Consider the following 144,179-nt stretch of genomic DNA (forward strand, 5'->3'; position numbering starts at 1 on the left):
TAGCAAATAGAGACAAACAGACACATAAAGGTTTGTGCACACGCATTCTGGGTTCAGTTTAAGAATTACAAAAGATCTGAAAAATCAATGTCTCCAATCTAAGGAATTACATTTTCAGTGAGTACTCAGTTTTATTTATTTATCCTTCCATTTATAGGCAGTGCTTCAGTGACTCAGGGCTCAGTTGGCCATCTTCGCCCACTCACTCTACGTGTGCTGACATTTAAATGACATTCAAAATCCTCCATCTTTTCACAGCAAACCACTCGTGACTCCAAAAGGAGGGAGGCCAGTGCTTTGTCTAAAGATGGGCAGTCTGTCAATATCAACAGTAGTGGAGAAGCCGAAGCTGGGAACGCGTGTGATGAAAGATGAAGAAAAGTCGAGACTCTGCGTACAAGACGGTCAGAGCTGTTAGCAGTTCACCAGAAGACGGAACGAGAAGTGTGTGGATGATGTTTGCGAGTGACTTTCCAAGATCTCCGCTGTCGGTCTCAGTGATTTACAACACTATAAGTACCTGCATATGTCTCCATCCAAAGATCTCGGGATGCTGCATCATTGTCGTGCCATTGCAAATGCATGTGTGAAGCAGAGAGTGGGGCACAGCCGGTGTTCACACTCTCCACCATGCTTGTCTCCCATGCTCGTGGTGCCAGTCAGGGAACGTGTCACTGTGTTAAGCTGAAAACAAGAACAGACCGTTCCATATGCACATGATAATCACAATCTGCACATCAAATGTTTTCTGTGTGGGGCCTTCCTAAAGAGTTTGCTTCAGTTCTTTGTGCAACTATATTCCTTTTCTTGTGAATGAGAAACAATAGTGTGGGAACCAATGATGATGCTGTTTAACCTTAGTAAATGCTGTAAATTATTTACATTTAGAAGAACCTGAAGTGCTGTTTAGAAAACTGAGATTTGGAGGTTTTAAGCTTGAAGGCTGAAGGCTGTCTTTTCCAGCCATTGCAAGTTATAGAAACAAACACACCCGCATGTGCCTATAATTCATCTTGATTTGAACTGCTCCTGTGTTCAGTTTATATCTAAACTATGGTTAGTATTATGTGTTATCCAATTATATTTTTTATGTTAAATGATGTTACACTGTATTTTTTTCTGTTATAATAGTATGTCAGTTGTATGGCTTACACTGATCTGCATGCATAAATTAACCTAGAAATTGAATCAGCTTTGGTTGAAATTGATCACATATCATCCAAAGCATGCTGAGATTTAAAAAAAAAAAAAAAGAGTTGCCTATCCAGTGTAAAACAGAAAAACAGCAGAAAGAAGTAAAATGAGGCATTGATTGATGATGGGCGATTAGGATAATGAGATTTATGGCCAACAGATGGAGATGTTGACCAGCTGGTCTTAGAAATTGAAGCTCTCCTGATGATTGCTTGAAGAAAACCATCAAGTTAACAGACGATGAAGAGTAATTGAAAGGCAATCTATTGATCATGACTTGTCACACTTTAAATGTTGTGGAAACAGCTGCTTGTCGAAGGTTTTTGATGACTCATTAAGATGATAATGGTGATTTGTGTGCCAAAGTTTGTGATAGAAAATGAAACTTAAAACACAGGATCTGCAGTATTAACCACCCTTTTCCTTTTCCTACGTTCTCAAACTCAGAAAAAATGGGCAAGCAATTCTCATTTGCTATAAGTAAAGACTAGCAGGATTTAATTAAAGCCTGAATCCATATAGGTATTTTCTGTTCATTAATGACTGTTTCTGTATAATTTAAAAAAAACTAGTTAAATACATTTATAATATGTCTCTCATTTCCCTTTACCAAGCCCACTGTCACATCAGTTGATTACAATTGGTTTGTTATTGCAATTAATTGGCCTACAACTAAACTATTATTATTATGATTACTATGATTATTATTATTATTGTTATTGTTGTTGTTTTACAGAATTGATGAATACAAGAGAAGAAATTGCAGTGAAGGTAGTGCTTCACTGTGGATTACAGAATTGAAAAGAAATGCCAAAAAATGATATTTTTTCCATGAAATAAAATACATAACCCAACATGACCTTAATGAATTCTATTCAGTACTCAAAGTTTTTGTGTTGCACGTGAATTATTAACAGTTTAAGATTAGTCATATGTGAGTATGTTCATTTTGCATGAAAATGTAGTGTGATAGGCTTAGTATTAAATGATAAATATATTTAATTCAGATATTTAAATGGGTTGATTTAAACTATAGCACAGTCAGGAGGTGGAGCGCCAGCAAAAAAATTTGTGTAGCAAGATGAGAATTAAAGGAAGTTGTGCTGCTGTAGATACACTGTTACAAAATGACTGGCACAACTCAGTATTGACAAAAGGTAGTAGTGAAAGAAAGTGTTAATCTGCTTTTCTTAGTTGAAAGTGGCAACACTGTTGTGAAATATACTCAAGTACGCATACAGATTCTGCATTTGAAACTATTATTATTACTATTATTAAGTATTAACAGAAAAATTTGTTTTTTCAAATGTAAATATAAGTGCCAAAGGGTTGTGCTTGTATTAATTTTGTTATATTAATGCATGATTTCAGCAACATTTTAAAATTGTAGCTGGTTGAGATTGAGCTACATTTAACTATAATAAACATTAACTTTAGCTATTTTAAATGAGTTGTTAATGATCCATCATAATTTGTAGGAATGAATTATACTTCATAATGAGGAAGAAAAAAATGTAAGGGATATTAATGAGATAATTTAACCACTCAACCACCTGTGCGCCTTTTGGCTGCAATTGACTGAAAATGACTTTAACATGCAGCAGAAGTTGGTCTTCTTTATTGCCTGTGAAGTAGCAGATGGATATAAAACATAGGCTACATATAGTCAACTGACTCTTTTAAAGACTTTATACAATATGTTAAACTGAAAAGTTAGCAGTTGGAAGATTTGTTAAACAGTCCAATATAAATTAATTCACTAAGTCTTTAGAAAGTTATTGATTCTTTTATGATGTGTCATGTAATGTTTGAAATCCATTAATTGAAAAAAAAAAGACATGAACAATTGCTGAGGCAGAGATCAAGATGTCTGCCTCCATGTCTGCATTTTGTCTGCAGTTAGGTCTTTCTTAAGAATTTTGGACTACAAATCTGAAGGCGGAAGCTGATCAGTGGCCTACAAAATGACCTCTCAAATGACGAAACCGCTCACGGCGAATGCGCAGTTAAACCGGTGGACACTGGGACCCCGCGGAAATCTGCCAGCCTGCTGTCGCTCACTCTGAGCCGTTGGTGCACTTCGTTCACACCGGAGCGGAGCGATAACGTCTGGATGAGAGGCTAACGTTTACGTTTATGTTACCGAGTAGCAGCACAACATCAATTAAGGACTTCATTTGGTCTATTTTTCTTTACGTTATGTGGTCATTATAATGCAGGGATGGCTAAACGACCGGGGACAGACGACGGGATGTTGACTTCGCCGGCCGTTCTCCGGGATATCGTTGGGGATTTGAACACCGGGGAGGTGAACATGGACTGCGGCGACGGAGCCGAGGAGGTCTCCCTACAAGAAATCCTGACGCTGTACAACCAGCCGATAAACGAGGAGCAAGCATGGGCAGTGTGTTACCAGTGTTGTAGGACTTTAGCGCAGAAACATCGGAGGAAAAGCTCCTCCGGTGCTTCAGCTGTTGCCTATCCGAGGAGGATTGAAGGACCCGGGGATGTGAGGATCGGGAGAGACGGGACTGTCAAACTGCACTTTGAAGGAAGCACAGGTAAACGGGCCGAGGCGTGCTAGGTGTCCACGACGACCACAGCATTTGTCTGGTTTTTGAGTAACTGCGCAGCTTAAACGACAAAAAGAGTGATATCTCTTCAGCAGGCTGCCAACAATGAAGCATTTTATCCTCCACATCACTCACAGGCCGAGGCCAATGGAGCATCTCTACAAAGAGGCCATGTTGTTGTGTCTGTCTGCTTCCAGCCATGTGGCGAATTTGTTTACAGACGCCCGATGTGGTTGTTAATAATTCATCATAGATCACCGCATAGCTGCTGTAAATCTATAACACCAAGAAAGCTGTATTGTCAATTATTTAAAAAGCCAGGGCTTCTTCTCAGAGCAGATTCCGATACGTAGCCTGTGTTATCAACCTGATTAATATAATTTCTTCTATTCAATTGGGGGTGTTGGCGGGGCTGGTAGATGAGGAATGGCTGCTGGGTTCATATTTAAAACTATCCTCCTGCAGCGGTCAGTTAACTTGAGTAAACAATGAACCATGCGCCATACGATGGAGTCAAACTGCACAGCGCCTTGGGTCCAGTCAAAGCGATATCACAGGGAGCCAGCAATAGAGGCCAAAAGCCAAAGACGGATGACTAATTTTGCTGCTAACTGCTTCATTATTATTTGCGTTGTGGCATTTAGGTAAAAGCACAAATGAATGCTCGAGGAGGGAAAGGGTAAGAGCAGGTGTTTTGGTGTGTGCTGCATGTTAAACACAATGGAGACACGTTTTTAATGTAGTGTGATCATAACAAGGTGGGAGTTAGTACGCATGCACATGGGACTATAGACAGTGAGACAATAGATGCACCTAAATAAGTGGCAACATGCTATTTAAGTCGTTTTTTAAGCAGATTTCTGAAATTTCACTGTTCTTCAAATGTCAATATTTGCTTGTTTACTCAGTTTTCTGTGATCATAAAGATGGAATACAGTTTTAGTTTTGTGCTGTTGGTTGAACAAAACAAGGCATATATACACGTTGCCTTGTTTATTTCACTATTTTTTGGACATTTTATAGATTGAATCAAGAAAATAACTACCCTATTAATAAAAGTGCTTAGCATGACAACAGGTTACCTGTATAAATAGGCAGTGAATGGACTGCATAAATAATGAAGGCCTGCAACTCACAATTATTTCAATGCTTGATTAGTAAAATGTCAGTAAATGGTTTCCCATAGTCCATGATACAATCTAAAATTTCTTGTTTTGTACAGACCAACAGTCCACAACCCAAAGATATTCATTTTACTATCAGAGAGGACTAAAGAAACCAGAAAACGTTTACAGTTAAGGAGCTGGAAGCAGAGATTGCCTGACATTTGTTCTTAAAAATGATAAACTAACTAACTAATGGCTGAATTATTGTTTGTTGATCTACTAATGATCCAGGTGCTTCATGCTCTGCTGTCTTTTAATAGTCAGACATCAACTACCAGTCACAAGTTTGGACACACTTTCTCACTCGAGGAAGGTTTTGACTGTTACTGTATATTTTACACCTCACATTAATCAGGATCTCAAGGACTACCTGGTAATTCAGGTAAAGAATAGTTTAATATTAGATGCCATCATTGAAAATGAGGAAGGATCTGTGTCCCTGAGAAGCTGTAATGTATTGAAGGGTACAATCTCTCTCATAGGGGCTTCCAGCAGGGTTTGGTCCAGCTGACTCCAGACGTGCAAAATGTCTGAACACTGTGTGTCCTGTTAACTGCATTCCTTTAATATGTGAGTGATATATTTGGGTGTGAGAGGAGGAGGAGGTGTGGCAGTCAGCAGAGCCTCAGGCACTGAGGTTATGTCCCGTCTCTCGGGAACTCATTATCCAGCTTTCTACCCCCAACATCGCTCCCTTTTAAGCTGAAACCTCAGTCCAGCTCTGTTTCATGACCCTGAATAAAGCCAGATGCTCTTCTGTGTGTGGAGGTTACACTCTATGAACAGAAACCATGAGCACTGAGCCTCTTTGGCACTGTTTAAAAATAGGAACAAACGTGATGATTAGATGCACAGACTTTAGAAGTCTGACTGCAGATGAGTTTGGAGATTATGAGGAGAGTCCTCCACCGACTCTGCAGCCAGTAGCCAAGGTATTTTGGGACAGCTTGGCCCTGCAGAGATTCTTATTAGGCCTGGCGATGAGAGAGATGTGAGACGTATTAAGCTTTCAGTAGCTCAAGTTCAAGAGGTTTTTACTACCCCAGCAGAAAATCGATGCTTATGGCCTTCACGTTAACAAGGTGTTATGATTTGGCCAGCAGCTACATCACAAATATACAGCTGATGTCATTCTTCCTGTGTTGCCGCTTTGTATCTAGATTTTCTCTTGTTTTAAATAGACAAAACAGGATCAGGCTAATATGCAGCACAGAGTCCGAGTTGAGTCTTATTTTAGACTCAATTTATGCGAGAAGCACACCGCTCTTGCTGCAGTCGGATCAATTCACATGAAGCACTCCTACTCTAGAGAAGAAGCCCTGAACGCTGCATCAAGATGAGATATTTGTTTACCCCAAGATTCGCAATGATTCATGCCTACATTTACAAAGGACTTTTTCTTCCTCCTTTTTTTTTATTTGGTGCAGTATTTGAGCTGGAATTCATACTGTTGATCTGGTTAATTATCTCACTGAATGGGTTTAAATAAGGATGTAAGTGTGTCTATTTGAAGCATCCTCTGCTGTATTTGCTTATTAGATTGGAGGCCAGTGATGGGTAAAAGATAAAACCTGCAAATCAAATGCGGTAAAAAAAAAAAGATCTCAAACTGCATTTCTACTGAACACGCAGAGGTTGACTTTTCTTTGAACAGGATCGACAGGGGGTGATGCTGCATACTGCTCCAAATATGCCTGTTGAGATTTACTCGCCCTAGGAGAAGCTAGAGCCCTGGCCAAGCCACTGCTCCTTGGCTGGGACTAACAGAGGGCCCAGTGTTTCCCAGATGAGCGTTGGTGGATGACTGTTTATTTTCCCAAAGCCGTACTTTCTAGTGTCCCGCACAGGAACTGAGCTACACTTATTTTCCACAGATGTGTCTTAAACTCTACGTCTAAAAAAACATGTAATTGCAGCTACGACAGTCAGAAATAGTCTCGTTTTTATTGGAAATGACTCTATTACCAAAACAGAAATGGCACTTATTAGTGTTATGAGATGGCACACTCTAACTGGACTGGTGTTAAAGTCCGCAGCTCTATCTCTCTGCCTGTACTTTCATCTCTGACGTTACTCTGACCTGAAGTCATCCTGTGTTCAGTCCATTTTGTGCCAATAACAGGCGGTCAAATGTTAAATTTCTAATGTGAAGCTCTGATTTTAAATTTAAATGTAATATTGTTGGTTTAGGGAATTGAACTTTTTCAGTGTTGAGAAGAGATAGCCTCTGTTTGCACTTACGTGACAATCGTGAGAGAGACAGGTGTGTCAAAAGTACACAATCAGAACGAGAGATAAGATTGTAAAAGCATGCAACAGTATAGCACATCCAGCTGCTTATAATTCCTCTGATGTACTCTTTTGTATTTTTAAGAACGGGTTTCTAGTGTATAACAATGGGCCACATTCAACCTGAGATCCAGCAATATATGTGAAGATAAGCACACGATCAAGGTTGAGGTATTGCTAGAAAGGGGTTTCCATGGAAATGGATGGAGGTCAACAGTGAAATGTCTTCCTCCACAGTGTGAGTGAACAGTTTCATTATCACAAGCAGCCCCCAGTGGCACCTTTTTGACACCTCGTTTTGCCTCAGGCCTTGTGCGCCTGTGACTGAAAACATAATAATTTATTCACTCACTGGTTTTACAGCCTGAGATGCTGTTTGATAACTGAGCTCACTCCTTGCACATTAACTTTAATATTTCATGTTGTGTAACACTGCGTGAGGCATGTGCGCTTCCTCTGTAACTTAAAGACGTCTTTCATAACTGTACAGTACATGCAATGTAATAATTCAGAGGGTGTGTTTGCCTCCCTGATCTGTTACAAGTAATTACTTGCACAATTAATAAAGATCCACAGTGTTTATGAGTGTAAATAACCATTCTCTGTGTTCTGTCATTACAGATAAATACAGATTGCCCTCAACGTCATTAGAGGTGAGTTTCAAATTCCAGGTGCACTTTTGTAAAATTGGATTTCCTTTTCAGCAAGTGCTGAAAGTATTTTTTGCTATTAGCCACAATCCAGTAGTTGTATTACCCGCTGAGCATTCACATTCCTATTTTAGATGCTTTTTACCTTGAATGTTTGTGCAATTGACTTATTATTTCTGTCACTTAGACAAAACAGTTTCAGAATCTGTTTTCACAGCGTGCCCACCACTGAAGCTATTGTGTGAGCAGATGCACCACACAGCGTGTTGTAAAATTGATATTAACTTTGAGGAAAACATATCCACTACCATACTGGTGCAAGAAGATATTTCAATTGGCATTAACTGATTATCAGTGCTGGTAAATTCTGGTGTCTTCATGTATTTAGGGCCAGTTTTCTCTCTAGGAACGAGTAGAAAGGTGCTCAGTGTACAACCAGTCAAACATAAAACAAGCTTACCTCTTACCAAAAGCATTCAGAAAGTTGTCCTTAACATAAAACAGATTTTTATGCATTCAGATTTTAATAAGCAAAGCATGACATCCTCTTGAGTGTTTTCATGATGCACGGTGAGTGGGTGTACACACTCTACAAACAGCACTCTCCGCACTTAAAAGAGAATGAGTCTTTGTTTGTGTCGGGCTGCTTTTGTACATAAATGCATTACTTTTTTTGGCTACTATTGTTCACTCATCCATCATCACCGAATCCACGTGAATCAGCACGCGGCCGAGCAAAAGGTACACAACTTAATGTTAGGAGGAGAAAGCTTTCTCGTGTGTGCATAGGCTAATTACACAGGGAGTGCTCTGTCAACCCTGCAGCAGGCAGATCGTCCGTCGTGTTTGTCTCGTTCATGTGATTGCAGGCATGCACAGTATGTCTGAAATAGGATTCCTCTACGTCAGCTGACAGTCAAAACACAGATGAAATCCCATCACTACCGACGCTTTTAAGTAAGAACGCTAAAGGTGTCTTCCCTCCTTTTATTCTGTAACCTTCCCACATTTCTTTTAGCTTTGATTTAAAGCTACTATGATCAATACTTTTTATTTTGACAGCTGATTAAATGGTGGTGTCACTCACAATGTTTTTGCTCCTCAACATTTTTCATTTGGGTTTTCAGCTAAAATCTCATGGCACGCAATTAGCCCCTAGCAGGTAAACACAGTGGCACATTTAGCTTACATTAGTAGAGACGTAAAATGGAGCTAAAAGAGAAGTGAATATTAAACTTAATTTAACCAGATGACAAAAAAATACAACTTTAAATGAATGCTAATGTTGCTCTGCGCGTAAATAGGCAACTGTTGATGCTAACAAATTTGATGTATGAGCCACAAAAGGTGATAATGTGTCAGCTATGTATTTACAGCTTGTTTCAGATTACTTCAAATCAACCGCAGGTTTAAATGAACTTTAGTGATGCTGGGTCACTTCTTGGATAATTCAGTTTCCTCATATTGCCAGGATTCGGCCCTAAACTGGGTTTGTTGGTTGTTTCATGGAAATTCTCGAAATAACATCTTAAGTAATGGTTGCTAGGGCCTTTCAGCATGACGATCACACACACACATTCAACTATGTGGTTAAACCTTAAAGGACTTTAATTTTTAAAATGTGTTTGTTTGTTATTCTCATTGATTGATAGTTGGTCACCTGTATGTGTTCGATATTTTGATTTCTGATTTGTTTGTTCTCATTTGTTGATTCACGTCATTCGTTTTTTTGTTTTTTTTACTTTTGCTTAATGTAATTTTATGTTCCAAAGGGCTGTTAATTGGAGCTATGAAGTTGTCCTGGTGCTTTTTCCCTGACCCAATTTCATTCAGATCATTCAAGCCAATTTATTTAGTACATACACCTTTAGCACACAACATGTTCACACATGGTCACACTGTGTCCATAGTCCCTGTTTAGAAGCTGTGAATGTATGTAGTGTCTTCCTCACTTCCACACACTTGAGTCTTTTGGGGTTAATCACCAGCTTGTGGTGAGTTGACCCACTTTCTCTATCTGTCTGTCTTCCCACCAGTAGGATAAATATCAATAAAGACAAACTGGATAGAGATTTCTCCTCCTCATTTAAACCGGTCTTGAGTTTGCGTCGGTGCCGTATAGTCACCTCAGTGGTTAATAGTGAATATTTCGATCAAGAAAAGAATTTATGTGAGACGTCGGTGTAGCTAACAGGACGAGCTTAACCCAGTTCGTTGTCATGTTGAAGATTAAGGTGAGATTAGTAGTAGTATCCTATTATAGGTTCTCCAGTTTGCCAGGTCTAGTCAGCTCCATCGATTTCGGGCCAAGATGATTAGTTTGCCAGCATCATCCACGAGGTAAAACCTTGGATTTTGAAATGGATCCTAATAAGCCTGGTTTCTTAACAGCAGTTACTGTAAGGGTTTAATGTAATAACTCCAAATAATAATAATGCACTCCATCATACTCTAGATATGAAGTGTAGCTCAATCACAGACCTGATCTGGGGCTCTTCATCCTCTCCGATCTTCTTTCCTGCTCATCAGATGAATTTGGTTCAGATGGTGGACAGTGCATATCTCTGCATGTAAACAGTGTACAGTAGTGGCGTCCATGCTGCAGCTGGGTGAACAGCGGCTGCTTGCGTGCTTTCGTGCGTGTGTATGTGTGTGTGTGTGTTACTGTATATTAGCACACTGCCCCCCGTGTCAACACAAACCAGTTCTCACACAAGTCAGCTCTGACATCAGACTGCACAATTATTACTATTCATGTAGTTTCTTTCCACAGCTGTCGGGTTTTTAGTTTGCGAATGTGTGAATGAATTTATAATATTAGATTTAAATGATTTCAGGAGTTTTGTAGCCGAGCGTGCAACATGTTTGCAAGCCTGTTTGTAGACGTGGCCTTTGAGCTCAGTCATAGTCCACTGCAGTGACTGAGTGACACCCAGTTTGAACCCTGCATGTAGCAGTGACCTCATTGTGTTACATCCTGCTTTTATCCTGATCAATCAAGTGATTTTGTGACATTGAAAGCTTCAATTACAGCAGCTTATATTACAGCCCCAGAGGTTACATTTCTGCCTATACAGGGATATTCACAGCAAGCACAAAGCCACAGAAATGCATTTTATTGAGTAGCCTGAACTATTTGAAGCCGCATGTTCTATTTAAAACCAATACCGAAGAAACCTACCTCTCCTTTTTCTGGTCCAGTCAGGCCTGAGAGATTACAGTTTACTGTTTCCTCCTCAATCTGTGAAGTTCATCAAGTTATCAGATCTATTGCCACAGATATTTCCCAGTAGTGATTCTGCAGAAAAGTGTGAGAATGAGTCAGATTTGTGTTTTTAGATCAAACTAAATAGAGAGAGACTTAGTTATTTTTTCCACTATTGAATGATATTAGAATTAACTGGACTCTGTAGGTTAGTCCTCTTTTTTGGGGGATGTTTTTGGGACATTGGATAGAAAAACGGATTCTTCTTAGTATTAAGTGTTATTTGTGTTTTTGAAGTTGTTGTTGTTGTTGTTGAATTTTGTTTAAAGGAATCATTTCAGCCTCACCGTCATCCTTCGGCTTACATCTTCATACTGACAACAAGAAATGATGACGTGGAAAAGCAGCGGTAGTTTCTCAGTACTCAGCAGTTTCCAGCTGAATTCACAGAGGAGTGCATGCTCGACATCTTTTAAAATGCATTTATTTTTGCTCTCATCTACTATGAACCACAATAGTGATGCTGCAGACTACGGGAGGCTCCGGGAGTATCCGCTCCTGTGGTGAAAGACCTCTAAGATTTAGCTCCGGTTATGTAACTGTGTGTGTTGTGATGGCTTTGCTTTACTACTGCAGCAAAATGCTAAAGGCTGCTTAGCTGACTGGTTTGTGAACTCAGATGACCATGGTGGTGTGGTAGTGACGCCTCAGGCCTCCACTGCAAATACAAAGTGTGATGATGTGAACTCTCCTGGACTTATTTCAGGGCAGCTGCTAAAATCTACATGAACACTGTTAGGACTTTTAATTTGAAAAGTGGCAGATTTCATGACTTTTCTTCTCCTACTGCAGATCTTAGATATTCTGATCTACATTATCACAGTGTGAATGGACATTTTAATAATGACAGTTTAATAGTGAGAAACTAGGAACAGTTGTATGTCAGTCTATGGGACTCAACAACACACAGCCTGAATGTTTCCTCCCTTGCGTGTTTGTGTGAGTGTTAATGCTGCTCTTTAACACAAACAACTCATTCTTTGCCCATCTGCGTACTGGTTGACTCACTGATGCTTCCCCCATCATGGCTGCTCCTCTTGTACTGCTAGTATGAGACGATTTACCTAACTGAGAGGTGTAGGTTTCAATGTAGCCTTATTTTTTGAGTTATTTGGTTAGTTTTAGTTCTGTATTCAGAACTTTTTGATATCAAATACTTAGTCATGTAAAATGGCTGTAGATACAAGAAAAAAAACCTGCAGTTCAAAGTTTAAAATAAAGGCATAGTGTTTATTTAAATCTTTATTTAAGCAGAGGGGGCAAGAATGCAACACACACACTAAAACACCCCTGAACAGAGCAGTAGCAGTCAAGCTCATAGCTCAGAGTCACATGAACTGTAGCGTCACCAGAAGTGGCATTTATATTCATGAGTGACAAAACTCGTTTGCCTGGCTGTGTGGCCTGACTGTGAGTATAGCCCTTAAGGCCACATCCGTTCCTTGAGGAGAAAAAGGTCATTCATGAGTAAAAAATGATCTTCGTATTCGTCATTGATTTTCAGGACAATGCCTCTGACACAGGTCTTCATGGGAAAAGGAGACTCTTTAGAATAAAACATCTCATTGTTGGAAAACATCAGCCTTCTTATTAGAGGCAATGATGTCATGTTAAGCACTGTGTATCAGTTTGTGTTTGAGGAGCGTGAGAAAAGAGTATTTTTGTATTAAGTAAACTGTTTAACCTGTCTCAGTAATGCACCGACACTGAGGCTGAATTTATTCTCAGTGATACAATTTTTTTTCTTCTTTGAAACCAAGATGACTCATCCCGTTACGTTTCCTAAGTTGCATTTAATAAATGTACAGTAGGCGATTTCCTGTGTTACCTGCGGTCGGCCAGTACCTCACTGAGGGGGGGAACATATGCGTGTGTCATCCACTGTGGCAGACTTCCACTTTTCCTGCAGTGGAGGCTGCTGTTCAATTTGTGGTATGCTACTGAACATTTCAGCCTGTGCCCGAAACCCAGCGGTGGATTTTCTGGCCGTCTTTTTCGACTGTTTATCCACATACTTGTCCCCCTCCTTCCTCCTCCTGCTGCTCCTCTGCTTCGCCTCCTTGCCTCATTCCTCTGAGTCACAAGTCTTCAAATGAAATTGTGATGTGTAAGTGGAAAACTAAGCTGTTTTTTCACCCAGTAGCCTACATGTTGGCTATGGATCCTGCACTTCCTTCTTCACCATAACTTCTGACACCAATATGAGACAAACTGGATGCTTATCTATTACTGGAACATATAACAATAATAAGAATCAGTTTCCCCGTGTACACTGACACATTAGTCTTTGTCATATAAGTTATTAGGTCAGTTTGGAGTCATCGTGATCGGTATATTAGGAAAATTGAGCCCAATCTGTTGTTACTTATGCTCTGGAGTGCCTAAATCTTGGATGACATACACAGATTATTGCTCAGAGTGCTCCAATTAATGATGTATGAACAGTGGGCTTTTTTGTTTCAGCTACTGTTGAATCACTTTTTGCTAAATCTAATCATGCCCTGCCAATGTAGCATGTGCTCACCAGTTGTAAATCCAATCTACTTTGAACGCTTGGAATCGGACATGGATGTAAAATCATTTCCCACATCTTCTCAACTTGAGATCAATAGATGTTGGTTTACTTCATTTGGTCCAATATAAACCGTTGCATCCTGGTGGGACCCCCTGCACGGTATGCCACTCTAGCATCCCCGCCCACTACAGCGCATGTTGTCCTACACACGGATTATAAGGTTATATAATAAGACACCAAGGAGTAGGATATTTATTTTAGCCTCGGAAAGGGATTATCAGATGCACATAGAGATGGTTGCTAAACGATAACAGTAAAACACCTCAAAACATTGTTTTCCAGAAAGAGAGCGGGATTGTTTTGGTAATTCAGAATAGAAGTGATTATTCTTAAGCATGTAATATTAAATATAGAGAGTTGTGTTGGATTTCATGGAAAACACAATCAAATAATCTGTGTTCATTTCCTTGTTTATTCTATGCACTGATATGACTGGAAGTTAGAGAATTTGATCCGTAAATAAGATATAAAATGAGCAGTTTCTAGTCACACACATTCAGAAACATCTGGCTCTTACTGTACTGCTTGTCTTTGTTGCATAATTTCATATATTTTCATCTTTATTCCATGAATAAATAAATATCCTGTTTAGTCTTATACATAATGTTTCACAAGAGCTTGAACACCACTAGGATGAAGGCACTCAACCTCTGCCGGGTCTGATGGGACTTTTTTTTTTTTTTCACTTTAGTTTTTATTGAGTTTTCACATTTCGTATGAGCATCCACCAACACACGTACACGTCACAACAGACAATACAGAAACCAAACAAAGCCACACTAGAAAACAAAAAACAAAAACAAGTCCTGTTGGTAATTGCATTCCTTCTTGTTCATTCGTTAGTTCTCAGTTTCGTCCTCTGTATCTAATGTTCTTTCAATAGTCTTTGTTGCTGTTCAAGGTCTTGAAAAATGTCCATTTCAGCCATTTGTCCTCCAGCTGTGTTTCTTGTAATCTTATTATTATTATTTTTTTAATAGTGTAAGCTCAAACTGTAGAGACAGGTAAAGGCCCGCTGTATGTCAGATGATGTAGAAATGTGCAGGTAGAGTTATAATCATTTATACATTTATATGTGATCATTGACAAAGGAAAAGGAAGTGGTTTACAGTTTAACTTCTTTGCTCAGTGAACAATCTCCTTTTTCCAGAAAGGGTGCATAACATAACATGTGTGTGTGATTTATGTATACTGTTATAATGACAGACATCTTTGTTAAAAATGCCGCCTTCAGGTCAATAGTCAGAGATTCATTCTTCTGTGAACACTCCTTTTGCAGTATTACCTCCACTTCCCCATTGAACTGACGTCAGATGGTTTGTAGATGCCCTCATATGACTGTCTAAAGTTATTCCATAGCTTGTTCACATTGTCCAATCATAAATTAAGGATCTAATTTGGGCTCAGACATGTGCAAACATATCTGAGAAAGTTTATATTTCATTCAAAGATATTAAAGTTTAGCCTCAAGATAAAAATATAATCCTGAACATGTACTGTACGTGCTTTGTAACCCATTAAAACAATTAATTGGACTATCTGAAAATCAGAATTCATGGATGTTTTTAGTGGCTCGTTAAAAAAGTGCACGTTTTAGAGTCATAGTTTTCATAGGACAGCGACGCCATGTGTCTTAAAAAGATAAAAGGCAAACATAGTAATTAAAAACACCTTTAGTGATGCAAGCCCAAACTTGACTCTATTCATAATGATTTTTCTCCTCCGGTTACTGAAGTCTGTGAGCCCAGACATGCTCCGTCAACACCCTTTCCCTCCTGTGTGCTCGACGCCTCGATTCATCAGCCAAGTACTGTTCCCTGGCACCATACCCAAACACTGGCACGCCAGCCTTGCCCATCAAAACCATCTCCACCTACATCTACTCTTTTATTTGGGCACCTCCCTTCTTCAACAATGCGGCTCCGTTCCTTTCTGTATAAGAACACACAGTACAGTCATGATGGTCATGACACAGCATGCAGCGCATATTAAAGTTCTCACCTGATGATTTTACTGCCTGAACAAAGCCTTCTCAAAATGGCTTTAAGATGTTGATTGATGATATTATATTGTTTAAATATGTATTAAATATTCATTCTTTAAAGCAGCATTGGGCTGTCACTCATTAAATATACTTTTAGCTGAGTAGGATTAACTGGCTGATTGATTAGTTGAGTTTGAGATAAAATGATTAATGTAGATGTACAGAAGGGCTTGTGGCTTTCTTCCTGTAGATCTGTAGAAAGTAGGTTTTAGGATTGAGAGGATAATTTTTTAATTCATCAACATTGGCTATAGTATTAAAACATTTCCGGTTAAGTTCAGAACCTTTGAGCATTGGAAACCACTACGCTGTATTTTGGGAACGCTCTGTTTAAACACTGAAACCTGTTTCACGCTAAGAACACAGAAACCACGGAGAATCACAAACAGATAAATACCAGCTGGCAGTTTCATTTAAGATGGAGGATAACTGCGCCAAATCCAGTCCAAACATTGCGGCCGTAACAGGCTGCACAACTTGTTGGACATCATACAAATCAATGTAGGACCAGAATATCACTGGAAACTATGGAGGAACAAAGGAGAAATGTGATTTAAGCTGAGGAAAAATACAAATATCACACTGGGACAGCTCATTTCCAGATGCTTAATATTACATAACTAAGATTGGTTTCAGGACAAATAACTTAATGTCTTTAATTATTCTGGTGCCAGACAAGATGATTATTATTTAATTGAAATGAAATGACTTAACGACCCAATTCACATAACAGGACGTTTTCTAATCAAACACTCAAAATAAGGATTAGTTTACTAATTAATTAAGAATACACTCTTGTGGATAAGGCTGCAACTAATAATTATTTTCTAAAGTATTTCTAATATTTAATTAATATGATTATTTTTTTATTATTTTTTTTGCATGAAATGTCATTTTTAAGGTATAACCTCGAGTTAAAATGAAGCGCTGCCGTCCCGACCCAAAATGTTCCCGCCGTCATTGAGCTCCGAGTCAGTCTGAATCACATCAGCTGTCCCGTCCTACAAATGTGTTGGCATTCATCTTCTTAAGGTTTCTAAAGGTTATCTCGGGTCTTCCATTTTTGTTTCACTGGGGTTTTTTTAGCTCACGGGTGAATGTTGGGTCTCTGTGATGTTTTTTAAAGTTTAAATCACAGTCTCGACTTGCTCTACGTGAAAAGTGCCCTGAGATAACTTCTGTTGTGAGTTGGCGCTATATAAATAAAATTGACTTGAGTTGACTCTCAGCTCTGAAATCTCATCCTTACATGACCACTCAGCTCACATTAGTGGTTACAGAAAGTACTCACTTGTTGCGCTGACAGCAGCGGTTTTATTAAGTTGTTGGGAGAGGACATGCTGGAAACAAGCCAACTGCAAATGCTGCACTGAAAGAACAACTTTGTCTTGTTGTGGCCTGACAGTAGATGAGACATTAAGATGAGTTGAAACAAGCTGGGGGAAAAAAAGGGAGGTCATACCCCGCTTAATAATGAGTGTAGGCGGTGATGAAATGAAATCATCGCCAGATTATGGTAATAATCATGCTGTTTGGAGGAACATTCTGCCCTAATTTCACATCTGGTTTGAGGACATCTTGTCTGCTCAGGTGAATTGAGTTTGTTGTAGATGGAGTTGTTTATCTAACTGAGACATGGGTGCTATGAAACAGGCCTGGTCCATTAGGATGTGCTGGTGTGCCATTAATTATAGAGGCGCAGAGGGCAATTACAGGGGAGTGTGGAAATGGAAAAACATATTTTATATGTCTGACTGTCCTGGCTTAATTAAATTGTTCCTGAAGATTGAACAAATAAACATAACTGCTAGTTTGAAGAGCAGTTGTGTGTGTAAGCCTATGTTGTATTTATTATTATTATTATTATTATTATTATTATTATTATTATTATTATTATCATTATTTATTTAATATTTTAGCCACCAACAATAAAAAAGCAAAAATCACAATGGGCAGGTATGATAAATAAATGCTGTAATGAAATTTATATTAAATTTTTTGTGCCTGATATTGGGGAAGGCTTGGGATGTCATTTGCAAATTAATTAAAATGTGAATACATTAAAACTGTGACTGTGATTAAAGTCTCCATGACTACGCCACAACATAGAAACTAAATCTAAGGGTGCGCAGGTGGTCAAGTTGTTAAGAGCGCATGCCATCTACGCAGTCCCAGCTGGCGGACCTTTCTGCATGTCACACCCCCCTCTCTCTCCCGTAATTTCCTGTCACTTTCAAATAAAGGCATCTGCCAAACAAAATCTAGAAAAAAAAAAGAAACTAAATCTAATCTCACAAAGTTCCTTCTTCTATAGAAACTCAAAAACAAAAACAAAACTATAATATTATTTTATTCTTTGATTCTCCACAATAATGATCTCCAATCATCCCGCAGGTTATTGACTCACTGGGTGTCATGATCTACAAAGCTCTCGACTTCGGGCTCAAAGAAAATGAGGAGCGTGAACTCAGCCCGCCCTTGGAGCACCTGATCGACATGATGACCAACACAGAAGAAAAAGAGAGCGACCTCTGTCCTGACGAGGGCTACGAGGCCACAGAAGAAGAGGATGAGTGTGGGGAAGAGGAGGAAGGGCAGGAGGAGGAGTCCGTCTCTGCTTCGAACAGCAACGTTCGGAGCTATAGAGACATCATTACGGTAGGTTTTTGTTACCAGGGGAACAACAGATGATTTCATGACTGTTTGTTTTTCACCTCAGACGCTGATTTAATAGAACCAACACAACGCATGTGATGAGCGCAGATGACAAAATCTCATTGAACAAACTGGTAAAGTGGGCAGTAGGATGCACGTGTCTCCATTGGTGCCTGCTCGGAAATGAGAGCTTTCATGGTGACTTCGAGTCTGTCGAAAACAAAAGCACATTCCTCATACTCTGTGACACTCTCAATTATAACTTTTAATGAATTTACTGTAATGTTTCGATCAGTCGTGGGTCGATCGATTGGGATTGCAGGGTTTTTTTGTGGATTGAAATTTCACAGCACACTATTAACATTGTTATGGGAATATTAAAGGTACATAATCTGCTTTCGCTGTGAACATTTTGCCTACTTTCGCCCCCATGTTCACACCGTCATTGTAACAAAGTGGACCATCATCCCTGAGGCTTCAAACAAAGTCCCCTGATAGGAGCTGTCATGCTGTAAATTCCCCAGGCAGCTTCTGAATACGAGACGGGTAATTAAAGCGCGGTAAACACACAGGTATTTGGGGAATAGGCTTAGAATTTTTTAAGCCTGTTTCCTCATGTAATGAAGGTTTAAAACCTAAACATTAAGTGTGTTTGCTGCCTGTGTGTGTCTGGCCCGGCCCCTAATTCCTTCAACAATCATCATTTTCTTAAGTGTAAACTGCGACATGTCGATATGACAAGGCTGAATTGGATAAGTGCACATTCCTGACCTCTTTCCTTATACTCCCGTCTTCCTCGTACTCTGCTGTTCTGTAGGTCAGGTGGATGAGGTCTCAACAAGACTTTGAGGTTGACTGAAGATGACAGGACTCACTTGTAAAGCGTCCCTCTAAGACAGGAAGAGCCAGACGCAGAATGTGCTGAATGCTTTAGTGAAATGAGGAGTGGCTACATGAGCAGTCATCCTCTTACCAAAGCTGTCAATCGGGGGTTTGGATTGTAGCTGACCCATTTTGCTCGTGTTTTGTTGCTCTCCAAACCCTCAAATTATTTCACACACAGGCTGCCCTTGACTTTAAAATCACACTATGCTTTAATATGGCACATATTGTTAATAATTTGTTCAAAATGTTCAGTCAAGCTACAGTTTTGCCCTCATTTTATAAGTTTCATGCTTCATTCAAATCTTTGACTTTATCAGAAACCATGGAAACACTGATACAGCAGTATTTTAATCATGGTAGAAACTCTCACTGCTCTGTTATCATTGTATCTGTGAATTTCTTGTTGTGGATGAAGAAGACGACACCTTATGCTGAGTCACAAATTCCTGTCGCTTGCCAAGCCCATCAGGAGAATGAGAAAATATGTCATTGGTCTGGTTTCCTCCTTTTTTGCTGCCGAAAATAATTTGACAGCTAATCCATTACTCTGGCATGCAGCTGTTATTGACATTACAATCACAATAGGTACCATAAGGAAGTGGATTTTTTTAGCATCTGCTGTACTAACATTCCTATTAACCTGAGTTTTACTTAGTTTAGTGTGTTGGCATGATAACAGCACTCTTACCACTTAAAACAAAGTGCACATTACCTGGGCTGTAACTAAGGATTATTTTCATTATCAATTAATCTGCTGATTATCTTCTGTTATTAGTCATTTGGTCCATGAAATGGCAGAAAATTGTGAAAAATATTGATCATTGTTTCCCAAATCCCAAAGTGACACCTTTTTAAAATGTCTTCTAATGTTACTATCAACAGTCTACAACCCCAAGTTATTCAGTTTACTCTTGTATAGGTCTAAAGAGACCAGAAAATATTGAAGAAGCTGGGATCAGACAATTTTAATAAATATTAGCATATATTATCATTGTGAGCGTGTTTGCATGCTGATGTTAGCATTTAGCTCAGAGTAACTTGGCTGCAGAGTGAATCAGAGAATGGAGATAGATGCTGATATTAACTTTGTAGCTGAGTCTAATAAAGCTACAAATTGCTGTGTATTTTTCAGAAAAAGGCTCAGTTCTTCTTATTTGAACTATATGATTGATCTATGTCTGGTCCAATTATGTAAGATACTAATAAGCACATTGGTCATGTTTAATGATTATTCCATAAGCACCAGTATATAACCCTGCTCTACCATATCTCCCCTACAGCTGTGTTCCTCACACCTTCCCAGCCCGTCAGACGCCCCCAACCATTACCAGGCTGTGTGTCGTGCTCTGTTCGCCGAGACCAGGGAACTGAACACCTTCCTGGAAAAGATCAAGAGTGCCAAGGAGGTAAAGAAACACGAGTATATGACGTCTATGAGTGTTTTAATAAATCTGCTGAGGATGAGTCACAGTTAAGAGGAAACACCTACGATGCATTCTCCTCACCCACTTGAATCCCCAAAACAACTGACATTGACACATGAAGTGAGTCACCTAAAACTTTTTCAAAAATAATGAAAAACTCACTTTTAATAGTTCAAGGGTATTTCTGTCACTGAGTCATACTTCATACTACTTTTTCAATTTTAAATTTTTGAATTAAATTGAAAGTGATGTAGAGACTTGTGTTTGAAGGCTCAAAACTGATAAAAGAAAGTACCAAAGTCAGTTGTCTCAGGGGTTTTAGCACTCTGCTTTGGTGGGTGGATTACAGAGTAGTATTCAGTCGGTTAAATTAGGGTCTGTTAGGCTGCCAGGCTTTCAATCGCTGGGAACAAAACTACCAGAGTGGTGCCCAGAAACGAGCACAATAACAACAAAACAGCCCGCAGTGTTGTAGAGGACAGAGCCTGTGTAGGTGTCCCCATCTGACCCCTGTTTGTCAGGCCAACCAAGAACTCTGCATCTCCCGGAGCGCTCGGCATGATGTAACTCTGAGTGGAAGTGGTCTTGTCTGCCTGTCTTATGTCACGATGCTAGCTAATAGACAGATTTATGTCTTGTGGGAGTAATGGAGTATGATTAGTGGGTTTGATTGTGCTTCTGAGAGACCGACTGTTAACCGAGATGTGCTGACTTTTTTTTTTTAATGAATATGATTAATAAGTTATCATTATCATTATCATCATCATCAATAAGTTATTTGTATGAAAAATGCCATTAAAGAAATACACCATGGAAGATGTCATAAGCAACTTGAGCAGACCCAGATATTACAGATGAGTCTAATGGCTAATTTTTGGAAAACACACTGGAGGTGTAAAATTAACTTCGTTCTCATAATCACAATTCTCTGATAGGAAATGTTGTTTTAAACTTTAATTTGCACCCTGACTGTAGTGATAAAATACGTAAACTTAAATGGACAACCTTTATAAAGTATGTCTCAGAAAAGTGTCGTATAGGGCCAGTGGGTAAATATTTGTCCAATTATCTTAGTCAAGCATATCAAACTGAAGCTCTCATACACCTAGAAGTACACTTTTGTGCTCTCTGATTGAATTATGGTGAGGGGGCACATGACTTTTTCCATAGCTGGTCAGACAGCGCACCTTTGCTGTTCAGTAAGGACACAGTCATGCAATAAGTGCGGGCGGTGACTTTTGCACGGGACAGAATTCATGAAAACTGTCTTACGTAATAAAAGGTTATAGAATCAAGTGTAACCTTGTTACAGCAATTTAAGGAGCTTACAGGAGGGGCCACCAGGCTTCAGGGGCTTTGCACTTGCTGCAGTACTGAAATGTCACAGGCTAATAAGTAGCCGCTAATAAGTAGCCATGCATAGCATCACACATCGCACATGCTTACAAATTAAGATGTTATTCAATGAGTATTTCTTTCAGTTTCTCTTGCTGCTGTTGTTGTTTTTCTTTCTTCTATCAGTGTGTTCAATCATATTTCCTTGTTTTTTTTAGTCAATCTGTAAATAACCTGAAATCTTCATTTCTTGTGAAAGCAGCAGATGAGATAAAATGTTTCCCTGGTTTAAAAAAAGGGAGGAAACATGCGTGGCAAATGTGGAAGATAAATCGACATTTGTGATGTTTTTGGATAGAGGAGAAAGGTCAGATAAGCAGAAAAAAGACACGGGTTGGGTGGAAGGAATGTGTTTCAGCAGTAAACACGGGTGTGGACGAACAGATGTGTAGATACATGATAAGACAAAAAACACCTGAGGTTGATCTTTCAGCCTTTCTGTCTTTGATGTGTAAGTTTGGTGTTGAATGATCTCATAGATCAGGTTTGCTTCATCTGTTCTGGAGCTTTTTAGATATGTATTTCAACTATAAACATTTTAATGTTTGTGATTGGGGTGGTGAAAAGTGTCCTGTCACAGCTACCTGCTCCTCATTCCAGCCTGGACAGCTTTGTCCTTTGTCAGTATTCATGCCTTTAGTAAAAAACAAATTAGCTGAGAAGATAGTGTGACAACAAGCTCAAACACACCCAGCAGAGTTCACGATGTCCAAAACTGATAAAAGCCTTAATAAAAAAGGATGCATACTAAATAAGTCAACAACAATGGTGGTCTTTAATTTGGCCCCATTTGACATTTGAAACTGGTCAACTGAACTTTCAGTGACTTGTGCAGGAAGACAGACATTAATCGCAATAAATATCATTCGTTTGCTATTGATTTTTTTTCCCCCGGGACACTGTCAGTGTAGGATGAGATGGATATCCATCAATTCATTAATTAGACGACTATTGCTATGTGGGCAGTTTGCCATTGACCTCAACTTGATGTCAGCTAGTGCTGTAAATGCAGTGGTACACATACTATCCTGATTTTCGTGATTATTACAGTTATTTTTAGTTTTCTTTCTCTTTTTTCCCTCCCTCTTTCTGTTTTTAATGTCTTCCTTTTTTTTGTCAGAACCTTCGAAAAATGGAAGGTGAAACTCGGGATGAACCTGTAAAAGATCTCGATGAGCTTCAAAATGCAGATTGGGTGAGATTATCAATTTACTGCACCATCACACTGTATTCAATGAGTATACGTTCATATATTAGTAATTACATTACTATGTTTTCTGATCATAATGGGGCAATTCATTTTTATTGTCCCTGCAGGCACGGTTCTGGGTACAGGTGATGCGAGATCTACGGGACGGTGTAAAGTTGAAGAAGGTTCAGGAACGTCAGTACAACCCACTACCTATTGAATACCAGCTCACGCCGTACGAAATGCTGATGGACGACATTCGCTCCAAACGTTACAAGCTGAGAAAAGTCATGGTGAGGGTTTCACTAACCTGTGCAGGTCCAACACAAGCATTTGTTTATGTATAGCTGTTTAGTCCATGGTCTGAATAAGACAAAATGTTACATGAGATGAAGAATTTTGCATAGTATTTGTTTTCTTCATGTTAATAATAGCCACATTTCTTTACTGTCAGTTAAAGAGAGACAGAAGTAGCTGTTCATCCTAATGTCTGCCTGCAAGTTTTTTAAATGTTACAGAAGACATTTAAGAAATTTAAATCCACAAACTCTGTTTTGGCATTTCAGGTGAATGGAGACATCCCGCCAAGGTTAAAGAAGAGTGCACATGAGATCATTCTTGAATTCATCAGGTCGCGGCCTCCTCTCAACCCTGTAAGTAACACCAGCTAACACAAGATACTTTCCCTACTGAGGCAATACTAAACTTTCATTTTGACGCAATCTTATAATTATTTTAAAGTGAATGACTGAGATGATAATTAAGTGTGTGCGAAAGAACATTATGAGTCATATCAGTCATCACCATGCTAGTATTTTTAACCAAAGTGTTAGACTTAAGAATGAAGAATAATTAGTCAAATGAATTCAATAACAAATCTTGCAGTGTTTGTGGAGAGGTGTGATGAAAATCTCACTTCGGTCTCCTTGGTGATGGCCGTTAAGTGCTCACTTTTGTGGTTGTCATGACAGGTCGCTGCCCGTAAACTGAAACCTCACCCACCACGTCCCCGTAGCCTCCATGAGCGACTGCTGGAGGACATCAAAGCTGAAAGGAAGCTCCGACCGGTCTCACCAGACATGATCCGCAGAAACCGTTTGGGTGAGACACACACAGATGGAAATAGTTTTGATTATTATTATTGACATTTTTATGTTATTATATCTTATATTATGTTCAGATGATCAATGTAAACTGAAGAAATCTAATCTGAGCGAGTGTGGCTGTTAGCTTACTGCATGGCTGCTCTTCATGAGCCTAACCCCTTCACTCAGGACAAAAATAATTAACTATAACTTAATCATTCTTAACAACATCCATCAGCGTTACTCCAACAGCCTTTTTCCTCCATTGATCTGTTCTATTAATCAGAAATGCCAGAGAGTTTAAACAAGGATCACTCTGACTGCAGCTGTCAGTCTTCAGTTCTTTGTCAGACTTGCATAGCCCAAGTGGAGTTCTTTGGTTTGAACTTAGTCAACATACCTGCTATAATACCAATAAGCAATTCTGCCAAGCAGTGCATAGGAGGTAGATAATCTTTTTGGTATGTAGTGGTCAGAATTGACCAATTTACTCCTAATCTATGCTGTTTAAAGCATTTAAGGCTTTAAGCAGATAAAAGCAAACAAGCTAATATTTTGTCAGTCCATGCTGTACTCTGTGGTTCATACAACACGTCTTTTTGTTTAGGGTTTAAGTAGGGTTACATGGAGAAGTTGTTGCATAATCATACATATAGGAGGCTTTAAAATGTCGCTGAACTGGTTTCTGAATAACTGAGATTATAAATAGCATTTTATTTTTTTAGGAACAGTCTTTATTTTTATGAATGATACTTCTTTTTTTAAAACTTGGATGATTCATTGACTTCACCATCCATTTAAACTCATCTTTTCTTTTTCTCCAATTTGCTTCTATCTCCTTTTTTCTAACATGGGCATATCTGTCAGTCATGCGACCTCTTAGCATGTCTTACAGTTTTGACTCATCAGGTAAAGTTTCATGTCACCTGTTGTCTGCCTATTATTGTACCCGTGTTTCATTCCAGGTTATTTTTAGGATTAGCACCCGCCTTCCCCTGTGATTTAAACACACACACCTACACTTTCTGTGACACATTTGTGTTGTACATGTTAATGTGTGACACACCAGTGTCATATTTTGGCTGTTGAGATGCAGAGACCCGCAGTAGAAGGAAAGAACAAAAAAATGGGTACGCACAGCACATCTTGTAATGTGTGAAATTGTAATGTTGGCATCATGCAATCCTGCATGTTTTTTTAGCGGGATAATATCATGGGCACCACATCTCTCCAAAAGAGCAGGCATTCTACATTTTAAGCATGGTATGAGTGGCACAAGTTTAACAACATTTAAAATGTCCTGGATGTAGTAGCTTCTCACAGGAGTTCTCGGTTGTCGAGGTGACGAGCGATGGCTATTGAGCCAGAGCCAGTTGGGTGAGATTACAGATCATCCCTATGCCTCTACAGTCTGCTTGTCAACCTAATCCGCTCTCACTGGGGAATATGAAAAATTACATAACACGGGTGTCAGCAGCCTACCTCCAGATAGAGTTGAATGGCAGATGACGGTCTGAACATAGCTCTGCCGTTCATAGGACAACTGTAATCCAGATGGATGTACGTGAATAACCTTTGGTGCTTTGGCTGCACTTGTTGTCTTTCACTGATTCCCTCACTGTCCCTCTGTGCTTTCCAGCTATGTTTGTGTCAATGAATGTAGACCACAATTATACAGAACTCCCCCTCCTTCAATGCACACCTGGTCTGACAGATGCTTGTTGCTGTCAAGTCTTCCCTGTAATAGCTTGTTGTTAGGAATGAAAATATGAATGTGTGTTCCTACTGGAGGATAAATTACCCTAAATTCCTCTGCAGGTGCGGGGAAAAGCATCAGCACTCCTCAGGACTTGTTCCGCAGCTCAGGTAAAGCACTTAAACATCTTGTGGGCATGAAGCCAGCGTCAGAGTTGTGATCTATTGTTTTTTCATGGAGTTTTGACTTTTTAACAAAATACATTTAAATGTTTTGTCAAAATGAGAAAATCTGTAACATTAGTGCATGGTTGGAGACTATCTAGCCTAACGTATGTTGTCTAGACTCTGTAGTATCATATAGTAACAGTATGAAGACACCCATAGTTTACACAAAAGACATGATGGCCAGCTGTTATGATCAGATAAGATAGTTCATATTGTTTTATGGTTCACGTGAAACAACATTGCTCAAAATTAAATACTGTTTGGGATTTCAGAGACTATTATGTTTTACCTGCAGATACTCCTGATGCACCCAGGAAGTTGGCTGTCAGCACTCAGTCTCTCGCCAGTGGCACCACTACACCCAATAAAGGTGGAGGAGTGCAGCCTCTTTCCCAAAGAAAGAGGTTACTCAGGGCACCCACGCTTGCTGAACTGGACAGCTCCGAATCTGATGTAAGATGTTGGACACTTTGGGCCCCATCTTGCGATCAGCGCACAGTGGATGGCGGGCATGGCGCATGTGTCTTTGTTAGTTTCCCCCGGCGCAGTTGTCATTTTCTCGCCCTGCGCCCACGTTGTAAATAGCAAATGCACTTGCACCAGTCTGTGCGCCTATGGTCGTGTTGGTCTCAAAATGAGGTGTGGTCAGGCGTGTTGGTGGCGCGTTGCTATTTTGAGGCAGAGGAAAGCGATTGTCCTACTGACCAAAAAAAACAGGTCTAAAGTCACTGGCGCATATGATACTGTTATTTAAGGGGAGCACCATCAAGAGTCCAATATGCTCCTCTACAGGCGGGTGTGCAGCGCGTAGATACTGTGCTTGTTACACACACGGATGCGCAGCAGCACACAAACATGCAAAACATTACAAATAAAAGGACCCCAATGTGAATTCGTATTATGATGTTCATCAACATATTAAAATTCATATTAGTTAGTCATAATATTTATCAGATTTCATTAATTGTAGAAAGTGGAGAGTGCCGCTGCGAACAGTCCTAACAACCTATGAAAGTCTGTAGCCTCTGAGATGCTGCACAGAGCGCAGTGCCATTACGCACAGCCACTCACTGTTTATTAAATCAGCTGATGACACCAGGCTGCTGCACACCTCTACACTCATCACACTGGTTGGTTATATCTCCATATTCTTCCTTTATATGAATTAAATGTGAGGTTAGCAGCTCATCAGACAACTTTCTTTTCAGCAAAAGTAACTCATGTTTTATTATTGAAACACATTGCTGGGTAAATGTGCTGTTATAATAGCAATCCGCCAAAGTGACAGCGCTCCTGGATATTAAAGGGAATGGGAGATGACACTCTGATTGGTTTACCACGTGTTACACCCAAAACACGCCTATGATTAATGACGGGACATAAGTCCATCCCTTTTAGACCATGCGCCTGGCACAGTGACCATTTTTCCGCTGTTAAAATAGCAAAAGTGGATTTGGATACGACCCAAAGGCACTTCCGCCACACGCTTCATGCCATGCGCTATAGATTGTTAAAATGGGACCCTTTATGTGATGTAATTTTCATGAAGTGCATCAAGAGAGAAAGATTAAATAATTCATATACGCCACCTAACCTAAATACTGGCCATGATGGGATTAAAGTCCAACTGAAATTGAATTTGTCTGTTATAGCATATATATCTACTCTGTAAATCATGCGTTCTGTGTTCTCCTTTGAGAAGAATCCAAAAGTGAGACATTTATATTGAGTGTTTTATGTTTTTATGGTGGCACACACTATCTCATCAAAGCCAATCAAATTTAATTTCTGTCATAGGCAGAGCAGACACAAACACATTATCTTCCATCTAAAGTCTCCTTCTTGACTAACTTAGAAACACATGTCTCTTCCTTACAAACATTCCTAAGGGGGAAAAGTACACTGTTAATGTCAGTTTGCAGGCTGGTTAACTATCGAGCTGCTCAGCTGCAGCACATTAACCAGCACGTAAACATAGATATAAATGTTTGTTTAGATGCTGGTTCTTACTTTCAGTGCCACTGTTACCAACATGCTGCCTGCCCATGACTTATAAACTACAGCGCAAGTTTGTTTAGTTTGTGTCTCGTTTCCCTGCTGAGTCCCAGCCTGCCAGCTGTTGTCAAACACAGACTTCGTCACGCCCCTCCAGCTGCTGAGATGTGATCTTTTCTCTTTTATTTTTGTAAATGTAATAAAAACTTAGTGACAATACATTTGCCCAAAACACTGACATAAACTGTCACTGCAAAAAGAGATGGCCAGGTGATTTCAGCTAGACTTTAAATAATTTTTCTGTTAAGCAAATTTATTTATTGTCGTGTTTCTAGGAGAGGTTTTCTATTTTGTTGTGTTGTGTTTGAAGCTATCGTCTTCTTGTGGTTAAATCTGTCTGGTTTACAGGAGGAGCCTTCGCGGAGCAGCTCCAGTATGTCCACGTCTTTGATAGATGACACTTCTCCAGAGTCTGTCGTGGGGAAGAAGGGTAAGTATTGAATGTAGCATTACTTTTGGTTCATACCAAATCATCAAAGATCCTTTTTTTGGCTTTTTGTTCATGTATTTTTTCCCCTCATCACTCCAGTACCCCCAAAGTTCCTGCCAATCTCAGCCACCCCCCAACCAGACAAGCGTCAGTCTCCACAGAGGCGGCACTCCATCGAGAAGGAGACCCCAACCAGTGTTCGCCCTTTTCTACCGCCATCCAGACAGACCTCCAAGTCTTTGGTATGTAAACTATGAGAGCGATTATTCTTGGATTTACCATCAAAGCATGAATGAGTGAATGCAGTCCTCAAGATTGATATCTGAACTTTTCATCACAGACAGAAAAGATTTTACTCCATAAATTTAGTCATATCAGATGTTTCCCACAGAATCAGATTCTGTCTGTGCCTGTATCTGATGGGGGCCACACCTGCGTTTTCTTAAAATTAATCATTAAATAATCCACTGCAAATATCATATCATATCTCCGGCGGTAGTATTATGTTGAGAACACAGACTAACTTATCAGTTAACTTGAACCTGTCAGTTTTGGGCAGTTTTGTGCATGTGTTTATGATACTAACCATTTATGACCTCCGGTTTGATTCTGCTCAGGAATTCAGCCAGCTGTCTTCTCTGCCAGGAAAAGCTATCAGAAATCCTTTCTACCACACATGATCATGTTTTGATTCAGAGAGAGAAAGGCATTTATCTGAGTTGCAGAGTTGAGTCTGTAGAATCTAAAGTTATAAACATGGATGAATGCAGCCCTTTACTGTGGCCACATGCACCAACATCAGTGGACGTACAATATATCCGTTGAATTTACTGCCGTCCTGTGACTGGTCATTTGTCTGCCATGAGGTCACTGGTTCTCTGAGTAACTCTGTGCCGGTCGTATGATTCTAGTGATGTTGATGGCTGTAATTGAAACCACAGGACAGGCTGCTGTATGAAGAGGATTTAGAGGGAATTGGTTCATTCTCACCACTTGCTAGTTAAATACAGACCAATGGCGCCAAACCAAAACAACCAGCTGGAGGACATCAAATCGATTTAAAATTGTGCACTACGTTTCACAGTTGTTTAATACTCTGATATTGCTGATGATTCACTTTTGAGCAATGGTTTCATTTATTAATAGTAATTTGTTACGCTATTTTTAGTAGTGTTTTTTTTTACCAAGTATGTTTGGTGATTACATCCCGTTTCTTAAAAATTAGAAAAATTCAACTTCCTTGTGAAAGAGTGGGGTATTCAGAAGGCACGTTTTACAGTTTTCTAGCCATCCTTTTGATGATAAGAACAAGACTAATTAATTTTCATCCCTCGTGTACGCATTCAAACATGCTTCACGTATATGCGAGAAGTTGAGCTTTTCTGGTAGAACAGTAACCTCTTTGTTGGCTGTATCTTGTAATTATGTTTACATTGGTTAGCTGTCATTTCCAAAAGACTGACGTTCAGTCATTTCCTATTTCATATAATGCTGCAGCTGAAGGCGGATTCCAGTGCCAAGGTAACCTGGTCAATTTTCTGTTTATCACGACCATTCGTCTCTTAAAATGTTTCATTGTTTTATTTTTCTATATTAGACCAGTATGAAACCTAAGGCCAGCGGGGTTGTAGGATACTTAGCTCTGCACCATCATTAGACACCAGCTGTGAACCTCTGTGTCTATGATGGAGCAGAAAGAATGCAATCATGAGACGAAGGCTGCCATCTCGGTGAACTCTCCTCCTCTTGGGATGGATGCTGTCAGATGATTTTTCTGTCATGGGACTTGCAGTTATGAAGTTCTGCTGTTTTGAAATTAGATTTCATGCCACATATGATATGAAATAACAGTAAGTTAATGGTATGAGCTCATGCGAGGAGGGTGTTTATGAAATAATGTGTGAATTATGATAAAGAACTTTATCCCTTTTACAAAACGGCTGTAAGGATAATCGTTTTATTAGTTTTGTCATAAACCTAAGAACTATGGCTGTAAAAATGATGACGTTGCTGACAGCCTCTCAAAATATCCCCCAACAGATTCATGACGTTCTTATATTAAACCTAATTAAGTATACTGTAAGTAATTAGCTTGTTGGAATATAAGGTTGTATTCTGTTTGAACGTCCTGTTCCTCTGTCTGCTGGTCAGGTGGACGCGGCCAGTGGTGTTCAGGGCACGGTAGGTTCACTGCTACTGCAAATCATCAAATTGTATCATCAAAAAATACATAACACTGTGTTGGGAACCCCTCCAGAATATCATATAATTCAATAGACTTGTTTTTAGATGAATGAGACCTTGTGTCGTGACCATGTTTTTAAATGGGAGATCCGTGGCATACTGAAAATAGCTCAGTGAAAGTGAGGAGGAAAAATAAGAGTTGAGAAATCATCTGTAAACAATTACAGCAGAATTGTTGAAATCAAGCCAACTGAAGGAAAGTCAGCATAAATGATTAAAGAATTTTTCCTGAGCAATTTTCACTTCTGGGTAGTTTAACTGTTGGTGTATTATGCTTTTAAGTAGAGAAAAAACACAGTTTGATTAAGAAAATGTTAAAGAAGCTCCCACCTATGTCACTAATCTCCTGCTGACCATAACCTCCACCATGATCGGGGTCCACTTGCAAATAGCTTGAGTAGAAATAATTGCTTTTAAAACATTCATTTGTTTGTAAAACTGGTAATAAGACCACTGAGTCATGTTAAAAAATGAACAAAAATTGGGCTAAAAGTTAGTTAGTTTTTGAAGCTGTTTTTTGTTTATTTTTAATATGGACCTGTGGTTTTGAATAAGATAAATGGAGTAAGTGAATAAAGTAAATTGATGGCTGAAGCTGTGGACCACCATCATGGCGGGTGTGTTACATCACTTGGGAGTTTGTATTTCTGTTCACTGTCACTGTCATGTCATTGGAAACATCATTCGTATTTGATAGATCGTCAAAGACGGATGTTTTCACTCTCACCATCTCATTGCATGTGTTGGTGTTCTGGTAAAGTGGTGTACAATGGGTGCTTGTATTTTGGGGCATTTCCTTTTGTTTTGGTATTTATCCACATTCCCATGATGCAAGTTTCATTGACAGCAGATAACATCACCTCTTGCTGTTGTTGACTGAAGACTTGTGTTCAGTCATCTATGTACAGAAAGGTAGTTTACTGATGTTGGTGTGTTTTTTTTTCCTTCAGGAGGAGTTCTGCTACCCGGTGGAGTGTCTGGCTCTGACGGTGGAGGAGGTGATGCACATCAGGCAGGTTCTGGTCAAGGCTGAGCTGGAGAAGTTTCAGCAGTATAAAGACATCTACAATGCCCTCAAGAAAGGAAAGGTAGATGCCAGCTGTAGAGTTTTATCTTCAATCAGACTGATTGTTTGTCACAGTCATTAAAATGCATCAGATCCCATGTACTGTACCTCCGTCACCTCACCTCACACTTTCTTCTCTAGCTTTGCTTTTCATGTCGGACCAAGAGGTTCTCCCTTTTTACCTGGTCGTACACCTGCCAATTCTGCAAAAGGTAAATTAAATCACTCTTCCTGGAATCACTTTACTGAAGTGTACCAGCCATTCAGGAATGTTCAACTTACTGGTTATTTTTTAATCTTCTCCAGGCCTGTGTGCTCCCAGTGTTCTAAGAAGGTAAGAAGCTGTCGGCTGATCTATGAACACCATAAAACTGCATATTCTGTAAAAGTTGTTCTTAAGATCTATTTGTTAATCTATTTGTGTATTTTTTTTACCTCAGATGCGGCTTCCATCTAAACCATATTCCACCTTACCCATCTACTCTTTGGGTCCCAGCACTATGGCTAAAGAAGAGGCAAGTGGTGCTTGTGCCCCAGCTGAGCCAGACAAGCATCCGTTTGGATCTGGACAGAGCCGACACAGCCTTCGCAGAAGTGTTTACAAGTAGGTTACAGCAGAATTAAAATGTCTTTTTATATGCAAAACAAATAAGACATGTAACTCATTCATCATTTCATCTTGTCCTCAGGTTGTCTAAGCAGGGCAGCAGTAGTAGCAGCAAAGATGGCCGGTCGCAGGACGAACCAGAGCTGCCCAAGGAACTGACTGAGGACTGGGTCACTATGGAGGTCTGCGTGGACTGCAAAAAGTTCATCACGGAGATCATCTCCTCCAGCAAGCGCAGCCTGTGCGTAGCCACCAAGCGTGCCCGCCTCAATCGCAAAACCCAGTCCTTCTACATGCCGTCGTCTAACTCGGTCAACTTCAGGCCCTCCGAGCGCACCATTAATGAGGTGTAGAGAGTGAGACTGCCCTGTGCACTTTTTGTTCATGCTTTTCCCAGAGCAGATTTATTCAATAAAGAGTCCCTACTTAGTGTTAGTTTTGACACTGACTGGTTCACTGCTATGTATGAAAATGGTCATTTCCAGTCACAATGCAGCCAGTCCATCCCAGTCCCAAAGTTAGTGAAGGTTCGTATACCTTACCCTGTCTCAGGAAAAGTTGTCACGCTATGATTGGTCATGACAAAGACGTGTGGTCAGGACTCAGCATTTGCTGCCAGATAACAATGGAGAGCCGTGTTTCTTTACGTGACCGTGATAATTCAGGGCATGTTAGTGGTGGGTAAAGTGGATATATTGAGCTATTGATGTTGCTAAAGTAAACCGAGTGAGAGAATGTGGATGACAAGAGAGCTGGATCACAGGATACAGAAAGCCAAATGTTGCAGTGATGATGTGTAAATAGTATAGAGGCCCAACCCTAATCTTAACTAAGTTTTCCAGTTCCTGTTTACTTGTAGCACTCAGGATGAACAACCGATTGTCTTTTGACAGAAATGCACTGTAGATCTTCCTGTCAGGTCCGCTGGGGTACATCTCTACCACTTCTTGCCCCTCTTATTCTTCCAGCAACAATTATGCCAAATTTTCCATTGTTCATTTTTTTTTTAGCAAGTTTTCATCAAACGTAGTCTGACAAATGCATTTTACTACTTCTCTCATGATGTTGGGATGACAGGTTGAGGGGTGGAAATTTATTATTTTTCTGGGTGGGTTTTAGCTATTTTAGTTATAATGTAAATAAATTCTGTGCCTGGTGCCAAAATGTAATTTCTTTCTTTGAATGCCTTTTGTAGTCATGGACCTATTGTACATATGTTATAAACTCAACGGGGGATATTTTAGAGTAAATTTAAGGTTTTGTTCCTTGCCCTTCCATGTTCCACGTAGGGCAATAGAATCACAGAAATGTAGGGTAATGAATGTGTACATGCTGTATATCTAAATTACTCCAAATTTAATATAAAAACTTTACTAAATAGAAGTTTAATTTTACTATGTTTTAAGATTTCTGCCTGGAGTATCAAAACTTTATTTGAGATTACTCTCTGAAACCTTTATTATTAGTGTTCTTATGGTTTGTGTTATATGTAATATTAAGATTGTATTTCTGTTGTATAGTTTATGAATTCCTCAGTGTTAAGATATTCCTAAAACTCAAATAGCACTTTTTACTGGACCAATGTATTGTTTATGTTGGGTTTTTGTCTTAATTAATAATAATAATGATAATAATTAAAATCTTTGTTTTTCACCTGTTGGGGGTCCATAGTGCCATTTCCCAGGGTTCCTCATGAATGAAAATGTGTGTGAATGGCTGCAAGTTGTTTGTATAGGAGGAATAATGGCTAAAAGAAAACAGAACACTCCTTAATTGAATGTAAGCATTTTAAATTATATAACTGTCATCAAATATACATTATGAACTTCTCTCTTACTGACAGATGAACATACCAACAGACATCTTACTGTGTGTTCATATAGTGTGTTTTGTGACAGTTGTTAGCAATCAAACACAAAGCCTAACCAGCCTGTTAGATAATGATGATGCCATGTTCCTTTTAAAAATAGTTCATCCGAACAGATTTATTTTAGGCCTGTGTAAGGAATGTGTGCATGCTGTATTGTGACTTGTTTTTATCAAAGAAACTATAATAAAATCATCATGATTCTTATGTTTGACTCCATATATGTATTACAGATACTGTCAAGCTTAGTAAAACTAATGTCTAAGATGTCAGCAGAGGGCGATAAAGGGATGAAAAGAAATCTTTTCTGTTGCACTTCATATTTTTCTGAAGTTTTAGGGACATCAGGTGGCCGATGATGTGTACTGCAGGTATTTTAAAGTGTATTACTTTTCCATACTCAGGATCTATTTAAGTAAATATATATATTGCACACACGTTTGAGTAATGTAACTTGAGTGTTGTCATGACAACTGCTGCCATAGTTATAACTTTAGAAAGTGTTGTGCATTCAAACACTTTAACTGGCTATATGGAGTGGCACTAATTTCACTGTAATTGTGTTTCTTCACTTTTCCCTTAATCCTTGGATCCTTAACTTTTATTTAGTTTTATTACAAATGTCCAGGATTTAAAATATGAACACTGTTAAAAGCTCTGCTGTTGCTTATTTTCAGGTGGCTGCTTTTGGGCATTTTAACAGATTTATTGGATTACACATTGAATGAATTTTCAAATAAATTGATAAAACTTTTTTTCTTTTAGCATTATTGGTAAAAAGATGTCAGACAATCTCCAGCCAACCTTGCACCACAAATTCCACATTAAAACCATTTCTGGGTGAAAAAAATCTTGCAACTTGTGTAACACACAAAGACACATGGTTGGCAGAATTTGTAAAGCATTCCTGCCTTATGTAGGTGTAAACTTTCTTAATCCCCCCCTCTCCATCACATTAACACAACAGGGTAAAGTTACAGACCGGCCATTGACCCTTTCACATGACACAGCAGGGAATTCCCTCAATTAGTATTTAAAAAACCCTTGATCCAAACAGGTGTGTCTGGGTGTGCTTCTCTCAAACTCACAACCTCTTATTTTGAGAGTACAATTTCAAAACCTGAATTTAAGAGTTTTTAGTCTTGTGAAGTTGTTTAAAATGAATAATGACAGTTAATGACTGGTTTATGTTATATTTCTCATTGGTTTATGTCATCCATATGCTGCATGGTAGTGCTGATACTGTAAAAGACTTTTAGAGGTTATGTAGGGTACCGTTTTTATGGTCAGTTTTGGTGACTTGGGCAGGTTGCAAGTATATATGTGTGAGTGTGTGTGCATACAGGTCTTTAAACCACAATTATGTGTGCACACAGAAAAGGCTAGCAATGAAATGCTATCCCTTGATGGGTTAGTAACAGATGCTGAAAATAACCTGCCAGGCCACAGCCTCCATGAGGGGTGACCCTCACCCACTAGTTTCTATGGAAAGACGGCATGCAAACACACACCAATAAACAGCCTGAATAGGTTGTGTATTTAGCAGCAGCTCAATAAAACTTACTTTCAATTTTTAAGATCAGACACCTTCCTGGTATGTGTCACTGTGTGCAGAATGTATGTCTTTTTGATGATTTGCTTGGACATTTTGTGTTGAATCCACACACATACACATGTACAGAGGGTTATTGTGACGCATTCAGAGTGACCGGGCTAACAAGCAGCCATTTAACTCAATGGCAATCTGGGCCTGCTAATATAGAGCGTGAGGTAATTCCCATTTGGTCGCTGCTCCCGGACAAGTTTCAATGTTTTTCCCCACTAATGGGAAGGGATTAAAATGTTAAGAGTGAAATCTGAACCCGTGTCTCTTCCCCTAAGGTCGACTTGACCAGGAGGCTGCATACAAGTAGGCTATACAGTGCAAACAGTGAACCTCTCAGGGGGGAAACTGGTAACGGGATCTTTAGCGTACATGTGGAGCTCCTCATGCCAGACACTCTTTAAGAAGATAATGTGGTCTGAAGGGCCAAGAGGTTGGCACATGTCACTCATATAGTACATAAAACAAAGTGTCAATTTCATAAACAGATTAACTGTAAACAGGTGTTTGTCCTTTTATCATAACTCCTGTATCATTACACCAAAGTTAAATATGTTGCAGTATTTAAGTGGATGTTTCACTGTTGCTGGTTAACGTATGGAAAACAAATGTGTCACCTGATAAGTGTTAAACATGCTTCTGTGTCAACAATGTTCCCTTGAGTATGAAGACAATATGACTCAGTCAGTCCGTAGACAAATTAACCATTTATATGTGCGCCTAGTTCAACTAACAGCTTCATGAACAGAGACAAAATGTGTACCACCCTCCAGCACAGATTCAACGCAATAAATAAGAAACTACATTTTCTGTGCATGTATCACCACATACAGTACAGACAATATAATACACTACATACAAATAATAAAGAGCAAGTATCTCAGTTGTGCAAGTAACACCAACACATTTGCGTCAGGCAGCTGATCACTGATGCTGTCTTAAATATATTCACTATAGGGATGCATGTCACAGACAATGCAATTTGGTAATAATGGAGTTGCCATGGCAATTGTTACCGGGGCCAGGGGCTTGTGGAGCACCGAAGTGAATATAGCACCAGTCAAAAGTTTGGATACACTTTTTCATTCAAGTGAATGGGAAGGTGTGTCTAAACTTTTGGCTGATGGTGCATAGATGCTTCATAGACTTCAAGAGGGTTACAGGATGTATACAGAGGTGTCCAGCATTGCAGTGGACATTTGTTAAAGCGTCTTCCCAGATTTAACATGTGATACCATTTTTTTCTCTCCTCAGGATTGATTTCAAATCAGTCAACATACTTGTGAGCAATCACCTGCTGGCTACATACAATATGTACATGCAGACTAAAACTCCCAAAGCCATTTCCAGTCATGGTCGCCTTTAGCAGGTCACTGCATCATCACTGGAATTTGCCTTCACATATCCTCACATCAAGATTCAGTAGCTGCCTGCGAAGCCATTTTCTTTATCTAGCAACAAAAGCACATTGTGAAATTAAAGGTAAACCACCACTGTAGGAAATGCAATCATGCATAAATATTTAAGTATTTTATTCTGCCTCCTGCTTGTTGCAACTGAATCATCCATCAAACATTATACAGAACATGCTTTGTTGGGCGTTTTGGGAATAATTCACAAAGTTAGTGTGAATTAAGCCAACTTAATCGGAATAATGTTGGCCCTGATAATTTCATTTAAGTAAAATTCTCTTTCTGAGCGGCATTTCAGCAAACATGATTGAAGCTGAAACTGCTGTACTTTGCCATGAGAGCCTGTCCATATTCTGTCACAATTCATCTCATTAGCACTCTGATAGAAGCATGTGGGTCAAAGAGGAATGTATTTTTATAAAGTGCATATTTATTAACTGCCTTTATTATCTGTCTTTTTTGTCAGGGAGGCAGGGCTCATACACTTGCAGCCAGACAGACAATTCCCTTTCTAATTAAATGTGTTAAAGGAAAGTAAACTGCAGCTGCACAGTGATACGCTGTGTAGAAATGTCTGGGAAATTAAAGCATTAACACTTTCAGTTAGCATCTAAAGAGTGCAGCCATCTATGGTAACAGCTTTTTGGATTACGTAGTGTATGAACAGCTGCTTATTGTGTAAGTAAGTCTGCCTCTTGTGATCTCTGGGGTTCTCAGTTCAGTTCCACCTCAGGGACCTTCATAATGACACCTCTGCACGTCAGCTGAGCTCTCCTTTGATTCAGATAAAAGCCAGCCTGACTTAACGTGCCGCTAAGTTGTGTCAGTAACTGAGCTGCGTGAAAGAATGCAGTTAGTTTGAAATGGTTTCCCATTTGTGTAGTTAAAGGCCAATAAATCATGCCAAAGGGGAGGTGAAGAACACCCTGGTGGGGGGTTTGATCATGGTGGGTTGGGTCTGTTGGAAACACAGACTAGTGGCAGAGAGCCATGGTCAAATAACTTATATGGCAAAGAACCTTTGGAGGTCCACACATCTGTCTTTGGGTCATAACACTCGAAGCAGTCTGAGTCCTCGATGACGTCATGGCCATTGAGGATTCGTCCACCGGTGACATAGAGCTTGTTGTTGATCACTGTGGCGCTGTGGTGCATTCTTCGCTCCTTCAGATTTTCACACTTGAAAAATTTGTTGGCCTTGGTGTCGTAGGCGATCATCCGCCTGGTGTACCCTGGAAATTAGATTTTAATTGAGCCAACTTCAAAGGACAACTTTGCTTATAGTCTACACTTTTCTTCTTATCATTAAACTCCACAAAAAGAACCAAACCAGCATTAAATTGATCCTGCGAGTATTGTCTGTGTATTTAAAAGCCTCATATATCTTATTCCTCTGTGCCACAGACCTCCATTGTTGTCAAAATCTATTAAAATTACATCAATGAGCCACACTGCTGCACTAAGTGGCATAACGTCCCTGCATTACAATGAACATGGGCAGTTTAGTTTTGAGTTGATCCCACAAACACTGTCTTGTTGCTGAAAACTACAGTGCCCAGCTGTTTCAGAAAATTACTGAACCTTAAATTAAACTGTATCTGTGAGCAGGTTTTAAAAGATTTACATCTCAACCAATGAGCTCAGAAGAGCCACAGGTAGGGTAGGGAAGTCAGAAAAATGTAAAGAGATGGTCTAACACATTGTTAGTTCTTCTTCTGAGATGTGTTGACTGTGAGAAAAATATACAACAAAATTCATTGAAAATCAAACTTAGTATGTAAAGATGTTAAAAATATGTCTCTAATGTAAAGCTGTACGCAGCTCACCTCCTACGATGTAGATCTTATCTTCTATGACTGCAGCAGGAGCACAAACATTTTTCACTGTCCTCGTCTCTAGTCTGGACCACAAGTTGCGAGAGATGTGATACACCTATTGATATAATACAAATATCAACAGACCATCAGTCCTAAAGTTCCTGACAAACTTTAAATTCTTAACTTCTTATCCAGCTACAAAAACAATGAATTCTAACTAAGATCATGCCCATATTTCAGTGGCAAAAATGTTGGACTGGAACTTTAAAGTTAATCCAAAACTGCTTAGAGACTTTTCTACCTGAATCAGCCTGACTGGGTTCTGCATGGCATCTTCTCCTCCAAAAACATAGATCCTCTGGTCACTGGCTGCGACTGCTGGATGCAGCACCGCTGTGGGCATTGGTGACATGGCCTCCCATTGATTAAACATACTGTTGTACCTCTCCACTGACCGAGAGATTTGCTTGTCTATGCCAATGCCTCCTAACACAAAAATGAAATGCAGAAAGGACACACTTTGGTGGGCATACCGTGGCTCCAACATAGGCTCAGCCGTCCTCCATTGGTTGGTCTTGAGTGAAAGTGTGTAAACTGTGGCACTGACTGAGCTGTCACCTGATGTCATGCAGAGGCTGAGCCCTCCAAGCACATACAGGATGCTATGAATACACACATACGCAGCTTTGTAGAGCCGCAGAGGGAGCTTGGCCAACCACTGCCAACGTTGGGTCCTTTCATCATAAAGCAAAGCTTCTCGGGAGGTCTGCTCATTGTTTTTGCGTCCTCCAACCACCACCAGAGTTTCACGGCAGGTGTAACGTCTAGGTGTGGTCCAAAGAGGCTTGAGTTCACGGCTACACTTAGCACTGACAGAGAGCATGAGGCGACGCACTGACTCAATTATTTCAGTACAGAGGGTTGAAGACTGCACCAGTGGGTCGTTGGCAATAAACTGAAAAAGGTATGTTGGATGGATGTAGCGCAGACGGACTTTCTTGAAGAGATCATGGATGGCACCTTGTCGTGAGAATGGGTCATGGTGGATCCATGCCAAGAGGGTCTCAAACACTTGCTCTTCCTCAGCACAAAGTCGGTCATCCTCTAAGTAACACATGAGCTCAGGAAGAGACAACTCACAGAAGTCCTCTGTTGCAGCTACATCAGAGAAACACCTCACAGCCATCTCTCTCGCCCTGTCTCTTAAACTCTCACAGTGAAGGATCTCAGACAGTCGTATCATGCTCAGACAGTTTTCTGGACTCAGCTGCTCCTGGAGGAACATTGAGCAGGCCTCAAATAGACCTCCATAGTGGAGCATTGATGCTGCTTGCATGAGAGGGAGCACAATCTCCATGGTGATAGTAATGCATCCTGTGTAAACATAGTCCACAATGCCACTGAGGATGTTTGAGGAGATTCCCTTGAGGTTCACTTTTGTCTGGCTGCTCTCCAGAAAGTTGCTGCAGAACATGGCGCGGAAATACGGACTGCTGGACACCAGGACGTTTCTGTGGCAAGGGATCTCCTGGTACTCAGTGCAAAGCAGGACATCTGTCAGAATTCGATCCTGCCGGAGGATGTTGAGCTGGGCAAGAAGCTGGGAGGGGAGTTCAGAGTCTTTGAAAGAGAAAGCTTCTCGTGGTCTACGGGCCATTCTGGAGGAAGAGAAAAAACAAAAGGTGGTTGATCGACAAAAACAAGCATACTGCTGGCATTATTCTCTGCCCTATGGTGTCACTATCACTGGTATTACTGAGAAGATACCTTTAATGAAAGATTTATTTTGTTGAAATTGAATTACATCTGCCTCTACTAAGTTCCAGTAGTAAATATTACAGACTTACTTAGATTGACCAATAACCTCCCAACTGGCCAATCCTCCAAGTTACATAGCATGTGAAACTAGTTTGACACACAAGTAGTCTTTAGCAAAAGTTGCTGCTTCATACATGCTAGCTGCCTATATAACACATAATACTCTGGAATTCAGAGCATATTGCAGTAAATTTCAGATTCAGTATAGGAAACATATTACCACAATATATCATATACATTGACTTCATCGTGCATGTTAATGTAACAGTTTCACTTTGTCATTCTCTAATTTGACACCTGAATGGCTTTGAGCTTTGTCCCCACACTAATCACTCAGATCCCACTGATAGCGAACCCTTTCATTTATTAGCCTGCTCTCAAACTCCTGCAGAGCAGCTGTCCTTAATGTGACGATTACTGACTCACACAGATTTCTATTTTCAACCCCTTCTAAATTGTCTTGACGCATTTACGTAGCATTAGGCCACATCTCTGTCATCAAGCTGCCCATCACTGCTGACATTATCAGAGCTGTGTCAACAGACCATCTGTGTTTGTCTCTCCATACCTCTGAGTTTCTCTGACTCTGTTGCTATTTTATATACTATGATTTTTTCTCCCATAGTGTGTCCCTCCCTGGTTTGAGGGTTTAAAGAGCAGGAATTTCATTGGGCTATTAGCAACACTAAGTCTTCTAATCATCTCTGCGACAGCTACTGATTTACTCCCACTTATGGGACCCAGCCTGTCTGATATATTTGGACCTCTAATCATTATTGTATTTTATGAAATACCAGTGGCTCTGAGTGACATTTCACAGCTGGCAGGTTTCAAAGGTCTCCACTGGAGACTCATATTGCCTTATAATAAATAACCTAAAAATTGACACACTAAATATTTAAATACTCATTTACCTTCTAGTTAATAATCAGTTCTGTTTCATTACAATACTTGTGTATCCAATATGACATTTTAGAGGTTTATCTGTATTCCAAAGCTGAATTTATTAACACATTGCCCATAAACTACATAATTAGAGGAGGACACACATAGTAATGTTATCTGAACAAATCAAAGAAAAGAGCTGTAATGAAACATCAAGTAACAAGATTTGTGTCGGACTGATGAGTTTGAGTCAAATGTCTGGCTGATGAACCTGTTGTCAGCTCATCTGCAACATCTGTGGGTGGGTGAATCCTTACCTGCTGTCCTCAGTGAATCGATAATATCCAAACTTTTTAGCCAGTCTTGTCAGAAAAAGTATCAATTCCAACCAAAAGAGAACCAAAGCATTATCCAGACAGAAAAGAAATGAAAAGAGGGAAAGAAAAGGAGCATGACACAGAGAAACGGCAAGGCTTTCCAGTTAGGCACTGTGGAGCTCGCCATGAGGCCACTGTATACATTCCTGCAGCTAAGAATAGTATCCTGGGCCACTGTGACTCCAGCCAGGCCTCTCATGTGACACAGGGCTGTTTGGTACCCAGTTGCCGACTTAGCAGCTCTGCCAGCGTCCAGTGGAGAGAGTGTTTACAATAGCTTGGGGAGGGAGAGTCATCACGGGGTCCTGACTCAGCCATTGAGCCCACCCAGGCTGGTGTTTAATCAAAGTGTCCCCTAGCTGCTAACCCTTGTCCGTCTTCCTGTGCTGTTTAAGTCCTCCCCTCCTCCTCCTCCCTCCTCCATGTGTGTAACCCAGGATGAAGGTAAATATAGAGCAGCGCTGATAGGCTCGCTTGATCAGGAGAAACAGCTGTAAGAACTGGGCTCTGTTTGCCTCAAGGTGTCTCCATATGTTATTTAAGAGCATGCACAACTGGAAATGACTGTTACAACTACTACCACTCACCTGTTTGAGGTGAATGGTAGTAATCTTGTCATGCTGCCAAATACCACTCATTACCCTAAATCCTGGATACATTGTTGGCTTCCACAGTGCCATATTTGACTTAAAGAAATTTAGTTTATAATTGTCTATACTTTGATTTACTCAATTAAAAAAAAACTACCCCAATAAAATAATGCAGTATATAGAAGTCAATGGTTTAGGTTACCTGGACCTGGTGTCACAAGATTAGGAATGAGAAAAATTCTCCTCTGGACCAAGTCATTTTTGCATCTGACTTAAGTTAAAGTCTTTTGTTCTTAAAGGAATAGTTACACATTTGGGGAAATACACTCATTCAAATTAGACACATACAGATATTCACACCTAAACTTGTATTTTAACAGTAGCCTGTTGATTTTAGCACTCATTTTATTTTTACTGTCATTTTTACTGTGACCGTTTTACCATTTTGCTTTTTCTGTTGTTTGTCTATTTTGACCGACAATACAATCTTGTGTCTTGAATCTCTCTTGATGGGAAGTTTGATACAATTTTCATGTTTTCACAGTATAACTGAACAAGCCAGCTGCCAGTTAGTTTAGCTTAGCACAAAGACTGCAAATAGGGCACTTTATACATAGAGCAGGTCTAAACCGTACTCTTTAAGGTCTCTTTAAAATATGAGAGTGGTATTGATCTAGGCAAATTAATTATTAAGCACATGTAACAGAAATGTAACATGTAACAGAAATGTTAAAAACTTGTATGTAATATTTTGTCTCCAATGTAAGTCAATTTATTTCATGTATTCATAATAATATCAAGTTTTATTTTTCTTCATTCTTGAGCAGCAAATGCCTCCTTCTATCACGTACAGGACTGACACATTTCATGACTCACTGTACCTGTTTCTTCACTTGTCATAAAAAAAGGTAATTAAAATTTAATTATAGATGAAAATGACTTGATGATATGTAAATTCTTACAAAGAAACCCTAATTTTTTTTTTTTTTTTTTTACTTTTTTCTGGTCAAAAATTAGATTCTTCCACTTATTCAGACAGCTGTTTGAATAAGTGGAAGAATCAAATTTTAATCAAATTAAACAATCTGACAAGAAAAACTACCCATATTTGGTATTTGCTTCATTTTAAGTGGTCACAAGCCCAAAAGGTTGGGAAACAGTGATATACTGTATAGAAACAAGCAGATGAGCTCTCTCATACCTTGCTGAAAGATAAGAATGAATCTTGACAGAATCTCCTGTAACATTATTTGAAGTCACTGATGGTAAAGATTAAAAGAATAATGAAATATATTCTCCTTTTATGTCATAACCCCATGTTTCCACAAAGATTTTCCAAGAGAGAGAGAGAGAGAGAGAGAGAGAGAGAGAGAGAGAGAGAGAGAGAGAGAGAGAGAGAGAGAGAGAGAGAGAGAGAGAGAGAGAGAGAGAGAGAGAGAGAGAGAGAGAGAGAGAGAGAGAGAGAGCTTTTTCCTCACAATCTCTCAAGTTGTCATTTCTATATCTCACAAACACAGATTTCTATATCATCATGCAGCTCCTAGGGCAGCGACATGAGTTATTGTCATGTTTGTTTAGTGGCATATGACAAGGAACTGGAGTTACATGTGGACAGATTGAATGACATAGCTACAAGAAAGTGAGCTGTCAGCGAGTAAGACATCATGACATGCAAGCACACAGAGGATTGGTGGACTTTGTCACATGGTGAAATCCTACACTCTGTTAGCAATTACTAAGTCACAGCCTCATAGGTCATAGCGTGCACTTTAGACTCCTTAAACAACCAAGCTAAAAAATCTGACAAAGAACACTTTTTTGAAAAAGATGTAGGTAGAGACCTGTGCAGGGTGGAGATTATAATTTTTTTAGTTTCGACTCTATCTTACGAGCATAAAACCCCATAGTCTTGATAAATGGATTTTCCTGTGGCAGAAAATCTCATGGCTACTCTTGGGAGTAGGGACTTCTATTAAAATGCACCAACAGAGCTCAGGAACAACAGTAATGTGTGCATGTGGTTAAGTTTGAGTTTTTTTGAGCTTTCATTGCATTTTGAAAAGAAAGTGTTATTTACTTTGGTTATTTGCCCAACGGTTATTAGTCGAATTAAAAAAAACAAAAACAGCTTAAATTCTTTAAATATAATTTTTGACCATGATGCCTAGTGTTATAGAGGCTCTAATACAGTATGAATGCATGTTAAAGACATGTCAGTAAACAGCATGACCAGACACTATTCCTGGTTATCTATCCTCAAGTAACTCAACAGCATTTATCTTACAGCTCTTCAACCTGGTTACTTCACGCAAAAAATATCTGACCTCTAAAATGAGGTCAAGGGTCATAAAAGTCTGAAACTTTGATTTAGCAATCAGGAAAAGTGAGCAACTGGAGATGTCTGCTATTAAGACTTCTCATTCATCCGAGGCATCTGAAAGCTATGTTAATATGTCAGTCACTTGGCAAAAGTGGCAAACGAGTGTGTATGTGCGTCTTCAGTAAGAATGAATGGGCTTGGAGTGTAGAGTCACACACAATTCAGCTGTGATGTTGGAAAGCAGACAAATGCATCACTGGTTTTAGTCTTTTAATGTAATTTGTTGATAAGAGAAATAATATAGAGTAATGTCAACTTTGGGTGTTCATCCCAACAACACCTGACCTCTTGTATCTCTTTTATTAAATTACATTTTCAAGCAGTAGTCTAACATTGAAAACTCAAGATTTTAGATGTGAAATATTTCTTACATGAAAAGATGGGTGCACTTCCATCCACAAGACCTCAGTGGACTGGATACAAAAAAAAAATCAACTAGATTCAAAGGAGTAGTACTTGTACACTGAGTCAGCGCTCTCCTTTCCAGGGATGGAGTTAGGGGTGGCTTTTGGGGCTGCAGCACCCAACGTTTTCTCAAAAGCTCTGAGTCTTTAAAAAAAAAAAAAAAAAAAAAAAAAAAAATCTGGTTGAAGTTATTTCTTCTGACAGCTGCTGACTGAATCTGAGTGAGTTTATAACAGTTTTAAAACTTCTGAAGACATTTCAGTTGAGGCAGCGTTACAGAGTGAAAGCAAAAATGAATTTAATATTTTTTACTTTACTTTTAATGTAATTCCCTATTGTTATTTCTATGTGCATTGTTTTTGGAAAATTGTTAATAAGGACCAAAATAAACTACTACTACTCCCTACTAATGTTTGCATCAGTCATACAATCAGTCATACAATGCAGTAAAATTAAATTCTGTGCATGTAAAAAAATTGTCCCCAGCCCTGGGCGCTCTGGGCTTAGCCCTGGATCTACTCAACTTCTAAATCTGCTCCACACTTTTCTTTTTTTTTTGGTTTCTTTTTCTTTATTTGTTTGGGTTTTTTTGTTGTCAACATTTCACTAACTAGGCTACAGGTATCCTTAGAAAAATAAATGAATTAATACCAAAATAAATATATAAGTCAAATAAATAAATATAAATAAGCAATACAATATATTAAAGTATAACACGAACATAAATTAAGATAAATAGTGAATAATATAAAATAATAGTGATTTTTGTTACATAACACAGGTATGTGTTCTGCTCTATGCTCCTCGAGGTCCATTCATAGCGGCGGTCACGCCTCGACAGGAAGTGACGTATGTGGCCACGAGCGTGACGAACAGCCCTTTCGAAAATACAACAAGGAAGTGAAGGTTTATTGTAAAGGAAAATAATCACCGGATAAAACATATCTTCAAACCGGGAGCAGCCTCGCTCTGTTGTTGGGTGTCGGGGGGGTAAAGTCACCGTGGACTTTCCCGTGAGCCCGTTTCAGATCGTCTCTTAGAGCCTGCTGTTAGCCAGCCAGCTAGCGATGAACACGGACGTGGAGTTTCACATCAGGCAGAATTATCCGTGGACCAAGCTTCCAGCTAATGTCAAACAGGTACTGTGCTTTAACCACACCGCGGGTCAGGGGGAGAGGCGAGCCCCGCTGTGTCCCGGAGCGAGAGGCGAAAAAGGGGGGGTGGGGGGGGCTGTCAATGTCACCGCGGTGCTCTCCTCTCTCTCCAGCGGCTGGCATTGTCGCACCACCCGCTCCTTCCTCTGCAGAAGGTTTCACTGTTCAGCCATAACTGACCCAGCGTTATAGTGCAGCCTCTGGAGCTCCGCTGCCTTTGCTGAGCAACACTGGCATCACTAGACAGGTTGTTTAATAGGTGGCGCCACATGATTATAGCATATGTTTGTGTCACCTGCAGATGCTGCAATCACACCTGTGTGCACGGTTATGTTTTGGGGACTTGCAATGTCGAAAAATAGGAAGGATGTTATAAGCTATTAATAGTCGATAATAGCGGCTGCATGCAGTTTGAGCTGCATCTGTCCCTGTGTTCTGTTCTCCAAAGCAGGGTTATATAAACTCATGGGGCCCCAGACCTCCAGGGGCCCTGCAAGTCCAAGTTGCATCAACTGGTTTGTATACTAATTAAACTAAAAAGATGGGAGATGCAACGATTCAACTTTTTACTGATTCTGATATAAGATGTATCTTTATTGATCCTCCTTGAGAGAAATAAAAAATTTACACAGCAGCACGGTGGAAAAAAGTAGCAGTGTAAGGGTGAAAGTGATAAATAAAATAAAATACTATATACAGTAAACGATCTCTGTGTAAATGCATCTGCAATGTAAAAATGTGAAATATGCAGACATTCCTCAGATGTGTGCAATGTTCCTGGGATTAACATAGTAAGGACAGCATGAGTGTTTTTACTGGGATTGGGAGGTATTGGGAGCTGTGGTGTTGTACAGTCTGATGGCTGATGGTGTGAAAGAGCCCCCCAAGCACTGAGGCATGTGGCTACTATACAGAGTATCAATCTATATCAATATTTTTTCAAGTTATTGGAACAGTTTACATGAAAGTTAACATAAGGCCAGGGGTAACAGTAGTGCTAAAACTCTGAATGTAACTGTGAGCAAAAACATTGATGTTCATTCAATTGAATTTAATGTGGATCACTTCCTGGCTGATACCTGATCTGCTTAACAGTGTTGTTGCTGATAGCGATTTAGTGTACCCAATTGGTGCAATCAGAGAAAATTGTGAGTTATGGATTACTAAAGCATAACATCAATTACTGCCCAGCCTTACCTACTGGACCCTTATTATTTCAGATTTGCATTATCCCAAATTTATGTATTTAATGAAATAAATCTGGGGCCATGTAATATTCCACCATACAAAAACTGTACACATTGCACAGGCAGTAGGAGGAAAAGGAGGGTTAATGTGTGCCCAGAAGCTTATTTTTGTCCTCACCCTTGTTCCTCACCCATGCTGTGTTTTTCCTCTGCAGAGTTTGGGGAACTCTCAACGTGAATATGAGAAACATGTACTGCTCTACAGCATCCGCAACCAGCTGCGATTCCGCAATAACCTAGGTGAGCAAACTTGTCCCTCACACCTGTGCCAAATGTACACCTTGTACTGTGGACACATCATGCTTAAGTATGACATTAAAGGGTTACATTAGCATTTCAGTATTGTGTAAACTTGCAAGATATTCATTAAAAAAAGAATGATCAAAATCTGTGCAGGAGATATTCTGACTTTTAGTGTCAAAGATGGATGAAGCAGCAAAAATTCTGGATCCTACATTTCCTACAATGCAATTTAGTAACATCTTTTATTATACCTCATTCATGTCATATGGACTGGATGGTAGATTAATGTGCGTGTTTACATCATTGGATGTATGATTGCAGATGTAGTCTTGTGAAGGTTAAAAGTACTGTGCAATTAACAATATAACACCATGCTGATTCATTTGGTGATATTTCCTGATGGACATTGGCTGATGTGATGCATCCATGTTTATTTGATTTTTCAGGCACTTCTGTAATTGTAAACAACGTAAGTCGGATACATAGGATTTCAAAAGAATTCCTCAGTTTGTAGTTACACCTTTGACATCAGTGTATCAGCTGGTTGGAAACTGTTACTTGCGGTACCTTCAATATGACATAAACATGGCATTAGATCCTCCCTACCTGGTAAACAGCAATGTTTTGCAACTTCCTCAATGCAGCAGTAAATTGTTGTGTCCAAGCCCAAGTTGATATAAGTTTGATGACAGAGCTACCAGTATTTTCTCAAAGACTCTAGAAAGTCCTGTCCAGAGAAGAAGAAGATATGATCTGCAGTCCTCCCTGGTTGAGTAGGTCTTCTTGTGATACATGAACTGTATGAAATCAATAGAGGGCCCCTTTTAAAAGAACAAATTATTTTGCATTTTATGGCTCAGAAGCAGGGTCGGATTTCTGGCACAACTTCATCTACTTCCAAGGCGAAAGGAGAATGAAAAAAAAAAAGTCTAAAGAGATCAAAACTCCAGCAACACATAGTATATTGAACAATTTATTATTGGTTTATATGCTACTATGTTTTGGCTTTGGCTTTCAAGCTGAAAAGCATTGATCTAACAATAAAGTTGATCTTTAAACTACAAGTGTTGCTGGTGTTTTGACCTCTTTTGCATTTTATGGCTCATGAATAAGTAAGTAAAGTTTGTATATGAGCCAGATGTGTTTGTTGCTGCAGCAGACAGGCAACAAAGAAACATGAAGTTACAGAAATGCTTACTTTCCCCTCTTGGTACACTTGTATGTGTGTGTGCTTGTCTCCAATGATCAAGAAACTGATTATATTACCAATTAAGTAATGTCATTAAAAATCATGTAATTATATACACTTAATTGAATCATTTGTATTATTTCCCTTGTGACCTTCTAGAGGTTGTTTGGGATCAATATTCCTTTTTTAACCTGCATTGATCCAGTATAGATCGACTAACTGCTGTGTGTCTGTGTGTGTGTGTGTGTTTTACGAGCAGTGCGCCACGTGAGGAAGGATGAGCGTAAGTATTATGAGGAGCTGCTGAAGTACAGCCGGGAGCACCTGATGCTGTACCCCTACCACCTGTCTGACATCATGGTCAAAGGGCTGCGAGTGACTCCGTTCTCATATTACATAGGAATCATGGAGGTGAGCAACTTGTGCCGCACTGCAGAACAGAGGCGGTGAGATGATTGTTTGATGTGGAAGGGCTTAGCTTTAGCTACTTATTTTACTACTGTTCTGTTATTATAAAATTGGTAGGCAGCTTTTCACAACACCTGACCAGCTTTGTGCATGCACCATGTGAAAGCTCAGGTGGATTCTCAAGACTTGCATTGATTTTTTTTCTTTTTCTTTTTCTGAACCTCAAGATACTACCATTGGTGATTTCACAATTCCGTCTGCTCTGTTCTCTTAGAACAATGAGCGGGGTAAACTCAAAGGCACAGAGCAGGAAATCTTATTGTGCAGCAGCAACAATTCTCTAATTAGTTTGGAAACATCCACTCTCTGTTAATTTAAATTGAACAATGTCCACATTTTTGACATCCCTGGAAACCACAGCGGCAATTTCAGACAAAACAAGGATTCCAAGAAACCAGGTTTTGTCGGAAACAATAATAAGATCTGAGCTTCTTATAGCTCCCTGTTGTCATGTGTAATGTGTTCTTTGTCACTTGGAAAATGGTAGCATACCATATTATATGGTAGACCTGAATAGATCTACTGAAAGCTTTTTCTTTTGTGTTAATTATTGTGCAGTGAGCATTTATATAGAGGAGAAATGTGTATGTCATTAGCAACCATGAATGAGTCATGCAATTAAAAATGTACTTAGAGAGATGATGTACTTGATTTTTAATAAATCATTAACCTATTCTGCAGTTTTGAAGTAGATTGTATTGTAAAATGTTTCCCATGCTGATAGATTTGGCATCAGTCAGGCACTAGGTGTCAGTCAGGGTCCAGTGAAGCCTCGTACACCAACTTATGAAGGCACTGAGGATTGATCCCAGGACAAACACACCCAGGGAAAAGCTGCACTGTTTGCTCTGCAGTCAGTTTGGGCTTTGTCTGCGTGACGGCTCGCTCACACTGATAAAGCTCATTCTGGTGTTTGAGATCGGAGCAGCCAGGCTCACAGAGAAGCAGTCTGTTACAGACTTTAACCAGCCGGGTTCTCCTTGACTCCTGACAGTCTCAATTAGATTGCAAACACTGAGCCCATGTGTTCATGCGGCCTGAAAGATCTCGTTTAACAAATAATATACAGTGATTTTAGTTTATTAGAGATACATTTCTTTACATAATGCAATCCGATATATTTCACAATGTGAACAGATGTGACCAATATGCCCAGTGTTGTTTCTTGGCTCATGAACATGAGTAAAGATGAGCCATTTTCATTTTTAGCTCATACAAAAAGGCTTCACCCACTTTTTGATGCATGCTAAGCTAAACCTGCCTGAGCTTTAACTGTGGACAGTAAATTGCCGACGGCTATGTCATGTTCTCATAATCCCTCTTAAGCACTTAATGAAAATGGGGAGTTGAAATTAGCATGGCCGCCCAGATCTGCTAATCCTGTTATTAATCAGAGGCAGGGGACATAAGAGGGGAGAGAGGAAAAAATTAGTTTAATTCTTCTTTTCCTTTTCTTCTTTCTTTTTTGCACCTCCAGGATATTATGAACAGTGAGAAGAGTTACGACTCCTTGCCCAACTTCACTGCTGCTGACTGTGAGTTTTTTTCTTCCTTTTTTCAACCCCCCTGCCTTCTTTCACATACTGTTGAAATGACTTTACAAGGTTCTGTGTACCTCCCACTCCTCTCTGTGTGTCTTCGCACTACTTTTCTACATCTTTATCCAGTTCTTTAAAGGGCTGTCAGTGTATCAGGTGGTAGATCAGGTACTATGAAAAGATGCAAAGTTTCCAGAAAGCTCATGTGATCATTCTAAAATATTATTAGCCTTTTCTGTATTATTCATAGTGCATACAGCTTTAAACCTGTAATGAAACTAGATCTGAATCAGCATTAACAGATTATTTGATTGACAGAAATTTAATTTGCATCTGTTTGATACATATATTTTTTCTTGCAAAAATGCCAAACATTCATTGGTTTGAGCTTCCCAATTATCATTATTATCTACATCTCTGTGATTTACATAACAGTAAACTGAATATCTTTTGGTTTTAGACTGTTGGTCAGACAGAACAAGCCATTTGAAGATGTCACCTTGGGCTTCAGGAACCTGTTACAGCCATTTTTTGTTTTTTTATTATTTTCTTACATTTTTTTAGACAAAATGATTCATTAGCCGATAATTGATAATAAAAACACTCAATTTATAAATTTATACCATGTGCTTTTGTCAAACTGCATTTATAACACAGAACATTTATAAGAGTTAAGTCAATCCAAATGGTTTATTTGTTTGTTTTATTTTTAAGATGGAAATTCACCCCCCAGTGGCTGCCTGTTGAAAGGTGTAGCCTACCTCTTGTTGTTTATACAGTTTCCTTGAGAACTGCATCTGTTTTCCCATGTGTTTATGATTTCTTTCTGTAATTTGGTTTTCAAAATACTTGAAGTATGAGTTTTTTTAGGGAGTCTACCACTACCTCTCTTGAATTAATATCAAATCCTTCCCTGATCTATTGGCTTACAATAGCAATAGTTTTCTTACCCACTGACTTGCATCACTAATACAAGTAAAAATGTCTTTGGTTTTTGGATTGACTGATAAATCCTTTTCTCATGATGAATCAAAATTGCTTCTCAAAAACTGTAGCTTTTGGCCCTGAAGAGCTACGGCAGAAATTATTGCAAAACCCAATTAAGATTGCGTCAGAGCTGAAAGTCAAGTGGATGGGCAGTTGAAGGGTTGTTTGACTTTCTGCTGTCTAGCGAAACATACTTTAGCGTTAGCCCGGCCGTCAGTGACTGAGTGCTGGCATTACAGGACTTTCATGCTGTCGAGACAGAAGGCTGCCAGCAGGCTGTCGGGAGCCGTGCATGCTGGGGCCTATCTCCTCCGATCTCCCTGAGGACTTTTGGAAGTGTGTCATACAGTAGTGGGTGGATAGAGAGGCAATGAGTATGTGTGTGTGTGTGTGTGAGAGAGAGGGAGAGAGGTTTACGTGGGCGTGGTGTTGTGTGTTGTGTCTGTGTCTTGGTGGAAACAGCAGGATATGCTTTTTTTTCATTCTGCTGCGTTAGGAGTCCGAAATCTGAACATCCCTTACTGGTCACTGCTTGCATTGGCAGCCATCCCAGCACATTTTGCTCTGCCCCTTTCTGGCCTGTACAGAACAAGTTAGAGGAGGGGCACCTTTGGCTGGTGGTGGGATTTAGAGACAACATTTGCACATGTCAGCACTAAACTGATTATAAAACTTTTTGCTATATGGACTAGTATTTTCTGTGACATAGAAAAAATGCATGCATGTTATTTTCAGAAATCCATGTATGTATGTGGTGTTGTGCTTTTTAAAGTGTGTGTCAGTCAGTCAGGGGGATTATCTCAGTGCAGGTTTGTGGGCTTTGTGTGGACATACTCCCACTGCAGAGTTTGGATGAGTCACTGTTACCGCTCGCAAGGTATCTCTCCAGTTATTGGAAATATCCTGAAAAACAAAAATTTGCTTCTTGCTGTAATTCTCTCCCTTTTTTTTGTAAAGCCTCAGAGACTGTAATCAAAAAATGTCAGACACACTTTTCCAGCTGTACTGCAGCCAGATTTATTTGCTAGAGTGTTAATGCGGTGCCATTACAACTTCACGGCTGCTTCACTGAGGCATGATTGAGTTTTACTTACTTAATAATTTTCCTATCATCCCACAGGTCTGAGACTGCTTGGCATTGGGAGAAACCAGTACATCGACCTGATGAACCAGTGCAGGTCCTCCAAAGTGAGACATGTTTCTATTATAACAATTATTATAAAATAATATTTTAAGAGAATTCATGGTGTCTAGATGCAGCCCTGAGATTTAATGTAATAGTTGAATTGTATTGTACTGTTATTAGATGACCAACTGCATACAGAATATGACACACAACTTCATTAATGTAATTACAGCAGCTATTATATGTAGCATGCCCAAGCTAAAAATCATGAAGATTGTTTTTCCACCAATCATCTTCACCGTGACAATATCAACAGTTGCTCCTCATGAGATTTTAGTGATTCCAACTCGTCTTAATTGCTTCCATCATTGTCTCTTTTTGTCAGAAATTCTTCCGTAGGAAATCAGCACGGGACCTGCTACCTGCCAAGCCGGTAGAGATCTCTGTGGAGCCTTGGTGGGTGGCGCAGACGGGCTACATCACTGAGGATGATATCAGGGTGAGATTATAGTCCTTCTGGTCTTTTCTTATTTTCTTATTAGTATTAGACTTCTTCCTCTTTATTCCATTGAGTGTTGTCAACACAGTCAAATAATAAACAACTTCTTGGCATAATAATGCAACACTCTTCACCATCATAGTTTTTTCACTTTTCACAAGTTTATTGGCGTGATTTTTGTCCTAACTTTCATTGAAATTCATCCTCGTTACCCAGCAAGCTACAGCGATTTATCCCACACGCCCCTGCACTGCATGTGGAGATTTCATCTGACTAAAAATAAATACCTGCCAAGTTCCCAACAGTTCTTCTACCTACCAGAATAAATAAAATCAGTCTAGGAATACAAACTGTTATAATATGCAAATGTATTCATCCTCCAGGAGACTGCACTACCGCTGTAGTTCACTGGAGGCGATTTTTTGACACTCATGGAAACAAACATGTAAAAGCATATTCTAATATCGTCTGTGTCTGCTGTAATTACAGATCTGTTCTCCAGCAGAGAAGAAAGCCATCGATAAGATGATTGATTCTGGTCCTCAGCTGGCTGGATCAATGGAGTATAATGTGGTGTTAAGTGAGTCGCTGTCACAAAGTGTCTTCCCATTGAAAACAAAGATCTACACATGTTAAAACTCAAAATGTCATCGTGCTAGCTAATTGCCCTAATAACACATCTTTAATTCCTTTAATATTAAGCACATATAATGTCTTAAAATGGTAAATGGACTGTCCTTATATAGCACTTTTCTAGTCTTATCAGGAGGAAACTAACCATTCATACACATTCATTCACTGTTGACACAGCAAAAGGAGCCGCCAAACCGCCAAAATACTTAATAATATATACTTATATATTTTCAAAAAGTGAAACAAATTCAGTTCTGCTTTCTAATCTCCTGTGACACGATTTTGGATGTTTTTTTTATTTCTAATGATGCAAAACACTTTTTTCACCCTATATAACAAATTCCCTTCCTTAATTAATATCCACTCCATAATTAAAACTGAGGATGTAGTTAGATGTAGTGTTGCTTCTATGGCAATAGTCTGTCTCCCTCATTAATGTAAATCTTTTTTTTTGTCTTTTGTCTTTAATGTCCTTGTAAAACAGCATTTTGAAAATTGTTTTATTTGATCACATTGAGGAGCTCTGATGGATTTCTGTGTTGAATCTGTGAGTGACCCCCTAAAGCTCCACTCCTTGTGAAATATTGACTTGGGATCAAATACAAGAAAAAAACAACAACACACTAATATGTAAATAGTTTTCTTATTATGAAAATTCCAGCAAGGGTCAAAAGTCATGTTTAGTTAAAATATAAACATGAAGGCTGATGCTAAGGTTGCAGTATGAGATCATCAGGGTACCAGTATGAATTTCAAAGAAGCAGCAAAGGGACCGAGGTTGTGCCTGCGCAGTTTAAATGTTTATTAGAGAACAGTTTAACAGTGATGAACCTCTGCCCACTGGAGTGATGGTGATTGAGTGGGAACAAATACAATTAAATACAGGAGACGCAGGGTGATTTGAATACAAGTAGCTATTAAAATGAGATTTTATTAGCATAACATTTTCTAGCACTATTTCCTGGTTAGAAGTAGTTCAATAATTGGATAATCTGTATGGTAAAAATAGTTTTTCTGAACATGGCAACAGAGATAAATAGAGGCACAATTATGTTGAAAGCTGTTGTATGTTTGTTCTTTCACTCCAGGCTTGTATAACCGGGGCTTCATCTACTTGGATGTGCCTATATCTGATGACAGCTGTATCTCAGGTACGTGTGTGCGTGCGTGTGTGCGTGTGTGTGTGTGTGTGTGTGTGTGTGTGTGTTTTTGTCTGCTGCAGTGTACAACTGTGAGACCGTAAGCGAGTATTATGACTAATTTGACTTGATCTAATATTATAATATTTTAAAAGAATTGAGAGGAAACAGTTGTACTGCAGCAGAACCAAAGTTAAAGAATGTAAAAAAAATATTTCAGGAATTGTTTGCACAGTTGTTCATCACTGTTTGTGTCTTTCAGTTCCCCCACTGGAAGGCTTTGTCATGAACCGCGTCCAGGGCGATTACTTTGAAACGCTTCTCTACAAAATCTTTGTGTCCATTGATGAGCAGACAAACGTAGCAGAGGTAGGCTTTAAAAATGTGTTTCACTGTGCTCCCTTGCTGTTCTCATTGAATGAAATATGTGTGTGTGTGTGTGCGGACGTGTTTATTGATCAACTTTTCAACCAAGCCCTATTTTTTTTTCTTTTTCTCTCCTGATCCTTCCTTCCCCTGCGCCTCTCAGCTGGCGAACGTGTTGGAGATCGACTTGGACTTAGTAAAGGTGGGTACCCGCTTGCTGGAGAATGTGAGAGTCCTATATACTAAACTGCTGCCTTTCACAGGAGGATGGAAAAATGGTAGATCTGGGAGGTATGATTCCCACTTTCAAAACTGACACTGACAAATGAGGAGGTTATTTTCCTGGGTTCCACTGTGACTTTCAAAGAGATTTGCAGAAATACCGTTTGCTTCTCTGTGTACTTGAAGGCCACAGTGCAGCAGCGTTGTAGACTGAAAGAAAAGAAAGAGAGCAGTGTATTTATTTTTTGCTAAGTGATGTTTTGGAGCCATAATGAGATTTTGATCATCATCAAATCTGGTATGTTTAGATTAAACCCATTTTTCAGTGATATTTGTTTCTTGTTCTTTTGCAGTAGGCATTTGCTTTCCAAAGGTATGCCATCATTAAATTAGATTTTCGGCTTAATATGTATTACATCATTTTATTACAGCAGAACATTGGCATTGCTGTCTATTTTTCCAGTCTCATGCAGTTCAGATGAGTGCAAATCGGAGTATCCTAGCAAGTATTTCTGCACAATTTGTCTGTTTTCTTTCTGGATCACTTGTACAGACACACACCTGAGAGGTAGACTATGACACACAGACACACATTGTTTCTGATTTGATCCATCATGCCCCTTGACACTACCAGAGGGATGAGCAGGACCATTCCACTTGAATTGGTGCGAGTTTGACCTAGTTTCACTCAGTTTCCTATTCACTCTCTATCAGACACAAAGCCAAACTCCCTCTCAGTGTTAGGACTTCCAGTGTGAGGATCTGAACTCGTCTGCCCCTCAGTTTTATCTCATCCCTGCTATTGAAAAGCAGCACTTAAGAGAAGTGGTTGAAGGCAACAGTGGCAGCAATTATCCAGGAGAAACCCTGTAACTTCAGAAATGACTGAGATGTCTGAGAGGCCTCCTTTGTGGACAACGTTCCCCATCGTGACTTGAGTTTAACTTTCTCTCGTGTAATGACTACCTCATGACCTGGGTCACTTGAAAAAAATTACTTTGCTATGCTTCTTTAGACATGATAAGAGGATGGCTAAGATTTGACCTCAGCTTGCACCACCAGGGCATTAAGGTGTAGAACGCAATCAAGCCCACCATACTTGACAAGGGTGGCCTGTTGAGTCTGAATAAAAGATTTTGCAGCAAGTTGATGCCTGTATACCTAAAATAAATAATGAAAAAGCCAGCTGTATGTTAAGTGCCAAGTACAAAGTGGAAAGTACCTTATCCAAAACAGTATTCTGACTGTTTCTCAAAAACAGACATTGATGAATAAAATTTGTGAAACTGCAGCCGGCTCCTTGTATCCAGTGAAACAAGTCTATCAGAATTTGGCTTTAGATCACGTAAATTAAACTTTGTTCAAATTGTAGCTATATTTATCTGTCCTTTGTATAGTCTTATTAGCACTAAAATGGTCAACCCCATTTTATAATAGAGTGCAGAGTAGTGTGAAACATTAAAACAGCAGCTAAATAAAATAAAAATGTTAGAAACGGTCACAAAAGAGCCACTACTACATTAGTTTTATGTTTTTTTGTATTGGTGATTTATATTTTTAATTCATGTAGATGTCTGACTTTTAATGTGAGTTTTTTTCACTATACTGGCAATGAAGTTCTGTGTCACCTCCTCTGAATGACTTACCACTTTAAGTCAATGTTATAGGAGAACTCCAGCATAAAAAGTTATAGATGAAGCTACAAATTTCTCCACTGACAGTCACAAGATGCGTTAGGTTGAATAAGTGCTGGAATCACTCTGTATTTCAACCTCATTGTTGCTCTCCGTCAATGTTCAGTGACCAAAACTAGTAAACTACAATTTATTTGTAATTGCGTGAATGCACTCAGCCTTACAGTTTGATGATGTAACATGAAAAGAGTGTCTTGAGTACCTGACAAATGGTGTCAGTCATGTCCTGTGTGGTCTGTTGACTGTATTTCTACTGTGTTTCAGAATGCTGTGTCCATGTACTGTCGCCTCGGCTTTGCTGTAAAGAAAGGACAGGTGATCAGCTCAGAGCAGCTCCATCCTACCTGGAAGAACGCCCCGTCTCTCAACAGACTCAAGTATGTAGAGGCTGACCATTGTGCATCTATTCATTCTTTTATTCCACGGAACAAATCAAGCAGTAGCAGTATGACACAATATTTTTATCCATTGGAATCCCATAAGTTGAATTCATTGCAGGGATGTTTTTTCTATGCATGTTAGAACCGCACATGCAATTTTTTTTAAAAACAAAATGTAGAGATAGGAGACCAGCTTGTTTTTTAATTACAACGAAAGAAGCAAAATGTTACACTTGTACTTAAAGTATGTGAGGATATTTACTGTCTCATGTGGACAAGGAAAATTGAGGTGGGGGAGTCAAAAATCCACTCGTCCACCTACATCAATCTTGTAAATCCTTCATTCTCCTTTAGGAAAATTAAAATCCTCTAAATGTTTAACATTTTGAATTAGTTCAGCATCAGAGCTTTAATGAAGCACTCAACTGCCAAGAGACTGCAGATGAAAACTAGCTTGTGTGAAATGTCCAATTTGTCAAATTATAACACTTACATTTAAAATTGAACATGCTCCCTTTATAAATAAAGTAAATACTTGGTCTGAGTGTCTAATCGACTTTGTTTTCTGTGTTAGGAGCACCATGGACCCTCAGAAGATGCTGCTGTCCTGGGAGCAGGGCAGTCCTGTCATGGAGGGAGGCTCCTCAGCCACCGACACTGACACCACCAGTCTGGAAGACCAAGGTCTGGTTGATGGCTGGACTCAAGACACACAAACACAAGCATTTTACTGCTATGCATGCACATAAATACACGTACTCATGTATGCACACAAAGCACTTTCTGAATATTACTGCTAGAGTTTTGAAACAGCAGTGCTAATTAATCCCTAAGAAAGCTCAGCCATGCTTCTGAAAGTCATTCTCACATTAATAGGTGTTTGTCTAAAACAGTCTTGTTGTTGGTGTAATTTTACATTTGTTATGCTTGTTAAGTCGCCACTGTAGGGTCGCTCATGACTAACCATCAGAGTGACTGTTCATTAACCACATGTACATGTTAATACACAGTTTGATAGTGTTGTTTAATGTGAAGACGTTGATGTGTGCTTGCCTTTCTGTATATGAAGCAGACACAGCCAGCGTCAGCAGCCTGAGCATCCCCGTCGCACCCACCAAGAGGATCGCCTTCCTCTTTGACTCCACACTCACAGCTTTCCTGATGATGGGCAACCTGTCTCCGGTTAGTGACTGAAAACATACAAAAAGACAAACACACATTCTCAGTATATTAAATGCCATACAGAAACTGAGTTGTTTTAATTACAATGAAAATTGATAATTGACATTAACTCAGTTCTTTGTCTTCCTATTAGAACTTGAAGAGTCATGCAGTGACCATGTTTGAGGTGGGTAAGCTGTCTGACGAGACTCTGGACAGCTTCCTTGCTGAGTTGGAAAAGGTGAGCAAGCAATGGAAAAAAAACAATAAGTTAATTAGTAAATTATTTATAGCTTCTAGGGTACAAATGTAAATTTTGTTTTAACTTGTTTCCTGGTTCCTTTGTCCTCCAGGTAGAGAGCACAGCAGAGGGAGAGGCTCAGCGATACTTTGACCACGCTCTGACCCTGAAAAATACCATCCTCTTCTTGCGCTACAACAAAGAACTCACTCAGGACCAGGGACCTGATATCCCAAATATAGGTTACTACACAGTTACAAACTCTTTCTCAATTGTGGGTGAATACAACAACACCCAGAGGTGTCTTACTCCTTTACAAGTCATACTTGTGTTAAATAGGCCACTTTGCAGAGCAGATTTGATTTTAGTACACAATCTGAATTTATGAACATTGATTTTGGTTTCCCTAGCTCCTTAACTACACGCTAACAAAAAAGAAACACTGTGCCTGTTTTCTGCAGTAGGTTTTCTCCTGACAGGTGATGTCATGAGTGATAAAAATGCAGAAAACATTTTGTAATGGCTGTTTTCCAAAAGCACTATCAAAACTACACACACACACACACACTGCTTGTGTGGCATGACTTTAATCATAAAGTATGGTAATTGTACAGGTAGTTGTCAAGGTAATACTGACATTTTGTTAAATTTAGCAACAACAAAAAAGAAAAAAAGAAACTGATGAACTCTGGCTTCTGTTCAGCAACTCTTTAACTTTTTTTAACTCACTCTCTTATTACGGGAAGGTGAGGTGTCATTGCCAGAAGATGATCTGTAAATTCCAGCCAACAAATAATCTAAATGATTAAATTCTTAAACTGTGTAACTGATCTTGGAAAATCAACAAGCACTGAAGAATTTCTGTATTCTTTTCATGTGAAAGTTTTGGATAAGGCTGGAAATTCTTTTTGAGGGAACAATGATCGACTGTCTGTTTAGCCTCTCACCTGTGTCTGGATAGTTTCTCTTAAATATCATCATATGTTTCTGGCTACAGAACCACACTATACATCCAGAGTAAAGCTTTATTGTCTTGAGGGAGCACCAGAGAGTAAAGTCCTTCAGTGATGATAAAATAAGTGTTTGAGTTACTGTGTTGCTGCCATTGTGCCACCAGATGCTGCTTATTTGGTTTGGCTTGGTGCCTCGCTTCTGATTGTCTTATCTCTCAGTCCTCCTCAGCTGCTGCTCCTGGCGTCTGCTGGCTGCTAAGAGCCTGCTGGCTAAAGTATCACTAAGCTCCAATTGATACAAGAGTCTAATGATGATCCTGATAATTATTCACTGAAGGAGAAATGAAAATGTATATTCCTAATGAATGTACATTTGTAAACTTTTAACAGACCAAATTCTTCTTTTCTACGACGTGTCACATGAATGTGTAATTGAAAATGTCCATCACAGAGGCTGATACTGTAATGCCTTTTGTCATCAGGGAGCATATATGCAACTATAAGATTTAGATAACATGAAACAGCACTCAGTGCGCTTGAATCAGCTGTTGAATGCCATTATTCCTATATGTTGTGGATAAATATCAGTTCCTTTCCCCTTTTGACTCTGTCAAGTCTTTACTATTGAGATTCATCTGCAAACCTCTTAGCTAGTAATGATTTATCTTGTAATTATCAGTAACTCATGAACACCTCTCAGATTCATACCTTAGAGGCAGGAGGTGTCTGTTAAATCCAAGAGTGCCAAGTTGACACTTCTGATATGATCTCACTTTGGAGGGAACGCTTGTCTTCACATCAAGAAAGAGACTGTGCTGAACTTTCATGATGTCATCCATTGCTCCTCAACAAAATATCTCTCTGTTGCATTCACATTTGTCACCTCACAGAATCTTTATCTGTCCTTCCTCCTCTGCATCCTTTCATGCACTTCTGGTACATCGCAGAAGGCACACAAACTATATACATGCATATTAACGCTTGCATTAATTTCCTAACCTTTTTTTTTTTACACCAACTCTCTCTATCTGTGTCCTCTGTTTTTTCCCCTTATAGGTTTCCCACTGGACATGCTGCGCTGTGAGAGCCTGCTGGGTCTGGACCAGGCCACCTGCAGCCGTGTCCTCAACAAGAACTATAAGCTGCTGGTCTCGATGGCGCCGCTCAGTAACGAGATCAGACCCATCAGCAGCTGCACGCCTCAGGTATGATGCCTGGAGGGAGAGAGAGCAGAGGGGATATTATGTGGCATGTCGGGATGTTGGATCAGATGTGTGTGTGTGTGTGTGTGCGTGTGTGTTAGGATGTATGAGCGCTCTGTATGTTTGGATTTTAGTTGGCAGTTCATGGATTTGTGCATGTGTGCACTGTTTGGTTGTGTGTGCCCTCTCGCTGTGTGTACACACTTGTGTGCCCAGGGTTATTTGTGACTGTGTGTGTATGCTTTGTGAGCACTCAGCCTGCAGTTGCCCCCAACAACAAGACTACACAAAGAGAGAAAGAGGGGGGTGTGAGTAGAGAGTAAGAGGAGGGAAGGGAAATGGGAGGCTCATGAGTAATTCCTCTGCCTGGCCACAGTCCAGCTCTCTAGCTGAGCTCAAAAAGACAGAGGGAATGAAGTTAAACTCTTGTTGTGCCATTCACGCTGCTGTTTATTCTCACACTGCTGGGAATTGATCAAGTAGAATTCAGTGAATTGTTTCTTTGTTTTGTGCTCACACCTCTAATAGCAGCTTCAGTGTTTACTTCTTAAACAGAAGAACACAGACTCAGCTATTCATCCTTGTCTTTATGTTGTTTTTTTGATCATTTGAAATATGTACTTACATGAGAAATGAGATAGAAAAGCATGTGTTTGTGCATTACTTCTGCTCCTGTATATGTAAGTATGTTTATATGTGTTCATGTTTGTTCCTCCCTGCAGCACATTGGCCCGGCAATCCCCGAGGTGAGCTCCATCTGGTTCAAGCTGTACCTGTACCATGTGACCGGCCAAGGCCCGCCGTCTCTGCTGCTCTCCAAAGGCTCCAGGCTCCGCAAACTTCCGGACATATTCCAGGTTAGCCCGGATTAATAATTAATCAGGCTTGTAGGTACATCGCTGAATAAGTAAATGTATGCTGATACAAAAATAAGAGAAATAAATCTCCCTTTGAAGTCATATAAGATAAACCACACACACAATAAGGAAAATAAAAGTCTGCATGTGATCAAAGATGTGACTGGATACTCATTCATCTTTGACGCATACCTTTTTCAATTTTGACCTTGGCTTTTCTGTTGGGAGGTCAACCTTTTGTTTTAAAAAAAAAAATGCACCTGTTGTATCACAATCACAGCTGTATTGTAGCTCACCACACACCTGCGTTTTCCTCCTCTGTGGCCTCCAAGTTGTGTTGGAATCTCAGAGATATCCTGGGAATGTGAGACATGGAACAAAAGAGTACTTAATGCAATAAATTCTCAGGGGACAACAGGTAATATCATGGAAATGGGTCACTCTTTGGTAACATGTTTTCACCTTCTTGTTTTTCTTCACAGTAAGTCTGGCTGTAGTGAAAAACAGACTACTTGTCACAGCTAAAAATTACAATTGAAACCAGGAATAAATAAGTTCAGAAACTGAGATCTGAAGTTCTGACTGAGCCTTGCAAAAGTTGTAGCATGTAAAGTGCGAGGCAGGAATTTTAATTATTTTCATCACTGGCATAGTGGGAGGTTGGCAAGTTGACATGTTGACTTCAATAGACGATGGATGTTTCCTCCCCATCAACATTATTTTTCATTTCCCACATTGAATGATTTCTAATATAAAAAGTAAGTTCTGAGGTCAGATACCTGTATACATTTTAAAGAATCTTAAGGAACTTAAAAAACGTATTAAGTTCAGAATTATTCAGTTTGTTGCTCTCATTATGCTGTGAACCATTAGGGCACACTACTGATGTTTCTGATGCTATTACCAGCTTTGGAAGAATCCTCTCTTTTTCTCTGTTCAGGGCTACGACAGATTGTTGATCACCTCCTGGGGTCATGACCCTGGCGTCGTCCCTACGTCCAATGTGCTGACCATGCTCAATGATGCCCTCACACACTCTGCTGTGCTCATCCAGGTAAATGGGCTTTTTTTTAAAAAAAAATAGGGGCATCAGGTCATCTCAGAATGAACATTACATACTCTAATGTTCTGTATTTTCAGTAATTCACATAATGAGCGATTAAATCTCACTGTGTGGATATTAAATATACCTGTTTGTAACTCGCAGGGTCATGGTATGCACGGCCATGGCGAAACAGTCCACATCCCTTTCCCTTTTGATGAGGAGGATCTGAAGGGAGGTAAATTGTTGTGTGCTTATATGTTACACTTGTTTATGATATGTCAACCGTGTAATGAAGAATAATTCAGTCAAACAAATAGAATTAGTACAATCCTGGAGTTAATATACTAATATAGTTGTCTGCAAATTATAATGAGGAATGCTCTTTTATTTCCATGAAAACTAATTATGTTTGTGTAATTTTCACAGAATGAGAAGTGGTAATCAATAAAAGGTCATAATGTTTTTATTTAAAAGTAAAGTAATGACGGATTTAGCTGCAGTCACAAAAGTATTTTTGATCAGGTACGCTTAAAAAAACCAAAAAAACCAAACAAACAAACCCTAAAAGGCTAAAAACCACAGATTCTCACTTTCTGACTTCACACTGAGAGTGTTCAGCAAAGATTCACAGGTACAGGGCACACTTACCTTGTGTAAAGAGCAGGATTAACAGATAACATTGCAAATTTACACCAGTAACATCAGTATTAGTATATTCCCAACGCCTCCACCAAGCAATGATCCTCTCTCTGGTGACTTCAAATATTCAGTTTGGCTTTAAGGTTTTAACTCGACAAACATTATGGGAAGGATTTGAATCTTCCAAAGCCTTTTCTTTCTGAATCTGTGTCAAGCTCAAAGGGAAAGTTCAGTATTTTTCAACCTGGATCCTATTTTCCCATCTCTTTGTGTCTAAGTGACTAATGGGGACACCCGTTTTTGAAATTGGTCCTGTATTGAGCTAGAGCTTTGTTAAACAGGCTGCAATGTAATCTGATGGAACAATAGCAACACATCAATATCCATCCACTAAAAGTGCTTGTTTTTACCACTGACAGGCTCAGACTGTTCTTAAAGTGTCTGACAACATTATGGAAACTCTATAGAGAAATATAAAGTTTTTCTTTATCCTTCGCTTGATCCGGTCTGTTTGTCTCGCCCAAGGAGAAGTCTCGTTCTGAATTCTTGTGAGAGTTGACTTGTTGAAATTAGCTAAATATTCGACCATGACTTTTTATTAAAATTTTAATTACACAACACTAAGCTACACTTTCTGTACTCCAATACAACAAACTCCTCCCAGCAATCCTCTCCAACTTTTTCATTGACAGGCCGCTATTGCCCCAGAGGATTACATTGCAGTCCATTTCATGGCTGCCAGTGTTCTTGCTTAGTGCTGGACCGATTTCAAAAACTGGTTTCCCAATTAGTGACTTAGACACAAAAGATGGGAAAATAGGATCCATGTTAAAACATACAGAAGTTTCCCTTTTTAAAAGTAAAACTAAAGTCCCATCCTCCTAATACGCTTGCTTTCAGATTCTTACATCATTTAAAGAAACAGATTTCACATCTTATGCAGTGGTCTCAATAGGATTATCTGTAGTTTCCTATTCATCACTGTGAGTGCTTTGGACTGTCTGGAGTTCAAGATTGCATGCCCATTGGTTGTATTTTCTCTCTATCTACTTCCTGTGCAGAGTTTTCCTACTCCAACATGTGTGTGCACAAAGCACTGAAGAAGCTGAAAGAGCAGGTGGACCTGGAGCACCAGTGTGGCTACATCACCATGCTCAACTCTAACAACAGGCACCGTCGCCGGGGCAGCGACAGCACCGAGTGCAGAGGTAACACAAAAGCTTCTGACAATATATGTGTCTGTGTGCACAATGCTGATGTATGAGTGCAGAGACAAGACATAGGGCCCTATTTTAACGATCTATAGCGCATGGCGTGAAGCGCGTGGCGCAAGTGCCTTTGGGGCGGGTCCAAATCCAGTTTTGCTATTTTAACAGCGGAAAAATGGTCACTGCATCAGGCGCATGGTCTAAAAGGGATGGACTTAAGTCCCCTCATTAATCATAGGCGTGTTTTGGGCGTAATGCGTGGTAAACCAATCAGAGTGTCATCTCCCATTCCCTTTAATATCCAGGAGTGCTGTCACTTTGGCGGATTGTTAGTTTGATGGTGGATTTACCAGGATTGGTCACATGACTAAATTGACAGTTTCATGGATCATTACTGCGATTGACTGATTCTGATACATAGTGGCACGTCATTGTGACTTTTTTTTAATATGTTAATGTACATCATAATATGAATTCACATTGTGGTCCTTTTATTTGTGATGTTTTGCATGTTTGTGTGCTGCTGCATGCCCATGTGTGCATAACAGGCACAGAGATATGCGCCAGTGACTTTAGACTTGTTTTTTTTTGGTCAGTAGCGCAATCGCTTTCCTCTGCCTCAAAATAGCGACGTGCCTCTACCACACCTCATTTTGAGACCAACACGTCTATAGGCGCACAGACTGGTGCAAGTGCATTTACTATTTAGACAACGTGGGCGCAGGGCGAGAAAATGACAACTGCGCCGGGGGAAACTAACAAAGACACATACGCCACGCCCGCCATCCGCTGTGCGCTGACCGCAAGATGGGGCCCATATAGTTGAATTAGTAACATGGCCATTGGCACTGATGGTGCAAATTAGATAAAGATTGCTCACAGTCCACTTTAATTATGCTGTTTGTCTGCATAATTGTGTCCCTTATTGTGATAGCCTTTGCTAATGGACACAGATCGAACATTCTTAGCCTTTACCTCTAGATTTCCCCATACTGATGTGATCAGTCAGTTTTTGTTTAACATTTATTCATATAAAAGTGAAGTTTATTTAATTTAAACAGAAATTATTTTAAAAGTTGTGCTTTTTAATGAAGCTTCTTAACTGAAGGACGTTCAAGCTGTAATATAACTGATCAGTTCCCAGAAACAACTTTCTGTGGCTTAATGCTGATGGATATTTGTTGCTCTTTTTCCAAGGAGACACCCATCTAGGTGGAGGCCTGGACACCAATGGCAGCACTGAGTCCTTTGAGCTTGTAACAGAGGAGAACAATGGAGAGAGCAAAGGAAAGACGGACAGTAGGCCTCCTTTTTTGGTTTATTTATTTCCTGTTTTTTAGAATATCTTCAGGTAACTTCACTTAGTCAGACGTTTAAGAGTTTGATGTGTCGGCAGAGAGGTGAGTTAAGTGTGCCAAAGGTCCCATGTCACATTCACAATCCTTGTCTTTCAGCTCTGTCAACCGAAGATGAGTGGGTCCCTCTTGAACTGTGCTTCGGCATGCCCCTCTTCAGCTCCGAGCTCAACCGCAAAGTATGTCGGAAGATTGCCTCGCACAAACTGTGCAGCAACGAGAGGTAAAAGGAAACCACCCACAATTCACTTTTGTTTAAAACACTGAGAAGTGTAAAGATGGGTGTTTCAGTGCAGGCAGACTTAAGCTTTTATGTCTTTTCAGCCTTCAAGAGCTACTTCACTCAAGCCGAAAGCTATCGCTGAAGGTGTTGAGCTTCGTTCAATCATTCCAGGTAAAAACACTTATCTGTATTTTGCAGGTTGCTACCAGAGACTAGACTCGGCTATTCACCAAAAAGAAATAAAAATAGACAGTGAAAATATTAGTAGTCAGATTTAATTTACAGAATAAAATTGTGGTAAGTAATCAAAAATAATCATATAATAATCATATTTAAGTTAATTTAATAGCGGTTGGTTTAATCTGTTACAGCAGTGATGTGAACCAACTCATGACCACTATTATGACCAGTACCAGTATTTATTCTTTTTAGTCACAAAGTCAAATACAGTGTGAGGAAAAAGCAGTACTTATTGATAACAATATAACAAGATATTTACACTATGATCTTGGGAAAGATTTCTTTATCCCTAAAAGAAAAGCAATATAATTAAATCTTTTGTTTGGTATAACAAGCAAAGCTAAATATGAGCACCACTAAATTGTCATTTATTTTAGTGTGAGATGACGAGATAATGTCATTGCTGTGAGATAATGGATAATGGTGCAGCATGTAGAATTTAGTGGCATCTCGTGGAATGGACTTGGCAGATGTGGAGTATAGTATTCATTAGTATGTTAATTAGTGTATTATCACCTGAAACTAAGAATCATTGTGTTTTCATTACCTTAGAATGAGCCCTTTATATCTACATAGGGAGCAGGTCCTCTTCCATGGAGCCTGCCATGTTGCACCTCCATGTTCTACAGTAGCCCAGAATGGACAAAACCAAACACTATTTTTAAAGGGGGCCTTGCACATTTTTCACAAGCTTCAGGGCCACTGTAATTTCTCTTACATGCTTGAATGGGGAGGGGTAGGAGAGGGGTATTCAGCTGGTGGCAATCTTCAATCTCACCACTAGATAACACTAAATTCTACATACTGGCCCTTTAAGACGACTTTCAGAGATCATGACTGATCTCGGTAGCCACATCATCAAACCTCATCCTGCTTTGAATTATATTCTTGCACCTTGCATTAGTTAATTATTATTTTGTAGGCAACTAACTTATATACTGTGATCATGTGATGACCCAAAGCCAGTTTAAGAATAGACCTTTAGTTGTTGATAAATAAAGCGACTGTAGTTTATTATTTTATTTTATTGAGATATGAAAGAAAAAACATTAACATATCAAACATAAAGTAGTGTTTTTGTACAGGTTCTGCATGTACTGTGAGTTCAGTGTTCTGAAAGTCATGAGAAAGGAGAAGAAAAAAAAGACGTGAGATGAATCAAACAAAACAAGATACAAACATGCAGCACAATTATCATATCTAATCTGAGTGGAACAAGACTGAGATCTGCTTTGAGATAAAAAATAATCTGTTTTTTTTCCTGCATGTTTTTCCTTTACCTGAGTACTGACAGACTGCCAAAATGTGTGGATGTGTGTGAGGGAGAAGAGAGAGATAAAAAAAATCAAGATAACGTGAAGCAGAAAATGAAATGGAAGATAAAAATATACTAAGGAGAAAGGCATGGTGAACACATAGTTTTAGTTTTGAACATCCTGTCACAGAGCAGCCGATTTTCTGTAGATAAACTGTAACTAAACGCGGATCCTGCACATTTATATACACATTTTCAGCAACATGATTTAGTGTTTGGAAGGCATCGACATTTTATAAATACTCTACATGCAGGCTATAAATCAGACAGGAACAATTCTGCTCAGCCCCTCCCTACTTTTTATGTCCTGGAGAAATGTATCCTTGTCCCACATTTCATCTGTTCCTGTTCTATACCTGGTATCCTGATCTGTGAACTTTGCCCTGTGTTGGCAGGACGGCATTCAGCCCTCCGACCTGGACAGCGGTGTGTCAAACCCTCTCAGTCAGCCCCCGGCAGAGTCTGGCGTCCCCCTGCCCGCCCTCAATCTCCTCTTCAAGGACGGACAGCTGAAAGAGTGGAGTGGGCGGGCCCCTCCTCCTCTGGACATCTCAGCCCTGCAGAAGGACCAGCCCACATAAACTACTTCCCGAAACATCCAGATTTGGTCACAAGGAAAAAGGCTAATCAAAATTTCTTTGAAAAGGACCACCCAACTCTCACAGTGTCACTGAGGAAATTCTTATTGGAGGTTCAACCTTGTATCTTCACATCTGGTCATGAGGAAATGCACTCATTCATAAGCCCCTGTCCATCAGTATGCAGTCATGGCAAAATAAAAGCCACACAGCAATTTATCTCCTGTATGAGGAACCATCTTTCTGACAGTTTTGCCAACACTAATACAGATCCCCCTCGCTGTCCCCCTCTGTGTTTCCTGGTATTCATAACAAGGCAGTGTTATCTGTTGGAGTGGTGCTATTATCACAGTATATAACAATGATGCAGGTAAACAGCATATAATCAGGAAAGCCATGTAACTGGAAACCCAAGCGCTGTTCTCCAGTGACTAGCCCCCCTACCCTTCAGTCAATGGATGTTTTTGTGATCCTTGAGAGTGGAGTGTGAAGTGGTTAATATTGTATAGATGTTATAAAAATGACCCACAAAATAAACAAAGTGTTGAACAGACTTCTTCAGAAATCATTTGAAATAATACATATTGTAGGACCAAGTATTTGGATTTACTCAGTCACATCTGAGACAGACCCCGTTGCCTCCTTGTGTTGTCTCATGTTAAGTGATCTGATGCATGATACTGTTGCACAACATTAGAAATACTTTTCCTCTTTACTTGTAATCGATATTGGGGGGGGGGGGGGGGGGGGGGGGCGCATTCATTATTTGCACTGTGCAGGATTTCCTGTGAATGAAGTAATGTCATGTAATTCTTTTATTTCTTTTTTTCTTTAAAAACATTTCACATTTCATGTAGTGTGCACAAAATTTTAGAGCTCATGTTTAAGAAGTGTTTCCTCTTGTAAAGTTAGAAGTTGACAGGGCATCAGATAAACTGCTGTTTGTTTTTTTTATCCTTTTTTCTGCAAAACATTCTTTCTCAGTACAAGAGAGCACCAAAGACCATTTTTTCCTGTATAATAACTTTTTTTTAAACTTCTGTTTTACTGCCTTTTTTTTATTTTGCTGCCTTATTACTATCAGCCAATCAGAAACCACCAGGTCTTGGATCAAATCTATGGATTTGATTTGCTTTTGTTGGGTGTTTTTGCTTTTCTAGTCTCTTTTTTTAGATTTAACAAATGATTTATGTGCATTTGATTGCCTGTACATAACCATTGAAATCAGCAACACTGGGTCACAAACTATCACTCATCACCCTTCTCAAGAATTACACAAAATAACAGAACCTAATTTAGAGTAGATTGGGAACAGTCAGGTCTGTGTGTGTGTGACCCGGCCCTGTTGTCTGCCAGTATCTCTCACTGGATCCACTCCAGTTCAGTGCAGTGCACTCTTGGCCGACCCACCACACTCTCCAAGGGATTCTGTTTACACCATGTTTTGAAAAATGGGGTTTGTAGTCTAGAGAGGACTAGGCATCTTTGCTATAAAGGCTGTCACAGACCCATGGGATAGAAATGCTAATGCTATGCCCAGCGTCTCAGAGAGATGCGATGGCCCAAAAAGTATCTGAAGTCTGTCATGAATTTTTTGCAAGTCTCCGAGAATATAGAGTATGTTTTATTACATTTAGAATGGTAACCCATTTAGTTGAGTTTCTTCCACGTCTTCTTTTTGGAAAGAATCTGCCTTCTGCAGTTTTTGACCCACTTGTGGTTTTTGTTTCTAATAACGTGATGCTGATCCAGAAAAAAAAGTAAAAACTAACATGAGGTCCCGTTGAAGCATGATGACTGTGTAGAAACTGTTGTGTGTATGTTGTGTATGCGTGCGTATTGTACACCTCACACTTGGTGTGTTTCCTTACACGCCTACCTTTCACTATAGAGTCCCCTTAATCCTGCCTGTCTGTTATCTTTACTGTAGTTGCAGTACTTGGTCATCCCAGATATCCTCCATCCTCCTCCGGGTATACAACCACACCACAGTGTTTAAAAAATGCTAGTTTTATATGTCAGCCTATATTTTAGGAAATCTTTGTTGTAGCTTGTTTAATGGGACTGTGAATATCATTGACTTGAGTTAATAATGATGCTCTTGTAATTAAATGGGATAAACAAAAAAGAAGAAAGTGACATTCCTTCAACATGCCCTTTCTCCATCCTCCCTCCATTCTGCTCCAGATACATGTTATTATAACAAATAAATATGTAAAAAGTATATGAAAATATAAATAAATATGTAATAAGAACAAACTCTTTTTCCTGCCTGAAAATGTCTTCCGGTGTCTTTTTTTTCTCGTCTATAGTTTGAGGTTTTGTATCACTAATTCCAGCCCGCACTGGCTCTGAATTGTAGCCAATCACATTACATGACATTAGGCTGCACTCGGTAGATGTTTTCCAAGCCAGGTGGAGCAGATGGCGTGCAAAACACAGTGGTCCGGATGCTTTGTCCATCTGCCTCAAGTATGCACTTGTATACCTATCCTTGTCGATTTAAACAGACACCGAGCTGAAAAGGCACAAAGTCTGACATGTGAATGTGAAGCCTTTGAAAAGCTATGAAAACCCACATATTTGGGAGAAACATTAAGGTGTCAGTCTGCAGACAGCTTTGCCCCCACTGGACAGGTGGAGCCCTGACTAATTGACTATGTCTCCCAGGCCTCCCTGCTCCAGTAATTTCCCAGCACCACAAATTACAGTGTGTCACCAGGGGGGCACCAGGGGCGTAAACTGGGTCATGCCCCCCGAGGATAAGAAGCTCCAAGAAGCAGCCAAATAGGCTGCATGTCACCCCTATAATAGTTCATTTCTCTCCTAACACCCTCAGCCTTCTCTGATAGGAAAGGTGTAATACATCTGCTGAATTCATTCTGCAGATTTGTTATTTTTGACTCCTGTCATATGCTGGTGACTGGCACTGCTGAAAGGCTTCAGGCTGAAACAGGAGGAAAGCAGCAGGGAATGAACGACCAACAGTATGAGCATGAACTGATGAAAGGTCAGTGAAGGTGATGGTGAAATTATACTGTCTTCTTGCACACTGCATTCTTCCTCATTATTTACCTCATTTCAAGTCAAACTGCAAGTGGAACGTCTCATGTTGCATCATTATTTGGTCAGTTCATGATGGTAGTGTTTATCTCTGTTGGTGTTGACACATTATGTCTACATTTCTATCAAGTCCATTACTCCAAGAGAATTCATGGTCTCCCTTAGCAAAAAGTAGTTTATTCAAGTGTACTACAAGTATACTTATTTTATACTAAAACTGAGGCAGTATACTTGAAGTTTACTTTTTATAAATATATTTTATATACTTAAGAATAGTATAGTGAAGGATACTTGGCTTATACTGAAAAGTATAAAGAAAAGTCTAAGACTAAGTACATTAATACTAAGACTTACACTTATACTTTAATACTAAAACTTATACTTGTACTTTAGTATACTTTTTACTTCTTTCTGTCACAAAGTACTAATACTTAGTATATCTTGATCCAAGTACAGAATAAGGTCAAGTCATTGACTTGTGCTTACATTTAATTTAGCAGAATAAAAATGTGTTTCACTGCACACATTTGCTTTGAAGTTTTACCCCTGTTATAAACTTATATGTTCAAGATCATACAGTATGTAACTAGTACAATGGCAGTATATAGAAGAGTGTACTTGAGGTATATTTTAAGTATACTTAAATAAACTAAAATGTGGACTACAAGTAGCTATATACCTTGTACCCTTGTAGTATACAGATGAGTGTACTTGTATACTTGAAAGTGTACTTTTGTAAACTTTAATTGACCTCATAAAGTATACTTAAAGTATACTTTTATAAACTTAAAAATGTTCCAATTTAGTCCGAAGAGGTATTAAATTAGTATACTTTCTAGTACACTACAAGTACATGGTCCGTAGTATACTTGCTATACTTATACTTACACTCAAGCATTCTTAATAAAATTAACTTCAAGTATACTAATTTTTGCTAAGGGCTAAGACAAAATGGAAAGACAAATCTAATTAATAAATTGTTTGGCTTTGGCAAGAGTGGTAAGTAGCTAAGTACATTTACCCTAGTAATATAATTAAATACAATGTACAGGGACTTGTCATTCACCTGGGTATTATGCAACTTTATACTTCTACCTTAATACATTTGTGGAGGAAATACTGCACTGTTTACTCCACTACATATATTTGACAGCTATAGTTACTGGATGCTTTTAAGATTAAGATTTAATATTAAAAATATATGATCAGATTATGAACTACAGCACTTTAAAAAAAACATTGACAACAAACATTTTTGGCTCATGACCCCTTACAACCAAAGCAGGATCTAGTGAAGGTTTGTTGTCTGCTCCACCAAAGAGTGATTTCCCCTCTAAAAGTTCCATGAACCTGAATGCAGGACTTTTACTCATAACAGAATATTTTATATTGCTGTATTTGTACTTTCACTTAAGTAAAGGATCTAATTACTTTTCCACTTTTGGACACTAGTGACCTTCTTTGACCTGGAAACCTACGAGAAGAAATGAATTTAACCAGGTGACCCAGGTTGAATCTTACCAACCATGGAAAACATTCAATCTGGATTATTCAGGGTTGAAAATCACACGGTGTGATCCTGTACAGCTCTAAGAAAGCTCAGTCTCTTAATTAACCTGAGAGTCTTAAGGAGTGCTGCCCGCAGGCCTCCTCATTAATCTCCTTATTCCACTGTGGCCATTGAGGCCTTTCTGACTGTTTGAACCAGATGAATGGATAAGAAAGACAGTGTTATTTCTGTTGAGACATGTCCTCTATCATACATCCTGTACCAGATGACTTTGCAGTTGTAATCTGTCCCTCCAGTGGGTCCGCAGCTCTGCACTGGGGTCAAACTCAGGTTCATCCGCCCCGTTAACAAAGTTTCTGTCTCTGACTGTCTCTCTTCTTCACTGAGCTGAACATATTATCTCCCTCTACAGCCTATCAAACATGCTTACACCCCTCTTCTAGTCTCTCACTCATCCATACCACTTCTAGGACAGGTGTTTTCACTCAGAGGCTGCCGCAGTGTGTGCCATTTTTGGGGGCATACTGAGCACATTCACCTTGCCTGTGGGATACAGTGGTGAGAAAATAGCCCATAACTGAGAGTGAGTCTAGGCAGGCCACAAGCCACTACAAACATAATGGAGACATTATGGTCCCACCAGGAGATGGAGAGGGAGCAAATGACTGTGCAGCTCCAGTTCATTCAAGGACAGACAGGTGGTCAAAACAATAACACGTCTCCCTCCGTCCTCCTCACTGAGTAGATTTGTAATAAACACACATTCAGCTATAAACCCAGAGTTTGTCTACGCTGCATTTTTCCATCCAGTGAGTCTGTGATGATGTAAAATCAAATAAGTAACTAAATACAATACAATTAAAATAACTGGATAAATAAATTGATGCATAAAATAGAAAATAGCCAACTACATAAAATACAATAATGATTGAATAAAAATAATCAAGAATCAATAAAATAAAATAAAATAACCTATAAAGTAAAATAGAATACAAAACTTAAAAAAAAAGTTAAATTAATTAACTAACAGACCAACCAACTAACTAACTAAGTGAAACATATCATTCAATAAAATAACTATCTAATGTAAATAAAATCTTTAACCTCTCAGAATTCTGTAGAAATGCAGGGTGCTAAAAATATTAAATCATTCACTCTAAACTTGAGTAAAAATGATGAAAAAATATATTTAAAAATATTTTTCTGTTTATTTTGTTTGAATTAAAGCCATTCTGAGACACAAATAAAAAGCTGCATAACTAAAACTGTTCAAATAAAAGTAATCTTAATAATTAGCCCAATATTAGAAATCCCCCAACCCAACCCAACTAAATAAAATAAAATAAAATAAAACAAAACAAAACAAAATAAAGCATGGGGAAACCTAACAACATTCAGACAGTAAGTTCTCTTTCTTCAGACATGAAGAGGATGTTAAAGGTGCGGTGGTCAAAATTACGCACACTTCCGCTTTAAAACAGAAGCTTTGTGTAACTGGAGAGTCACTGAAACGATGCGGAGCCACAGACCTGGCTTCAGCTCACCGCCAGTCGGATCTCACGCCGTCAGTACAGCGGACTAGTTCTCAGACTAACATATGATCTTTTCTGTGTGGCGAGAATTTGGATTTTAACTCATCTTTTTCAGATCTGACAGAGGGCGGACGGAACTTTACGCAGGAAACAGAAAGTGAGTCTGCGAGGCTGCACCTGAGGATATTTCTACTGGCTGAATTTGAAACCGTATTCTCCTCCCAACTCCACTTGTTGATGGAGCACAGGCAGTTTATCCCAGCAGTCCTACCGCGGAGATATTCCTATGCGTAATTTGGATAAAAACCCTGTCAGACGGCAGGGAGGAGGAAGTTTGAACCTGTGAGGTTTTGTGGCAGATGGTGGTGATGTTTGGCGACCGGTAACAGTTCACGGCATCAGATCGTATTACGCAGGCTGCCACCAGGTGAGCAGCGGCATGGGGAACCAGATGGACAAGCTGTCACATTTAAGTTACGCAGAAGTTCCCACAGTGGACCCGAACGGGGTGGACACAGAGGAAGGTCCGCGGATCGGCGTTTCTTACATTTTTTCTAACGACGACGACGAGCTGGAGGATGGCTGCGCGGTCGATGGCACAGCAAAGGACCCGAATCAGGAAGAGAAACAATACGATCAGCGCGATGAGGTGGAGTGTGCTGTCTACAACAGAGACGAATGCATCTACGAGAAGAGTGTCAAGTCCGCCAATTTGGAGGTTTACTCTCCGGAGAATCTGCTGAACAAATGCAAAGCAGGTGACTTGGTGGAGTTCGTGGCCACCGGTCAGTACCCACACTGGGCTGTATACGTGGGGGACTTCCAGGTAGTGCACCTGCACCGAGCCGAGGTGAAAAACAGCTTTTTGACAGACGCAAGTCAGGGGAGGAGGTGTAGGATTGTGAACGACTTGTACAAATTTAAAGCTCTGGGTCCGGACATGGTGGTACAGACCGCGATGGAGCAGGTGGGCTTAAAGGACCGAGAGCTAAGCTGGAGGAATTCGGAGTGCTTTGCAGCCTGGTGCAGGTTCGGGAAGAGGGAGTTCAAAATGGGTGGGGAGATACGGATAGGCAAACAGCCTTACAGGTTGAAAATATTCATGTCCGACAAGCATTCCCACGTGCTGGAGTTTCAGAGTTTGGAGGACATGGTCATGGAGAAGAGGAGAAACGATCATCTGGGCAGGACAGCCGTGTTGCAGGAGCTGGCCACTCATTTCAACAGCGTGGAGGAGATAAAAAGTGAGCCAGACGCTGACTGACACCAGCCCTCCTTTTGAAGCTTTCCAAAACGATTGCTTTGCAAGTAGAGTAGCCTTTACCAAACTGTTATATCCTGCTTTAATCTATAGCAAGCCTTCACTCTTTCATTTTAGTTTTAATTGGAGCACATGTCGTCATTTTCACTTAGATGGTGTCGTTTTAATTATGCGTTTTGCTCCATGTATTCATTAATCTATAACAATGTTATTGCCTTAAAGCCACACTCTTCAACATCATCTGATGCTTAATGGCCTTAGCAATTATGAATTCAATTATCTGAAAGAAATTGAATTGATTGAAGTAGTTGATTGGCTTGTTCATAGCTCTCCACACAGTGTATGGTTTTATAAATGCTTTACACGTCTGTCTTAAACCGTCTGATTCTGTACGCATAGAGTGAATGTTTCTCTATTCATAGTGTGTCCTGTTACTTGATCCTTGTGTGGTTTAACTTCATCTCTCAGCTCACCCAGACAGCAAATGTGTCAAGAATTGCTTGCTGAATGTGAGAAGGATTCTGCCTTTAAGGGTAATTCTCACACCAGCACAGCTGAAGAAAATGTTGTGGAGCTGGTCTGTGTTACACTGATCAAAGTCTGTGTTAACTGTACTCAAAGCTCAAGTAAATCATGATCCCTATAGTCTCTATTTGAAATGAGTCTTGTTGTTTATGCTGTAGTGTTGTGTTACTGACATGAACCAGATTAACACATCAAAGATCATGTTTGTTCAAATAATATCAACTTTATTTTCTGTAATCTTCACTGGATATCAGAGGGTTTCTTAGAGACTAGTGTACATTAATTGGGTTTAAAAGGTTTTTACTTTCTGCAAAAAAGTTAATTTTTATTTTCCCCTCTAGTGAAATGTGTGAAGACCAGAGTTCATACTGTGTTGTTTTTCAATTTCATCACCTAATTATCTGAAACTAGGAGGACTTTCTGGATCACTACAGTTTATAGTAAAACAAATACAGTAGATATTCTGTATTTTTCGGGCAAATCACTTCATTTTAAATGTACCCAAATTTCATGTGTCAGAAAAGTCTCTGAGTTTCAGGTAAATGGTTGCTGACATTCATTCATTCATTCATTCAACTGCTAGCAAAGAACCAAACCAGTTTCACCAGTCAAGTCCCTGACAGCAAACCAGGGACTTGTCATACAAAGCAAGGTGGTGTATGACGTATGTAAGACGTCACTAACCAGTCACTTGTCAGTAGCAAATAAACAGTTTACTAAAGCTTTACAGATCAGTTCTGAACCACTAATAAGAACATTTTGTTTGGTTACCAGATTAAAAAAAAAAAATCCTTTTGCCTGATTGGATTGTATGACTATTTACCTTGTGGATGACTTATGAAGCATTTCTAATGTCATATTTAGAAGCACTAAGTCAAAGGCAACTGGAAGGGGAAAAAACAGCCAATGGGATTTTTCGCAACAGTTTATAACTGATAAAGAAGGAGTAAAGGATATTAACCACGGTACAACTTATTATAAAGGTGATTTATTTGAGACAATTTATGGGTTATCATGAGCTACTGTAGCTTTGGGTTTAAAGTTAGTGTTTTTTAACGAGGTATCACCAATGATGCTAATTTATTCTGAAGTTATAGGAATAGGAAGTCATGTAGTCATAATGGGGGGAAAGGTGGAGATGATTCCAGGGGTTCACAGCTGGAGTGGGTGCACAAAAAATACAAACATGAAATTAACAATAAAAGGATCTAAAACAATGTTGGTTAAGGGGACTCAGCATTTCCTAGTCACAGCCAAGCACATGATCCTGGTACAATATTACCCTTTTCACTAGAGATAAAGGGAAGATGAGGAGACTGCTGAATGTAATAGAGGAGTGTTCAAATGACAAACTTTTTAGGGAATGATAGTCACTCTTCAAAATCAAAACCACAATGGATGTTTGTGGCATTTTTAGACCATCTGCCTGCTTCAGCATTAAAATAGGACTTTAAACAAATAGCAGATGGCAAGTTGTCCATAATATCAATATACTACATTTGTTGTTGTATATAAATTCCAGTGTCATTACTTTGGCAGTATTCCTGACAGTAAACTCACTGCAGCCCAGAAAAACACAAGGCAACATTGTTATAAACAGTGTTTTTACAGCCTCAGTGTGATGATATAAAGTTGTATCAATGAAAAGAATGCTCATGGTGCCCTGATGACGGCAGTGATAAGCTCATTTAGTTAGACTTGTAACATACTAAGCTATCTGTAGTTTTCCAAAAGCATTTCTCTGGAGCCTCAGCATCAGAAATCACTCATTTTTTAATGGTTATACTTTGTGTTTGCTCATTTTCAGTTGTTAGCTGAGTTGAAACTCAGGACTACTGTCTACGCTGATGTGGCGAAAATGAGTACCATGGCCTCTGGAGACGACCGGCAACAAGTACAGACGACTATAGTGACAATTGTTACAGTTTTTAGCGCAGAGCTGCATTGTGAATTGTTTAGTTGTCCCACAGCTACCAACAACTACACAGTGAAGATAAACATACATCTTAAGACCTCTAGTCTTTTTATCTACAGTTTCAATAAACACAGACTGAATTAAAATAATCTGACATTCTGTCATATCTGGGCTAAAATAGCATCACCCCTATGGTACACATTGACATGACCATACTGTTAAATATCTGCCTCCTTTAGCCACTGTATGTTGCATTTTCCCAACAGTTGTCTTGATGTGCCTCGCAGCACGCTAATCAAATTATGACATGGTAAACCCTCCTTAGGGTCTTGTCAAGCTCAGTCTGCCTTGATTATATTAGACAACTTTATATTGAACAAACTGTGATTTAACAAGACAGGAGTGCAGCTGTGAAGATATTCCTCCTGAAACTGCACAAGGGCAGCATCCTCTTATGCATTACTATCCTGTATGTGAGGTACGGTGCAGAGTCAAACTTGTGATTTAAGATGTTTTTGTGAAGCTCAAAATTTGAGAGATGAATGTGAGTGTGGGGAGGTCAGATTGGTACTCTGATTTTTGTGGAGTTTTTTGGAGTTTGTATGTTGGAAAAGGTTTGCACCACCTCTGGATACATTCATGCATGCATAACCTCTGACTCTTCAAGCAGGACTTTAAGGTCATCTGACAGTCAAAACCAAAAACATCCTTAACTTCATGGGTGGCTGTAGCTCAGCAGGTTGAGCAGGTTGTCCACTAATTGGAAGATGGGTGGTGCAGTCCACATGTGAAAGTGTCCTTGAGCAAAATATTGAACTACATTTGAATACGAAAGTATATGTGAATGATTAGGTTCTCTTGACGAGCAGGTTGGCACCTTGCATGGCAGCGCCTGACATCAGTGTATGAATGTGTGTGTGAATGGGTAAATGTGGCTTGTTGTCGAAAAGCGCTTTAAGTGGTTTGGAGACAAGAAAAGCGCAGTCCATTTACCATACAGTGCAGTCCATAAGGTCAGTCAGCAGTGTAAACAGCTTTAAATGTCATCTGAAAACCTTCTTGTGCTCACATGCCTCTCACTGATATTGTATATGTTATTTTTTTCATTTGTTGGACTAATGCTTTGCTTTGGTTGACTTGTGAAGCACTTGGTGACACTTGACATAGAACAGTGCTTTGTAAATAGACTAAATGTCATGTAGATAGGTGACTAAATTGTTCATTGGTAAGAGCATACACCTGCATCCCTGTGATGGACCTATCCTGGTTGTTTCCAAGCGTCTTGTTGCATGCTGGGAGTATTTTATTTTTATACTGCCCAATCCCTCCTGTAGTAAATGGGGAGTGCGTACTACATTCAGTCTGCTCTTATAGTGAAGCAGCAGTCATGCAGCATTAGCCGTCTTCCAGGCCACTCCTCTTGATGGGATCTGAAAGCTTGGACATAGAGATGCAACCCAATTATAATAATCTGTCAGTGCTCGCCTACAGGTACCTCAGCCAGATGTTGTTGCTGTATACTGTAAGTTTCTCTAGGATGCTGATGAATTGATGAGATTAGTTGTATTGTAAGAGAGCAACAAACTGGAATTCACATCCCCACTTTGGCTGAAATGCAAAAGATCAGAGAGATACTTGCTGCATATGTGAATGGTGTACAGTAGATACAGTAGATAAAGCAACATGTTAACAAGCCCTGTTTTCATGGTTTTTATCCTCGTACTCAGAAACAATGCGCTTGTAACCTCCCATCTGTTTAGTCTTCACACATCAATGCGCTTGTAACCACCCATCTGTTTAGTTCTCACACGTCTACTTTACACACATTTACGTGGACCTACATTAACACATATACAACAACAAATAAACAGTTGGGATGTTTAACTTAAGGTAGTCTTTTTCTAATTCTCACCATACCTGGTTGACGTAGCTCAATTTTCCAATCTGTTATCCAAACACTAACGAAAGACCACCGTTACAGGCCAAAACATTATACTTAAGATGTTTTTTCTGCATAAAAAGTCCAAGAAAAGCGTTCAACACAAGACCCAGTGACTGTCATAGGTAATGTGTTTTTTTTATTATTGAGCTCAAGGTGAGGTCAGGTCAGTCACTCTGCATTATGATAAGGTGAAGCAATTTGCTAATTTTCTCCTATTCATTGCTTGACTTCATACATTCATTTAAGGTTTTATAAGGCAACATATCTCACTAGTGTCCTTGGTGCCAGAGTTTCTGTTGTTATTTGTCTGTTATTCATAAAATGATACATAACCACAAATAACCAATAACTACACCCCAGCTAACGTTAATGCAAATACAAGATGATAGAGAAATGAATGTAATGAATCAGGGCAGCATCTAAAAAAAAAGACAAATTCTTCAGATCAGAGTGACATCCACGTACACACAAACTCACACTTCTCTAAGAACATAAACAAAACAGAACAAGAGAATTCCCTATTTGGGACACAACATGAAGGCCCATCCTGGGTTTTTTCTTTCTTAAGTAATCAAGTGTGAATAATCTAATTGAAAGTTTAAACTGCATGCACACACTCAAATGTCTGTGTATGATTCAGGCGCTCTACTCTTTATGACGAGACCTGTCTGGACTACTGGGCAGTTTGTTTGGAAAAGGTGGGTTGATTATATATGTCATGCTAGGAAGTGAGTAATACCCTCCAAACAACAGTAAAACTCCTGAGTGTCTAAAGGACAATTATAATAGTCTGATGTCATACTTCTCCTGGTAGGTTGATGCAAAATAAAGTAGGGATGACTAAGCAGTTTGTCTGTGGAGTTCATGGTGAAGTGAAATGATTAAAGATCCCCTCCTGACATGTTTTAAAGGGTAGATTGGGGGAAGTTTTTTTTTTCTAAACGTTTAATTAACTAGTCATAAATTCTTACTCCCTCGCCCACATTAAAAAAAATCCAGAATCTATGAATATAACAATATTATTTGTTTCAAAGGTTTCACTACTGGACACAAGATGTCTCACGAGGTTGATGTCACAAGTCGTGTTCGTGTGTGCATGTCCTGAACTAACGTCTCTGTATAAGCACAGGGAAACTTTATTCCATAAGCAGCTGAATGTGAACACAAACTTTGCACAATTTTCTACACAGATGAAGTTCAAACATCCAAATGAAGTATCAATAAGCAAAACCAATTTTTTTGTGGAGCTGGACTTATGTCAGTAACATACTGTATGCAGTCATTGTACATTTTTGAAGTTATCAGGTACAAGGAAGTTCATTTTAAAGCTACATTTTAAAAATCAAGCAAAAATATTTATATTATATTTAAATTATATATGTTAAATTTAATTTTTTCCAATATCTATTTTTTTCATGCACAGTGCTTGTGTTATATCACATTACATTGATTCTAGGCCTGTTTTTTTTATCTCTAGTAACCAGATTTTTTATAATGCTGGCAATACATTTTCATCAATGAGCTTTTGATACAGGGACCATTCAATTTGCCTTTTTCTGAGTTTTTCCATTTTCCATCTTCTGGCAAGCCTGCCTGAGTATTTTGCCCAAAATGTTGCCTGAAGCTGTGGTCTTTCATTGAAGGTCCAGAGTCGAGTGCCACAGCTGAGTGGCTTGAGACGCAGAGGGGGCAGGTGGCTTCATTGTCTAACCGGGCTTTGTTTATCTCTGTTGTTGTCCTGCTCTTTCCCATGGCAGCACTCCCTGGCAGTGGTTCTTTGAACTGGTCACTTGGTGATGATAGGAGCTCTGTGTTTGCTTGTGGGCACCTGAGTCACATTAATTGAGTCGTTGTTTTAAAACGATCCCAGTCTACCAGGTCATTTGCATACACTGAGCTAACACAAGCAATTAAAGTTGTGTTTATATAAAGCTTTCAGCAGGCAGGTTTTAAAAGCTTCATGTGTTAGATTTATCAGGATTACATGTTGTGTTTTTGCAGCAGGTTACTGTGCTCTCATAGATTAATTCATGCTATGGATGACTTGAAAGTCACTTTGCTCTATGACATGAAGCCGGGAAATCAAATTTGCATACTGTAACCCAACAGTAAAGGCTTTTCTTCTGTGTCAACGCACCATTAAGCAGCTAAATTAGAGGACACAAGGGCAGAGTGTGTGAGTCAAAGGACACAGTGGTCCCACAATTTCATCTTATCACTCCCATATTTATACAGCTGTAGTCACAGAGAGATCGGCTTTGAAAGAGCAAAAAGCCTCAACAAACTATTTAGCATCAATTAATGTCACAATTTTTCCACATATTTTTCATATATTTTACAAGGACATCCAACTTTTCCCTTTATCAGTTCACTTCGCAGCTCTGTATGGTTATATAATTTAATTTGGCAATGATGTTCTTTAAACACTTTATTGACTTTGAGGTTGTCTCAAATAATTGGATACATATGTCTTGTGTTTAAATGATTTCTAATTATCCTTGTTTGCAGAGTCCTTTCCTCCCCCTCCTTAAATCTGTCAGGCCATGATTAAAATGGTGCCAGACTTAGATTAGTTGGTAATTCTTCTACTAACACAAGTATGTGTTCATCTATTATAAGCTAAATTGAAAAATGTACATGTTGCTTTTGCTGGATGACACCTAAGATGAATCAGAGCTTTTCAGTCATTAACTCATGTTGTGCATAAATTCCAGACTTAGTATTGAGTGCTCTGTTGGTTTTTGGCCAACATCTCTAAGATCAGGACAGAGTGGTCTACACATACTGTATATGTATAGAGTGTGTGAACTATATGTAAATGTGATTGTATGTCTGTAGGATCTCTGGAAATTACAGCTGAACTATTGCTCTGGCTGCATCCCTACATTTACATCCTGATTATATGTCACGATGACTGTGCCTGCTAGCCACAGTCTGAAATCATCAGTCTGCTTTTTTAAAGACTCTTCTGAGGCTGTGTAAAGTATAGAAAAATCTTGTGAATAAGGGTAATGAGCAGGAAGGAGGTAAACCAAAATTCGATTTGCATTCCCCTTCTCCTCCTTGAGCAGCTAAAATTTCCTCTTAATAAACAAATTAACAGCAACTTTCATGAGACTGCCTGAGTAATTGTTCAAAGTGCGATGCTAAAGCACAGAAAATTGTGCTGCACCACTTGCCAATTTTCATATTAGTTATGAATGCATGTGAGACTTTGTAATAACTGTCATCTGCTTGCTCAGTTTTTTTCAAACAGGTCAAAAAGGTCATTTCCAGAGTTTACTTGACTTTAGCCTAGAGTCTTTCTAGACACAACAGCAGGCTTTAGTCCATTTGCAAACGTGATGATGGATATCTGTCTATACTGATTAAATAACAGATATAAGGCAAAGTGTCTTCTCACAATGCTTTAAAAGCAAGCAAATCTGGTTGTCTGGTGTAGTCTTTTTCAAGGTTATAACCCAAATATTTCCCTGCTCTTCACACCTTCTGTTTTATTGGATTGGAAGAGCAGATGATGCAAATAGGCCATAATGGCATATTCCCCTGAGCCCTTGCTGAAACGGAGCATATTGGTCATATAATTTTGATGGCGGATAGAGTGTTGTAGATGGGTAGATTGTTGAGCAACAGCCCCTCTCTGCCAGGCTGCTGAGGGCACACACTAACTGGCACGTGCCATCTGTCTCGAGATCTGGGGACCAAGGTGTTGCTCCAAATGTCATTTTCATTGTGAAATCAGAGCAAGACGGTAATCGATCTCTCTGAGAAGCTTGTTCTTCATTTTTCACGTCAGCAGTTGTCAGCAGAGTCAGGGTTCAGGGAAGCTGAGCTGATTCACGACTGAAGTCTAATGGTGTATAGAAAGAAGAGCATTTGAATTGTAAGCATCATAATCAGCCGGGACTTAGATACCCCTGTGACTTAATCAGCTTCATGAGGTAGTCAGTCTCTTCTCCCTCCACAGAGTTAAGGGCTTTGCTTTTCCTGTCTCTTCAGAGAGGCCATTTGTTCAGATAGAGTGTCAGTATGCTGAGCTTCCTCTACTAATGATGCCACAGGCGGTCGAGGTGCTGTCACTAACAGCTTTGCCAAAAGAGAGAATAGACTCCTCTGGATGGTACACGATTCTGAGTTTTGACTCCAGGGAGGTCAGTCAGTACGTTACATGACATATCAGTATTCATGAAATTTTACCTTCCCCTGTTTAATCCCCTTGGCTCAGTCCTCCTTGATCTCTGGTCGAGTCTGGGGAGCACATTAAGTCAAATGAGCATCCACGTACTAATTACTTCTCATTTGCATAAATGTGTGGCTTGCAGATGTCAGGAGTGTGGCAAGTGGGGATTACAGCTGGCTGTGTCACCACTCCAGCATCTGTGAGTGAACTTTGACCTCATATTGTCCCTAATTCTCAGCATCTGTCGTCTGAAATTTCATTCATTTATATCCCGCACTTCAAAGTGACTATAATCAATATTTCCATAACAATCAGTCAATCATTTGTACCGTCTTTGACTTGAAGATTGGCTTTCATGGTCCTCCAACTGTTTCTTTTCTCAGTCTTTCTCTTGAGTTGTTCTTATCTTCTTTTATATCATCAAGCCTTACTACTTGTGTACACTCCTCCGTTCCTGTCAATCATCCCTCCTGAAACCCTCGTCTTTAGCCTTCCACTGGACCCTCTGGAAACTCAAACTTTGTCTCTGCAATCTTCTTCATAAACTACCTGTCTTGTCCTACTAGATCCAGAACCTTATTATTTGACATAAATCTCCTCCAGCTGATCTTGAGCAATGCTCCGTCAGTGCTCACGTCTCTGAGCCATATGTCAGAACAGAAAAGGTTTAGGTTTCAATGAACAATTATAAAAACTTTTTCTGTATTATGATGTTGATGTTGCTTCTTAGATGTTTTTGAATGCCACTTTTGCTTGTCTGATTCTGCATTTAATTTCCTCTAGACATCTTCCATCTTCATTGAGCCAACTCCCAAAGTATTTGTATTTGTGCATTTGTTCTCTAATTCTAAATTCTCCATTTCAGTTTTGATCTTCTCAAATTCACCATTTCCCATAATCTTATATCTCTTGCAAGCCTCATTTACATCTTCCTTATCTGATCAAAAGTTTTTTGATAGTCTATGAACACCATGAAAACTTTTTTGTTCTTTTCTATCATCCAATTGTTCTTGATATAAAGGTGACATCTCTTATTGCTTTCCCTTTTCTGTAGCTCAGCTGGCATTCTGAAATCCTGCTATCAATGATGTTGGTTATTCTATTGACTTAAAATACTTATCAGCCTCTGCTCCTCACACCTTTGAGTATTTTTCTCATTCTGTTGAGGAATGAAATTGCTCTTCAGCAATCCGTCTGGTATTTTTCCTGACTTGTACATCTTGTTTATGACATTTTTTGATGTTTGTTATTCCTTCTGGTCCTAGACTTTGAAGTGGTTCCGCTGGGATACCATCTGCTGCACATGCTTTTCTTTAGGGTAGCTTCTTTATCACCTCCTGAATTTCTTCCAGTGTGATTTCATTTATTTCTATTCCGGGTGAGTAATCTGCCTCTCGGTTTGTTGGTGTTTCTGTCCTTTGATCTGTGTGTAGTTCCTCGATAAACTCAGCCCATCTTTTAAGGACTTCCCCTTGTTTGTCTTTTGTTGTTGTTGATGTTTGTGACTTGCTGGTGCTTTTCCCCTTCAAATCATTAACCTTCTGATGAAACTTAAGGTTATGCTGTCTGTCCAATTTTTCCAGTTCTTTACACTGGAAAAATGATTTAGCTTTTCTGCACATTATATCTACCTCTTTAGTTTTTGGTACTATCGTTGTCATAAAAAATGTACTTTCATCCATTTTTGTTTCCATTCTGTCTTTTTATTTGTATTACCTCATATCTCAACTGTCAGTTATTTTGCTTACTTCACTGTCTTTTCATTCAGGTTGGTTTTAGTTCATCAAAGTTCCAATTAAAAAAAAAAAACTTCTCTTTTTATACCATTTTCAGTTTGCACTTTAGAGCTACTATGACTAGGTTAGGTCTACTCCAGGCCTTGCTTTTGTCTTTCTTACTGAATATCTGTATCTTTCACTGACTAGAACAAAGTCTATTTGATTTTCTGCTCTTCAATGGGTACTCACCATGTATGCCTTGCATTACATTTTTGTTCAAACCATGTCTTGGCATTGATCGATTTTACAAAAGGATGTTAACATTTCACCACTTTCATTTCTGTCATCCAGAGCAAAAGGTCCCTCAATCTTTTCCTCTTTTTCCTCTCTTACTTTTGCATTAAAGCCTCTCATTACTATAATATTTTCACCGAAGGTCATTTAGCTTTTAATCGCTTCTATAAATTGTTCATAGAAAGCTGCTTTTATAGACAATTCTTTATCTATGTTATGAACATATTCAGGTTTATTGGCATTGGGTACAAAATTCTGAAACTGCTTTCACAAATGTTCATATATCTGTCAAGTAGTCTCCTTCCCTTTCTAGTGCGTCTTTGTGACTCCAAGGATGTCAACTTCCATTCTGTTTTTTTTTATGTTTGGCAATTTGCCTGTAGACATTGCTAATCCTTCCATTTTCCAATTTTCAAACAGTCACTAGATTGACAGTGCAGAGCTGCCTGTTTGCTTACAGCTGTTCCACTGGGCTGGATTAGTATGACTGGTGTCCACTTTACCCTGTTTGCCAAAATCTGAAAAACTTTGAGGAAGGCTGCAAGACCCACCTATGCATGCAGTGTCGATTTGAGACAGTTGACCCGAGCCATTCTTCTTCTTTTTTGAAAAATCTATTACCTGAGGTCTATGACCACACAGCCATGAATTGAAAGTTGCTTATAAAGTCACCACCTGCATTCCACAGATTCACGTAATCCTGATCAGAGGGCTGACAGGTACTATACCTTAACCAAGGGTGACCTGAAGACTAGTGTAGGGATGGAGAGCCTTCCTTTCCTTAAGATCTGACATCATGAAACCACCTCACTACTGCAATATAGTAACAAATATATGCAGTGTGAAGTGGCTTGTAGTGAGTCTGCTGAGTGTTTTAGCATCTTTTAGGTCTGTTTTTTAAGCCCTCTGCACTCCCTGTTGTTTGGCTCACTCTCACCTGCTGTTTTCAGGAGCACCATATTTTTCTCAGCAGTTGCTTGAGACAACAGAGCTAAAAAGAAAGTGAATATTGGACTTTCATTCACCAGGTGGCCAGAAACATGACTCCAAAAGAGTGTTCATGTTGCTCTGTATATATTACAGTAGATGTGTAAAAAGGCAACTGTTTGCTAAATAAACAACCATATCAGTTTAAAAGGCAGTAAAATAACTGTAAGATGTTCACTGCTTGTTTCTGCAGTCCCAACGTGCATGCTTAAACCTCTGTCACATATCACTAGATGAAATGAGAAAGGTGAACCTCATTATTTTCCGATCCAAACTGCATTAAAGGAGCGGGTAGAGAAAGAATCGACAAAGATGCTGTTTCAGATTTGTGCCTCCAGTGCTCACCATGCGGTCCAGCTCCTGCACTGCAGTTGCTGCCTGGCAGGTGCAAAGCTCTCTTCAAATCTTAACCTTGAAACCCAATATTTAGGGCTGGTATGACTGAGACAAGCAACCTGACAATCAGACTTAACCTGAAGAAAATATCAATATGTGCACATTTGATGAAAATGAATTACAAGCTGAAACTCTATACCCATTTAAAGAAGAAAGTTGAGTAATAAACTATTAGTGAAGCATTGCCTTGACATTTAACATTATGATGTACTATCCAGTACTTTATCAGTCCCTTATTGCAACAAGAGCTTGACAAACTGATGTCTTGTTGTTTTCTTTACTGGTCTTCATCTGGAGAGTGAAGTAAACCAAAGGACCTCTGTAACCTCGCAAATTAGAGCTGATTCACTTTGCTATTTAAGCTACCAAAGGTGAGGTACACTACTCAGGTATGTTTGCTCTATATTTGTATGCACAGTGTGTGTAAAGCCGAGAATAATGAGCACACACTCATGAGGTGCATTTTCATCACTCTCTGCCTGGTGGGTTAGTCAAAGCAGAAGAAATTCCAGTGCTTCGAGGTGCTTGATTACGATAATAACAGCAGTACAGAAAACAAAGGATCAAGTCAGTGCGTGGGGAGTGTAAGGCTGGAAAGCTTTACTCTGATTAACACAAGGGTGTTTTATCAGCATGTAATATCAGAGAGAATGTTAATAACAGCAATTCCATGACTCGCAATGTCACGCAATGCCATGACTCGAATAACACCAAGCGTGCTCTACTTACACAGCTAAGTGCATATCGATCATGTAAGTTTATTTATATTTAATTTTATATACTTATACTGACATTACATTGTTCTTGATATTGAGTAGATATACTGATGCTGTTTTGCTGCAGAGGAGGGTAAAAGTTGAACAGTTATGCAGCCTTTTATATTCACGCTCCATCTAATGGAAACACATTAGTGGAGTCATATCTACTTCATCAAAAAACACAAGGGAGTCAACGGGGTTACAGAGTTAGATGCTCTGTTATTGTGTGGAAGATAAAAGAATGTTATTGTTTGCTTTTGTGGTATCAAAGTTTTTGTAATAATGTTGTATAATTTGGTTTTTATTTCAGTTTTATGAGAAGCAGTGTTTCCATGCTTGTTGTGGTAAGTGCTTCCATATAAATACACTTGATTATTGCATTGTTATTGTCTTCACATCAACCATCTAGCATGAGTCAGTTATCATCATCATTGTCTGTTTTCAGTGGAAGTTGCATTCATGGCTCATAGCTTAGTCAGAGTGTAGCCAAGCTCTCAGGCCCAGCAGGAAGCAGATTATGAACTCTATCATTAGGGAAAAAATGTCTATGTGTATGTGATTGTGTGTGTTTGTGAAAAGACAGCACAGGAGTGGGTTTGCAGGGGTCAAACACAATAATGACATCAAGGTAACTTACCTGTCCTTGCCTGTCTGAGGCCTGTACTGTAAAGGATGCAGTATGAGAATAAGTCTCATATTCTCCATGCCTGCACCTCAAACCATGAACCTCTCCCTTCAACAGGAGGTATGTGTCAACCAAGAGAGGGGTCTTTATATTTGCTGAGGTCAAAGTTATCTGTCAAACCGGCGAGACGGCTGGCTGGCTCTGCAGAGGTAATTGGTAGCATTTCTTCCTTCTAGGAGAAGCTTGACAAAAATCTTGCCATGTGTCAGGGAAGTTTGTTTGGGGAGCATAGGCTCTTGCTCCTCTAATGGCAGGCTATGCTGAGAAGCAAACACACACGCTGAGCACGACGGCACATGAAAGAGACACACAGCCAAGGCCAGTCACGGCAACAATCAAAGGCAGTGGACATTTTTTTTGCTCCACATGACATAAGCACCACATACTGTACATGGCGCTGTTTTTTTCTGCCACCCAAATGCCCAGAAATGTTGTCATGTAATTTGTGTGTATAATGAAGGATTGGAATTTTATTGCTGTTAATAATTGAAATGTATGACTGAATAGGTGGTTTGAAATGTGACATATTTTTGTCTTAGAAATAACCCCTAGAGATGTTTTAGCTTCAGGCCAGAGATAACTTCCAATCACATTTCAAGGCCAATTCTATGGTTGCCAGGATACGGACCTTCATATAAGGAGCAGATCCAGTCAGGCTTTATGAATAGATGGCTGAGCCAAGTAGTGAAAATCAAGGAGCTAGTTAACCATCCTGCCTTTAATTTTCCTGTTTTAACTCGGTCAGTAAGGTTTTGTCTATGTATTTTTTTTGTCAGTTGGCAGAAAGCACGAAACTAATTAACCTTACTCAATAAAATCCGATGGAAAGTTTTATCCTCGTTCAACTGATTAGTGTTTGGTGTGAATAGTGCCACTACGTCTCCATTTATGCCTGTTTCTTTTTCCTTTTCTTATTCCCTGAACTAGAAGCAAAATCAACTCTTTTTTTCCCTGGAGCTTATTAATTTGAGATTCATGTATCAGTATAGGCACACGCTGAGATCAAACCACCACCACCAAATTAAAGTTGAAATCCTGGTTGATTTGAAAAGAGATAATTAACTTAACTGCCAATCCTTTGTGATGTAGTTATTGCTTTGTTTGATCTAAATCTGCATACTAGTGTGTGTGCTTTAGTATCATGCAGTTTACAGCGAGAGGTAAATATAATTATTATGCTAATGTAACTGATATTATTTAGTCAATAAGTCTAATATTTTTGAGAGCTAAAGGAGAGGGATATCCAGCTCTCACTAACAGCAATACAAACCTGTTTCTGAGACTGACAGATTTTCTGTTTGTTCAAACACTGTGTTTTGCTTTTTAAATGCATTAACAATCCTTATCAGACATTGAAACATGTTTTATAGAAACTACAGTATTCTTCCACAGGAGCAATTAAGGTTAATTAGAATATTTCACACAAAATATCAACATCAGAAAGGCACATTTTACATAGAACCGAAATGATAAGTTGACTGAAGGAAAATGAATCAGTAGCTATTTTGAAAATGGATTAATTGTTTTCAATCTCTTTTAGGCAATAATTTCAAACATTCCCTAGTTACAGCTTCTCAATTGTGAAATTTGCTGCTTATCTTATGATAGCAAATCAAATACTTGGGGTTTTAGACTGTTGGTCTGACAAACAAGCAATCTGAGGACATTGCCTTGGACTTTAGTAATTGTGCTTGCCATTTTTCTGATATTTTACAGACAATTATATTGATTAAGATAAAGTAATTGGCAGATTAATTGATACTAAAAAAAAAATTTGCATCCCGAATTTCACATGAGCAATTAGAATGAGAAATAAAAATGATTTATTACACAATTATTAAATCTAAAAACTCTAGCTAACAGCAACACCCATACAGCTGAAGACAAAACTTTCTCTCACATAGATATGCTATATTAATTAAGTATAATTATTATTTTCATGATTATTATCATGATGAATTTTTCTTTCAAACTCTCTCTGAACACATTTTTGGTTTTTCAGGCTTCATAGTGATAGACAATGTGACAAATCAGTCAACCCTCATGTGTTGAGTTTACTAATACAAAAATTAAGGAATTTTTATAGGGACTTTGTGTAAGTCAGTAGTTTTATGTAAACTTGCCTTGCCTCCCACCCACCCACACATTACTCGCTCACTCACTCACTCACTCACTCACTCACTGCAAACTCTTATAAATACACACTTGGATAGTTTGGTTACAGCTTGCGTGAAAGAACCTGATCCCGAATGACCCTATACTTTGTTTTTCTATTACTTTCTAATTTTGTATAAATGTTAAGCATCTACATTTCAAAATTTGAGTGAGACATGGCTTGAAAGCAACACCTTGAAGTAGTGTACTTAGTTTGAACATCTGAAGTCAAGATTCAAATGTTTATTCACTGTTGTAAATACTATCGGTGAGTTATTATATCAAGTCACGAGGTTTGAGGAAAAAGAATTCAAGAAATTTAACAAAACTCACTGTAGTCCTCACTGCTAGTCAGTTACACAGTAGTATATTAGACTGCAGTTTACAGTAAAAATCTTTAAGTATTCTTCTGAAAATATTGAAAATAAACAGTAAGAGTGGTTAAAGGTGCTGCGACGCACAAGTGGTTCATCTGTTTTCTCTGTGTATGTATGTGATGGCACTTGTGGTATTTATGTGGTAGCACCAATAGATTAAGAAACTGGGAAGACAGCAAACCGATGGAAGCAGTGTTATGCCCTTGCCTACTGTAAACATTTTTGCTAAATGCTAATGCTATTTACATCCCTTCATGGCAATGGCATTCCCTGATGGCAGTGTCTTAGCAGGATAATGCGAGTTGCCACAGTGTTGTTCAGGAATAGTTGGAGAAACATGACAAGAGTTCAGTAACTTGCCTTGGCTTTCAAAGTCCCCAAATATCATTCCAATCAAGCATTTGTAGGATGTGCTGGAAAAACAAGTCTGATTTATGGATTCCTCACCTTCCATCTTTTCCAATTTAAAGGATCTGCTGCTAATGCAGTGATGGACTGGCCATTGGGAACACTGGCAGAAATTGCAGTGGGCCACACATGTCCTTGAGCGCAGGATAAGGTAACATCCCAACCTTTTTTTCATATTGTTAACAAAACAGAGGATTTATGAACATCTTCCATTCCGTGTTCCATGAAAGTTACTTCATTTTCATGTCCCCTTGGTTAGTTCTGCCATTCAATTACATAAGTAATTTGACTACACCAATAGTAATCAATCATTACATGATATGTCCTTTATCAAGAGAGAGCTCACTGCTGTCACACAAGCGCTGATGAAATTTGTCGGATTGTGAATAAATTAATCTAAAAGACCAAATAAAACAATGCAGTAATGCCTTTTACCTGACTTTGTTCTGGAGAATACAGACTCCAAATGAATGTTGTTGCTCTGTCTGCTGGATGTTTAAAAAGGCGTCAAATGGCAAAATTGGTTTCTTAGAAGATAATTGTTGTGTTTGCTTCTTCATTTTTAACTTGAGTGTTTTTGTCTAAAACTTCTTGGAAAGATTGTTTACTTTAAAATTGACCAGACCTGTATAGCTCCATTTTCCAGCTAAACCTGTGATTAGTCCTCCACCTTTTAACACTCAGTAGTTTGCTCAGTGGTAGCCTCAAGGTGCACCAGGAGACTTATATCCCTCTGTCGCCTTTAAGGCTGAATGCCAGTTGTCTGTAACAGTGTCACACTTAGTGACTGACCTAAAAAGAATTGCTGTTCCAAATGGTACAAAACCTTGGAGCGATAAGTCCATTAATTAAAGGCCAACCTCATCGTTGTCTCGTAGCGAGGTCTTGTGAATGTCCATCATGACCTCTCTGCTTTCTCCCAGAATGAGCAAGTCATCTGCCGCTGGGAATAAAGAACCAGTCACTGAGTCAGCTAATGACAAACAGTATTTTCTCGTAAACTAGTTCTGTTTAATAATCTGAACATATAGTTGCTTTTACTTAAGAAGAATGTTTCTGTTCTGTTTTCCTTTCAGCTGAGGAATGTCAATATGTCATTTAACCTTGCTGATACCACGTGTAGACTCCTTTCTGCAGGACTCAGCCAGGTTTTACCAGATTGCTATCGCTATACTCACTCTCCACATAATTTTCTTTCTTATGACTTAAGCTGACACACAAACAACACAGACAGATATCTGGTTGGTTTGTATCCTGCAGAGATGTTCCTTAGCTCTCCTCTTGACAGATGCACAACAAGCTGATATTCTTTGACTTTGGTGTGATTTAAGGTCTGTCCTGACTCTTTTGATTTTGCTCAGCAGGTGGGCACCAGACTGCAAGATGAGAATGGGGCTCAGGGGCCCCTGAGCAGCTATGTGCGATGGCTCAGAGTGATGCGACCTTCAGACAAGTGCAGGCCATGGCGAGCTTGTGGGACGTGGACACCTGGAGGTGGGCTGCCTGGCTGGACAACACTTCAATAGACACCTGCAGCTCTCCCGCCATATTATCTCATTCCCTCATTTTTGGTTCAGTGCAAAATGATTGCAGGGGAGAGAGAGAGCGAATGGCAGGGATGGGGAGTTGGAAAAAATGGGAGTAACAAAGATCAGAGAAGTTACAAAGCATCTGATAGATCTAAAGCAAAACTAAATAATTATAAGGAAAATAAATAGGTAAATTGTAACAGACAAAATCAATTCTAAATCAATAAATTAAATCAAATAAATACATTGTTAAATCAATTTTATAGTAATATTTATGACTAAGGGTGCTCAATATTGTATATTGGGGTCTTAACTGGATTTAAAAGGTGCTATAGATGAAGGACACCTTGCATTGAAAGATAAACTGTTCCACAATCGGAAAGCAGTTATCAAGAAAAATTGGTTGCCTTAGTAAAATGGGAAATAAGGAGGTTGAAGAATGATAAACTTTCTTTTCCATGCAGATTTTTAAAAAGAAATTGAAGAGGGTTAAAATTAATATATTTTCCTGGTAGCTAGTGAAGGGTATTTTGAAATAGCTGCAGATGAAACAGGGATGACTGGCTGTGGATGTTGACTGTCTTATTAAACATCCTCAAGACAACTTTAAAGACTGAAAACTATGTGCATCACTAGGTTTCAAGAAGAAAATATAGCGGCATGTCATCAGTGTAGTATTGACCAGGGATGTTGTATTTTGTATAAACACACCCCAGCGGAGCAATTAACTAATGCAAAATTAAACATGGCCTAAAATTCATACCACATGGTCATAACTGAAACTGGCCTACAGTATGTTGTAGCTAAGAAACTCAAACCCAGAGTGAAACACTGTGGTAAATTATTTGATACTGTGACTCAGTACAGTAGTGCACCTGACTGACATTTGCGAAAAAATGTTTTGATCTCAAAAGAGTGACACGTTGTAATACGACAACTCTTTCCTAAGTAAAAGAAAAAGCTGCTTAGGTTTGCTTTATTAAATAACAGGAGAGACAGAGAGAGAGAGAGAGAGAGAGAGAGAGAGAGAGAGAGAGAGAGAGAGAGAGAGAGAGAATTGTAGAATCTGAGCCAACAAATGAAAGATAAATTGACAAGGTTTCTAAGAGGAAGGATGTGAGGAAGGTTGGGGAGTCACACTGCATCACTTCAGAGACAAAGCAGCACTACTTTCATACATGTTACCCACTCATGGTGACCATGATCAGGACAGCTGTGCTTAGCAGGAAACAAGCGGCTTAATTCTCACATTCAAGGCTGTTATTCAATATGTCATCACTACATCACTTACACAGAGAAGAGGCCTTGCTACTTGCTGTTAACTTCCATATAGAACAGATAAAAACACAAATAATTGCACATAATATACTCCACCAGTGACACTTTTTTACACATTTTTGCACTGCCCTTAAGCTTGGAGTTCCTTTGCACAGCACAGTTCAAGGCTGTAGAAAAGGAGAGCACTTGGATAATGGCTTTGTAAGCTTTCTGACGTGCTGAGATGCTCTCCAGTGCAAACGTAATTATGGCCTGACAGTGGGCAGAGGCCCTCACAAAGGCCAGATAATCAGAGGCTGGTGATCGGAGCATGCAGCTCATGACCAGGAGAGGCAGTGACGCTGAAAAGTAATTAAAGTTACCCGCAGAGAGGAGCCATGCAAGCTACACTCCCAGCTTGCTATAACACCCATCATGACTTCTTGCTGTTCTATTATTCTTTCTCTCTTAATTCTTGTTTAATTTTCTCTCACATCCGGCTTCTGTATCTCTTTCTGTTACCTCCCACCTAAAACTTGGCTTTCTTCTTTTAAACTCCTGTTATGTTTTTCCGCTCCATCTGTCCTTCATTCCTCCAGACTGTGGATGTTTTTTTATTCTCTTCTCCCCTCCGTCCATCACCCGCTGACAGACAACAGCTATACTGTACCTGTTATGAGCAAAAACAGTAAAAGCAGTGAATGAGTGGACCACAGCGTCCCTCAACCTTATGCCAGACACACATGGACTAGATGTATATTCCTTCTAAAACTAAATTAAACTAATTTTACCTTAAGCTTTTATTTTACAGTGGATTTCTTGTAATGCACTGCCTATGTACTAAATTTAAATACTGCATAGCTCAGATATGCGGTAAACACTTTCAGGGTTGTGCATAATAGTTCTTTTTGTGTATGTATAGCAGATGTCTGTCACTGTAGCTCTGCATGTATAATTAGGTGGCTCACATACATCCTCTCAGATCTATCAGATGTGTGACCAACTTTCCTTTTAAAGCAAAGGGTGTCCATCTGATATTACTTGCCATGCAAGCTACAGAGTGTGAGCTTATCGCCAGTTAAGCCTTTGTGCTATGCAAAAGAGTGAAAGATTACCCCTTTCACTGCTCCCCCTGTTCATAACCCCCTGGCGTACCCGTGGGTCGCTCGGAGTAAATGGAGAAAAAAGGAGGAGGCCATTGTGCAACCATGTGGATTGGTGACTTAATCCCCGCTCTAACTTTTTTTTAATGTTCGACACAACTCAGCCACTGTGGACTGCTGTCTGTGTTTGAACTGTAATTAATGAAAGGATGTTAAAGAAGCAAATACTCGCTCTATGAAGTGGTCACAATTCTTCCCGCTCGGGGACAAGCTATCAAGCCAATGAGAGGAGACGTGAGATGTGATGAGCCACAAGAAAGACTATCAGTAGCGGATTAAGTGAGACTGTCGGCAGCATGTCAGGGGAGCACGTGTGTTTAATTCCTCCCATGAGGATCAATGAAGTTAACTTCCATTAGACATAGCAGGGTTGTCATGTTAGTGTGAGTCCAAGCACATGAAGCACACTCATAATTTTTTCAGTGGTGTCAGATAGATTCAGATCCTTTACGGAGGTAAAAGTAGGAGAACCACTAGGTGTTCAAGGCTTTCAGAGTATTGAACAATTATATTTGATTATAGATTTTATTTTAATTGGTTAGCATGTAACCTTAGCATTAAAGTTAGAAAAGACTCACTTTTCTGGGAAAAAATATTGTTCATGCTTTATGCTTCTGAAAGTTTGTACTTGAAACATTTTAAATGGCAGTTCAGATGGGAGAGCTGAAAGATAATGACGTTTTTGGTGAAGTGTAAATTATAAATGCGAAGTTGCAGGATTGGTTTTAAGTGCAAATGCAGAGTGGAGTATTAGCTGAAGTAAAAGTGCTTAAATAAGATGACTATTCAGATGAAGTTCATGCATTAAAATGAGTAAAATGTTAGAAGTGTGAGAGATAAATTGAGCAGCACTTGAAGTTTGAGTCCTGAGGAAATTATTACCAATTCAAGTGTACAAACTGAAAAGTGTCAGCTGAAATGTAAGTACCGGAAGCAGTTGGGTTAAACCAAGGGCGTAACAATGGTGTTGACATTGGTGGGGACATAATGTGTGCGTATGTTGATGCTGTTTAGCGGGTGGGTCTGGGTGTCCTCCCCCAGGAAATTTTGCATTTTTTAGATGTAATTTCCAGCATTATTCCTGCAGAGCTGTTGTGTTGTGGCTGTAAAACACAATGTATGATAATGAAAGATATATATTTTTTTGTATTTTGGTACCCTATCAATACTTTTGTAGCATTAATACCGAATACAGGATTTCTTCATAAACATCATATCAGTAGCCACGCAATGACTAGCAACTAGCAACTTAGTTACCGGTACATTTGTTATCATCATTTCACAGAGTTCTAAGATGCTAACCGTAGCTTTAACCGACTAGCTTAAAACAAGACTGATCAGATCAGAGTAATGAGGTCTAAACGAGTACAATCAGTTCGTTGTGCATTTCTACATCAATCCGTGGAAGCCACGACATTTACAGCCACTTATAGACAGCATAAATTAACCACTTAACACAAGCCCCTGTTTTTTATGTTGTTAGCCTAAACGACATGCCCATGTGTACAGACATTCAGGGACCTCTCAGCGAGATATAGACACAATGAGGCCACAGCCACATGTCTTGGCTTCATGCAGTCCAAATTTGGAGTCAAAAGACCAAAAGATTAATTTTTCAGAGTTATTTTTCAACAGGTATGTCCATGCGTTTTCCTCAGGTCCTTTTTGGAGACTCCAAATGGACACTTGGTTACCAAAGCTGTATAACCGCAGTCAAACACCTATAATTTCACAACCCCTTTGCCTACAATCAAAATCTTGGTCTCTAATGAAAGCTGACGCCATATTATTATTATTATTATTACATATAACCATATTTTTTTATTTGGCCATATCTATCTATCTATCTATCTATCTATCTGTTTATTTTGGTATAAGTCATATGTCAAGTCGAAGAAGAACCAACCGTGCACCAAAATGCCGTGTGCGTAATGATATATGGTTCAACCCTGTTACGAACCGGGCGCACGCCGGTTACTCTTGGAGTTTGTTTATGGACAGCCAAACTTAATAGCTTAGTGTCATACACCGTTGGAAACCCCTGACTATTGGCTAAAAGGTTATCAACTTCATTTCACCGAATATTTCCATAGGCTAGAACAGCAGTCAATCAAAGCCATGTCGTCATTGTTGTCGGTCACATGTCCTCAGTCCTCATTGGCTTTGGAGACATGTACTGCCTAATCCTAAACACCGATTGGCTTGTGTGTGGTGTCGTCAGAAGCAGAAGAGGCTCACGGTCGTAAACATCTAGTCACGTGTACTCTGAGATGGACGTGCAGGTCAGGAAATGACGTAAACGTCATTTGTGTTATTACATTACGTGTTGGACTAAATACATGGACATATTGAGGAAAATATTCCGGTTTTATGGAAACGGATTTCATATTTCACAAGAATGGATACTTGGCGAGCTGTACAGAAAGTCCTGAGTCATAAGATGATCGTTGTGGATAAAGGGAAGACTTTGAAGGTATGTAGGCATTATAGCTTTTCTTACTTAGCTGAGTGGCTAGCCGAGCTAATCGCTAATACTATTACGGCTGTGAGCAACCATATAAGTCGTGAGTGGTCTTGAATGAATCAGGACAATCTAAGTTTTCCAACAATGTACGGCATAAATATATATGTTTAAGGGTTGGTGTTTAAAACATTCAGAATAACGTGTCGCTACATCCGTCCCGTCCCGTAGACGGAACAGCGTGCGTTAAGAGGTTAAACAAAAGTTAGATGTCATTTTAGCTGCTCGGACGTCCGCCTCCACAGTGTGTGAAGCGACATTTCACTGAAGGGGGACGTGACCGAACAGGTTTTTACATGACTGTTCTGTGATAAACTTACTGTTGATTTTGTGAAATAGACTCTGATGTCCGTCAGTTTCCTTTTCCTGCCCGAGGCAGACATGATGACCCGTCGTAGACCAGTAGACAGTAGACCGTCCCTTGTCAGATGTTATTCCGTTATCTCTAATATTTCTGTTATTCTCTCAGCTGTTATCCTGCTGTCACCGCGCGCTTAGCTACCAATTTAGCAACGATAACTAGTGAAGGAAGATGAGCCAATCACAGATAGCAAGGCTGTCCCCACCAATGACACGCCGTCTTTGATAGAAGGTACGCATGAGGGTAAAATTAACCATTTATTTCCCGAATGCCGTGCAATTACCCATTCAAAATTGGTATGGACATTTTAAACGTATCCAAATATTGGTATGGACACGTCCATAGTGTCCATACGCAATTTCATTTAATGTCCTGTAGCTCAAAGTTAGAATAGTTCAGTTAAACTGTGTATGTATGAACAGTGGAGTTTGTGTGATTTAAGGCATCAGTATGCTCCATCTGAAGTGCTTATTGGATGTTTGAGCAGCTTTTGAAACCCCTCCCACACTAATCTTTGCACCATAATCCCTACATTAGAAATGAACCACTATAGGAACAAGGAAATAAATGATTATAAACAGATTTGTTTTCTCATGTGGTCTGACAACATGTCAAATTATCTAATTATTTTTATGCACAACCCAACCCTTACAAGAACTGGAGTTCTGTTTTTTTCAGATTTTGACATTTGAGACCTAAAAGGGTTTGAAATGTATTAACTGAAAGTAATGCCCAGCAAAGGAAGAATTTATATAAGCAGTCAAACTGTCAATGATGCATGAGAGCTGAAAGCAGTTGAACTGTGAGATGTATTAAGATAATTTCCTTAAGTAAATGTTGAAACACCATAGTGTAAAAATACTCCATCACACATAAAAGTACAGAAGTATCAGTTCTGCATTAAGCTAAATTTAACTACTACTACTACTACTCTTATCTACACTGTTTGGTAGCTAATTTATTCATAAATCATAATTGAGTACATTTTGAGTTTTAATTCATGCATCCCATCTACATAGTGTTTTATTTGTAAAATCTTAACCCTCAATGTTTTGAGTGAATCTGCAACATCTGCAAAATAAGTAGTAAGCTATCAGCTCAAAGTTGTGCCTTCGTACATAACTTTAAAAGTACTTTCTACCACTGGATTTGCTTTTCTACATAGGCACAGGCACAGTCTTATGTTCTTTTCTTCTCAAGTGTGCAGCTTTAGATGTATACCAGCAGGGGTTAATGTTGCCATTGGGTACAACTGATCTGTGTATTATCTCTAACGTACAATGGGACCTATGTATTCAACATCTAATCCACAGGCTTGAAGAGAGCAGCAAGTTGGCTAATGTGCATTTGTAGAAAATAAGAATCATTACAAAGCTCACCGGCATAAAAGACCACAAAGGCCACAGCCATAGCCACTGTATACTCATTTAGTCAACACAGCCCTGTGTGGCAGAGCAAATCCCCTTACACTGTGCTCTTTGTTTAATTTTGAGCTAATCTCTTTGGCCAATGCACTATTTTCTCTGCCATCAAACTGCTGATTCATCATTTTTCAGAGGTTAGAAATTAAGCAGCTTTTAGCACCACAAATGTAAAGATTCTCTAACTGGTTTAGTATCTAAATACCGTTTTTGAAAAGTCACTCATTTTTATAGATTGGAAGATCTTTTCTTTTCTTTTTACCTTCTTACAAGAAATAATCAACTCCTCGCTGGGCCAAATTCCTATTCACAACATGAATGATGAAAAGACAAAGTCATCTAATTTCTATTCTCCTCACAGACGTGGGTCTATTGCAGAGAGATTGGTGGTGATTGTGTTCAAGCACTCTCTGTAGTAGGAAACTAAAAAGTCAGGTATTAGGTATTGTAGGTTGACACTGCGCCTTTTGAACAATGCAGCCTTGAAAGCACAAGACACCTAGTGCTCCTTGAACCCTGAGTGACATGCAAGAGAGGATATTTTTGAGTGACAACACTCCACGGGATGACAGCAGAGTACTGCTTGATTTCAATATTTCCCACCAGACAGAAATACAGCTGTACTCGAGGAAAGGAGAGGACTAGAACATTTTGTTCTTGGCTTGATGTTTTCTATCTTAATTGTAAGACTTATTTTTCCAAAATAAATTTGTAACATCCAAAGCGTCTGCAGTTTAAGCAGAACAGAGAAGCAGAGTTCCTGCTAGAGTTATTCCTTTTTAAAATATGCCAATATGTGAGGCATGGTGTCACAGCAGTGAGCACTGCTGCCTCACAGAGATTAAGATTGGTGTCTGATCTTGGTTTTTCCTGAGTGGAGTTTGGATAGTCCTCAGATGTCTGTGCATCTCACCTTGGGGTTCTCTAGTTTTTCTTGCACAGCCCAAAGATCTACTCAGATCAGACTGTCTCTGATTGCTTATCGGTGTTTTGTAATGTGATGGTCTTCAATCATGTCTGTGATGTTTCCTTGCCTTCTCTGAGTACATGCTGGGACAAACACACTGACAGTGTGGTTTCATGAATGACATACAGCTTTCACAGAAGGCTCCTGTACACCTCATTGTACGCTCCATTAACAGCAGCCGTGAGTCAGTCATGTGAGTGCTAACACTACGAGTGCTGGGAGCCGGTTGTGACACTTTTCTAGGAAACAGTAAAGCATACAGTGGCTGAAGTGACATGCAGCCTATTTCCTGTTCTAGTGCAGCTGTTAGATATAATGGATGTAATGATGAGCCTATGGACAACAAATAACACATACAAACACATGCTGTATGTTTGGCACTTGGAATAGATTCTCTTCTCTTGTTTGGTTTCCTTTATCTGTAAACACAGAGACGCTCATTTTAATGAAAGATGTTCAGTGAATTCAAGTTTCTGTTAATTTTATGGCACCTGTGTTAGGCAATATATTTATCATTAGGTCCAATCAGATAAAATAACCTGACTGTATGTCAGGAATGACACAAATGTGAATAAATGAGAATGAGTTTCAACAAAATGTTTGTTGAGAAGGTGATTACGTATTTTACAAACTATATTTTCCATGTAGTTATTAACAGAAAGCAAACAGTCCAACTCTCTGTATGCCCTGCAGCGTAAACCCTTCAATAAACATGAATCATATAAAATGAACAGAGACGCCAGAATGTGCAAACTATTCTAGTACAAAAACATAATAAGACTCATCTCATCTGATCTCATCTTTGGAGCTGTTTAATAAAACACTTTTAAATAAAATTGTATAATAAGATATAGATGTTCTTACAATACAATACAATACAATACACTACAATATAAAATACAATATAAGTGAGTTACACTAGAGTTCTATGCAGTAGGATAATCCCTTTAGGTGCCACTGAGAATAATTCAAATATTCCACATTTGCTGTTTTACAACAAGTTTTTTAACAGCTGCATGGGTGCTTTTACTCCAACTGGCTAATTTAGCAACATCATTAACAGCCTGAGCTGAGGCCAGGGAAGGCTAATCGGTTCCACAGACAGATGGAAGGTTTTTACAACCAAGCAATCTAAACAATTTTGGTCTGCTGCCTGCTTTAAGACCCCATAAAACTAAATTCTGAGGTTGTTTCATGTTGTTTGCCTCAAATAAAAATATGGGTGGGAAACGCATTAGTGTGGGATTGGCTATTGTTTAGGCAACAGCGTCAGCCAAATGACTGTTATGACTAAAACATTTCATCAGTTGTTCCTTTTCCAAATAACACATAAATGTTATCTGTTTAAAGCACACAATTGTTCTGATTTACACAACGTCTGATAACTTTGATTAACCTGTCTGAAAAAAGACAGTTCAATTACAAACCTGGCAAGGTGCAGGAAATCACTGCCCTCTCCTGGACATTTGTTGTCATTCATGATATGAATTGATGTCCCACAAGCACTAATCAATAAAATAGAAGATAAACCAAACCTAAGCATCTTTGATGTGTATATTTCCTCTGTGACTATGATATATTAGAGGAAAATGTTTTTTGCTTGAATTGGTGCTCTATTTTGGATGGATTCAACAACTAACAAGATGTTAGCAATAATAAACAATTAGCTCAAAAAGGAGGGCATAAGCACATATAGTAAGTTACTCATTTGCATTTACATGTAGGATTTAGGCCTCAGGGGACCTTACATAGCCTTTATACACTGCCTGGCCAAAAAAAAAGTCGCCACCAAAAAATAAAAGGTCACACACTTTAATATTTTGTTGGACCGCCTATAGCTGTGATTACAGCACACATTCACTGTGGCATTGTTTTGATAAGCTTCTGCAATGTAACAAGATTTATTTCCGTCCAGTGTTGCATTAATTTTTTACCAAGATCTTGTATTGATGATGAGAGTCGGACCACTGCGCAAAGCCTTCTCTAGCACATCCCAAAGATTCTCAATGGGGTTAAGGTCTGGACTCTGTGGTGGACAAGCCATGTGTGAGAATGATGTCTCATGCTCCCTGAACCACTCTTTCACAATTTGAGCCCAATGAATCATGGCATTGTCAAAGTTGCTTTGGTCCAGGTTTAAGACTTTGGGCATTATGAGAATCACCAAGCTGATCACTGCTACAGTAGTTTCAGCCCTAGGAGTCACCATAATAGATACTTTTTTTTTCATTTAATGATTCAGCACAAGAGTTGTCTAGCAACAACAGCTGAAAAGACAAACACTGAATTGAGAGATTTTCTTATTTTGTGTAGATGTATACTGGAGCAGTCATGATAAACAAACCATGTAAATTGGACCACCCAGGGCCATGTCATCAGCATTTTTTAATATCTTTGCAATTTTTCCTCCCTGTTTGTCTTTATTTGTCTGAAAAAAGAAAACAGTTATGACAATGACGCAGAGCCCTGTGGGGCCACTTTGCTTGAAGGAACTTCATCAGAGAAATACTCCTCATTCCCCTCCTGCCTGTGCTTAAGAGGCTGTTGACCCAGACGACATGGGAGACTCCTTTTACCTCCAAGGAGGCTCACGCTGTCTGAGAGGAAACATGCTGCACCATTTTTTCCCTAGAAATTATATTTTACCATTGTCTAATAAGGCATACTTTATACTTTATAGGGTTTTGGTGACTGGTGGCTTTAATCATAGTTAATTATAAAAAGTTTAAGAATAATAAATGTTTTATAGATCAATGATAAGCAGTTTATATGGAACATTTGCATTGCAGATTTGGACAAGTCTCCTTGGGTTCCCAGCCTGGAGGTCTGGACAATTCATGTAAACATTGACTAAATTATGATTATTTCCTACAATTATTTCTACTTTCTTGTGAAATAATAGATCATTTTATAGCTTTGGGGTTCTAGCATTTACTCATATGTCACTGGTCTGTATCCTCCAACAGTATAGCAGTGTTTTCTGACATCTGCACTAAAATCCATCCTTTAAGAACTTATTATTTACAAACTGTAGACTTGATGGCTTATTTAACAGTAAGTCACTAATAAAGGGACATAGGTTTCTTTCTTTTTAAGATGTAATGGTATAAATATGAGTATAAACTTAAAGGAATAGTGATACATGTTGGGATACATTGCTTATTCACTATTGCTACAGTGTTGTACCATACTGGGATATGTAATTCAGACACAAAGCTGCAGTTTACCATATGTCCACTGGATGGTAGCAGAGATCTTGACCACTTGATTCAAATGAATTTGCAGGTATGCCTTTAAGATTTAAGATGACAGCCCAGCCTTACAAGCATGCAAACTCCTTGCTGAAGTAAGATCAACACAATAACTCACATTCTTTCAGGGATTTGTATTTTGAAATAAATCAGAGAGTCAAAGAGTCATTTAAACAGAGGAGAGGCTGTTTCCATTGCATCAGTGCAGCGCTGGCCTATGCCAAAGACTTCCTGGAATAAGCACAACAATTAACATCATCTCTGAATGGAGACTGTAGCAGGTGCTGTCAAATCTCTGATCTGCATCTTATCTTCCTTATGTGGCTTACATCTGAAAAACAGGACACTATGACACGTGTGAGACTGTTTTCCTGTATGGTCCACATGGAAAATACACAAACAACCCACATGTTTTTTCATTCCACAATGCTATACAGTATATCCAAAATCCAGACCAAAAGTCAATCTTGGGTTTTTCTTTCACTGACAAGGACCTCAAGATTGTTTTAAACATTAAAAAGATCCTCATAAATACCAGGAAACGCACTACTGTGATATGTCTATTTTAACAAATGAGGTCAGGGAGTATCAGGGTAATATCTGATAACGCTGTGGTGTGTGTGAAATCCACCTGAGAGGACAAACACGTCATGAGGAAGTTTGTGAAGTGTGTTGTTTAAAGGATTACGTGGTTAGGAAACTTTAATGATCATGGATAACAAGGAAGGGTAAGTGTACACATGTGGCTGAGGGACTAGATGAGAACTTGACATCATGCACAGACATAGTATATATGAGCGCATTTCTCAACACTTAACCTCATTTGTACTCCTCACCACAACATATCTCTGAATCCTAACCACAGTTTTAGCAAATATTTTATCCCCTCAACTGCTAACCTAACTACTTCCATGTACACAAAAAGCTTCCTCACACACCTTCCCCTTCTCAGTCTCACCCATTATCACACAGACACACACATGCACAGACACACAAGCACACCTCAAGATATTCATTACTTGACCTACAACTAGCCCATTTTTTGGGGGCCCAGTTATCATCCCCGGAGGTCTCTGACATGTTGCGCAATCATTGGTTTGGCAGCTCAGCAGCAGAGACACTCCAGCTACCCTGCTGATACCTAATCTGACTCCTGTGCTCTCTCACACACATATACGTGCACAGGCAGGTATGCGCATGAACACACACACACACACACACACCCGCACACACACACTTACGCAAGCCCCAGCCAGCCATGCCTACAGTAGTCATAACACACAGAGGGAGACATGCCAAGCTCTTATAGGTCAAACAATGATCCACAAGCAAATTTGGTTTGGATAAAAAAAAGAGTAGAGTTTAAGTAGTGTTCAGTTTTTGATGAGCTGACCTCCAGTTCCACCGGTAACTGCAAAGACAAAATAAGAAGAGCAGCGACCCATTATTGACATATGTGTGTTTGAGGAGTTAAATGTTACATTACGCAAAGGTCAGAGAAGAGTAAACGAGAGAGAGAGAGAGAGAGAGAGAGAGAGAGAGAGAGAGAGAGAGAGAGAGAGAGAGAGAGAGAGAGAGAGAGAGAGAGAGAGAGAGAGAGAGAGAGAGAGAGAGAGAGAGAGAGAGAGAGAGAGAGAGAGAGAGAGAGAGAGAGAGAATTGTTTTTCCTTACAAGGATTAAAATGAAAGCATTGAAGAAAATAAGAAAATGTATTTTCACTTGTGGTGATGAGGAGCTGTATGGGGAGAATTCTTGCAGAAAAACCTGAGGGACATGAAGTCAAGATGTGCCATGTCCAGGTGTGTGAATGATCTTCTGTGTGCATGTGGGAAAGACAATCAGCAGTGATGAAAAACACAAGCCATGTGAATATGAAAAAATGTGATCTTTATTCAACATCTCCACACATATTTCAAATATACATATTTACATCTTTTTTTTTTCTTTCTCTTTTTTACAATGAATATATCTCGCGTGTAACCTATCTGGACCTCGTAGCCTCTAGGTTGTGTCACAAATACATAATTCACAGTGCAATATGAAGTTTGTGCACCCGTGTCAGTTTACTCTACATGTCACATGAAATGTGTGACTCACTCTACATGTATGAACCAGGAACAAAATCATAAATCTCTTAAATTACTTTTCTGTGAGAAACAATTTAGATTGTCACAAGTCTGTTCCCATCTGGCATCTCACACAGATGAAGGAAAATAATTAAAGTACTGCAATAGATGTTTTAATACTCTACTACGTGACCCAAAATTAAATGCACAGCGCTTCTCAGATTTGACAGATTTAGTACCATTGTCAAAATGACTGTGCCAGAAGGAAACAGCTGGCTGCATACCTACAGTAGCCTGTAAGGCTCAACGTCACTGAAACACTGCATCCGTCTCTCACACTCAAAAATAAAAACAACTTTTAGAATATGGTACATCATGTTACTAACTATGATGACTACTCTCCATGGATCCACAGCTTTCAACGGCTAAAAAACAAAAAAAGGAAGGGAAAAAATGTGCCATTACAGGGGTGAAACAGTCAGAACAGATTCTACCAGCCAAGGTCAGGACCATTCTCTGCAGACACGCTCTAGTGTTGAGTCATCATCAGACCACCAACATCAAATAGCTCCTGACTGTGACTGATTTAGAGCCATTCAGTTTATGAAACACAGTGATACGGGCACAACATTCAGCACAGCTCGGCTTTATTAAAGCAACACAGCTTAACATACTGTTCCAACAAAAATGAATAAAACAGGCTTCACTGCTCAGCTGAGAAAGTCTCCTAAAATAAAATAAAAAACGTTGAATTGAGAGAAAATTCATATTGCATGAGTACCATTTGAGTTCTTGAGTTTATCTTTACTTTTTCTATTGAAATCCTACTGTTGCATCCCTCTAGGTGTAAGAATCATCACACCATCTCTGCTGCTGCAAAGGCATGTGATCAAGTCATTAGACCCACGGTTGCTCCCAGAATCTTATTTCAAACTACAAGCGTTAGTGTTAGTGCACACAGGCAGAATCTCTGTCTAATTTGCCAGGTCAGAGCCTGATAATAGACACTTCCTGTTTGGATGGAAACTTTATATGATATTGAATATTCAGCTTTCAGCATGATTTTACAGTACAGAGACTGGTATGAGCCCATTATCATTGCTTATTGTTGAGTATGTGTGTGACAAAGTCTTCCCACTTTTCTGCAAGCCTTCCTCCAGTAACACCCTGCCTTTCTCAACCTTCTGCGCGTGGCATGAGATTTGTAAATGCTCTCCACTTGCTGAGACATTGCCAGATTGGCAGTGAGACACCTCACTGTCAAAGCGTCCCGCTGAGTATGACACATCAGTCCTCTGCTAACCATCTTTCTCACTCTATGTCACTGCCTGCTGCGAGACATCAAGCTTGTGCTAGGCCTTCCTCGAGCCGGTCGGTGAGTCAGCCGGTGGTGCCTCCAGCCTGGTCAGAGAGTGAGAGGAACAACATCCTGGTCTCTTCGTCTTCTGCCCAGCCTTCATCTCATGCTTTCTGACACCTTGTGAGTCCAAGCTGACAGCAAGCATTGGTGACTACTGTTGTGCCATGGATTAGCTTCCTGTGATACACTCATAGTAGCCCGCAGAGATTATTTTGTTAATATAATCTGGCAAATTGTGACTCTTTGTTATTTGTTTTAGCACCAAAAATGTTCAAAAACGCACATATAGAAACACAATGAATGAATCATTGTGAAAAAATGCCCTTAGCAAGTAACATATATACGACAACAAAATACAGTACACTAAGTTTTTGTAGAAAGCTTGAGGGTGTATGTACACACAACAGTACACAAATGGTTTCTAAAAAGTGCCAAATGTAAAAAAACAACAATGAATCCCTCATAGCAATATGCCTTTTTGTATTGGTCCCTCAGCCAGCTGAATTGAGTCCGTCAGCAGAACAGATCATCATCCTCTTCCACGTCAAAGGACGGCACCATCTGTTCCGCCGAGCTCACTTCCTGTTCACCCAGTACCACTTCTTGCGATGATGGTGGCTGGTGGAACCACGGGTGAGCGAGCAGCTCAGTTGCTGTGAGTCTCTCGCAGGGTTCTTTCCTCAGCAGGCTCTGGAGTAGACACTTGGCCTTGGGCGACAAGCCCTCTGGCAAACAGCACTGGCCTCTGCGGATTTTGGAAAACAGTGTGGCCGGGTCCGGGTCGTGGAAGGGGTAACGACCAACCAGCATGGTGTACAGCATGACCCCCAGGCTCCACATGTCGGCCATTTTGCCGGAGTAAGGTGCCGAGCCGCTGAGGATCTCTGGGCTGACGTAAGCAGGACAGCCGTGGGTGTCTGACATGGAGTCATCGTTTGGGTCTTCTAAGACGCGACAGTCCTCAAGGCTTTCTAGTCTTACTTGTGTCCTGCGAGGAAAAAATAAAACAAAGGTTAGGACATTTCATAACACCTTTAAGAGAAGAGAAAATGCAGAGAAATGGTTTCTGTGAGCTATTTAAAGCAGCTATGCCTAAGTGCCAAACCTCATTTAATACAACTGCAGATAGTAGTAAGGACTTTATTTATACTGTGATAGATGTGATAGCGATGACATCATCTATTATTATGTACACAAGCAACCCAAGAACTTAATGTAGTAGAAAGTAGGACATTTTTTGCTGAATGACGTTATTGTTGGAAATTATGTTCTCAGAGAGTACAACAACATTTAAAGTCATTCCTTGGTCTGGTGCACAACTGTGTGTGCACGTGTGTGCATTTCAAATAGTGGCTTTGTTTAACATTGTCAGACATTTCAGATATCCGTTAAATGTAAGTCACTGATTGCATCATGGAAAAACAGCCATCCTTCATTTAGCTTTCAGACAGACAGATGGACAGACAGTAACACACACATACACTCACACACACATCAGACACCAGTGAACTTACTATGACCTAAGTGCACAACAGTGAGTCCAGTTTAAGCAGAGCTGCCTAAGCAAATTTCCAATGACTTCCTGGCACACACATGGTCACATAAACACACATATAAATATACAACTCCAGCCCCACCCCCCGGTCCTCCACCTCCTCCTCCTCCTCAGCTTCAGCTCACACACATAATGCTATATTTAGCCATGTTAATGACAGGACGTACATTTAGCCCTGCACCAGAGCATATAAGATTGTGAGAGTATAACGCTCTCACAAAATGATTGATGGGACAAAGATAGAGCATGTGATGGGAATCGTCTGCTCTTTCCGGGGACACACAAATATCACTAAATAATTTCAAAAGGGATCAGTTCGCTACAGAAATAGACATGACATATTTTTAATTAAAACTTAATTCGTGCCTCTCGAGATTTGCTCCTGAGACTGACACACTTATTGAAGCTTTATCAAGTCAAACACACATAAGATGTGTGGTGTTTTATCTCAAATTCAGAGGGTCGATTCTGTGAGACACTTCAGCCGTCAGACAGAGTGGCTGGAGAAGGAAATAGACAGCCAGAGAGAGGATGAGAAGAGTGACAGCCTGAAGGACCAACATAGAAAGCAGCTGATATTTAAACACTAAGATAGTGGAGGAGATAAGTCAGGAAGGAGAAAAAGAGATGGAGACAGAAAAGGAAACAGAACAGAGAGAGTTAGAGGGGTGGAGAGAGTGACTCATCCTTCTGTCGAGAGTACATATCTCCTCTCCTCCTCTCTCTCTCTCTTTCTCGAGCCGAGGCTATCTGCACCTGGGTCCCACACTCGCGGCGCCAGCCATCCCATAATTACCCTCAAATGGCTGTTGCCACATCAGTGACGCACGGGAAGGCTGGCCCAGCAGTGGAGCTCTGCATGCTTCACAGTGCTAGTCACCTTCCCTAAACTGGCTTTCCAACTGCACTGTGTGTGTGTGTGTGTGTGTGTGTGTGTGAATGGAGATAGCATTTGTCAAATTGTTGTGACTTTCTCTGTCTCTGGCTCGAGCACTGCATTGTTGGCCAGGACATTGCATCACAGCTTGATTGTTGGCGTTTGAAAGATGCCTGATTGTGAATTTGGAAGAATGTATGACGAAATAAATGAGGTCATGCAACATTTCAACGAGACTTATGTGTGTCAAAAGACACTGTCCTTGGATTAAAACAGCAATGCATAACACTGATTTTTCTGAAAACAAACACAGCCATGTTTCATGAATTCACACAGGCATCTAATGCTATCAGCAAAATCCGCAGTTTTGTTTTCACAGTCCATCACAGTAGATCCATTTATGGTGGTGTTACAGTATGTCGCTAGCCAAAGTGTAAGGAGAAGTCTGTTAAAAAAGAAGATGTCATCCCACCACAGCGGGGTCAAGTGGGTCGATCAACCAGTATTAATGTTGCAATGCAAGCTAACAACATACTGAATTACGAGCAACAAGGTTTTTGAGCTTGCAAAAGGCTGCAATCAGCAAACATAAAAACATGCATGTTAAGACACACACGCACAAAGAAAATGAGGTATGCAGCCCCCGCCTCCTTTTCCCCTCTGCACATATACACTGTGACTCATCGCTCTGCAGCCGTATAGCTATCAGAGGGACACAACTTCTCTCACTGGCTGTCTGCTCTCATTCATCCAGTGTGACCCTGCAAACCCAGAGGTCATGGCTGGAGAATGTTACTGTTGAAAAGTCTCTATGAAAAAGAGCCTTTGGAAAGCTGGAGGGGGGGGGGGGGGGGGGGGGGGGGGGTTGTGTGGGATCAGCGGGTGCTTACAGGAAAGAGAGTGACGCAAGGGCAAAGAGGCGACAAATAGTTTTGTAAGCAGGGGTTTTGTGTGTCTTCCAGAACAAAGTAGTACTCAGAGATGCAGACATTAAAAGGCATGTGTGTGCATGAGTGGGCGTGTGCGTGTGTGTTTGTGTGTGTGGGAGCGAGTTCAAAGGATGGTGCTTTGAACTACTCCTTCATGGATGAAAGTCTATTTGAATGAATCTGTATTGGAAGCATCAGTTATTCTGCAGCATAGTTATGATGTAATTTATTAATAAATAATGAGTAATAAATATATTCAGAGATACAGACCACAGAAGGGGGATGATTGTCTCATTCACCAGCCTCGTCTAGCAGCACTGCCAAACTACCACCCACCACATTCACACACACACGCATGCAAAACAAACACCCAACATGCATACAAAGAGACACATCGAGAGTGAGAAAGGGAGACAGACAGAGAGGGCGAAAATCTGGGAAGCCGTGCAATCTGCCTCCACAAGTACAGAACCTCCTACTCGATCTGTGCCCACATTGATATCTGCACACATGGCCTGTGTGTATCAGCTTTTGCCATTTTCGGTCCTCACTTGCACATCCCACTAAACTACATGTATTCTAGTCTGACAGCATCCAAATAAAGTCCAGAGGGATGTGATGCTGAACAGGTAGTTCAACAGTGTGAGGAAACTTTTCAGCAACCTAATCTGGGTGACATCTCACCCTGAACACTGAGCTTTTAAGTCCTTGAAAGTTAGGGATAGCGTATTAACTCTCATCTCACCTCTTCTCATCAGCGAAGACAAACTTGCGCAGTTTGAGGTCACCCAGCACGATGCCTGTCTGGTGGCAGTGTGCCACAGCCAGTGCCACCTGACGGAAGAGTCTGCAGGCCTGCTCTTCGTCCAGCCTGCGACAACTCTTCACCAAAGTGTGCATGTCCCCAAAGTCTTTGTCCAGGAACACGTAGGCCTTGCGTTCACCAATGATGATGTCCCTGATACTGGCCACATTCTTGTGTGCTGGAAGGATCCCATAGGCTCTGATCTTTTCCTGATACACCCCCATGTCAAAGACCTGGGAGAGAGATGAAAGTAGAAAGAAAAGCAGGGAAAGGGAAGGAGATGCAGAGTGGAAATTAAGGAGACAGGGAGAGAGAGAGAGAGAGAGAGAGAGAGTATGTATGAGGGGGAGGAGGCATTGGGTCAGTATGTTCTTAATGATCATCTGAGGAAACAGGCATGCAAATCTGGCAGCTAGTTAAAAAAGGCGTAGGATATCCTTTGATTCCATCTCAATACACTGCTTTTGCAAGAGCATGACAAATGAATCATCAAAGCGTGAAGAGATTAACTTTATTAATCAACAAAGCCAAACGCCTGCAGGTCTATCAAGCAAAATAAACACATGGATCTGGAACAGTGGAGGGCACCGGCGTTATCAGAACCGATCCTTATCAAGATGGTCTTTCGTTGCTTCACATGTTTGCATTTTTGTGTGTCACAGCGTGGCGTATTGCAGTGACGTCTATGCAAATGAGCCGAGTTGACAGACACGGTGTGAATCCGTAGAGGCAAGAATAGGTGGACTTCAATAGGTAAGGTGTATTTTCTGAACCCTGGAAAGACTATGGGTTTTTTTTGTTTAAGAAATGTGTAAATAGATTTCAAATAACCATATAAGCCTTAGTTCCGGATTTAAAAATGGTGAAGAAACACTGCTGCTATTACGCAAAGTGTGACACATTTCAGTGAAAAAGTCGGCTGAACACTGATGACATATCAGACAGACAAACACCATTCATTCAGAGAAATTGCAAAAATGATTGCGCATACCTTGCACAGCAGCTCATCGCCAGTGTCGGTGTTCATCGCGCTGTGCATGCTCTCCCGGTCCGCCAGAGGTAGAAGCAGAAACGGTCCTATCCTGGATGGTCCCTGGTGTGTAGCTGGGACAGGGTTTGAAAGCGGACTGACCGGGGACCCGGGAGAGGTGCCGAGGAGTCCCTGTGTATCCCCCGCCTCGGCGCTAAGCCTGGCACATTTGGCCGGCGGCTGATCGTCTGAGTCCAGCCGCTTGTGAGCGACTCTCCCGGTACGGACACAAGGTACCGGGCTGCTCCACTGCAAGTTCATCCTGATAGACCGGTTCACCATGAAAAGCAAAATCGAGACCCTTACTAATATAGGATGATTGTTACAATAAACTACAAACTGTGTGCTCCATTTCCCCCGGTGAGACTTATTATAGCCTGGTTGAGCTAAAAAACTTCAATGGAGCGGCGGCGCGTTTTGGTAGTAATCCAAGCCAAGTCCTTTCGTTGAGTGACTGCCCGTGGCTCTGAGGTCTGTGTACTTTTGGTGAGAAAATCCCGATCCCTCAGAGCCCAAGCAGAGAGAGAGGGAGGGAGCGAGCGAGCGAGAGAGAGAGAGAGAGACAGAGAGAGAGAGAGAAGGGGACAGAGAAAGAGAGCAGGGAAGAGGGAGAGACCGCCTCACTCAGACAGAGGCAGAGAGTGAGTGAGCTCCGGTGATGTTGAGCACTGAGCTCAAACACTCCGCCCGATCAGTCCAGCCTCCTGGTGACACAACCATTGAGCAATCCTGTAACGGCACCGACTCCAGCTCAGCTCTGATGAAACTGCCTGCTGTATTACCTTTCACAGACGACGTGAGCACGCGGTACAAACATTAATGGTATTCTGTTAATGAAATCTCCAAAAATCCTGCTCTGAGATTTTGCTGATAGCTGCTGAAAAGAACCCATGTGAGAGCAATGAAGAAATCATCTGCTACTTATCACAGCTGCCTCATCAAGCGTGCACATGTTTTAGACAATAATTAACAACATTTAAAACTCCTTGTCTGACTCAGTTTTTCCTTAATGTTCAGCTCTTGTTGCCATTTATTGCCAGTTGTAACAGTCTCTCCACAGACCTCCTGTGTGGCACCTGAACTGTTTACTCTTCAAATGTTAGGCCTGAAGTGTGAACTAGCCCATACAAAGCTCCAGTGTATGTATCTTAACGCTAGCTTTAACATCACCATGATATTTTCCCCTGCTGGGCCTGTTTGTTATGTGGATATGAGTCACCCTCATAAAGCCATGGTACTGGGCTATAAGCATTCACATAAAATATGCCAGTGCAGTTCTGTAAACAAGATCACAGCAGCTGGGCTCCCAGAGACACTGATCTTAAGCTAAAACTACTTGTATACCCAAATACCACAAACCGGCAAGCCAATACTGTGCAATCTGTGTGGAAATTATGCAATATTCTTGAAAAAAGTATAATCATGAACTATGGACTATTGAAGGGTGCAGTACAGTAGTCAGTTAGAAAAAAACATTCCTATGAGGATGAGTGTTAAGATGAGCTGATGGTATGAGTTAATTATAAATGTGCATGTTTGTGAGTGTTTGTTGGGGTGTGTACACCCGCGTGACAATGTGCGTGTTGCGCAAGAGTGCTTTTTTCCACTGCTTTATGTTGAACAAGCATAGTGGCTGCAGCAAAGGCTCACTGAGCGTTCACTAAAACACACAGCACCAGCTGGCCTGTGTGTGTACACACTATCACTACTCTTTTGCACAAGCCCTCCTGCCAAAACAGTAGCATGCTGTTCCAAACCATTTCTTTACACATTTTCAACACAGTTCCTTCCACAAGAGGTCACACACTTAACCAGGTCACAGCAGCTCAGCTCAGCCTGACTCAAAAAGGTCATGTGAACCTGTCTCTGCAGGCTGTCCAAACATGGGTGAGCTGCAGATTCCATAGGAATGATGGCTGTTATTTTTAGGCCGTGCATTCTTTCTTTGTGCAGTGGTCGTCCTACGAATAAGGTGACTCACCAACTGATTGATGTGTGTGCGTCTCTGTGAACAAGTGTGTTTGTCATGCCATCGAGCAGGCACAGGAACAGGTTTCCTCTCTCACTGTCATGTCTTTCTCGTTTTTTTAAAGAAGTTCAAAAAGCAGGATGAGCAGTCACTGTGGGAACAGGCGGCAGATGTACGGAAAGCCAAAAAGTTTATTGTTATGTAACAATAGTCCGGATCTGGTGTGTCAGTGCATCAAAGTGATGATGCGGGTTTGTAGCTTGTTTGTGTCTGACACAGTGTTGAGGTGTACACTGGAAAAGCTGACTTATTTGTGTTAGCTGTAATCAGCACAAAGTGTTTGTATGTGTTTGTGAAACAACAATTTGTCTGTGATAGAAAAATTATGTTGGAATCATTACAAAAGGTCAGGTCAGTATACTCCATGTGTGGGCTGTACATTACATTTATGCAAGATAGTTTATGTTATCACATTATATAGCTGGTCAGCTTATGGTGTATGTGGGAGTGTGTTATGAGTGGGTATAGTGTTTGTGTGGGAGTGTGGCTGCATCCCCATGTCAGTGAGTAAGAAGAGAAAACATTATTCACAGCATGCTCTTCCTTGTTATAATTAGCTGAGTCACCAACAGTGGTAAAGTGAGACTGGGAATTGATCTACTCTGAGAATAGTTCAATCTTATTTGGCTGAAAGCCAACCATTGCTGTGAATTATTCTTCATTTGAGCTGCTCTGTCACACACACACACACACACACACACACACACACACACGCCAAACAAAATTAACAGAGCTGTACACTAGAGACTACAACTCAAGATGCACTTTTAACTTAATCTTGATCTAGTAAAACCAAAAAGTGACTTTCTAATATTTTCTTACCACAGGCTTAGATTAGTTTATTTTTGTGGACAATAGGTAGATGCCCGATGACAAGATGAACCAAACACATACTAATAAACTCTGTTGTAAATGTATCCACATCAATACAGAACCAAGCTTCCCAACTTTAACCAGGAGAAAGCAGTTAACAATTGTTTTTCATATACTCACTTCTGCTTTTTGTTACCAATAGAGCTGTTTCTAATACACTGAAGACGATTATTGTTGCCTGTTATATAGCCTATAAATAGTGTTTTACTCCTGGACTTTATTTAAATCAGCAACAGTGATTCCAGTAATCCAGGCTGGACTAGTATGGCTGTTAAATTCACTTGGTGTGATTAATTGGCCTTTTTCACAGCACACATTTAGACTTGTCACAGCAGGAAAAGCACAGGTGTTACTAATAACGATACCTCAGTTTTATTCATGTCCCAGTAATACTGCATTCATGCAATAAAGGCAGAAAGGAGAGGTCAATAACTTCCTTTTATTTTGACTTTGGCAGCAATTACTCCAAGATCCTCACTGGTAGCCATATATGTCACACTAGATACCTACTTTTGTTGTGTTATGTAACTATAGTGTAAATCTCCTTTTTAATTAAGATTGAATAGACTTTATTCAGATGTAAATGTTTATGATAGAGACTTTTCAACTACTTTTGTTTATTGACATGTCTGTAGTTTTTTTCACCTTTCAACTGTGAAAAGTGGTAGCTGTCAGAAATTTCTTTAATTCAGAATTACAGCTTTGAAGCTGATGTAAACATTTTTTCTGATTCAACTGCTATGGTGTGAACAATATGACATGAACATGGCAACAGCCATGACAATGTGACAGCTAGCTAGCATGCACAATATCAGGACCCTGAAACTGAAGCACATAAATGAAATTCAGCCATCATTCATTTTATTATTTACCCCTCTGTTTTTCCCACTGTGACATGTCAAAATGTCCTCTGTGAAAAAATCCTATTATGTATCACATACTCCAAGGACCAAAGCCTACTACACTAAGTTACTACTATACTAAGTCCATTTTACCTGCATGTTCTTTAATAGCTGTTGTATGCAATATACATTTGAACTATACTGATTAATGGGTGGTTGAAAATGTGTTAATGTGTATGTGTATTAGTCAAAAAGAGACATTGCACCTCTAACATTTATATCTCTGCAAAACAGCAAAAGACTGGAGGTGAGTTTTAAAGTAACAGGTGTGCAAAACTATGACAAATATGGTAGTTATTGTATTTACAGCTGAACTTTGACCCCATTTCTCAGTATATGAAGTGGAGTCAAGTGTCACTTGAGGATAGAAGGAAGTAAGGATACCATAAGCAATAGTAGTCTTTTTACAAGTTCAACATCTTCCTCTATTGGTATTATACTTTTTCTTTTATTAGTAGATCTTGTTTCCTCCAAATATCTGGTTGTCTGCCATTGCCCTTGTGTTTTTGGATAGCTGACAGTTTGCTATGAATCAGATTGTTGGAGATACATGTGGGCCAGTGGATATCCAATTGTATGCTCACAATAAAAATGATTCAAATTATTTTTTCATTGGGTGCATTTAAAACAAAACATGGTCTTGCATTAGCCTGCATTAAACTATATCTTGACATAAGCTCCTAGTTGCTGTGAACTGTATGAACTCAAGTGTTGAGATCTTATCCAAAATTAGTCATCAGCCCGCTATAACCATCCTTACTGAATACGTTCTATATTTTCACAGCCTCAGCAGACCTCAAAGACAATCAATCAAGCCAGGAGCCGAGATGAGGATTGTTTCACGTGGATGGACTCCAGACTGTAGTCTGGCCAAACATTTCAGCCTTCCTTTGCTAGTTATCCCAATCTGTCCATCACTATTTCTTTGATCTGTTAGGTTGAGTTAGGGTTGGTTAGATTGGACTGACTGGATTCTTGGCAATGCAGATGATTTGTGCAATTCAAAACCCAGTTTAGCTTTAATACATACTTCTACAGTTTTCATGGTGTGTTGTGCTCAGATTTTGTGGCAGCTGACCACTAACGGTTTGAACGGTTTTTACATTGCATAGGACACCTACACATTGTTCCCCATTGATTTAAAACATTTGTTCTCACATAGGGGAGTTGTCATGCTTACACAAACTCAGCACAAAGACTTCCCCAAAGGTCTTCTGAGAATTTGTAAAGCTTTAGCTGAAAATTAATCTACCGTCAACACTTTTCTCTTCAAGCTGACAATCTAAGAGCACATTGCCTTTTCTTAAAACAGTGAACCCAACAAAGAAAATACTAATTAAATCTGAAACCCAAAATGTTGTAATCAGTAATGGTTACAGTCTATTTACAGTGGATCAACAGTTTTTGTTCTTCTGGTGAGAAATGTTAAACTAAATTTGTTAGGTCATGGTGCAAGAGCTGTCCAACTTTCTTTATTGTACATGTCCACTGCAGCACAAGATGCTCTGTCCTCTTCAAAGTAATTTGAACATGCACAAAGATAAATATTGGTGCTTTAAATACTTTTAAAAATCTATTTAAAATAGGTTTTTATAAACAAGATTGATAAAAAAAGGATCTAAGCTTATATTCTCCAAGTCTCTGAAACTCTACTGGAGGGAAATAACACCATATGTCCTAATGTCAATGATGGTGGTGGAGAGTGCTGTCAAATATTCTTGTTTTACAATCTCCCACATATTTAACCAGGTTGAGATCTGGTGACTGCAGAGACTAAAGCACATGATTCAGATCAGATTAATCAAACCACTGAGGGACCCTTGTGCCTTGTTTCCATTGCCATTCTTTAACCAATAAGCAGCATCAACAACAACACCAGACAATCCAATCTACATATGAATGTGAGGTGGCTAAACTTATAAGTTCCAATGTCTCTCATTTTATAGTAACCACAGATAAAGGAGAAACCATTTCATTCCGGGTGTAGCAGAATAAGGAAATACATTTTTATCTTTCAACTCAAAATGAAACAGTTTTCACTAACACAATTTCCTTGAAAAGTCAACCATACCAGGTATCCCCAGACCTTCATCAGCAGAATTTCACTTGAAAGATCACTTCCCTTCATGTCCTAAGAACATTATTGCATAATGCTATCTTTATCAGGCAGTCCTCAGCACATGATTTCACTGAAATAGTTCGCTTTACTCTCAAGGCTCCACTCCAGGATGACTCAAGGGGTTTCCTGTTGGTAATGGGAAGTTGATGGCAATTGTGTGTGCGCTATGGCCACAACACACACGTCATCATCGTATTGTCACCAGCGCATCACTGAGGTTACACAAGCTGTCTCTGCTCAGCCGGGCCTAGCTCATGATGTCACCCTTAGAGGAATGTGAAAACACTGATTGTGAAAAAGAAACAAGAAGTGATTGTCACTTGTTGCTCACTTGAGGGAAAAAGATTGGGAGATTTTATTATTATATTATATATTAAGAATCATGTTTCTAGTTGTTTGAGAGGTACTTTCACTCTTTTTGGCTGCATTGCAACACTAACATGCCATAATAGTTGGATTCAGTTGGATTCATCATCCAAGAAGCACTAATGTCTGAACAGAATCATGGCAATACATTAAATATGGTTGAGATATTTCAGTTTGGAACAAAGTGGAAGACAGACAGAACCAACATTGCCATACTGTATAGATGGCATGGGGAAAAAATGCACTTTTTTACTTGTTTCTTTTCATATTCTCAATCACACAATTTCCCCCTGGTGTCAGTTGCTTTGATTTATTTTATCGGCGGCTTTAGAAATATTATTTTACTTACAGCGCCTTAGAGGATAGGACATGAAAGTGTCATCTAACATTAATCTCCTCTGTACTGCTTGATGAAAGATAAGCCACAACTGCTTTTTCAAAAGGGGTGTCTGCTTTTCAAATACCTACACTAAATTATATTCAGAAGTAAGCAGCTCCTCAGTCCCTCCTCATTCCAGTGACCGAGGACACAAAGTACACCCTCAAGCCAAAACATAACTAGTTGGATCAACATTAATGACACTTCTACTGTAACACCAGAGCGAGACAGCAGAGAGAAAACTTTTATTTGTTACAAATCCCTTCTACAAGTCCCATAACCCCCAACCTCTTTCCAGAGTGACTCAACCAGTACTGAATTTATCAAAGTGTGCGAACAGGAGAGGGAGAGCAGAGCTTAGCGTTTAGAGAAAGCAATTAATTGCAGGATAATACCCCATGTAACAGGATTTCAATGACTGTTAGCGCTGCTCCGCTCCAAAAGTAGATTTATTCTTATAATCCCGTGATGAAAGGGATGGCCAATTATTTCCCAAGCATTGGAACACACTGCCTGAACCAGGGCTAGGCCAGCGGGAGTGAAAGGAAGTGGGAGCAGCAGGAAAAGACAAGAAAGTGTTTGTGTGTACACATACACACTTACTATTCAGCCAGCCACAACAACCTGTCACTCTTCACAAATTACCTAACGCAGAGCTTTTAATGATATGATTGCACTACAACTCACGGGAGAAAGATGAAAGCTGAGTGTTGCTCTATTAACTGCAGACTCCGTGGCTGCTGAAAATTAGGCCCCACGTTTCTTGGCGTTTCATCAGTTTTGGAAGACGTTGAAAATGTGGGTTAACATTCATGAAGTTTGCGTTTGAGTTTTAACGGCAGAATGTCATCATAAAGGCGTACACATGATGTTATTGAAACAGGCACTAAAATCTTTCAAAGGAATTCATTCATAGACATTTGTCCCTGGTGAATCATGATGGCACAACTTCCTAATTAAGGGGAGATAGTAGGCCAGATTTTTGCAAATTAATTTTCAAAAACATCCTGAACTGTTGCAAAGATTAAAACTGATGATCCCCAACTTGTTAAAATATTTGGAGATGTTACAAGACACTATTCCAGTGGAACGGTTTGAAAACTCCTCGGAGCCCATTGTCTCTCCAGGCATTTCTCTCTAGAACTTAAAGGATCACTTCGCTCAAATGAGAGAAAACTATTTCCTGCTTGTAATGGCATATAGCACTGCAGACTGTGTTTGTTTTATTTGCAGAGGCTTTGAGACCAATTCCTTTGCCCTCAATACAATGGATGTAAATGGAAAATCAGTGAAAATGAACATCTGAAAAATTCAACAGCCATGTTTTTTCAGTAACAGTAACATCCACAGACTTGACTGTGAAAACAGTTTTTAGTATTTATTTTTTTTTACCGTCAGAGAAACATTTCTGAATGAAAACTGTTGCAGTGAGATCCGTGGGTTATCCCTGGGGCCTTTTTTGACAGAAGCAAGTTGTGAGCACTGTTTTTACATGCAGATTGGAAATGGTGGCAGCATCACATTTCATAAAAAGACGTCACTTGCAAATTGAAAGTCATACAGGGCTCTCGCATGCAGCTTGCATGTTGCAAATTTCCTGAAGTGGAGCTCCCACTGGGACACAGTTGGAAAGATATGCTGCTGTTGAGCTTATTTATTTATCTATTTTTTGTCATTGCTTTTATTAGCTAGGTAACAGTAAAGGTGTAGACATACAATTATTAGGAAGAGAAAGACGGGTATGCAACAAAGATCTCAAACCAAGGCAAACCATTAGCATAATTCTATTTATCTCTATTTTATTGGATGTTAATAGTTACTGCTCAGTGATAATAAAAAAAAAGTAAAAAAAAATGGGAATTGACCCTTGAGTAGTCAGTTCCCATCATTGTGCATTTCCTGTTTTTACTTGGCAACACTTAAACATCAGATAAGGTGGACAAGGTTCATAGCAATTACACTCTACTGTATAAGAATAATGCAGGCCAACCTTGAATATTAATTATATATATTAGTATTTACTGTAATGAGGGTAGGGTTGCTTCCTGGTGGTTGCTGCACTGGCAGAAGTTAATACTCCTGATAAATTGATGAAGGGTGTTTAAGTGTGATTATTATACACCTCATCAGAATACAGACTTGTGCTGCAGATCCCTGCCTCTAGGTCAAAAGTCTGCATTCAGATTACAGTCTTGCACAATTTTGTTGAATGATGATTCATTGCATCAAATTGAACCTGGTCAGTCAAAGCTGCAGGAAGCAGTTACAGGATCACTACATGACGGCTGAGTGAACATCACGTCCGACGGTGTGTGTTCAGGGACAGACAGCTGCAGTTACTTCAAGCACCTCAGCCAGTGTTATGGGTGCTGTTGATGTTTGATGTGATAGAGCTGGTGCTGACTGAAGGTTTGTATGTGTGTATTTGTGTGTGTGTGTATAGGGTGTGGGCGGAGGTAATTAAGGTGTCAGGAAACATGCATTATTAATCGTAACACAACGTAATAATGGGGAAGCGGCGTGATCTGTCATGCCCGGCCGCTTTAACAGCCCTGGGGTGTGTGTGTGTGTGTGTGTGTGTGTGTGTGTGTGTGTGTGTGTCTGTGTGTGTTTCTCATGTCGTGTATGTGTTCCTTTTTTATGCATGCATATGTGACTGCTTTCATGTTGTGGAGTCTAAAAATATATTTAAATCTGTGTTTCAGGAAGAATGAAAGAACAAATACATGTATGACCTATTTCAGCATGAATGCTTTGAACAGTACGTGTCCCATTTCTGATACCATCTTTGCTTTTGTTTCACGAGGTCATTTTTGCCATTCAAACCACAACAAAAACAGGCTGCAATGGACACTCAGTAAGCGTAGTCGTGACATGGCCATCACACAAACGAGGACAGAAATTTTCTATTCATGACTCAGTGGGCTGAAGAGGAGCCATGCTTGTTTGTGCTGCAGTGTTGAGACAGGCCTTAGGTGTTAAGCAGGTTACTGTGACTCAGTGTTTAGTGTTGATTTTCCCTCAGTGTTTGGTGTTATGTCATTTTCCCTAAGGGTAAATTCTGAAGGGGTTAGGTTGATCCGGTGCTTTTAAAACCAGGCTGAGCCGCAGTATAACAAATGCAACAAGAGAATTGTGAAAGCTTAGGGAAAGTTGCTTTCACAGATCGTAAACCAAACCAAAATCCACACAAAAGCAAGAAAACTTGTTAAAATGGTTTAAAGTAAAGTAAAAGTGCTTTTCAGACACACCATACTGACTGCACTAACTTCAAATGAATACAATAGTTTATAACAGGTAAATCTACATTTTTGTTTGCAGATAATAACGATTTTACTCATTCCTATGATATCTGCAGTTGGTTTCACAGAGACATACAATATAAAATAAATTAATGTCATGTTATTTGTTCTGCTACCTTAGCTGTCAAAATTTGATTTGACAATGAATATCAACAATGTAGAAACTACCTGCAGTAAATACATCATCTGTAATTTTCCTTGTCACAATAACTTATGAGACATGTCTGTCTACTGTTCATCTGTGAGAAGGAAGACAGATTCCACAGGGGAAAGAAAATATACAAATGCAATCCAGATTTTACTTCTATTGGTCTGAAACAGCAATAAATTATATGCATTCTTTTAACCGAAATCTAGCAATTTAATGGCATAATTAATGCTGTGAGAGTAAAACTTGTTCTTCCACAGTTGACTTTGCAAAGGTAGCACAGTAAGGTCATCATGAAAGTCGTGCCTTTGTGTGTGTGTGTGCTTTTCTTTTTTCACATTGTGTCCCCTGTTCCTGAACAGTAGGCCCAGGGGTCTTGGCAGTTAATAAATTCAAGAGCACTGCGAGAAATCTTGAAGTGTTTTTCCAGCCTGAGGCGTGTTCCATTTTCTGTGGTTGGTGCTGTTGTGAGCTCTTTTGACATGTTATTATTCTTTACCGCGCCTGGCTGTGCATCTGAGAGAACAGCTAAAACCTGCGTGGAGCCTTGCCTGGAAAAGATCGGTGAAGTATTCTCAGGGTGGAGAGAAGGAGGAGGGAACAGCTCTCTTTGAGATTTTTTTCTTCTTCTCTTCACCAGTAGCTGCTTTGGTTTTTGTCTACCACCAAATTTAATCACATCTGTGTGTCATGAAAGTCTAATCCATGTTTGAGAAAGTAAGCAGCTATATCTCCAAACCAGAAACCAATAATGTTTCCTGTGGTGATGCTTGTTTATTAATGCTAATTACACTTTGACCAGAGATAGTAGCTGTAATCCTTACCTGTTATCACTATTGAAAGTCTGGAGTCACTACAGACAAAGAAATGTTGGTTGTATCATTGGTGTGGAAAAAACCAAAACTTAATTACCATCATTTTAGTAGATCCAAAACCATTTTGTGCTTTTAGATAATGATGTCTAGCTGCCAGTAGTGGTGGTAGCAGGCTCCAGTGTGGTGCTACCACAAAAATTAAGAAAGTTAGGATTCTTATGAAAAAATGATAAGCTGGAGATCAACTATGCTCACTTGGCTCTTCAGTAACAGTGAACATTTATTGCACAGTATGCTGAGAAATATTTTGACCTTTTACAATATATGATTATTCACTTCTTTGCTGAGGGTGAAATGGGAAAATTGATACCACTCTCACGTTTGTCTTACCTTAGGTTAATTAAACTAAATGTTTATTGAGCTTTGGAGGTGATGGTTGGTGGATTTTTTGATTTAGCTTTTTGTGATTTATGATTTGTTATTTTCTATACTGTTTATATACTGATTGTCACACAAGCCCATAAATGACCTTGGTTGCTAAGGTTGTGGCAAAGGATTTTTCATGTGTTGTCTACTCTAATATTTTGCATTTGATTTTAGCTTAAATATGTATGGATGTATTTGAGAAGTTGACATTTCAAGAATGAAAGAAAATAGTGAAAGCCTACTACTATTGTTTGTTTATTATTTAGAAGTTGTTGAACTATTCCTTTAAATAATTTAAAGTGTTTGTGTGTGTGTGAGGTCAGTGAGATCATCCCACAAACTAGTTTTATTACTTCTCAGAAAGAAAGTATTTTCTGACTTTGATATCTGTACATGTTGTGCCAAACTGGCAACTCACAACCAGCTCAGAATACTACCAAAGGCATGTGGCTGCAAGGCGTGATGGTCTATGTCTGTAAAACCTTTAGATATCCTTCAAAATCTGTGATGCGCTCTTGATATTGATCAACTTTCTCATCTCAGTCTCTATGGAACCATGCCATCAGCTGTGACTGAAATCAATTTTCTTAAATCGTTTTCCCCCCTAATTTTGACTGAAAAATGTGGTGTTTACAATCACTGCTAATTTGAATGTTTATTTCTTTATAATTAGACACCAATGAACAGATCACATCTGTACCACAGAAGACATAAACTCATCATGTGAATCTGTGGAGAAGACGATCATATCGTTAACAGTTTCTCTTTATTTGAAAGCTGTCGACACAATAAATTACTCAACCATGCGGTTTATATTTGTAAGCTAGTTCATGGTCCGAAGGTTGGGTTCAGTATGCAAAAGGCTCACTGAGGTGACAAGGAGAGGATCAGAGCCAATCCCCCAGTGCATGTAAGAAGAAGACTGCATACACATCATGTTTGACCTGTGGTTAGAGGTGTGCTGCATGTATGAATGGGAAGTTTTCCACTGGTGCATCCTCTCTGCATGTCAGTGTGTTTGTGCATTCATAAGAAAGGAGGAAGTATAATAAGAATCTCCTCCCACACATACAGTACTCACACAGTGGGGAGGTCCACTGTATGTGTGTGTGTTTATGTGTGCTATTTGTTGGGATACTTTGTGGCTTATGTGCGTCTACAATCCACTGCAGCTGACTTCCCCTGTGGGGGAACACAGACAGTAAAACAATACCCTTCTCTTATGATTATTTTTTTCTCTACCACACACACACACACACACACACACACACACACACACACACACACACACACAAACTAAAGCTCCTCTAACACAAGCCAGATGTCTCCTGGAACTATGTCGGAGATGGAAAGTTATCCTCTTCATTTTCAGGAGTAAATATTTTCACCGGTTGAAAGGTAACAGGAAACAGAAGGACTGAAGAGTGGAGAGGGAACACAGAGAAAGAAATGACATTCTCCTGGCAATTTGCAGGCACATACGTAAGAAGACAAAAAAGGAATGTAATACTTTCTCACCTGCTCAATACTCATGATAAAAGAATGATAGTAAAACAAGACCACCGCGATCACTCGTCTTACCTCCACAGGCTCACTCCCCATATTTTCCGAAGTTTTACAAGTACTTTGGCACGTCCAGTCCTGTGCAAGTGAACTCAGCTATAAACTAAATTTGTATCGTGAAGTCCTTTAACAACAGCATGGCTGCAAGTTTTTAATTCACGCATTAAATTTTACATACAAATCCATGGTTGCATTCTTATTACAACATAGGCCTCATTTTCTTTGTTTTGGCCATCATTGTGATCAGTTAGGATAACATTGTACTCACCAAAGAAACTGCTGAGATTTGGGAATGTGGTAACATTGCTACAACGTAGTCTAAAATAAGTCTAAAAGACATGTGCCATCAGCCCATTCATTCATTTAAAGATTAAACCAAAAACGAGCACCTAATGAACATGCTTATAATCCCTCATTGCACTAAAACTCAACTACGGAAAGAATGTTAGGTCAAAATTGAACCTGGAGGTCGTCTGTCAACTGTAAAGGATGTTTGCAAAATGTGTAATAACGTGTTTCATTTGTTTTACATTCAGTATCTGCTCTTGCAGTTTAAACTCTGCTTGTAGCACAATTTGTGTTTTTGCAGTTAAGTGTAGGCTCTCAAAGCACTTGGTTAAGATTAGGAAAAGATTGTGGTCCTGGTTAAATACTGAAAATATCAAAAGTGATGTAAAGTATGGGACAGGACTTTTTTTTTTTTTTAAACATTTAACTGAAATTAAAATCTTTTCCTAACCTTAAGGTTAGGGTTTAGGGTTAGGGTTAGATTCCTCCCAGGCACGTATTAAAGCTACTCTTACCATTGTTACATTTTTACACATCTTTTTGTTTAGGTTAAAATGCTATTAATAAGGTAATAGCACTCTAAAATGTTAGAGAGATCCACCAGGCACAGAAACAAAACATTATTCCATTCTCATAATATTCAGTGAAAACTTTGGCCAATCATATCATTCGGTCCGACTGATATGATTGGCAGAGCGACCTGCCTGTTTTCCCCTTCCGCATTACATAATCGCACGCGCACCCCCACCCCCACCCGGAAGAGAGTCTGTTGTAGATCCACGGCATTATAATACATCCATGATCCACAGAGTTAGCTGTAAACAGACAGTAGCGACTGACAACGACGGCTTCCATCTCCAGCCGCTCCCATGGGAAAAAGAAAACTATATTACAACATTTTATTGTAGTGCACGTTTGCGGAGGGGGAGTGTGGGGGTGGGACATAGGAGGGAGGAAGGGTTGTTGCTGTTCAAGTTTTTTCAAAGTGCTATGTGAAATGCAAGAAAGGTAAGAGTCGCTTTAATGTATATATAAAATACTCTGCTTAGAATGAAAACTTATGTCTGATATGCATACATTTTTTAAGCTCAGTTAACTTAAAAATGATTAAAATGACACTCATTCCTCATCATAAAATATTATCTGCTTCAAACATTTAATTGGATGCAAGATTTCTCCTGCTTCACAGTAAAGTCCATTCTCATTTAGAGACTTTGAAATTCCACATTGCAATTGTTGTGTAGTTGTGTATTGTACCACGATTGGCTCCAAAGTAAATGTGGTGCCTTTGACTTTTTTAGATTTTCAGTGAACTCAGAGAAACTTTCCATCTTTGGCAGATAAATGTGAAAACGGCATTATAATGTCAAACTCTGCACATACATCATTCTGCACAGTGAAGCTCAAACATTCAACTGTACAAACTAGAAAAACACTTTTTTGAGTGGAGGGTGACTATAACTTATGTGCTTCTGTTACCTAAACTTAACTACACATGGGACAGGATGGGAATCCCATTGTCCAGTATCAAAGTACTGTACTTTTTTCACGCCCCCACCAACCACCCTTTATACTTATAATCAAGTCTGTCATTTTATTTCTCAGTATCTGCAAAGCACTTTTGTCAAATATTGTTGTTTTTAAATGTGCTCTATAAATACATTTACTTGACTTGATTTGACCATCCACCCTGACCACCTCTGTATGACCATGCAGTACAAGAAGATGGCAAAAAAAATTGTTGGTTAACATAATCAAGGTAGCAGTTATGCTCACTTCAAGACATATTTGATAAAACGATTCAGTAGTAACCTTAATTTCTAGCATTTCAGCATTAATAAATAGATGCAGAAGCTTATGTCTGTCATCGGGACATTCCTGTTGTAGAGACGACCATCCCTGGTGGAAAGGACTCCTTGTCCCCACAGAGCACAGGAAGAGAGATCTGTATTTGGGCTGAATCTGTCCAGATGTACCCCCCTGTATCCTGTCCAGCCCAAACAAATCCTCTCTCACTGGGAGACCAGGATACACAGCAAATCTCTGTACACTTCTCAGTCAGAATATTTCATTCTGACTCAGTGTCTCCCTCTTCCACACTCTACTGTTCTTTATCCGCTATCATATGTCTTCTCTCTTCCTCCTGCATTTATTCTCTCTTTGTCTGTCTGTCTCCCTTTCTTCCGTTAGCTCACTCTGTAAAGGGCATTTGGCAAAACGTTATGCTCAGGGGATGTTTACATCACTGAATGATTGATGGGATGTAATGAAACAATCTAACCTTGAGTAGACAGAACATGTTTCAAGCAACCATAGATCAAACGCACACATCTCCCTTCAGAGTTTGGAGCAAAGTATACTGTTACATTATTAAGGAGACAATACAGGCAAGAATGAAGTAATGGCTGAACTCATTTGAGGTAAAGTGCTGCACATGTGAGGCATCACCTGCAAAATATCTAGAAATGTTGAACCGAAATGTTTTAACTGGCTGTATAGTGGAAGCTATAGGTCATCTGAAGTAAGATGCTCAGATTAAAGTTTTTAATTGCAATTGTATCAATCATACAATAGCAAAATAACAAATCCCTTAACTGTGGAGAAGCATTTCCATAGAAAATAGCTTCCAACGCTGATGACTTTAATTCATTCTGGATTTTTTGATTGAAGACAAAATGCTGCACTATCCTTTAAAGGACAGATGATATCTGGTCTAACACTGGGATTAGGAACGAAATGAAACCTGTGATTGCAGTGCCTTTTATTTGACTTCAGCCTGTTATTACATTTCTTTGGAAATTTAATATAATAATAATGCAATTAAACTTTTTTTAAATTTTCATTTAGAGACACAGATGATTTATTCCATCAATTTTCTTAACAGTCACTTTACATTGATTCTTACTCAGGTCATAGTACTCCAAAATTAAATTTAAAAAGATCAAAATGAATTTATTTAGTTTGCAAGCCCTTTAGACTGATCCCAATCTGTATATTTGTGGTTGTTCCACTTTCTTGTTCAATACTAATAAGAGAACTGTCTCAAGAAATTCATAAGCACAGAATCATATATATATATATCTTAATCAATTGCAGCGTAGAAGTGAATAATATTTTTGATTTTCTATCTCTCTATGTACACGCATAAAAAACCCCACTTACACAGGACTTTTTGTCAGTTTGATGCAAAGGTGCATTAGGTATAGTATGTTAGAGCATGAAAATAGAGAGACTGATCAGTTAAAAAAAAAGTGTTCAACCATTTTAAACCAAAATTTGTTTTTTTCATTTGTGTTAGTGTGGGGCATTTAATTTTCAAATTAAACACATCTTATTGCTACAATATGGAAGTTTCTACATGTTGAGCAGTAATGACAATGGAGCATCGTTAGTGTCTCTTTTGTAAAATTGTGTATAATTGTGTTTGGTGGTGTTAACTGAACAGGTGTAATCTGAAAAACAAAACCATTTCTCAACAGTAGATTGTAGACACGGTCTGCAGTTGCTGTAAATGTGTCACCTTTGGTGTGTCACCATTCCCACATTCCACATGGCTTTCTCAACCTGAGAAAACCAGCTAAAAACAAAAAGAGTCTGATGTTGCAATTGTGCAGTAGTTGGAATGTCTGACGGGCAACACATGGTCCCCATTTCAGAGTTCTTACTTATTTTCTGATATTTTGTTGGAGCAAGGACACATTTCAAGAAAGAGTTACCTACAGGGGAGATTTACTCTCCCACCTGTGCTGCCTAACTGTGGTCAGGTGGTAGAGCAGGTCACCCACTCTTGACAACCATATCCTTTCTTTGTGTTGAAGTGTACATGAACAAGGCTACAGAAAATATACAGACAGGGACAATTTAAAGGAAAAACTAACATGAAGTGTCTTGTTATGGAGTCAGGCCACCACAAGCCACTAGTACAGCTTCCAAGTATGTGGAGTCTATTGGAGAAATGAACACAATTCCTTCACAATATATTCCCTCATTTATATAGAACTACACAACCTTTATTTAATCAGCTAATCTCATTAAGATCAAGAACTGCTTTGCAAGAGAGACCTTAGTACAACAGATTGAGAGAAAATCAAACATAACCTGAAATGACAAAATGAAGTATAGCATCAGAGACAATCACAGACATTACTAAATAGATTTGAAGATGAGAGTTTCATCTTCATCATACTCACCAAACCATTCAGTGAACCCTTGTACACAGAGACATCTGCACTGATATGTTTTTCCACTCTTTTATTCAGGTTTTTCCTTTAATTTATCCCCCATCTGACTTCTTCTGACTTTATTAAGTGGGCAAAACATATATTTGATAAGTCATATTTGTTGTTATCTTGTTATTTTTTTGCATGTGGTAAGCAATGTTATGTAAATATGGTCTGTATTAAAACAAGTAAACAAACCAGGAAGTCAGTTTCTGCCCTGAGGGTGTGTTTTTGAGTCCAGGTAAACTTAAATGTCTTCCACTTCCTCAGTAAACATGATGTCATCGGCTGTCTAAAATTCCTACAACATAAGTTACTATTATAGTAACACACAGTGTGTCCAAATACAGCAGGGACTATTGTAGGGAAGATTCAGACAAATATTACTGTAAAGGAAATAGTTCCGATGCCAGTGTGGGCCCCCACAGGAATCCTGCTGTAGTAACTCTGAAACTATCTATTGTTTGATGTTACTCTCCACAGCTCTTTAAGATCAGTGCCTCTGTCCATCTCCCTACGTTGTATACAGGACAGCATTCCATGCCTAATATAGGCTTGAGTTGTCAGAAAAATGTTTGTAATGACACATTTGTCAAGATAAGATATTTGAAAGTGAAGGTGGAATGTGTAATTCAAGGGATGAGCATACTTTCCAGAGTTAATATTTCTTTCCCCAGACTGTCCAGTTATTGTCCAAGAGTCATGGAAGAAGTGTTTGAAAAGGAAAATAAAAAAGATCTTATCATTATACTGCACTGCAAATGTTTTTCCTCTTGAAAGTAATGTATTTAGGAATAAATCCTTGTTTTATTCATGGCAACATGTTCATTTTATTCAGAAAATGATGTGTCTTTGTTTTAGTGTAACTCAGAAAAGTTTTGAGCTGCAGATTTGTTTGAACTGTCACTACAAGCCAAAGGCATAATTTTGCACAGCAGTGTAATGTAAAAGTGATTTTGATGTTGTGGAGTAAATGACATTCACTTTGAAGTAACCATCCATACATTTTTGCCTATGATGTTTCAGACATGCCTGTTTTCACAGCCACTGCAACATGAATATGAATGAAAGGAAAACAGCCTGTTTCACCCTGAAACATGCTTCTTAAGGAGAGAAATTCCACTGCTCCCCCACACAGTGTGTGGTCTGGGGCATTAATCAAAGAAAAAAGGGGAACATTTTTACATTTCAAATTTGCTGCATTTCAAAAGCTCCACTGTCTGTGGGTTATGCCTTGTGCTGGGCTGGCAGACAAAGGATTGCACAGGGCGAGATGACTCAAGTGACAAACGGGTGGTTAGGAATTTACTCAGCTCTGAAACCCATCATTACTGGGAATATGAGAGTATCAGAGCAACACTACAGCCAATTAAAATGTGACCTTGGGTTTCTGTATTAGAACGGGTTACATATGAGAAACATTTTGCATCATATGTTGAATAATTGAAAATGTGGCGTGCGACCCTGAGTTGAGATGAGCTACTTGCAAACAATTACCATATCAAGAAAGCAAAGGCAGTTTATGAAAGTTCAGGAAAAGGGCTTAATGTAAACAATAATAAGTAAACGCATACTTTATACACACAAACACACCCACAGTTATAAAACATAATGGTTTAGTATCTGAACTAAAAATGACTTAGAGGGTCAGTGATGTATGAGGACAAATTCAATTCAAAGGTTGTACATCTCTGTAGATAAAAGACATACACCAACTGAAAATGTCACCTTTCCTCATAACAAACATTAGATTAATGCCACACAAGACAGGAAAAAAACAGCAGTGGAAGTTTTGAGCCAGATTCCACAATTACATCACAGAAACCACCATCGCTCATTGCTGCAGTTATTTTCTCTTGAAGCTGTCCGTGTTTGCTGGCACTGTACAGTAATTATGGACATGTGACAATTACACAGGATGACTTTCCAACAACATTAGACCGGGCAGAGGAGAACCACTGAACAGACGACCAACTAACATCCTGATTATGGGAGGAGCAGACATCCGTATGTCACTGCATGGGGAAGTGCACTGACTAACAGGCTGACATATGTATGCTTAGTGACTGTAAGCAATTTCTGTACCAGGGACTGGCTGGTGTTTGTGTGGTCAGTAAACATAGGATTCCCACTGGCAAAGGTAATAGCAGTTGCCTTGGTCACAGCTTGACACAGACCTGAAGTCAGCTTGGCCTCACTACGTTTTCACAACAGTGATGGAAATTGAAAAAGTGATCTGAAATAAGAATCTGGTTGGTGTTCCCCAACACACCTACACATATACCTCCCATTTGCCAAAAATCCCTCAGGCTGTGGGCCTGCCAGTAAACACAGACTTACCAGTATGACTGAGAGGATATAACCTCTTCCTGAGAGCACACAAACAGACATAAATACACATATGCTTGTGTATAGTTCACTGTTGACTTCTGTACTGACAGGGTTACCTTGCTAGTGAAACATCTGTTTCATCATCCTTCATATTTGTCTTTCGGCACAGGTGTTCCGCCTTCCTGTTTACTGTGGTTGAATCAGGTTTTACTGCAGGTTCAAATAAATCTAATTCAGTTACAGTTACATCATCTAGCTTTATTTCTTTTTATGGTAGATGTCCTCTCATGTTTATGAATGATGAGCAAAGAAAGAACAACCTTATGTTTCTTTTTAGTGACATTGTTTTCATTTTAATGCATTGGTGCCTTCTGCAGGTTAACATTTCGAACACAGTGTACATTTTTGACAGATGCCAGTTTTCCATAGTTTACATTTTTGGCCTTCCGAGGTGTGAGCAGACTAAAGCTTGAGGCTTTCACCTGGCAACCTGTAGCTTCCACAGGTTATGGTTTTGCAGGAATGCAAGAAGACTTACAGGCCCTTACAAGTTGAGCCAACACCTATTTAGCGAGGCGTTTGTGCAAACCAGATGACCTTTTAAAATATCCCACCAGTACCCTGTCATTGTAAAGTATGATTAAAACACTATTAAAAAAGGTTCTACATATGATTCACATTCATGCCTTGGTGTATTTCAGTGAGATGTTTTTGAAAGGAGTGCCACAACTGTTTGTGACCTTTATCAACATGTTGCTCAACATCAAATGAAACAGAAAATTGTGCAAGCCTCACAGATTAAACGCAAATGACATTGGTGGAAAAGAGAAAGGGAAAACATGCGAAAAACCTTCGCAAAGCACAACCCCCCTTTCCTCTTTCTTAGAATGTTGCTATTTGCTTTGGGCAAATGGGCCGCAGTTGCACAACAGTGCAGCCACCAGCGCTTGAAAACGTCACACACACACACATGCGCACACACACACACACACACACACACACACACACACACACACACACGTATAAACTGCAGTAAACATTGTTTGGAGAGGACAGCCGAGGCAATTTGCTGCATTACAGGGTTGTTTTTCCATTTAGTTCGATTTAATAGATCCTCAAATTAGAAACACCCCGATTTACTGCAGTGAATCCTTTCACACACCTATTTCCATGCTTTTATTGAACAGCAATACAAGGAAACCTCTGTTTCATGAGAAGCCCCTGCTCACTGACCCTCAAACCTTGTGAAATTGTATATGGCTACAAATGTGTTATGTATCTTAACTTTGAGTCTTATCCTCTGACGGATGAGCTACTTTAAAATATAAAATCTGGTCCAAATTAGTTACATTGGATGGACCTCCATAAATCCAGTAGCTTATTGATGGGTGGTCTGCTGTTCCATATTTGATGCCCAGTCTGTTGATGCATGGAGCTGATCTTAACTGCTTCAGGGAATATACCTCATCTGATCCACCATGGATTACTAAGAAAGAAATGAAAGTTGCTTTCATTGCAAGGGTTGCTTTCATTACTTCCACTCTCTGGGAAAGTCCAGAAAGTCATGGGACCTACTACGTCTACGTTGTCTAGATCCCATATAATATTTTGAATGATGGTTATGATATAAATTTAGCTGTATGGTTATTGCACAATTGTACAAGTAGGTTCAAAGAACAAGCCTGTATAGTAGACAGCTATTACACTGGAAATCTGGAAATCCCCTACAGAGAAGTCTAGGGCCTCAGATTAAGTTCATAATACTATCTGTTCAGTAAAAAAAAGGGTTCTCACTGTGTGACATGCATCAGATAAATTAAGAAAACCATAGCCTGCAGTACCCACAGTACTTTTTTCCTGAGAATATACATGTAGCTCTTTTTGTAGTCCCCACGCCCCCACACACACATACTCACACTCCTCTCCCACCAAAAAAAAAAAGAAAGAAGAAAACCCCAAAACAAAAACAGAATCCCCAGAAAACACAATCTCCAGAGATTATAGTTCCATCCCCCCACCATTCACTCAGCCCTTGTCCAGAGAAGGCAGTTTCCCACCCGAGGGCTTGGCCATATGTGAGTGCTGTCTCAGTCCCACATATGAAGGTCAGCCCTGATGGGACATGTGAGCTCCAGATTGCCACCCCTGGGGTTGGGAGGCAGGGCTAATTGACTTTAAACCAGGCTGCATGGCACACATCAGGAGACAGTGACTGGACTTTTGAGGGACAAAAGATAACTTTACAAAGAAATACCATATTTTTTTTGGACTTCCTCAATCTAAAATGTAAGAACTGGCTGAATTTCAGATGAATTAGAGTCATCATGATAAAGCTGAGCCACACCTCGACTATAAAAAGGGGAAAAAAAGGATTAATCAACAGGAATTTCCCTTAACATGCATGTAAAGCATTTAGAGGAATTATTTGACCTTTTTGGGAAATATGCGTATTATTTGCTTTCTTTCCGTGAGTCAGAGATCAATCCGAATCTCATGTCTATGTCCAATAAATATGAAGCTACAGCCAGGAGATAGTTAGCTTAGCATACAATGGGACCAGAGGGAAACAGGATGGCTCTGCCCAAAGGTAAAAAGTGATATACCAGTTCCTAACTCTCACTAATGTTGTTATCTGTGCGGATGTGGTTGTTAGTTATGTGCCAGACTGTTAGCTTAAAAGGTGCTACAAAATGATTTTTTAAAGCAATGCCAGGCTAGCTGTTTTGCCCTGTTTCAAGTCTATTATGCTAAGCTAAACTAATCGGTAGCTAGCTGTGATGGGGACATAGCCATGCCCACTTAACTGGTCTTAAGTCTGAAATGTGTCCCCAGTAGTAGCCAATGACACAAAAACACACACACACACACACACACACACACACACACACACACACACACACACACACACACACCATAATCATAATCAGTTAACACTTATCACTACTCTTGAGTGCAGAATCAAAACCACTTCAAAGTGTAAACCTCAGCTTTTGTAAATCCCCTAATGATCCTTATTGCCCTGCCTCCCTTCCACTTCCTGTGCTCCTTTGGCCGTGTTAGGCCAAGTAAGGACAAATCATTGTGGGGAGGCGACCACATATGGTGGTTAACGTGGTGTTTGGTGAGACGTCCATCCAGGGCTGTCCACTGATGGAGACGAGCCAGGGGGAAGCGTTGTGCAATCAATGGGCTCAGTTAATTACAATAGTAGATCAAACACAAGCTCCATGGCAACCCCTGCCACATTTTCCAAAACAAAGGAAAGGGAGGCATTCAGCATGCGTGGCGGCTGTGACATGGTGTTACGCATGGCTGACACAGGGACAATTAGCGGCAGCCCAGTGTTTATTTCCCGGGATGGGTGCACAGTGGTTGCATACTATCTTTTTTACTTATCTTGTGTACCATAGATGAAACATGTCATGATTAATAATAACCAGACCATTATACTGAAGAGAGAGGGCTTAAAGTCTAGTATAAACATTTTTTTTCAACACACTGGGATCTGTTGGTCTCAATATCTCCACAACTACTGGATTGATTACCATAAAATTCATGCTCTCCAGAGGATGACGTCTACTAACTTTGATCTCCAGGTATTTCCTCTCAACAATGAATGGTTTGCCATATAATTCATTCCACATATCCTGCGGGCAGCAGGATAAACCCTAATAATGTTCCTCTGTTGCCACAATTAGGACAATATTGTTGTTGTTGTTGTTGTTGTTGTTGTTCATGCTCCCCTCAAGATGATTTATAAGATTATAGGGCGATCCTTTAATATCAAATATATATTGAAGATATATCTAATTGCAATTATTTTGACAAAAATGTTTTCTTAAGTCTGTAGAATATGATGTGTACACCAGGGCATCCCTGCAGCACAACAATATTTAATTTAAAAATGGGATTTTGACACACATCTTGTGCTTAACAAATATTGCGCCTCCTGTGATTTGAAAATGTCAACCACACAGCAATTTCAATAAAATGTAATTTAATTGCTAAGCCCTACTGAATACCTTCAAAATTAGCTCAGTTGTACTTTGTGTTAACTGCTATTAATGTTAATGAATCATAGACTGTGTATGAAGATGAATGTAGCGAGATGTGACGGCACCCAATGCTTTGCATTTGAGCTGGAGAGTTGTTGCTTATGACTAGAGCTGCAGGTGAGCGAACTGTCAATCAACAGCCTCATGCAGTCATCAAAGCTGCTACAAGTCTTCAATTAATATCGCAATAATTTCCAAAGTCACCACCAGCACACTTATTAGAAGACCTGAATTTAGCAATTCAGACCACAAAGACTAGTTGAAAAAAAATATTCACTGAATATTTCAAGAGAGAAGTTGACACTTTTTCAGTGGGAGTCACTTGGATCCAGGTATTTTTTGGGAGCCAGCATCTAGTGGCTATGGTGGCATTAGGTACTTCTGCATCAGCTACAGCCTCAAGCTGTGGTAGTTGCCACTTGGTAAGAATGCTAACAGGCTAAATTAAAGTGGTGACCATGGTAAACAATATACTAGCTAAATATTAGCATGCTACCACTGTCATCGTGCGCATGTTAGCATACTGAGGATAAAGCTGCAAGCCCCGCTGCATGATTGTAAGCTCTAAATCTTATTGTACCAGTGGTTCATATATCTTTTTATACACTGTCTGAGCTCTATTGAATAGTCCAAACATATCATGGGATAATTATAGAAGCATTGGGCAATTTACTTCCAAATAATAAAACCATAAAAGTCCATTGTGGTTTCTCAAATGAATAATGCTTTTAATTTTTTTCATCTAGGCACTAAATTTTAGACCTGTTTATATTCATAGTTGAACACAGTGGAGTTTGTGTACTTTCAAGTGATGTATTCACACCCCAAATGGTTTGGGTTGGCTATGCAACTGCTGGTGCTTTTCAAAAATGTTTTGAAACACACTTATAAAGTTATTCATCTCAAAACTTTCACTGAGCAGTGCAGAACTCACTTGTGTGTACTCTCACAGAGTCGTGACAGAGGACACCCATGCTGTCCGTCTATCAGCTAGCAGCAGGCCCCATCAACAGGCCACCGGCATCAGATCTGTTCTAGTAAACTCACACAAGTTGGCTCTCACACCCAGATCATGAGCCAAAACCCAAGAACAAATGTGAAGTGCAAATAAAACTCTGAGATTCATATCCTCATAACTCTGTCTCCCTCTCTCTACATCGCTTTCTCTCTCTGACCCCTCAGTACCCTTGTTTATTTATTCCTCTTTTTCATTCTGTTTTCTCAGCCCATTCCCCCCTTCTTTCCTGCCTTCATTCGCTCTCGTCTCAAATTAGTGTCAAATTCCCCAGTGTGCTTGTTATGTTTGTTTCTAATGCAGTACCTAGCAAATTACAAGTGTCCTATTCTTGGATGCCTTCTATCAATTCTCATTCATGTGTAAGAGGGCAGCTCTTGGACAGTAACATAGCTCTGTGTGATTGTGTCAGGGCAGGTCAGTCATGAGAGCGGAGAGCCTGCATTCCTCTGTGCAGTACTAAATCCTCATGGGATAGACCTCATTAGTGGACTAGCTGTTCCCAGGCTGTCTCATAGCCACTACTACAGTGTGTGTGTGTGTGTGTGTGTGTGTGTGTGTGTTTGTGTGTGTGTGAAGGTGAAAGCATTTGATTATATGTTCACACATTTTTTGCGGCCATGTCCTCTTGTGGTTGTTGTGAGATTCTCTGTTGCATCTTCTCACTTTTTATTTGGAAGACAGTTGTGAGATATTCCTTGTGTTTGTGTGTTTAAAGGCCAGGTTAGACTGACACCGTAACTGGCTTCTTGCCTGTGTTTTGACATCCTGTGTGAGACTCGGTATGGGAGCAGGGGGAGGTCAGTATCTACAAGTGGATGAGATGTACCCATGGGACCAGCTTGTCTGACGGACTCTTCCCAACCTTTGCGAAACTGTAAAAGTGTACACACGCTCACTCGCGCACACTCTTTTCACTATGCTGTCATGTACTAAAGTGTCCCTGAGAGACACTTAACACATCACTCAGTGACAGTGGTTCCAGACATAGCTTTGACCCCCCGCTGTTGACCCGAGCTGGGCCTGACAGCTTCTCATGTCACATTCTGTCTTTGGTTTCACTTTATTTTTCAGCTTGGGGAGAGTGAGAAAAGAAGAGGGTGGGAGGTGTTCTGATGTTTCAAAATGTGGAAGGATAATGCTGTCTTTGTTGTGCAAGAGGGAAGACAAATATTTTTTTCTACTCCTCGTGACCTGGTGTGCTCATTCAGCCACTTCACATTTCCTTGTGAATTATAACTTACCTGAGACATGAAGACTGTAGCAACGTCTAATGTAATATGTAATATCTTTGAATTAGAGCTGCAGTATATATGTTGTGTGTTGAATATTATATGTGTTTGCCTATTCATTGTACTTCTTCCTTGCTTCAGTCTTGGCTGCCAATATGAATGCAAGGTCAACAATAACACAGAGGAAACACCTTGTGATCTATGTCTGATGTCTTTCTGCCTCCTGTCTTTTGCTCCTAACTCAGATGAGGATCTGTTACTGAGTGGGCAACAAGCACCAGGTGGCTGCAATCAAAAATACTTTAAATAAATGTGCAGTTTTAAGGACAGAGCAGGTGGCTCTAAGCTACTAATTTCTTCTACTGCTGTCCTTTCAGGTTTTCAAGTAATAGTGAATAGCAATAACAAGTAGAACAGCTCAAAAAACAAAGCAGTTGATGTTAAATTAATCTGTGGCCAAGGTTCAGGAATTGTTTATGGAGTTAAAGTTTATAAAAATACTTTGATATTGTAATGAACTGTAGTGTTGATAAGGCTGATGGGTTGCAGGTTATGGCTGTTATGAAAGCAGTGTTATACTAGGAAGTGGTTGGTCAACTGTAAATATACTCACTGCTCACCTGGCAGGATAATCAGGTTGGCTAATACACAAACAGACTCATAATGACCCACTGATATCAGGCCACTGATGGGAAGAAAGGGACAGGCAGACAGAAAAACAAGATTGCTGAGCACACACAGTTTACAGTATACGCCAAGGCTGAAGCGACTGTTAGCTTCTGTACAGGCCCAAGCCAAGGCCTCCCTCACTGATCACAGCATGGCTCTGTCTGATAAGCATCTTGCACAATACACAGATACAAGTGCACACACTCTTTCTCTCTCTCCTTTTCATTTATTTGAAAGCAGATGATTTTGAAATCATTAACAGTCACAGGGTGGGATAGATTGGCAGGCACAGTACGACACATTCTGACCTGACGAAGGACTGAAATGTTGTCCAGATTAAATTTTGTGGCTTGGAATACGGGTGCGGGTGTGACCTTTTTTATTGAGGCAGAGTATGAGCCCAAACCTGGATATCAGGTTCAACAAATAAGGCGCGTGCACGCACACACACAAACACACTAACACACACATGAAAATCTGCACATATAGTACATGACCATACATATGAGTTATGCACTTGTATTTCAGACACACAGGTCCTCAAACATATCCTTGTGCTATAGTGCGTGATTGACTCTCATATTAGAAATGTATTTATAACTACATGTAATATTAACTATGAATGTGACCTTAAACCTTCTAATCACACTGTAAGACCAACTGTAACTGGATAAATAACCCTTTTTAAATGATGGGTGGCCTTTTCCAAGTCTTCTGCTTTTGTGACAATATTAGACCATATATCAAAATCAGTTTGTAGAGAACACACACCCATACCAGGTTTCTCACTTCCCCCTAAACCTTTGCAAACAGTGATTTATGCTGAGTGGGGATATCCAAGAGACTCCACTATCAGGCATTGGAAGGTAAATAAGAAGTCACTTTCTGCTTTATCACCATCAGATGATATATTATAGTGGAGCACAGCTCACAACGTTGACACGTACCATTGCATGTACAAATTTACAATACTGCACGCTTGTTTAAAGCACAGACATCCCTTGATTTATGTTTGTACCTGTGATCCTGGAATGTGGGACAGATACAGTACAATAACTGTTATGACTTACTGCCCCTGACAACAGGTACACTGCCTTCATGTTGGTGCATAAATCAGGGAAATGGGAGGATGAGTGGTTACTACATTATATACATGTTAGCTAGATGTTCAAGGTCTCCTCTCTTGGTAATAGTAAACACATGACTGGAAGCACACGTACAGTACTTTTGTAGTTATACGTGAAAACCTGCTATCTTGCATAAACCCACACAAGGACATTGCATATCCACTACAACTATGCCATTACAGGAAGGAAGATACCCACATGTAATCAAACACACATATGTAAACTTGTTTGCTGGTGGGAAATCTAGGGAATGTGGCAGAGTTCAGAGTTCTAAGAACACCAGCAACACACAGCAGGTCTGCCAGAGGCACCACAGAGAGTGAGACACACACACTTACACAGAAACATACACACGCCATGGCAGCTCTGTCAGTGAGTCAGTGTGTGAGTCACACTTCGGCTATGCTGCCTCTCGATTTTATAACAGCCGCCAGCGATGCACTGTATTTAATATTCCAAACAACTGTACTGTGGGACTCTGTGGCACACACATATATATATATTCACATATGTACACACACACACACACACACACACACACACACACACACACACACACACACACACACACACACACAGACACAAACACACGCACACACAGACACAAACACACAATTTTCTGTGGCCAAATATATCTCAAAAATAAGACAGAGGAGTTATATTGACATTCACTTTGCCTTTTCTCTTCCATTTAAACACACACAGATACACACTTGTCATTGGGGATGACTGTGGGCGAATCAGAAGGGGAGGGGAGGGAATCCTTACCTCTTAGTGTGCCATATCTATAGGAGATCCAATCATTAGCTTCTGCACCACTGATACTGACTCCATTAGATTTGACCTATGAATCACTTCCCTATACATTCCCACATGAGAATGTATGCAGCTTTAGGAGGAAAATGTGGAGAGGTGTGTATGTAAAATGCCACGTCTAGACATGGTTTTAAATTTGTGTCAGCCTCCTAGTTGCAATATTGAATCCCCACCTGTTTCTCAGTGCTAACCTGGCAAAGCACATACAAAACATTGGCTCCAGGAAGCTCTGTTATGGATCAAAAGGACTCAACAGTCTTCGCACACCTTACACACTAATGCACTGTTCTCCCCAACTAAGTCATGGTTGGTTTATGTTTGTTACTGCTTTGATAAAACTGCACTCTCATAAAGGTAGTGGCAAAAGCAATTGTGAGACATGTGAAATAAAATGTTAATACATACATACATATAATGAATACATTGCATATCTGAATCACAGTTCAAAGCTCAATTACAAGGCTTTCAAAATTTCAATCGTTTTCTCTAAAGAGGTTACTGATAACAAACACACACACTCGCACACATACTACCCACAGGTTGAAAAGAACACAATGTCTCCATATCACAGTTTCCCCAATTCAACAGTCCAGGTGAGAAAGCTTTTAAACAACACCCTCTGGTGGTGGCTCAATAGAAGAAAACAACCAGGAACTTCCACAAGTAACCTTTCTTAAAAACCTTATAGTTATTATTTAGTTGTGTTTTTTTTCTTGTAATGTGATTCTGGATACCAATAGTTGCTTTTATTTGTGGATGTTGAGGTTTGCAGTTTGCACAGCTGCATTTGGAAAAACTGCAGTTTAACGATCAAAGAACAAAAACCTGTGACAGACAGGAAGACTTCTGTCAAGGTAAGATCAGTGGCATGAGGCTCAAGGGAAAGGCACTTTGTATGAAAGCAGCTGCGCGAGGCTGTGCAGCGGTTGACGTGTG

At 39.6% G+C, this 144,179-nt stretch overlaps 6 protein-coding genes across 7 annotated transcripts in view; 4 read left to right on the plus strand and 2 right to left on the minus strand.

Annotated features, from left to right (window-relative positions):
- Window positions 1–375, plus strand: part of si:ch211-215i13.3 (brain and acute leukemia cytoplasmic protein) — a 2,383-nt gene extending 2,008 nt beyond the window's left edge. Inside the window, exon 3 of the mRNA XM_053334096.1 lies at window positions 259–375. Coding sequence (XP_053190071.1) covers window positions 259–375 — 117 coding nt within the window. The remainder of the gene's footprint in view (window positions 1–258) is intronic.
- Window positions 376–3,315: 2,940 nt separating this feature from the next.
- On the plus strand, window positions 3,316–34,754 carry spire1a (spire-type actin nucleation factor 1a). Its single transcript, XM_053333804.1, has 17 exons — window positions 3,316–3,755; window positions 7,844–7,875; window positions 18,151–18,414; window positions 20,577–20,702; window positions 23,236–23,310; window positions 23,433–23,597; window positions 23,871–23,957; window positions 24,276–24,405; window positions 26,208–26,255; window positions 26,608–26,765; window positions 28,716–28,797; window positions 28,897–29,039; window positions 31,992–32,129; window positions 32,249–32,319; window positions 32,414–32,441; window positions 32,548–32,711; window positions 32,797–34,754. Exons 1-17 carry the CDS (start codon window positions 3,416–3,418, stop codon window positions 33,065–33,067), a joined length of 2,322 nt encoding a protein of 773 aa, XP_053189779.1. The 5' UTR covers window positions 3,316–3,415; the 3' UTR covers window positions 33,068–34,754.
- A 3,784-nt stretch (window positions 34,755–38,538) lies between these two features.
- Window positions 38,539–41,070, minus strand: klhl38a (kelch-like family member 38a). Its single transcript, XM_053334608.1, has 3 exons — window positions 39,715–41,070; window positions 39,423–39,528; window positions 38,539–38,828 (listed from the first exon to the last, which is right to left on the minus strand). The coding sequence occupies exons 1-3, from the start codon at window positions 41,068–41,070 to the stop codon at window positions 38,539–38,541; spliced, it is 1,752 nt and encodes a 583-aa protein (XP_053190583.1).
- A 5,686-nt stretch (window positions 41,071–46,756) lies between these two features.
- fam91a1 (family with sequence similarity 91 member A1) lies at window positions 46,757–70,406 on the plus strand. 2 transcript variants are annotated; one of them, XM_053333742.1, is made up of 24 exons: window positions 46,757–47,007; window positions 48,425–48,509; window positions 49,961–50,112; window positions 51,647–51,704; window positions 53,815–53,882; window positions 54,206–54,319; window positions 54,809–54,899; window positions 56,041–56,103; window positions 56,354–56,460; window positions 56,621–56,659; window positions 58,638–58,750; window positions 59,328–59,437; window positions 59,823–59,935; window positions 60,069–60,155; window positions 60,268–60,397; window positions 62,165–62,313; window positions 63,033–63,167; window positions 64,108–64,221; window positions 64,375–64,447; window positions 65,913–66,059; window positions 67,257–67,358; window positions 67,514–67,637; window positions 67,739–67,808; window positions 69,588–70,406. In XM_053333742.1, exons 1-24 carry the CDS (start codon window positions 46,936–46,938, stop codon window positions 69,771–69,773), a joined length of 2,502 nt encoding a protein of 833 aa, XP_053189717.1. In that variant the 5' UTR covers window positions 46,757–46,935; the 3' UTR covers window positions 69,774–70,406. The 2 variants fall into 2 exon arrangements, with proteins under 2 accessions (XP_053189717.1, XP_053189718.1); XM_053333743.1 differs by having other exon boundaries at window positions 59,826–59,935.
- A 5,540-nt stretch (window positions 70,407–75,946) lies between these two features.
- lratd2a (LRAT domain containing 2a) lies at window positions 75,947–77,661 on the plus strand. Its single transcript, XM_053333745.1, has one exon. It carries the CDS (start codon window positions 76,315–76,317, stop codon window positions 77,137–77,139), a length of 825 nt encoding a protein of 274 aa, XP_053189720.1. The 5' UTR covers window positions 75,947–76,314; the 3' UTR covers window positions 77,140–77,661.
- Window positions 77,662–107,818: 30,157 nt separating this feature from the next.
- Window positions 107,819–115,214, minus strand: trib1 (tribbles pseudokinase 1). Its single transcript, XM_053333744.1, has 3 exons — window positions 114,530–115,214; window positions 113,479–113,771; window positions 107,819–110,360 (listed from the first exon to the last, which is right to left on the minus strand). The coding sequence occupies exons 1-3, from the start codon at window positions 114,848–114,850 to the stop codon at window positions 109,886–109,888; spliced, it is 1,089 nt and encodes a 362-aa protein (XP_053189719.1). The 5' UTR covers window positions 114,851–115,214; the 3' UTR covers window positions 107,819–109,885.
- Window positions 115,215–144,179: the final 28,965 nt, after the last annotated feature.

This window comes from Scomber japonicus, chromosome 15 (genome assembly GCF_027409825.1).
Source record: "Scomber japonicus isolate fScoJap1 chromosome 15, fScoJap1.pri, whole genome shotgun sequence".
Lineage (NCBI taxonomy): Eukaryota > Metazoa > Chordata > Actinopteri > Scombriformes > Scombridae > Scomber > Scomber japonicus.

Excerpts from the sequence above, each read along its gene's own strand:
- klhl38a (XM_053334608.1), bottom strand. The coding sequence starts at position 41,070 with ATGGCCCGTAGACCACGAGAAGCTTTCTCTTTCAAAGACTCTGAACTC. Across the intron at positions 39,529-39,714 it reads ACCCAGTCAGGCTGATTCAG|GTGTATCACATCTCTCGCAA; the intron begins GTAGAAAAGTCT and ends TTATATCAATAG. Across the intron at positions 38,829-39,422 it reads TAAGATCTACATCGTAGGAG|GGTACACCAGGCGGATGATC; the intron begins GTGAGCTGCGTA and ends TCTAATTTCCAG.
- lratd2a (XM_053333745.1), top strand. The coding sequence starts at position 76,315 with ATGGGGAACCAGATGGACAAGCTGTCACATTTAAGTTACGCAGAAGTT.
- spire1a (XM_053333804.1), top strand. The coding sequence starts at position 3,416 with ATGGCTAAACGACCGGGGACAGACGACGGGATGTTGACTTCGCCGGCC. Across the intron at positions 20,703-23,235 it reads AGATCAAGAGTGCCAAGGAG|AACCTTCGAAAAATGGAAGG; the intron begins GTAAAGAAACAC and ends TTTTTTTGTCAG. Across the intron at positions 29,040-31,991 it reads GACAGACCTCCAAGTCTTTG|GAGGAGTTCTGCTACCCGGT; the intron begins GTATGTAAACTA and ends TTTTTCCTTCAG.
- trib1 (XM_053333744.1), bottom strand. The coding sequence starts at position 114,850 with ATGGTGAACCGGTCTATCAGGATGAACTTGCAGTGGAGCAGCCCGGTA. Across the intron at positions 113,772-114,529 it reads GCGATGAGCTGCTGTGCAAG|GTCTTTGACATGGGGGTGTA; the intron begins GTATGCGCAATC and ends TCTCTCTCCCAG. Across the intron at positions 110,361-113,478 it reads GTCTTCGCTGATGAGAAGAG|GACACAAGTAAGACTAGAAA; the intron begins GTGAGATGAGAG and ends TTTTCCTCGCAG.
- fam91a1 (XM_053333742.1), top strand. The coding sequence starts at position 46,936 with ATGAACACGGACGTGGAGTTTCACATCAGGCAGAATTATCCGTGGACC. Across the intron at positions 60,156-60,267 it reads TCCTTGCTGAGTTGGAAAAG|GTAGAGAGCACAGCAGAGGG; the intron begins GTGAGCAAGCAA and ends TTTGTCCTCCAG. Across the intron at positions 62,314-63,032 it reads TCAGCAGCTGCACGCCTCAG|CACATTGGCCCGGCAATCCC; the intron begins GTATGATGCCTG and ends TCCTCCCTGCAG.